Source organism: Podarcis bocagei (assembly GCF_964188305.1).
Source record: "Podarcis bocagei genome assembly, chromosome: 3".
Taxonomy (NCBI): domain Eukaryota; kingdom Metazoa; phylum Chordata; class Lepidosauria; order Squamata; family Lacertidae; genus Podarcis; species Podarcis bocagei.
Window position 1 is genome coordinate 87,245,793 of NC_138127.1, and position 143,658 is coordinate 87,389,450.

Genomic DNA, 143,658 nt, shown 5'->3' on the forward strand with positions numbered 1-143,658 from the left:
GTTAATCAAGCCTATTGTTCCCCTTCAGTCTACCTGAGAATCACAGCGTGTGAAGAGGTTTGAGCTGGTTGCTCCAGTTGAACCACAAGACTCTCACCAGCCATTCTTGAGTTCATATACCAATAATTTAGGAGCTTTCACCACTTGGTAACAAAACCAAGTTTTACTGCCAGTGCAACTTTCTGCATCACATACATCTGACCTTGTGCTACCTGTTGCTTCTCTGGTTACCAGAGCATGCTCAAAGTTCTCTCTATGCTGAAAGCTAGGGAGATCTGGCCTTCATGAAAACAGGTCTGGGCATGCTCAGAACAGACAGATGATTCTATCAGGGTTGCTGGGGCATCTCCTTGGAATGTCCTCTTGACAACAGGAGAGAGAGTGGGAAACTGCTCAAGTAGGGCTGGCAGTCCTTTTATAGAAATATGGGAGGGATATGATGATGATGATGATTTACAATTACTTCTGGATTAGATATTAATTACTATAATTCATTTTAAACTAAAGTATCTCTCTTCAAAAATGCTTGAGCCTTGGCAAAGTTTACAAATTGAATGACCAGGTGACTACATTGTTCAAGAAACTGAAGGTTTCACTCCATCTTCAGATGCAGTCTCACAAAGAGTGTGTTTCACAAGTTCTACCTGTGGGATCTTTATGCAATCTGATTGGGAGAAAGAAAAAGCGGCCGAAAGGAAAGGGTCCATGCATGTTTTGGTTTATTGCCCATCTCCAATTATATTACAATAGTCACGGTCGTCACAGCAGTCAATATTGATGGCCCCGTCCTTTTCTGGATATTCGCTTTTGATATCACAAAATGTACTAGTTACAGGTGGCTTACAGTTGAAACAGCAGTCTTGGTGTACTGCAGCCAGCGTTCCTCCTAGAACAAGATCCAGAGAGAAAATAAGGAAAGAAAGGGTTTGACAAATTGCCCTTCTTGAATAGGTATCTCATAAACTAAAGTATCTTAAAGGCACAGCTCAAATGACTTTTTTCATATATTTCATACATTTTATTTCCTATACTTGTACTGAGGCACACGAGCGCTTTGTGTCGTCAGTATATGCAAATGGCTGGTTCATTAAAGGCTATATTGAACTTATATTCTCAATAATAATGGAACTCACAGATGGCGAATACTCTTTATTATTTGTAAAAGGAATCTTTATATGAGTTTGAGTTCATATTTTATTGTCCCTTTGGAGGCACACTGTATCTTTGTATTTTGGTCTTCCAGGCTGTGATGCTATATAGTTTAAAATTCTGATAATTTGTTTTGCTTGTTTGCACTTTTTGTTGTTGCCAAGAAATCAATTAAAAATAAATAAATAAAGTGGTTGGTGGGTTGTTTCCCCCCCTTAAAACCAGCCAACATAAGATGTCTAAAATTTGCATGTCCTCATGAGATACACCTTGAGTAAGCTACTCGCATTCTCCTTCCTCCAGAGATGAGATAAGCAAAAAGGGTCCACTGCTCAGAGAGGACTATAACCCTGGCGCAAGACAAACATGCCGTACTTTGGACCAAGGCGTGCACCTTGCAGGATCAGTCTAGCTTGTCTTTATGTGGGAGGATCCTGTGCAGTTCTGCTTCTTTGCAAAAAGATTCCCTGCATGCAAGGAAGACATTCATGAAAGTGCAAAAACCAACCACCCAGGCTCAAATCCTCCAAAGTGGGAGGATCTGAGACTGTGCTGTGCGGCTTCAATAGGCAGGAAAAAGGAGAGGCCTAACAGTGGGCTTCTGGGACTGTATTCCCCCCTCACCATCTTTTGAGAGAACACTAGTATTTTTGCAGCAAGAATTCCCTCTTTGTTTTATTAAAACAAAAGAAGAGCAAGTTTGGGGCGATGAGGTCCAACAGTTTGGGTATATGCAGTTGGAGCTCCGGAATATAGCTTACCTCTAAACTCCTGCATAGTAAAGCAGGCATGTGGTCCAGACGGCACTTGACAGGCAGTTCGTTCACCAGCCTCACTGGTTAGAACATTGGTTTTGCCTTTCGTACATAACAAAGCATCTGCTTGGGAAGACAAAATGTACATGATAAAATCTCTTGCCAACCCAAATCTCAGCTAAGAAAGGACCAAACAACCTTAGCTGACAAATTTTGTTACAATACTTCATGTATACAGCAGAAAAGAAACCCTGAGGCTAGAGGTCATCCAGGTGAAATGTCACCCGTTTTTATCATCCCTGGGCTTTCCCTTCTGGCTGAGTCACTGTCATGCCACTGCGTAAAGAATTTAGCTTTTGTGAGGAAGTAGAAACTCATCTTGACTGAAGTCTGTGGATCAAAGGAACAAGAGCATTGTTCTTCAACTATGGGTCCTTAAATGTTGTTGGAGTGCAGCTCCCATCATCTCTGGACCCTGACCCTTGGGTAAGCTGACTGGGGAGATTGAGAGGATGTTATCCACCCAACAACATCTGCTGACCCAAGTTTGAAGAACACTTGACTAGAGAAGGAAGGTCCTGTTCAGACATAACAGGGAAGTTTAAGCTCTGAGGTTGAGTGGGCTGACAGACAAGAAGATGAATGTTGTTAAGGAACACTAAGGAACAAAAAGGTTGAGTGACCAGAGAAAGTGATCAGAATGGAGAGAGGTCTTGGACATGGGCCATGAGCACTGAGCACTGAGCTGTGTCAAGCAACAGGTTGCATCTGAGGCAGAAATCCTTGCACTAATGGGATGGCTTTGTTGGAACCTACCTTATTATTTACTTTTGCCTGTACTGTGCCACTGAATTTCAGCAGAGATGTTTTTACACACAGCTGGATTGGATTGAATATTTGGCTAAATTTCCCTCATGTTTTTCTACAACAAACAAATTTGACGCCTAAATTGGCCCTGCCATTTTTGCGCGTGGAACAACCAGTCTTCTCCATTTTTTAAAATGAGACCTTCTTTGCCAGGTCTTTGTTTAGGAATTGCTTTCTGTGTGAAAATCCTTCTCCGATCCCTTGTCAATGGACCCCTTGACAATGGACCTTACCTCCAGATGTGAGGAGAAGAAAGGCAGAGATTGCAAGCAGCAGGATCTGATTCTTCGGGGCCATCTTGGAATCAAGAGGGTTCTGTGGTCACAGCACAGCTCAAGTCACACTGGCTTTCAGCAAACTGGAGAAGAGGCTTCCTTTTATCCCCATGAAGAGACATCTCCAAAAGAACATCATGTCTCCTGAAGAGGATCAAAGAGAATGCGGTGTGGTCCAATCAGCTCACTTGTGGACAAAATAAGAAGCTGTAATAGATACAACCCCACAATTATAAGTGCATTTATGTGCATATAATTAACTATGAATCCTATTTTTAAAATTAATTTGAATGAGTTACAGCATTTCATATTTGCTCCAGATCCTGATCCAGAACTGTTCCTACTAAAGTTTATAAATAATGCCCACATATAAAAACATTCCCCACTCTAATGCTATCTTGCAACTGAATGCAATTGCGTGCCAAGACCCCGAGGCTTCCCCCTTATGTTGAATACTGACAGATGGACACCATATATGGGCAAAATTTAGGCCACAACTTTATTGGTTAGCCAATGTGAGCAGTATTGGCTTAGGGATTGGAATTGAACCAACTATATCTGACTCCTGCCTGCAGGAAGTCTCACGAGGGCTATCCACCAGCAGGGGGAGCCCTGCTGATGCACATCAACTAGGAGCTCCTCCAGGGTCACCGGAGGCTTCAGACAGGAACCACGACCCCTGGATTCCTTTAATGGAATACCCTTTAGAATGGGAGGGCAGGTGATGGCCACACCTCCCCTCCCCCAAACCAGGTTTACCAATGCCTAATGTCACTCATGCTGGTAAGGCTCACCGCCTATACCCTCACACCCTCAACCAACCTCTAATGCCCTCAAGGACTATGGCCAACCAAACATCATTTCCCCAATTGGAAAGATGTACACCATCAACATGGAACAAGGCCTCTTTGCTGAACATAATGGTGGGGTATGCAATCTCCCGACCCTTCAGCTCTTCCACCTTCCGTGTCACCACTCAGTTCACGAGTTTCCTGGCCTAGTTAGTGGCAGCTGGACAAAAACTGCAACGCCACAGGAGCATTTGTCCTAATTAGTGTTATGTTTGGAAATTCTGTTGTCAACTCATCAAAGTCCCTTTTATTGCTCCAAGTCAAGTCCAAGCCTTTCCTGAAGACCAAGTAATACTCTCCCAGCTGCACAATCAAAGCAATTGGGAGGGCCGAGTGAGCTATCCTGGCATTCACGACCAGCAGAAACTCTTCCCATCGCATTCCACACCTCGATATCCAGGAAACTCGGATGTTATAAGGCAATTGCCAGACTGCACCCCAAGCCACTGTCAACAGCACACACTTGGGCCCAGTGGACAATGCTGTGGCCCACCATCCACATATGAGCACCAATAGCCCCTGAAAATAAAACAATGACAACGCAGGATTAGAAGTGATGAAGTCTGGTTACAAATTATGGCGAATATAGCCTTTGTAAGCATCCAATCTCCAACGACCCATGTCTTTGATTTTGTCAGTAGGCAGGCCTCAATGAGCAGCCATTGTGGAAGCTCCTATCCTGAAAGAATGAGCAGTATATTCTCTGACCGGGAGGCCACAGGATGCCATGGCCTTATACATCACCCGTGTGAACTGATGGTGGGCGAGGTGGGTACCATCTTGATGTATCAGGAATACACCCGAACCAGGGGGCCTAAGGTAAATGTATTTCCCGGTGTCTTTAACAGGACAGGGACCTTATGTTCTGATGCTGTGAACCGGATAAGGGCACCTCTCCCCATTTGGTTGGCTTTTGATTGACGGATGCAGACCACCAACTCTGAACTAGATAAATTTACGTCTTCCAAATGCAGCCCCCTAGAGGAGCATCTCGGATCACCCTTGTTAACAACTTCACTCACTCTTAGGGAGCCAAAGAGGGTAACAGAGAAAGCAGCAGAGAACAAGCGAGAGTCATATTTTGACCAATAAATTATGCTTACTTTTTAAAGTATTTGACAAAATAGGTTGAACGTGATAGGACTTCAACCCTCACCGCTTGGTGGCTGCAACCTGCGCCATCCCTCAATCACCCTGTGGACTACAAATTCAGCACAGGGGTCCGTAAAATAAATGGATTTACTGAAGAAGGAAATAGCGGCTGACTGAATATTTAAAGTCTTAGCTGTGTGCCCCAAGTTATGCAGGTGTACAAAGTATTGAAGCACTTGATCTGTAGTGGGAGGCTGACTTTGCCCAATGTGGGGCTTAATATTAATTAATAAAGCCCTGAACAACTTAGGTCCAAGGTACCTTAGGGACTGCCTGAACCCTTGTATCCCAGCTTGATCACTGAGAGCATCACTGTGTCAGGAGGTCCTACACATGAGTAGGAGCCTGGCAGAGACACATGCTCGACTGGCATGTTCTCTCCCTCATGGTTCAGGAGATTCAAAAGCTTTCTTCAGCATGTACATCACAGTGACTGATACCTAAGAGGCATCAGCACACTTCAGGATCAGCAGAGCATAGGCAGTCAGCATACAGACACAGTAACACAGCATTTTGGCTAAACTACGTTTATTTTTAAAAAGCAGAGACATCACCTTACCAACAAAGGTCCGTATAGTTAAAGCCATGGTTTTCCCAGTAGTGATGTATGGAAGTGAGAGCTGGACCATAAAGAAGGCTGATCGCCGAAGAATTGATGCTTTTGAATTATGGTGCTGGAGGAGACTCTTGAGAGTCCCATGGACTGCAAGAAGATCAAACCTCTCCATTCTGAAGGAAATCAGCCCTGAGTGCTCACTGGAAGGACAGATCCTGAAGCTGAGGCTTCAATACTTTGGCCACCTCATGAGAAGAGAAGACTCCCTGGAAAAGACCCTGATGTTGGGAAAGATTGAGGGCACAAGAAGAAGGGGACGACAGAGGACGAGATGGTTGGACGGTGTTCTCGAAGCTACCAGCATGAGTTTGACCAAACTGCGGGAGGCAGTGGAAGACAGGAGTGCCTGGCGTGCTCTGGTCCACGGGATCATGAAGAGTCGGACACAACTAAACAACTAAACAACAACACACTTATTTACATATACACACTCAGAGCATCGTAACTCAGCTCCTTCCTCTTCAGCATCAGACAGCAAAGAGAAAGAACAAAGGACAAGCGTCCTACATCATGGAAACACAGTAATACAAACATCCTGTCTCCGTCACTTCCCACAATGTGGAATGGAAACATACACCGTCATGTGATAAAAACAACCCCATGACTGCAATACAGGAAAAGAATCATAACACACTGATCATTCCTTGAGTTTGCAAGCTTCATTTGGCAGCAAGAAGAAACCATTGGCTCAGTCTTGTGGAATACTTTGCAAATTGTCACTTGCTGATCCAGGGTGTTTTTGCAGTTAGACTAGGACAAGTAGTTTGAGAGACAGAGAGATTTATACATCTTCAGATGACATGCTCTCTGAAGAACTCTACTTCCAGAGTTCCTTGTGCAAGTGCAGAGATAAGAGGAAGAGGAAGGAGAAAGTACCATAACAATTAGGGACTGTGGATGCTGTTGAAATACAATTACAGTGGTAAAGTAAAGGTAAGGTAAAGGGACCCCTGACCATTAGGTCCAGTCGTAGCCGACTCTGGGGTTGTGGCGCTCATCTCGCTTTATTGGCTGAGGGAGCTGGCGTACAGCTTCTGGGTCATGAGGCCAGCATGACTAAGCCACTTCTGGTGAAACCAGAGCAGGACACGGAAACGCCGTTTACCTTCCTGCCGGAACAGTACCTATTTATCTACTTGCACTTTGACATGCTTTCGAACTGCTATGTTGGCAGGAGCAGGGACCGAGCAATGGGAGCTCACCCCGTCGAGGGGTTTCAAACCACCGACCTTCTGATCGGCAAGTCCTAATTGCCGTGTCCCAATTACAGTGGTACCTCGGGTTAAGTACTTAATTCGTTCCGGAGGTCCATTCTTAACCTGAAACTGTTCTTACCTTGAAGCACCACTTTAGCTAATGGGGCCTCCAGCTGCCACCGTGCCGCTGCTGCACAATTTCTGTTCTCATCCTGAAGCAAAGTTCTTAACCTGAGGTAATATTTCTGGGTTAGCGGAGTCTATAACCTGAAGCGTATGTAACCTGAAGCGTATGTAACCTGAGGTACCACTGTACTGCTAGCGCTGCTCTCCTCTACCCATGTGCCTCTAATGTCTTCCCCAAATCTGTTGTGGAGGGTTGGTGGGGGGATGCAGAACACATTGGGCAGTAGCACAGAAAAAGGAGAAAAGTGTTGTGGCACAGGTGCAAATCCTTGCACTAGTGGGATGACTGCATTGGATCCTACTCAATGATTTACTGAACTGTGACCTCTTCACACATTATGCCTGCTTTTGTGCACACAGCTGCATTGGATTAAAATAAATATTTGGATATGATATATAAAAGCCCCTTTTCATTTTTCTCGAACAACTACTCTTCGTTGTTATCGGTCACATGATTCTTTTGCCAGCCCGGTTAAGTTCTTGTAAAATGAATCTCTTAGGAATTGCTTGTCACTCCTGAGTGCAAAATCTTCTTCCACCCCTCTTCCCCCGGTGTGAGGAGGAGGAAGGTACAGACTGCAAAGATCAGGATCTGTTCCTTCAGGGCTAGTTCAGAATCAGGAAGTTTCTGTGGGTTAATGTGGGTCACTCTGGCCTTCAGCAAACTGGAACAGATGCTTCCTCTTATCTCCACGATGACATGTCTCAAAAAGAACCAAACAGGATATCATGTTCCCTTAAGAGGATTAAACACAAAGTAGAGTGGGCCAAGAAACCATAAGCAGTCGACTCATGGACAAAATAAGCAGCACCATTGGATTTGATGTTGTTGTTGGCATGCATGATTCTTGAGAGACAATGGAGTGTGCCCCTGGGGGTGAAGTCAAACCTCTGTGTTAGCACCTCTTTTGGGGGCAAGCCTGGGCAGTATGTATGGAGGTCCTGGGGTTCCCAGATGATAAGACCCCCCCTTTCAGTTTCACTGATGGGTCCAAAGAAAAGAAAAGCAGTGCAAAACAATTGGCACCAGCATGGCTGCAGGAGTTGCTGGAAGGAGGCATACAAGACTCCATCCAACCATCTTAGGGACTGCACTCTGGATTAGTGTAAGGTTTACTCCCTAGCCTTTTCTTCTCCCCACAATATCTTACAAAGCAGCAGAGTTTACGATAAGAGTTTTTCTTCTTTTTGATGGACTACTTTTCTAGGTTGATGAGCCCCATCTACCTCTCACTTCCCTCTACAGTAAGAGCAAAACCACCTTCTTGACTGTTGGCTCATCTCTTGATCTCGTCTGTATGGTTAGAATTTTGCTTCTAAAACATAATTCCAACCAATACTTCCAAACAAAGCAATAGCTTGAATTCTTTTTGGTGCATGGAAGCATACAGATAAGTCCCGACTGACTTAATTTGACTGCAGTCTGTGCTTCCTTCACTTTTACAATCATCATTTCTCCAATACCCTCATGTAATGAAGACCTGCTTCCCATTGCAAAGAAGGTGTAGAAGGGCTGAAAAAGGGTGAGTCCTTATTATCTCCCCCGTAGAACATCTCTCTCTCTATGTGTGTGTATGTGTTACAAGGAAAATTTGGATCACAATAGTCTAGATTATGCACTGAATTGATCCAGTTAAGGCTGATTGAGGCTTTGATAGGAGTGGGTTGAGGAAAAGCCTGGTCAGGCCCATCTGGAGTGAAGTGAGGTTGTCAGAGGGTGAAGGGCTGCATCTTGTCTCAGCCACCTCCTGGTCTTCTACCATGATGCATCTTCTGCAGGACAGGAAGGCTTGCACCATTTGGAATGACAAGGACAAGATGCCATCTCAGACTGGTCTCAGCACCACTCCTTTATGCTCATTGCTCCCAGCCTGTTCATCCTTACTGCCACTCACATCAGCACATTTACTGCAGCTCTGACTCCTGTTGTAGAGTGTGGGAAGGAAGCCAGGGAAGGTGTTGGTGGCAGGAGTGCAGCCTGGCAGGGACCACAACCCTAGTATTTTCCTCCTTGGACACAAAGTCCATATCCCACTGCAATTCCATCTTTCCCCCCGAACTGACCATATGTTTAAAACCCTGATTAACATTAGGGCTGCTCCCTGATTCATTTTGGGACATAAATCCAGGTCATGTTGGGTCAGCCATGGATTACCCCAGGTCAGATCAGCCATGCACAGCCCTAGATAATGACTTTGTCTCCATTCCACCCAGTGCTTTTCCCCCCAGGGGGTACTCAAGGGTACACAGTACCAGCACCTCTTTTGTTGTTGTTAAAAAGTGTGGCACTTACTGTAACAACATCATGGCGAATACCAGCACATATTTTTCTAGGAAAAGAGCACTGGGAGGGGTGGCTAACACCCCAGAGGACAGGATCACACTTCAAAATGACCTTGACAGATTAGAGAACTGGGCAAAAACAAACAAGATGAATTTTAACAGGGAGAAATGTAAAGTATTGCACTTGGGCAAAAAAATATGAGAGTCACAAATACAAGATGGGGGACACCTGGCTTGAGAGCAGTACATGTGAAAAGGATCTAGGAGTCTTGGTTGACCACAAACTTGACATGAGCCAACAGTGTGACGCGGCAGCTAAAAAAGCCAATGCAATTCTGGGCTGCATCAATAGGAGTATAGCATCTAGATCAAGGGAAGTAATAGTGGGGACGCGGGTGGCGCTGTGGGTAAAAGCCTCAGCGCCTAGGGCTTGCCGATCGAAAGGTCGGCGGTCCGAATCCCCGCGGCGGGGTGCGCTCCCGCTGCTCGGTCCCAGCGCCTGCCAACCTAGCAGTTCGAAAGCACCCCCGGGTGCAAGTAGATGAATAGGGACCGCTTACCAGCGGGAAGGTAAACGGCGTTCCGTGTGCTGCGCTGGCTCGCCAGACGCAGCTTTGTCACGCTGGCCACGTGACCCGGAAGTGTCTCCGGACAGCGCTGGCCCACGGCCAATAGAGTGAGATGGGCGCACAAACCCCAGAGTCTGTCAAGACTGGCCCGTTCGGGCAGGGGTACCTTTACCTTTACCTTTATTCTGCTCTGGTCAGACCACACCTGGAGTACTGTGTCCAGTTCTGGGCACCACAATTCAAGAAGGACACTGACAAACTGGAACGTGTCCAGAGGAGGGCAACCAAAATGGTCAAAGGCCTGGAAACGATGCCTTATGAGGAACGGCTAAGGGAGCTGGGCATGTTTAGCCTGGAGAAGAGGAGGTTAAGGGGTGATATGATAGCCATGTTCAAATATATAAAAGGATGTCACATAGAGGAGGGAGAAAGGTTGTTTTCTGCTGCTCCAGAGAAGCGGACACGGAGCAATGGATCCAAACTACAAGAAAGAAGATTCCACCTAAACATTAGGAAGAACTTCCTGACAGTAAGAGCTGTTCGACAGTGGAATTTGCTGCCAAGGAGTGTGGTGGAGTCTCCTACTTTGGAGGTCTTTAAGCAGAGGCTTGACAACCATATGTCAGGAGTGCTCTGATGGTGTTTCCTGCTTGGCAGGGGGTTGGACTCGATGGCCCTTGTGGTCTCTTCCAACTCTATGATTCTATGATTCTATGATCCCACCTATCCTGCAAAGAGTTGCAATGAATTACAATGACTGACATATGAAGGGGAACTTAATTGATTCCCTCTGTCCAGGGCCCCAAAGAACCAGTGATTCTGTATCTAATGAGAAGAGAGATTACAACAAAGAAGACAATCTGTAGTTTTTATCCTACAAGTCCCAATTCACAAAAATAATTGCAAAATGATTAAGTGGAAATAAGCATTTATTATAGAGAGAGACTGTGTCCACTTTCTAAACAGAAAGAGCTCATTAAATTAGGAAACACTGTGTTACCAGTTGCTTCTCTCGCTACCAGAGCATGCTCAAAGTTCTCTCTATGCTGAAAGCTAGGGAGATCTGGCCTTCATGAAAACAGGTCTGGGCATGTTCAGAACAGACAGATGATTCTATCAGGGTTGTTGGGGCATCTCCTTGGAATGTCCTCTTGACAACAGGAGAGAGAGAGAGAGAGAAACTGCTCAAATGGGGTTGAAAAGTTAGCAGTCCTGTTAGAGAAGCATGGAAGGGATAATAATAATAATAATAATAATAATAATAATAATAATAATAATAATAATAATAATAATGTAGCACCCTGCTTGTGGTTAACGCTTAGCTGGAATGAAATATTCAACGCAGCAATAGAGAAATTAAAATAATAATTTATTTGTCAGACAAATAAATGAGAGGCACAGTGGTATATGGTTACCAAGCTCTGGCCTGGCCTCCTGCCATTATGGCCAGCACTTATATTCCCTTAATCCAGCCCCCTTTGCTCCTCCTGTGGCTGCCTCTGTCCAATCAGCCTGGTTGGATTTCCTATTGGCTGATTGCTATAACCAATCCTAAAAGATACACCCATATCCTCCTGTCCTTATATGGAACACAAAGAGCTATATATTGTTACATCTATAAATGACAAATAAGTAGTAATATATCTTACATGTGTCTCAACAAGGAATCTTAATTACCAGCTCACCTCTTGCCCTCCTTGCCCTATTGCCTTCTAAAACAAATGGTTAATCTTAAATTTTTATCTTAAACATATGTCAAGGATCTTGAGTTTCACATCAACATTGAAAGATCTCCTTCATTTGAAGGTTTCTAAACAAATGCCTGACAGCTATATATCAGGACTGCTTGGATGGCGTCTTCCTGTCTGGCAGGGGGGCTAGGTTGGTGGCTGACTTAATTTCAGGATAAATACAACTCTTACAACTATATGAAATAAGAATCTAGCATTTGTTAAATCCTTTGCATAATTACATTTAAGCAAATATATTTAATACATAACATAGGTAGCCTTTTAAAAGGAATAAGGCCTTTGTAAAGTAGAAAAGGAACTCAGTAAAAAGGAACACAGTAAAAAACCGCTTTAAAAGAAGCCTCTTCAGTTCACACCCCCCCTTCAGCCAGCTGCTTTTCCCATTAGCTCTTCCCAACATTTATTGCCCTCTAACTTTCTCAGTTTAAGAAAGAAACAGCTTTTAAAAAAGACTTCCCTAAAATGCTCTCTTTCTACCAGCTAGATGCTTCTCCATTGGCCTTTTTAACCTTAGAAAGAAGATCTGGCTCATTTTACTGGGAGGCACATTGGTATTATTTTACTATTTACCAACTATTAATTATATTTATCTCTGCCTTTTTTATCTTCTGTAACATGTAGGGTCAGTGTCCTCACTCAGTCTGTAATTCCAGCTTTTACGATTTTGAGAATTGTTTTCTGCTATAAATCAAGGGGCCCCTTGTCTAGGAGGAAAACATTGCCTGTGTTCTTTAAACAGCTGGCCTTCTGCCTGGCATGAAACATTTGAAAATCTAAGCCCATTTAATTTAGGAACCTGATCAAGATATAAGCCAATATAAGCCTTGATTAAAAATGCAGTCTATATTCAGATGCCATAATAATAATAATAATAATAATAATAATAATAATGCAATACTTTTGGATTAGGACTGGCAGCAGTATTTTCCTCCCTTCCTCTGCCATCAAGATATCTGGAGCTTAAATTATAGGAGCACAAACACACTTTCTCTGTTCTAGTGAAGGGTCTTGCCCGGAAGTTGGTGATATCAGCACCACACCCCCCCCCCCCCCACTGCTGCTGCCAGTGAGGAAACACAAAAGCGCCAGTGCATTACCTCTCTCCACCCTTTCTCTTTTTATTTTAAATTTCCATGGAGCCCCAGAGAACAAGGGCTCATGTGTACCTGTGTGAGAGCGAATTGCTTTGTTCCATCCGTCCGAGAGTTCCCGGATGCAGCACCCCCTTTTTTCTTTGCTCCTTTCCCTCAGGTGTGTGTCCTGCCCAGTGTTCATACATGAATCCCCTCAATGCCCAGTTTGTACTCTTGTGCCAAAATTCCAAAAGGCCCCGCCCACTTCCACGTCCTGACCACACCTCAGTGGTGGGTGTGCATGCATGTGTAAAAGTCAACGGACCAAAGGGACTAAGCACATGCGTTCGTTCTTTTCAACGGAATTACCATGCTGGGTTTACCTTGCCATGCTTCCTGTGGCCAGTCGGAAGCCTCGCTGCCCACCCAGTCAGTTCCCACCCACTGAGGTAAGCCCAGTGTGGTGTTTCAGTCAGTCAGCAGCATTTCGCTCAGTCAGTCCCCGCACGCTGAGGTAAACCCGGTGCGGCGTTTTGGCCAGCGGGCTGGATTTATAAGCCTGGCAGACCAGATCCAACCCATGGACCGTAGTTTGAGGACCCCTGGTCTATGGGAACAGTTAACAACGCATCCAGGGAAGGATGAGAAATTTCTGATACTTCTCAGTGGCTCCAGATGTCAAAAAAGCATATCTGACGGGAAAATCCAGCATTTAATCATAGTGAATTGTTTCCCACAGATTTTGGAAGGGGTTGTTAAGCAATCTTTGTTTATCATATAGATGTATGTCTTCCCGTATGCAATTCAACGTAGAGATCTGCATTGTATATTGGAAAAAATCTAGGAGTGGAAAAAGGAACCAGCCCCACCAATTACCCTTGGGGTGAGATGGTTAATGCTGAGGATATTGTCTCCACCACCATCTTTCCTGGAGATTTATGCTCCTTTTGCACCACCCTCTTTTCCCCAGCCGGAAAATGGTACCGCCTATTGCAGCTGCCCAAACTACTGCAGCTGCCATTTCGAAATTGGGAGAGAAGGAAAAGCTTATAGACTTTTCAAAGTTGTCCTGCAAGCAAACCTCTGGATCCCAACACCTTGGAAGTCCTAATGGGGCTCTTGCCCCTCTAGTGGGGCTCTTGCCCCTCCAAATTGCATCCACTCTGAGCAAAAGAGGGAAAAGTTATAACCATTGCTATATTTGCCCTTATCATGAATGGGAAGCACTGAGCTTCATTTTACACACAGTGACTCAAGAGCCAGATTATGGACTAAAGCAATGCTAATTTTCTGGAAAAGGTTGTGCCAGAAATCACTACGAATGCCTTCCTTGTTCTCTTATAATGGCAATGGTATCTACCTGAGAGGGGTCCAGCTGAAAAAAAGTTCTGGACTAAAGCACAGAGAACACAGAGCATCTCAGAAGCTGACTGATTACAAAAAAGGACAAAGAATGCAGGTAAAAGGTAAATCTTGGGATCCTTCCACACTTACCGAAAGGCCACATTGTATAGACAAGACACGTCCCATTTTCTGAGTTGGTTTCACAGGTTTTATTAACTTCATTTGGAGTACGTGAGTTGGATAGTTCACATTTCAGGGTGTCTGCTCCAAAATAATAATAATAATAATAATAATAATAATAATAATAATAATAATAATAATAATACAAAAAAAGAAAACAAATCCCCACTATTGTAATTAAAGTATTGAGCTTGAGCTTTGAGTGAGAATGAAAAAAATAACTTTTATTTGGTAGCTCTTTGCACTGCATATTCTCTACATGGCTGACAGCACAGAAACTCTAAATCAGAGAAGAAGAAGAAAAAGGTAAAGGTAAAGGACCTCTGACAGTTAAGGCCAGTTGCGAACGACTTTGGGGTTGAGGCGCTCATCTCACTTTACTGGCCAAAGGAGCCAACATTTGTCCACAGACAGTTTTCCCGGGTCATGTGGCCAGCAGGACTAAGCCACTTCTGGCAAAACCAGAGCAGCACACGGAAACACTGTTTACCTTCCCACCAGAGCGGTACCTATTTATCTTATCTACTTGCATTGGCATGCTTTTGAACTGCTAGGTTGGCAGGAGCTGGGACTAAGCAACCGGAGCTCACCCCCGTTGCAGGGATTCAAACTGCCAACCTTCTGATCGCAAAGCCCTAGGCTCAGTGGTTTAGACCACAGTGCCACCCGCGTCTCATAATTAGAGACACCTTAGCCTAAATACATACCAAAAAATCAAGACTTTGCAATGCCCTGGTTTTCTTGAGGCAAGGAACTTAGAATCATAGAATCATAGAATCATAGAGTTGGAAGAGACCACAAGGGCCATTGAGTCTGTTAAGTTGTGGGCGAACATAGCAGATGGCACAGTGGTTTCTCCAGAGAAGCTCTTTATTGAAGCTGGACAGAACTGAACAGCAAACAGCTCAGCCGGCCTGCTTTTATAGGCAGCCAGCTATCAACATTGTAGCAACAACAACCCAGGGTTTCCCGCCTAAAATAACTGATGTGGACCTGAGTGAAAACTATCTACACTATCCCCCTGCTGGCCCAGGGTGAGAACTTTAGTACATAACAGAGTCCAACCCCCTGCCAAGCAGGAAACACTCCTGACATATTGTCCTTAGTGTTCCTTAACTACATTCCTCTTCTTGTCGTGCCAGTTGAAGTTGGCACAGAACAGGCAAAAGACAGGAGTTCAGTAAATCATAAAGTTGGTTCCAGCAAAGCCATCCCATTAGTGCAAGGATTTCTGCCTCATAGAATCATAGAGTTGGAATAGACCACAAGGGCCATCGAGTCCAACCCCGTGCCAAGCAGGAAACACCATCAGAGCACTCCTGACATATGGTTGTCAAGCCTCTGCTTAAAGACCTCCAAAGTAGGAGACTCCACCACACTCCTTGGCAGCAAATTCCACTGTCGAACAGCTCTTACTGTCAGGAAGTTCTTCCTAATGTTTAGGTGGAATCTTCTTTCTTGTAGTTTGGATCCATTGCTCCGTGTCCGCTTCTCTGGAGCAGCAGAAAACAACCTTTCTCCCTCCTCTATGTGACATCCTTTTATATATTTGAACATGGCTATCATATCACCCCTTAACCTCCTCTTCTCCAGGCTAAACATGCCCAGCTCCCTTAGCCGTTCCTCATAAGGCATCGTTTCCAGGCCTTTGACCATTTTGGTTGCCCTCCTCTGGACACGTTCCAGTTTGTCAGTGTCCTTCTTGAACTGTGGTGCCCAGAACTGGACACAGTACTCCAGGTGAGGTCTGACCAGAGCAGAATACAGTGGCACTATTACTTCCCTTGATCTAGATGCTATACTCCTATTGATGCAGCCCAGAATTGCATTGGCTTTTTTAGCTGCCGCGTCACACTGTTGGTTTGTGGTCAACCAAGATTCCTAGATCCTTTTCACATGTACTGCTCTCAAGCCAGGTGTCCCCCATCTTGTATTTGTGCCTCTCATTTTTTTTGCCCAAGTGCAATACTTTATATTTCTCCCTGTTAAAATTCATCTTGTTTGTTTTTGCCCAGTTCTCTAATCTGTCAAGGTCATTTTTGTTGGGAAAAAGCACCAAGGCAAAAGCCAGCTCCAGATGGCTGGAATGCAAAACAGGATGTTGTGGTTTGCAACTGTACTATTGGAGAAAAGGAGGAGTCTATTTTCTGTACTGAGCACTGGATGTTAGCTCAGAGTGTCATGTGACCTGTGCTGGAAGTACAGGGGTGGAGTGGTGACTCTTCTGATGGAGTCTGAAGGGTGCAGTCACGTTTTCTATGTACTGCTGAATGACAGGAATAAAACATGTAAATAGGACTCCTGTCTGTCTCATTTCCCCTCCCTGGGGAGAATGCAGGGAGGGAGAGAAGCAGAGAGAAGCAGAGGGTGTGTTTTCCTCACGTCTAATGAGGAGAATCGCCGGGTTTTATGACCTTGCCTGCCGGGAGACGCAGCGGAGAGGTCATCAAGTATCCAGCTCAATTGCCTGGGGGAGGCCAGTTTACCTCTGACTGTGAGCTGAGATACTAACAGTTTTGAAGTGTGATCCTGTCCTCTGGGGTGTTAGCCACCCCTCCCAGTTTGGTGTCATCTGCAAATTTGATCAGGATGCCCTTGAGTCCATCATCCGAGTCGAAAGTAGATGACAACATAGAAAGCCAAGAGTATGATGCGAACTTTGGGAAGCATCTTGGAACTGGGATGGTCCTGCTCACCACAGTGGAGCTCCAGGATACAGAGGAAGGAGTGCTGATCTCCTTTCACTTCCAATAGGATGGACAAGCTGCTTCTTATTGTTTCATTTGCAAGGCGGCTGCTCAGGGACCTCAGAGATCATTCTATCCCTGTTCCTTGCTTAAATAGAGAGCATAATGGACCATGAAATCACAAACTGGCCATTCACATGCAGGACTGGACATCCCTGCGGGGGGTTTGACAAAATCCCAGCCAGTCCCGATCATGGGCGTGCCGGAGCGCACCCCCCCAGCCTGGCTGCTGTGGCAGATCACGCCCCCTGGCCTGGCCGCCATGGCAGAGTGTGCCTCCCAGCCTGGCCGCCAGGCCGGATCACATCCCTGGCTGTGCCACCATGCCAGATTGCGCCCCCCTGGCCAGGTGTGATCACCCCACCCCTTTTTCGGGAGTCACGGGGGGCAGCATGCCATTACCCTGCACTCCTGCCTGGAGGAGGTAGGCAGGCAGGCAGGGGAGAGAATGGGAAAGAGGCAGGCGAACAAAAACAGAGGGGGTGGGAGTGGGTGCCTCAGGCCCCATCCCGTCCCTCCCTATGGGCAGTTCACACTGCCCCAGGTGCCATAGAGGTTTTCTCCACCACTGACTGGACTTATACAGTGTCATGTGAGTTGGACTCAAACAGGGACAGTATAAGATATTAAGCAAGAAAAGTGGGGAGAGAGAATTTGCACGTGTGCTTTATTAGTTATGGTTGTCCCAGTGATTAAAAAAAACCCCTACAGTATAGCCCATAGTCCAAGTAATGGTTGCCCACACTTGTAGTAGAACCAACCAGCCCTTGAGTGGTGAGGGGGGCAGCATTAGGTCAGGGGGCACTTTTACTGCCCTGAATTCTCCCCATCACTTGAATTTCCTCCTTCCTGGTTTCACAGCCTGTGAATGATGTCAGTGGAGAACATATTGGAATCAGGAGGATTGTGTTGCCGCAGCAGAACTCCAGGATGCAGAAGGAGGAGCACTCATCTACACTCACTCCCAGCACGATGGACAAGCTTCTTCCTTTTATTGCATTGACAACATGACTGCACAGGCACCTTGAGGATAATTTTGTCCTTCTTCCTTGCATGGGTGAAGAGAGTTGTGGGCTCTGAAATCACAAACTGGCCACTCACATAGAGTACATAGGTGAAGATTGGGCTGATGGGTTGCAATGTGGCCTAAAACAGGGCTTGTACAGGGTGTATCCCTGTTCTAGAAAGAAATGCTTATCTTATCTCGAGCCACAATGTTCTTGGAGATACTGTATTACATTCTCATCCAGTAAGACAGACAAGATGCTTCTTATTATCTCATTGAGGACATGGCTGCACCAGCAGCTCAAGGGTCATTTTGCCTCTACTCATTGCATGGGCAGTGAGTCTAATGGACTATGAAATCACAAACTGTCTGTGTATGTACAGTGGGTTGAGACACAGCCTGATTAGGCTCATCCGGAGTGAACCTCAGTTGTCAGAGGATGGGGGGCTGGTCATGCAGTGGGAGTGGAAAGGAGACCTTGCATCTTGTCTGAGCCACCTCCTGCTCATCTACCACGAGGTATCTTCTGCAGGACAGGAAGGCTTGCACCATTGGGGATGACAATGACAGGATGTCATCTCAGCCTGTTCTCCTCAGCATCGCTCACCACTCACTTATGCTCATTGCTCCCAGTCTGTTCTGCCCTTCTGCCACTCACGGCAGCACATTTACTCCAGCTCTGACTCCTGTTGCAGAGTGTGGGAAGGAAGCCAGGGAAGGAGGTGGCACCAGGAGTGCAGGATGAAAGAGGATCAAAGAGAATACAGCGTGGTCCAATCAGCCCACTTGTGGACGAAATGAGCAGCTGTGATACATACAGCCCCACAATCATGAGTATATATAATAATGATTAATTCATGAATCATATTTTAAATGAATTATAGCAGTCCAAAACTGATCCCACTAAAGTTTATAAATTATTCCCATATATACCAGTAATTTGGGATAAAAGCATCCACCCCTCCCATATAAAAACATCCCCCCTCCATTGCTATCTTGCAACTGAATGTTATCTGTAAACTTTGGCAGTACCCAAACATTCAGAGGAGGGGGAACTATGACTAAATTTTAGGTATTGCTTGAGAATATTTATGGAAACCTATTTACTGATATTTTATCTGTCTATCTATTGAGCAGATCACGTGAGAATTCAGCTATCAAGCTGAGGATTTGGGTACCTGGCTGACAACATGTCATCTGCACAGAGCCCCCTTTGCTACCAAGTCAGGTCATGTATTAATTGACAAAGCCCTGGACAACTTAGGTTCAAGGTACCTTAGGGACTGCCTGAACGCTTGTGGACACATGGTCCACCAATAAGGTTGTCTTGTAGTTTGAGAGACAGAGAGATTTCTGCATCTGAAGAACTCTACTCCCAGAATTCCTTGTGCACGTGCAGGAGCAGCAGGAAGGGAAAGCTGGTGAGAGGAACAAAGCACCATAACAATAAGGGACAGTGGAGGCTGTGCTACTAGTGTTTCTGTTAGCGCTGCTCTCCTCTACCCATGTCTCCCCAGTGTCTTCCCCACATCTGTTCTGGAGGGTTAATGGGAGTGGAGATGCAAAACACATTGGGCAGTAGCACAGAAAGAGGAGAGAAAGTATTGTTGCACAGGCATAAATCTTTGCATTAATGGGATGATTTTGCTGGATCTAAACCCTATGATTGACTGAATGGTGACTTCTTCACATATTATGCCAGCTTTTGTGCATTCATTGCTATGCACTGAATTTCACCAGAGAGTTTTTGCACACAGCTGCAACAGATGGAATTAAATATTTAGATAGATTCCCCCCTCCCCCATGGTTTATTTTATTCTACAACATAAAAGAGAGAGAATGGAGTTTGTGGGTGAAGTCAAACCTCTGTGTTAGCAGCACTGAAGTGACCTCCTTGGGGGGCAAGCCTGGGCAGTGTATATGGAGGTCCTGGGCTGCTCATATGAGAAGACCCCCATCTCAGCCTTACTGATGTGGTCCAAAGGAAAGCAGAGCAATATGTTTGGCACCAGTTTGGCTGCAGGAGTTGCCAGAAGGACGCATAAAAGACACTATCCAATGATCTTAGGGACTCCACTCTGGATTTGTGCAGGGTTTACTCCTTAGTCTTTTCTTCTCCCCACAATTACAAGGCAGCAGAAGTTTAGGATCAGAGTGATCAGCACATCTATGGGGTGATTTATGTGCATGAAGGAAATGAACTCCTTCTCATGTCCAGTTTCTTCAAGGAATCCTTTCATATGCATCTGCTTGGCCTTGTTTCTCTCTGCTCTTAGCCAAGTGTGCTTTTTGTCAGCTCCCCCATGACAGCAGCTCAAATAGCACAGGCAATATGCATGGTACTGTAGAATGTGATGCCCTATGGACCATATGGACTATAGACCATATAGTCCGTATGGTGAGGGCATTGCTGGTGAACAGACAGACAAATATTGTTTGCTTTCATAACCAAACTGATAGTTTTTTGCCTATCAGCTAGGTCAGGCATAGGCAAACTCCGGTCCTCCAGCTGTTTTGGGACTACAACTCCCATCATCCCTAGCCAACAGGACCAGTGGTCAGGGATGATGGGAATTGTAGTCGCCAAACTTCTGGAGGGATGGAGTTTGCCTATGCAGGAGCTAGGTACACAAAGCTCCTTTCATTAATATTAGGAAGTTGCATTCAGTCCTCGACACCACTCCAAAAAGGACAATAAACAGAGTACACAAAGCACATTGTACTAATTTAAATGGTACAGTTGGAAAGCAGAATAATCCAGCCTGACCAGTGACCAGTTTCTGTCTGTCCCCATAAAATGTACCTCCACTATCATTTTCATCTGCTGTAAGAAGTGTACTGTTGCAAAAGTGTACGCTTACCAATAGACCACATTAATTGGCAGCCCAAGAACTAGAAAGTTCATATCAGGTCAGTGGACGGCCAACCTGACTACTTGGTTGATTTATCAGGGTGCAAAAGCACTGTGCGAAAATTTTCTAAGAAAAAATTCAGCTGCCCCCCCCCCAGATTTTGGAGCTCTGGGTTACCAGATCTTGTTTCCAAGATGAAGCCACTTTAGAAGGCAGAGCAAAATGTGGCCCTCATTTCCTTACTACCCTGTTCAATAGAGGCTGCTACACAGTTGGACTGGGAGGGCAGAAGGCAAGGAGACAAACAGCTAATGGAGCCAGAGTCAGCGGCAGGCAGACTTGCACCCTGATTGGCTGGAAGAGATTGTTGGGGCAGTTCCCTATCCACCCAAATAGATCAGCATCGGCTTATGTCATTTATAGGCTGTGAAACCAGGAAGGTTTTGGGTGATGGGGAGAAATAATAATTCAGGGCAGTAAAAGTCACCCCTGACCTAATGCTGTCACTATCACCCCACTCAAGGGCTGGTTGGTTCTACTACAGGTGTGGGGAACCATTATTTGGACTATGGGCTATACTGTAGTGTTTTGTTTTGTTTTTAAATCAGCCACTGAGACAACCATAACCAATAAAGCACACATGCTAATTCTCTCCCCCCCCCACTTGTCTTGCTTAACACCTTCGTCTTTTTCACTATTAGTTTTTTATTATGTCTAATTTATTTATTGAAAATCAAGTTATTTTATTTATGGCTTTTGACACCCGAGATGATTGACACCTGAGTGATCTAATTGAACTGTTTTTAATTCTGAATTTCAAGCTGTGTAACTCACCCTGGGTCCTGCTGCTGCGGGGCAGAAATTAGGAAGGAGAGGGCGTCAGGAGGTAACCCATTTTGATAACTGCTTTCTTCCGTTTCATTTTTCATCTGTGAGTATTTGCTTTTCCTTAAGTAGCTAATGAAAACAGCTTTAAATTTCCTCAGTTTACTGTTTACAGTGGCCGCTTGTAATTGTTTCATAGTGTTCATTTTTATACAATGATAAAGAATTTCCCTTCAGTGGCCTTACAGCACATCATCCTTGAGTGTTTTAGCCTCACCAGAAGGTGTCCTTAACCTATTGTGATTATTGAATAAACCAACTGGTAAGAACTTTTCTTTGTTTTTCTCGGCTTCTTTGCTGCCACCATGAGAGGGATCTGATTCCCCGAAGCCTAATAAAGGCCGAGTTTCCAGATCCTTTATCACCTTGGTTGCGCTCCTCTGCACATGTCCCAGCCTGTCAACAACCTTCAATTGTGGTGCCCAGAATTGGTGGCAGTACTCCAGGGGTGGTCAGACCAAGGTAGATGTCTATATCTATATAGTATTTCCATGGCCTGGGACAGATTAGCTCATGTTATCAGTTGCTAATGATCAACAGTGGGAGGCAGCGACTTCCTCCATATTATGCTCCCAGAGGCATCTGCTTGGCCACAATGGGAAACAGAATACTGAACTAGATATTCATTTTCTTTCTGATCCAGTAGGGATCTTCTGACATTAATAAGACCAGCCTTCACTCTTCACAGCTTAGTCCAAAATAAAGATGTCAATGAAAAATTGGCTTTCTCCTGGGCTATTTTTATTTTGGAATGTGAATTCCAGGAGCTCTCTTACTAGTTGGGCTCCCTTTTATGGCACAGAATAATATTTTGTGACAAAAGAACATCATATTGACTTTAAAGAACATTAAATGCATACTTTATGAAACACGTGTTGATCCATGTAAATGACTGTTGGAAACTCAATTCATCTGTATGCTATATCCTACAATTTTTCAACTTTAATTACATACCTATATGAAAAGTGCTAACTGCTTCTGTGGGTCCTCTGTTGTGATGCCAAAATAAGTGGAGGTGGCTAACATGTTTAGCTATGTTGCAAATCTTCCATTGGCTAGTTTTACCTCATTTATAATCCATCATTGCAGAAATCAAGGCCTACTGAAGGCTTTGATTCTTCGCAACATTTGTACTCAACATGGATATGCTTGGTCACCTGCTGTTTGGTATCACATGCTTCTTTTGGCCCACAGCCAACATATGTCCAGATTATTTTCCCCTCTAAAATGAGCCAGAAAAAGAAGAGGAAAAGATGCAGTGAGCCACTTTAGTCATATTAACTATCCAGAGTATAACACAGTCCAGTTTCTTTGTCCTCAACACAGATCAGGCATGAACACAGAGAACAGTGAATCTAAAGAATGAGGGTGAGGTTTCTTACCTTCATAGGCGTTGGCTATATGGCAACTTTCCAGTTCAGGGTCAGCTATGCAAATCCGGTCAGACCCTTCAACTCCAATACATCCTTCTTCAGTCACTGTGCAGTCCCGACATAGCAAAGGATATGCTCCAAAAGACAATTTTTCACAATTAAGCACATTCCAAACTACTGCTCAAACTCACACTGAATTGTGCATTCTGTGCAATAATTTTCTCACAGCACAACTTTTTATTGTTTGGGCTATTTGGTGACGAATTTGAAGAACCATCAGCCTACAGATAGCTCAGTTGGTTCAAACATGGTGCTGAAAATGTCAAGGTCACAGGTTCGATACCAAAACGAGACAGCTACATAGTCCTCCATTGCAGGGGATTGGACTAGATGATCCTCAGGGTCCCTCCCAATTCTATGATTCAATAATTTATTATGACTGCTTCCTCTGCCCCACATTTATGATTGAGTTCTGTAGCTTCACAATGATATGTATGTTGTGTCATCCCCCCTATTTCCAATGTTTCAGAATAAATGTTTTTAAGCATCCAAAACAGCACCATTGACAACGAGGCATCACGAACCACCCAAAGTACAGGAGGGGATCACATAATCATGTGAAGAGAGGGATAAATACAAGAGAAGTATGGGGAGCGATTGGGTGGCGCTGTGGGTTAAACGACAGAGCCTAGGACTTGCCGATAAGAAGGTCGGCGGTTCGAATCCCTGCAACAGGGTGAGCTCCCATTGCTCGACCCCTGCTCCTGCCAACCTAGCAGTTCGAAAGCATGTCAAAGTGCAAATAGAGAAATAGGTACCGCTCCGGTGGGAAGGTAAACAGCGTTTCTGTGTGCTGCTCTGGTTCGCCAGAAGCGGCTTAGTCATGCTGGCCATATGACCCGGAAGCTGTACTCCGGCTTCCTCGGTCAATAAAAGCGAGATGAGTGCCACAACCCCAGAGTCGGTCACGACTGGACCTAATGGTCAGGGGCCCCTTTACCTTTTATGGGGAGAGATTAATTGTGGTGGGGTTCCAGCCCCACGAGGAACACGCATGTCCAGTGGTTGCAGAATACTAACTAGGTGGGGACTGGAGGAAGAGGGGCAAGGGAAGTATTTTGGAGGAGCATGTGGCTGGCTGTCAGAAGCATTGAGCAGGAGTGCTCTACACTGCAGCATTTCCTTAAAGACCTTACCTCCAGATGTGAGGAGGAGAAAGGCAGAGATTGCACGGAGCAGAATCTGATTCTTTGGGGCCATCTTGGAACTGAGAGGGTTCTGTGGTCACAGCACAGCTCAAGTCACACTGGCTTTCAGCAAACTGGAGAAGAGGCTTCCTTTTATCCCCATGAAGAGACATCTCCAAAAGAATCCAAGAGAACATCATGTCCCCTGAGGGGGATCAAAGAGAATGCAGTGTGGTCCTATCAGCCCACTTGTGGACAAAATAAGAAGCTGTAATAGATACAACCCCACAATTATAAGTGCATTTACGTGTATATAATTAACTATGAATCCATTTTTAAATTAATTTCAATTAGTTATAGCAGGGGTGAGCAAACTTTTTCAGCTTGGGGCCAGCCCACTGTCCCTCAGACCTTGTGGGGGGTCGGACTGTATTTTGGAAAAAAATATGAACAAATTCCTATGCCCTGCAAATAACCCAGAGTTGCATTTTAAATAAAAATGCACATTCTACTCATGTAAAAACACGCTGATTCCTGGACCGTCCAAGGGCCGGATTTAGAAAGCAATTGGGCCACTCTCATCTATTTTTTTGACTTGTCGATCCATTGCCAGCCAAGCCAAGCCAAGGAATTGCACAAGGTTTGCTTTCTGCAGGTTACACTCGAGTGAAAATTCTTCCCTCTTCCCTTGTCAGTCAATCTGACCTCCAGGTTTGAGGAGGAGCAGGACACAGATTGTAAGAAGCAGGATCTGATTGTTTGGAGTCATATTGGAATCAGGAGGGTTCTGGGTCAAAGCAAATCCCGAATCAGCAAACTGGATCAAGCGTCTTCTTTAATCCCACTGATGACACATCTCAACAAGAACCCAAGACAACATCATGTCCATTTAGGATGATCAAAGGAAAAGGGGGAGTGGTGTGACAAGCAATCATTATCAGCCCACTTACAGAAAAAAGAATATATAATTGTGGGGATACAACACCACCATTATAATCATTAACCATATACAGTGGTACCTCAGGTTAAGAACTTCATTCGTTCTGGAGGTCCATTTTTAACCTGAAACTGTTCTTAACCTGAGGTACCACTTTAGCTAATGGAGCCTCCCACTGCTGCCGCTGCGCGATTTCTGTTCTCATCCTGAAGCAAAGTTCTTAACCCGGGGTACTATTTCTGGGTTAGCGGAGTCTGCAACCTGAAGCATCTGTAACCTGAAGCGTCTGTAACCTAAAGTGTCTTTAACCAGAGGTACCACTGTATAATAATTAATTCACGAATGCTCATTTTAAATGAACTTGAATGAAATATATCAGTTGGTATCTAATCCAGAACTGATTCTAATAGAGTTTACATATAATACCCCCATTTCATTAAAACACACACACACACATTGTGACACATCTGAATGGGATCGGCTCATGTGGACAAAAGAAGCCGCGGCATGGGCCTTCACCAAAATGGAGTAGGTGCTTCCTCGCCGCCCCCATATGATGGCATACCTCAACCAAAATCCAAGAGAACATCACGTCCCCTTAGGAGGAGAGAAAATAAATGAGGGAGGCCCAATAAATCAGGCCTTTCATCATTTTTTAAATTAATGAATTAAATAACATGGTGCCCTTTGAATTCTCATAATGGGAGAAGCTAATCAGGTTCTTAGCCAGAGGCCTGTCGCCCACCCCACTTGCTCACTGATCCTTTTATATTCGGGGATGCAAGGGATTGAACATGTGATGTTCTGTATGCAACACACATTGTGGGGTGATCAGTCATAAACATTATGCCAGTGTGTTGTGCACCCTTGAGACAATGGAAATAAATTCATTTTCAGTCATAGAATCCTAAACTCAAATCAGGCATTGATTTTGCTTCCCTTATCCTTTCTGGACAATGCTGAACCGAAAATAAAACAGATTGGGTGGAAAGAGGTTTTGACATTTAATCTGAAGTGTATGTAACTATTGCTCCCTCCCCCCCTCTCTCTCCACTCATTTGCACTGACCATCCCAGATGGGAAGCAAATTAGGAAAACTGCAGGCAAAAGGAATCTGCCAAATGTGACACTACAGGGAAGTCTTAATGCAATTGTACATTGCCTTTTGAGCAGTGCTTTATCAGTGCGCTGTGTGCATGCCTGATCCAGAATTAATTTTATAAGCACTCTTAAATGTTTTTTAAGTACTCTGACTTCTTCCCTTATATTCCTTTATATTCCCTGCATCGATTCCCAAGTCCACATCCCCTCCCGATTGCACAACTCTCTGGCTCTGCTGCTCAGTGCCAATGACATGTTTATGAACTGTGCCCTTGAACTATATTAATGCCTCTTGCTCACCTCAAAGGACAAGGAAAAGTTTGTGTGTGTGTGTAAATCTCTCTCCTTTGCATAGCTATAAAGCAGACTATAGTACAAAGATACATCTGTTACCTAGCTGTCACCGGAACATGCCAGTCAGTTCAAAGTTGGAGTTAACCTCTTATTAGCAAAAATATCATTTCCCCACCTGAGACATTTGGGGCTGGGTGGCAAAATTCTGTCCCACCCAAGGTCAATTTTGCTAGCGGCCACCCAACATTTTCAGGATTTAAATGCCAGTCCTTTCTCCATTACCACACATCCACAGCAGGGGGGCATTTTAACCAATGCATTTTGACATCTGAGGTTAACCACAAAATGGCACCCCCTCCCAACCAGATAAGAAGGTCTGAGTGAAGATCTGCATCAGAAAACTGCAGCAGTAACATCAGTTCCTCCTGTGCTGGATCCCCTACTCTGCTGGTTTCAGTCCTAGTGGTGTTGCAATCTCCCAGTCCACTCTTGATCACTGTCCAGCCAGTTTGTGAGTTCATGGCACCTAAGATTTCTGATCCATGCCAAGAAAACTACAAGACTCTCTGTCCATGCCAAAAATAGGCATAGGCTTGAGGGGCCTATGCAGTCATGTCATCAATGCAATAAAAGCAGAAAGTTTGTCCATCTAGCTGGAAGTGAGTGGGGATCAAGACACCTCCTTCTGAATTGCTACGTGGCAGACAGAATCCTCTTGATTCCAAGCTGATCCCGATGGCTCAAATCCTGCTCCTTGCCTTCTGTGCTTTCATCTATCTTCCTCCTGAAGGTAAGTTCCTTATTCTAGTGCTGAGAGAAGGAGTTTTGATCAAAGATGAGTTGTAGATGTCAACTTCCAAGCAGCTTTAATCTTTCGAGCTAGAGAGCCCTCTCAAGTCTGCAAACAATGATAGAAAGACCAAATTATATAAAAGCATTATATTCTCTCTCTCTGTGCACCTGAGGTTTTCTGTTCGCCTTCAGAGGTAGCCCTGCATAGTGTGCAAATGCACACAATCCTTCTGCAAACAGGAAAAAACAACAACATTGTGAGCACTTAGCTTAGACAGATTCCTATGCAGTTCTTCTTTCTGTGCTAGTGGAAGTGGGTGCAGATCACTCTGGTGAAAAATCCTACTGTGACAGTGCATGCTTTTTCCCAGGTAGGACTTTCTGGAACTCAGTTCCGGCACCTCTCAGGTGGGCACCATTACCATTATAAGAGAACAAAGGAGGTGTTTTGTGAGTTTCAGCACCTGGAAAAATAGCATGGGATATGATCATGCACTAAAGATCCATGAGGTCAATGCAAGATACACAATTTTCGTGAATGTGGCTGTGTTTCAGGCCAGATGGGTGTTGAAAGGTATGTTGGTACTAAATTTGTTAGAAAGGAAAGAGTGGTGTTTCTCCACATAAGTGAGAGGCTGCTCAAGAGAAGCCTCTGCAATACATTTTGAGATGTGAACTGTGTAAGTCTGATACACCATTATGCTGCAGAATGGATCCCTCTGCTGTCTTAACTGTGATAATTCCATTATGGGATCAGATAATCAAAGGTATTAAAGGATAGTTTTGCTTCAGTTCATTTATTGGTCCAGGATGTGTGGAGTCGGTATGTTCACCTTTAAGTCTGAATCCAAAGATGTTATCCACCATCCCCCTTGCCTAGGGCCCATTTTTGTCTTCTGGAATCTGTGCTTGCTCTCTCTCTGGACATTGCATGCAAACATCACATAGGCAATGCTCCACTCATATTTGGAAAACGTGCAGTTGCAGGAATTAGGAGTGTCAAATACAAAATTATCACACAAAATTCTCCTTCTCACTGGGTTGTTGTCGCATGTTCCTGATACATCTGAACTTGCATGAATCAGCAAATTCACCCTTCACCCCTCACTCCTGAGCACAGCAGCTTAGATAATGGCGGGCACCTTAGCTTCATGAGCTGATTTCAATCAACTTTTCCCCAGTCACCAGCTTTTACACAGATGCCTAAACAGGGATGCAATTTCCTTGAAAGCAACAATGGTGGTTCCAGTGGCACCCACAAACTGTGTACCAGCTCCTTCACTGAGAGGACATCCCCGTCCAGGGCAAACTCAATGGGTGTGCCTCCCAGAAATAACAAGGGTTTCTTTTTTCTAGCTGATGCCTTGGAATGTGCATTCTACAATCTGATGAAAGGTGTGAAACCACTACCCTGCAAAGGCACAAAATGTGCTGCCTCAAAAGAGTATACAATGAGTGAGTTCCCCTAGTTTCAATTTCTTTGGGTTTAATTGTAAATGGTGGGGAAATATACTACAGATGCACCTTCCTACTGCCACTGGAGATTGGGTTAGCCTCCTCACTGCTTGCATGGTAATGATGGAAGTGCCATTGACCATGCACATTTCAAAGATGTGGCATGCTGGAGGAATTCTCTGTTTGTTGTTGTTTAGTCATTTAGTCGTGTCCGACTCTTCGTGACCCCCATGGACCAAAGCATGCCAGGCACTCCTGTCTTCCACTGCCTCCCGCAGTTTGGTCAAACTCATGCTGGTAGCTTCGAGAACACTGTCCAACCATCTCGTCCTCTGTCGTCCCCTTCTCCTTGTGCCCTCCATCTTTCCCAACATCAGGGTCTTTTCCAGGGAGTCTTCTTTTCTCATGAGGTGGCCCAAAGTATTGGAGCCTCAGCTTCACGATCTGTCCTTCCAGTGAGCACTCAGGGATGATTTCCTTCAGAATGGATAGGTTGATCTTCTTGCAGTCCATGGGACTCTCAAGAGTCTCCTCCAGACCATAATTCATAATTCTCTGTTTACAACCCCCTTTTCCTTACCAGAATTTTGTTTCTTGTTTCTCTGCAGCAGGATGGGATGTCATGTATCCTGGAGGGACATCCATTTCCTAACACATTAGCTCACTCCTGACCTGTAGCAGTCTTAGACTTCTCCTCCTGGGAGAAACTGCTCAGGATCTCAGACAGAGGTCTTTCACCTCACCTGCTACCTGATCCCCTGTGAATTCCTTTGAATCCCCTTTGATTCCTGCATTGCAGGTGGTTGGACTAGATGATTCCTTCCAACTCTACAATTCTATGATTTTATGAATTGCAGGTGCCAGGAACTGAACCTCAAACTTCCATAGATAATGTGCTGTCCACATGCTCAACAAAAGAGCTATCACTGTACTCTCAGTCATTAGTGTCACCACATTGCATACCCTGGATCAAATGCAAATACGTTTCTTTTCCACCACAAAGAATCCTTAACAAAAATCATTCCTCAGACATCCCTTACAGATCCTCCAAGTGTCCCTATATTCTAGGGGCTTCCCTGATTTAGAGAAGCCAGCCAGTTTCTGATTTGTTTTTGTTTTTTTTAAATAATTTTTATTAAATTTGCAATTAACAAACCAATCATATCACATTAATTCCAAATTATACCAATACATAATAAACTCCAAATATTTAGTCGAATTTTAAATTTTTGTTGGGGGTACCCATGCTTCGAGTTCAGAAAGGGTCTAATCATCTCATATTTCTGCTGCTTTGATATTCACAAGTCCGATCTTTCCATCTCTTTGTTGTAATCCTTTTTCTTCTTAGTAGCATCCGAGTATTTCCACAGGCAAGTTGAATCAAACTTTATTTATGTTTCTGTGTGAACTTTGTAATCCATCTCACATTGATCCAAAAGTCCTGTTCAAGCAGCCGGCGCCATTTTCGACAATTCCGATGAAATACAGTCTAAGCGTCTACTCCTTAATTTTCCCAGACCAGTTGCTCCATAAATCAGTCTCTATAGGGGAGTTTTTGCACACTCAGATCTACAATCCATACATGAAAGCAAAACGGTGGCTCGCCTCCCCCTTTGACTGTAAATCTCGCAACAAAGTCTGTCTCATAATGGCGGATCCCAGTAATAACTGTGCAATAGGAAAGCCTTTCTCTTTCCAGATCTTCCAAAAACAAAGCCTTTAGCTAATATTTTTGTTTCCACACAGTTTATTTTCCAATCTCACTTGCTATCGGTTCTTCTAGGGGAGGGGTTGTTAGGTAAAACATATTGAAAAAGAAGGAAATTTCCCCCCCTTCCAGCCCGTTTCAACATACCGACATAGCTGTGATTCTTTGCTGTAGTCTTCTGTTCAATCCGTCCCATCACTCTTAACTTCTCAGTGGTAGATTTGATTAGCAGATAAAACACCCTTTCCTTCGCTCGAAACATGTGCATTTACTTTTACATCCAATTATTTTATCTTAAGCAATGCAACTAGGTCGCACTTAGAAGCAGCGTCCGGGAGATCCAGAATCTCACTCGAGGGCTTTCCGTCCAGTGCCCTCACCTCCTCCTTCTTTCGAACTCGGGGGTGATTTATTGGCAACTGCGGCAACTGCGGACGAGGCAGTGTCTCCCCACCCTCTGGGGAGACCCCGGGAGGCTCCCATCGTCAGCCTCTTAATTACCTCGTGTGAGCCGGAGAGATGGTATTGTCGGCCATCTTCCAAGGTGCCCCTAGCGGCCCCCCTCCAGTTTCTGATTTGATCCTGGAATATCCCGCTTTTCCTTAGGGTGTCCCTATTTTCACTGGAGAAATGTTGGAGGGTATGGAGTTATCTGAACCTCGAGCTGTCCGAAGGCAATCCTTTATAGGGAATGGTTTCTTTTAATGTTCAATGTTTTATTATGTTTTAATATATTAAAACCTATGAGATGGCAGTGAAGGCCGCTAAGAAGTCTTACTTCTCGGCCTCCATTGCATCCGCTAGCTCTCGCCCGGCGCAATTATTTAGTATCATTCGGTCTTTAACGTCCCTTGAAGGACAGCCAAATTTAAATAACAATCTGACACACAGCTGTGAGGCATTTGCGAGCTTTTTTGCGGAGAAGGTCCTGTTGCTCCGCCATGACCTCCCTGCCAATTTGGATACAATAAAGGAACTGGAGGCCCCTCGACTGTCCTCGGGTCCAGTATTGGACCACTTTGACTGGATATCTCCAGCCGATGTGGACAGATTCCTCCAAGCTGGAAAGCCCACCACCTGTCCTCTTGACCCGTGCCCGTCATGGCTGATTAGAGCGTGTCCAGACGAGGTGCGGGCCCCCCTGGGGGATATCATCAATTTGTCCCTTGGCACCGGGATATTCCCAGGGGAACTGAAGGAGGCGGTGGTGCGTCCGCTCTTAAAGAAAACATCGTTAGATCCCTTAGATCTATCCAATTACCGCCCGGTCTCGAATCTTCCATTCCTGGGTAAGGTGATTGAGAGAGCGGTTGCTGAACAGCTTGGTAGGTTTCTGGATGAAACATCTGCTTTGGATCCATTCCAGTCCGGCTTCCGTGCTGGTCATGGGACCGAGACGGCTCTGGTCGCCCTAACAGATGATCTCCGCAGGCAGCTGGATCGAGGCGGGTCGGGGCTGCTGATTCTTCTAGATCTGTCAGCAGCCTTTGACATGGTCGATCACGAACTCCTGGACCACCGCCTTGCCGACGTGGGGATCCAGGGCACAGTCCTTCAATGGCTGCGCTCGTTTCTCTCTGATCGGGGACAGAGGGTGGCGCTTGGGGGGGGAATTGTCATCGCGTCACTCCTTGGTGTGTGGAGTGCCTCAGGGTGCGATTCTCTCCCCGATGCTTTTTAACATCTTTATGCGCCCCCTCGCCCAGCTTGTCCGGAGTTTTGGGCTGGGTTGCCATCAGTATGCTGATGACACCCAACTCTATCTCTTGATGGATGGCCATCCTAACTCAGCCCCAGACACACTGACCAGATGTTTGGAAGCTGTGGCTGGATGGTTACGTGGGAGCCGGTTGAAGTTAAATCCTTCGAAGACAGAGGTCCTCTGGCTGGGGCGGGACGATATGGGATCGAGGGGGCAACTCCCATCTCCCAGCACCGTCTGTTAAGAGTTTGGGTGTAATCTTCGATACCTCCCTCTCTATGGAGGCGCAGATTACAGCTATAACAAAGGCGGCATTTTTCCATCTCCGCCAAGCTAAGCAGTTGGCCCCTTATCTCTCTCGCCCTGACCTAGCCACTGTGATCCATGCGACGGTCACCTCCAGACTGGATTATTGTAACTCGCTCTACGTGGGGCTGCCCTTGAGACTGACCCAGAAACTCCAGCGGGTGCAGAATGCCGCAGCGAGACTCCTTACGGGGTCTTCGCTGCGGGATCACATTCATCCGGTGCTATACCAGCTGCACTGGCTCCCGGTGGAGTACAGGATCAGGTTTAAGGTGCTGGTTTTAACCTTTAAAGCCCTATACGGCCTAGGACCCTCGTACCTACGGGACCGCCTCTCCTGGTATGCCCCACAGAGAAACCTACGGTCTACAAATAATAACACCCTCAAGGTCCCAGGCCTCAGAGAGGTTAGGCTGGCCTCAACTAGAGCCAGGGCCTTCTCGGCTGCAGCTCCAACCTGGTGGAATGCTCTGTCACAAGAGACCAGGGCCCTGCGGGACTTGACATCTTTCCGCAGGGCCTGCAAGACAGAGTTGTTCCGCCAGGCCTTTAGTCAGGGCGCAGCCTGACCCCCTCCTCTGGCAACCTGCACAGAATTTTGTTTAATCGGTTGCCATCAATGTGATTTTAACTAATTTTTATAATGAAATATTTTTAGAATGTGTTATTATTTGATTGTTTATTTGATTGTTGTTAGCCGCCCTGAGCCCAGCTCAGCTGGGGAGGGTGGGATATAAATAAAATTTATTATTATTATTATTATTATATGTTGGAAGCTGCCCAAAGTGTTGGGTAACCCAGTAATATGTGTGGGGTATAAACAGTAAAAATATCATTATGGAATGGGATGTCCCAATTTTCACTGGAGAAATGTTTTGGGGTCATGTCCTTATCCTTTTTGCATAATGGGCAGAAGAATAGCTTAAGGTGTATCAACCTTTCAAAAGATGGGGGTGGGGGAGTGTTTTGACATCTAATGCGAAGTATATGTTACTATTAGTGAAAATAAAATGCTAATTCTTGTTCCTATCCTCTCTCTCAATTTATTGTTCCCACTACCGTCATAGATGGGGAACTGAAAGAAGTGGTTTTGTTTTGTGCGAAAGCTCTAGCGGAGTGCGGCACTAGAAAGAACATCAGCCAAGGTGGTAAAGTTACTGGTTACATGGAAATCCTCTGTTGTGAAGACAGAGACTTCTGCAACGCTGGCTTATAGACAGGTCCTAAAGCTGACTGAAGATCCTCCACACACCAACATATGCCTTTGGACTTTTCATTTTTTTTAATACAATAATATTTATTAATTTTCAATAGATATAACAAAAAAGAAAATATACAACAACAGAATAAAGAAGTAAAAAAGAAGAAAAAAGAATAACAAACTTAACATACCTAAACAGGGGGGGGGGGGAAAGGAAACTCAATTAATTAATTAAAATTTTCATAAACACTTTAGTTGACTTCCTCTAATCTCCTCCATCTGAATTTCCTCTTAATTTGAATGTAGCAGTTTCCAATATAATTATTTCATAAAACAATATTACAGTCGTATTCCAATTTCTTTACCTATCTTATAATGCATTTTCTTATTTATATATTTAAGTCTAATTTAGTCCCAGGCCTGGTTGGTTCTTTCAAGTGGTTACATATCTTTAATATTAGAATATTTATTCAAATAGTCTTTAAATTTTTTCCAATCTTCTTGGTAGTCCTCTTCTTTCTGGTTGCGTATTCTCCCGGTGAGATCAGCCAGCTCCATAAAGTCCATTATCTTCATCTGCCATTCTTCTACCGTTGGTAATTCTTGTGTTTTCCATGCCTTTGGACTTTTCAGCTCCCTTTCCCCATGTGTATTTTTGGAAATCTGTGTGCCTCTGTATGATTTGGCAATCAAGGTGTCTGAATTAAGAGTTTCCATTAAATGAAGCAAGCACTAAATGCCATGGCTACAAAGTTAGCAAATGGAAAATGCCTACACTGCAATGGAGCAAGGTGTGGTGAATGAGAGGCCTGCTGCATTTGTTTTCCTAGATGGGCAAGAAACAGTTGGCACAAAACCAGTCCTCCACATGTTCTTCTTCTGCCTAACATGACCGCCAGGGCTGTGCATGGGACGCTATTTTAAAAGAAAGCTGGAATATTCGTCACTGATGAATTCTTTCAGAGGAGGGGTGTGTGTGTGTGGTAAATTCACACACACTACCACCTTTCTGGCAAAAAGTCGATCAGAGAAACGCAGCATAGATAGTATATTTATGCAAATATATGTATTGCTTTTTCATAGCCTCCCAGATCCACTCCATGGCCACAACTTATGGGCGCCCTACAAAAGGACTATCCGTCTGCCTCAGATGCAGTCCTGAATTAGTTCTAGGTCTTGGGTTAAAGTTTATTTGGGGTCGGGGAGGGTTATACTGTTGGGGGTGGATCATGGGAAGGAGAATTTGCAGGAGGTTTGATTCTATTGGGTGCTCATTTTTAAGCAGCTTCTCTGCAGGAAGTCAATTGAAAAGCAGCAGCCTGCACCCTACAGGATCACTGCCTCTGCTCAACAGCTGTTGAGAGGAAGCATGAATTGGGCAGGGTTCACCTCAAGGGGTGGGGGTTTGAGGGAAAACTTGGGCAGGCATGGCTAATGCAAAGGGACAACTGAGGAGCTGTTTATGTCTGCTTCACTCCAACTCTCCCTTCGTCTCCTTGCAGTGCTGAACCTCCCTCCCTCTACACTATGTCCCCTTCGAAAGTAATCACCTTTTCCAGAATTTGAGTAGGATGGGGCAGGGGCAGTCCACAACCCTAGGAGCCATTGATAGCATTGCCTCCACAAATTTAGCTCCTCCTCCTTTAAATAGGTAAAGGACCCCTGACAGTTAAGTCCAGTCGCGAACGACTCTGGGGTTGCGGCGCTCATCTTGCTTTACTGGCCGAGGGAGCCGCTGTTTGTCCACAGTTTTTCCAGGTCATGTGGCCAGCATGACTAAACCGCTTCTGGCGAAACCAGAGCAGAGCATGGAAACGCCGTTTACCTTCCCACCGGAGCAGTACCTATTTATCAACTTGCATTGGCATGAATTCATAGAATCATAGAATCATAGAGTTGGAAGAGACCACAAGGGCCATCGAGTCCAACCCCCTGCCAAGCAGGAAACACCATCAGAGCACTCCTGACATATGGTTGTCAAGCCTCTGCTTAAAGACCTCCAAAGTAGGAGACTCCACCACACTCCTTGGCAGCAAATTCCACTGTCGAACAGCTCTTACTGTCAGGAAGTTCTTCCTAATGTTTAGGTGGAATCTTCTTTCTTGTAGTTTGGATCCATTGCTCCGTGTCCGCTTCTCTGGAGCAGCAGAAAACAACCTTTCTCCCTCCTCTATGTGACATCCTTTTATATATTTGAACATGGCTATCATATCACCCCTTAACCTCCTCTTCTCCAGGCTAAACATGCCCAGCTCCCTTAGCCGTTCCTCATAAGGCATCGTTTCCAGGCCTTTGACCATTTTGGTTGCCCTCCTCTGGACACGTTCCAGTTTGTCAGTGTCCTTCTTGAATTGTGGTGCCCAGAACTGGACACAGTACTCCAGGTGAGGTCTGACCAGAGCAGAATACAGTGGCACTATTACTTCCCTTGATCTAGATGCTATACTCCTATTGATGCATCCCAGAATTGCATTGGCTTTTTTAGCTGCCGCGTCACACTGTTGGCTCATGTCAAGTTTGTGGTCAACCAAGACTCCTAGATCCTTTTCACATGTACTGCTCTCAAGCCAGGTGTCCCCCATCTTGTATTTGTGCCTCTCATTTTTTTTGCCCAAGTGTAATACTTTACATTTCTCCCTGTTAAAATTCATCTTGTTTGTTTTTGCCCAGTTCTCTAATCTGTCAAGGTCGTTTTGAAGTGTGATCCTGTCCTCTGGGGACTGCAAGGTTGGCAGGAGCTGGGACCGAGCAACGGGAGCTCACCCCATCATGGGGATACGAACCGCCAACCTTCCAATCGGCAAGCCCTAGGCTCAGTGGTTTAGACCACAGCAGCACCTGCATCCCTATCCTCTTCTTTTAAAGCTACCCAAAAATAACATGAAGCAATAGCCACAAACACTGTGCAAGACCCCACCCACTGCATTTGGTTTGGAGTCTGATTCAGTTTCCATTTAAGAGAAAAGGACTGAAAAACAGTTATATGAAGAAGGCTGGGTTCTAAATAAGCAGACCAAATGCTACCAAACTCTAGCATCCAAAGAACTTACAAAAGAGTGAGTTAGTGAGACCGAGCTGCTAGTTTTCACTTCCCCTCCTCACCAATTGAGTTTGGATCACAAAACTAGTGCTGTCATTCTGCAAAGTGCAGTTCCACTCCCACCCCACCCACTCTGGCATTCTCCTTATGTGGTGGTGCTGTTTTGCAATACTTTGGAGATACACTGTCTGGAGTGTTTTGTGTTCCAGATTGATCCACATTGCTACAAATGGTCCAAATTGCTACACATCTCCCTCTCTGTCCAGGGACATTGATCAGGGTGACCCTGGCTGATTCTGTGCAAAAAGTGGCCCCCCCAAAAATCCAGGAATGGAATAGATCGGGGCTGGGGAACATTATCAAGATCTCCCTCAGGGGCCAAATTTGACAGGTTAGCATGGCCTGTCAATTATGGGATGATATTATGCAGTTGACAGACAGGTGTCCCCACCCACCTGTCAAAATCCCTTGCAGGGTTCCCAAACACTTCCTGATGCTGTGGGAGGAGATAAAAACAAGTTCTTCCTGGTGATTTGCCCAGCAGCAGTAGGAGCCTGGGAACCCTGCTGGCTTTCCTTCTCTCCCTTTCAGTGGTGGTGGCAGCAGCAGAAAGGGTGGGACGAAGCTTATTTTTCTCCTTTGGGGTGAAAGCTTTGTCCCCCACCTCAACCAGCCAACAGCAATGGAAGGAAGGCAGTGGCTGCTGCTGTTGTGTGAAGGCTTTGGTGGCCAGTGGACTTAAATTTCCTCCTGTCCTTTTTTAGTCAGATCTTGCTACATTCTCAAAGAAGGAAGAAGAGACTCCCAAAGGCTTTCCCCAGTCTTTGCATGTCGCCCACCCCACCCCACTTTGAGACCACAGTGAGATTGGCTTTAAAAGGGAAGGGGGAGAGAAGTGTTCTCCCTTCCCTTCTAAGACTGATCACACTGCAGTTGGCAGGATGGAGTGGAAAACTCCCAAATGCTCCCAAACTTTTAAGACCCTGATCTGCTGTTTTAATTTCCACTCTTATTAAATCCTTCTGCCTAGGCTGTGTGATCCTGTTCCCTTCTGGGAACAGCGCTGCACAGGAAACACAGGATTTAACCCTGTCCTCCTGCTCATCAGCTGACATCGGCTGTGACATCAGCTGGTAGACAGGCAAATTCACCATGAATGCCTTCCTCGTTCTCTTATAATGGCAATGGTACCTACCTGAGAGGGGTCCATCTGAAAAAAAGTTCTGGACCAAAGCATAGAGAACACAATTCATTGTATCCATTTCAATCATAGATGGGAACCTGTTTGCTAAAGAAGAAGGATGCATGTTGACTCCTGAGACGGGGTGTGATAAACATGAGACAATAGGTGTTAAGTTGTGGGTGAACATATCAGATGACACAGCGATTCTTCAACAGCTCTTGTTTATTCACAGGCCAGGACAGAACTGAACTGAAGGGTTCAGTCACCCTGCTTATAAAGAGCTCCAGTACAGCGTAACTGTAACAACTTTCTAAAACTATCCAATCACTGAACGTCACTTTTGATCCCTTATTTGCATAACTATCTACAGTATCCCCCTGCTGGCCCAGGGTGAGAACTTCAGTACATAACAATAGGAAATAAATTTATCGGACATACTTACATTGACTATTATATTGAACACCTGTGCTGTGTTGACTTTTGCAGTGATAAATTATAAACTGGTCAGAAAACTGATTGAAGAGCCATCGTATCCTGAGAAATGCAAATCGACTTTTCCTGTGGGATGTCTCCTTCCCAGTTTTATTTTCCTATGCACATTATTTAAATTTGACCTTTTGTCTGATTGTGTGGCCTGACAATAAAGGAAATGGTTACCTGTTATGGAACATAAAGCAAGACTAAAGGTGGATCTACACTCCTCATTTTTAGCTACAGTCGTTTTCACCCCCCCAAAAAAAGTCTTTATACTGTCACCAGAAGTTGGATGTTAATAGTCACAGCACCCCCACAAACATGGTAAATATGGAAGGCAGTTGAAAACAATATTTAAACAGAATCAAAATCACTTGCTTTATCAATCATTAATTTGTTTATTTAATCCACATTCTAATAATGAATTGTTACTTTGTTTCACTATGCACATTGAACCGTTCAGATTTGCAGTACATTGATATGCTTTTGAAGGATCTGTGTTTCTCTTCCTGTTCTTCCTAATATATTGTTTCTGTACTGAGTGTTATCAGTCAATAAACCTTTCAGTTTAAGTTACAATGACAACTCTGTGGTTATTAACTCTATTTCTATTACTATTAATTCATTTTTGTCTTCCTTCACTCAGGCCCCAGGGCGGCTTACAACAATTTTAAAATACAAAATATAACATTAAATATAACATTAAAATAATCAAACATTCCTCACAGAGTTGTGATGAGAAAGGGAATGAAGGGAATGCTCATGCTTTCTTGAATTTATTGGAAGGATGAAAAGAGGGACAAATTATCCAAAACGTGTAATAGTCAGGCTATATTGGTTGAACCCTTGGAGCTGTACCAGTTTGAGTGGGAAGGACAGAAAAACATGGCTCTTTATAAGACAAAGATGTGCCAGTCTGGTTAAAGGAACCAATATTCTTTTGTTTGCTACTATACAAAAACAAATTCTCAGAATAGGGACTTGTTCATCAGTTGAGGAGCAGGGATTAAATCCTGATGGTTTTGCAGCAGAAGTCTTGTTTCCTGCTGGGAACATGGTGCACAGCCAGTGCATGATTAAGCCCTGCCCTTCCTATCTCACCAATGATGTCAGCTGAAGGATGGATGGGCATGGTTTGGAAAGAATGGCCTCACAGGCTAAATTAGACCCTCTGGCAACCCAAGATTGATTGGCTTATGGGACTGAGGTCCTGGTGTATCATAGAATCCTAGAAATGTAGAGTTGGAAGGGACCCCACAGGGCATCTAGTCCAATGCCCTCCAATGAAGATATCATACAATGAAGATGGCATCCAACCTCCAAGGAGGGAGAGTTCATCACCCCCCAAGGGAGTCTGCATTTTGAAGGTGTTAACTTGGTAGCCATGGACGACACTTAAGATCTTACTTTTAAATATATATATTTTAATGGAAACGCTTTAGCATTCCGCACTCAGAGCCATAATCACACTCAGAGTCATGCCTTTAACCAATATGAGCATGGGACAAAGGAAAACTAAAGGGCACAAACAATGCACCCACACGCTGATGTGTGGAGGATCTTCAAGCTGCTTCCAGTGCCGTGAGAAATTTGTCATTGCAGAAGTCACTGTCCTCACAGCAGAAGAAATCGGTCCACTGGTCTGGGAATGGGGCGGGCTCTGAGGTGCCGCACTTTGCATCTTTCTTTGTCCTGCAGCTTAGTGTTTGTATTTGAAGATCACCATCTGTGATGGCAGAGAATAAAATGAATGGAAAGAGGAGGGAAATGAGTAAGCATTTCCATTTATATTTTCATAGGTATATATACTAGGTGCTGCTATCCCTGCTTGCATTGCTCACCAACCCTGCCTGGCTGGGTGCCCACTCCCTTCACGTGGCCTCTCTCTCATTCAGCCAGGCCACCCACTCATTTGGACCCCAGGCTTCCCTTCTCGACATCGTTTGCAGGTGCACTGCCTTGAACCCGAAACATTGGGTGCCCACGGTGTACCACCATCACCGCGGCATGTGCACATGCGCACACATCAGCACACCCCATGGTGTGCTGATGTCACTTGCACATGCCACAGGGAGTGTGTGCACCACCAAAAAGAAACGGGGGGGGGGCTGATCATTTAAAATTTGTGGGTGCCCAGGCACCCGTTGTTGTTGTTTTGTCGTTTTGTCGTGTCCGACTCTTCGTGACCCCATGGACCAGAGCATGCCAGGCACTCCTGTCTTCCACTGCCTCCTGCAGTTTGGTCAAACTCATGTTCGTAGCTTCGAGAGCACTGTCCAACCATCTCGTCCTCTGTCGTCCCCTTCTCCTTGTGCCCTCCATCTTTCCCAACATCAGGGTCTTTTCCAGGGAGTCTTCTCTTCTCATGAGGTGGCCCAAAGTATTGGAGCCTCAGCTTCACGATCTGTCCTTCCAGTGAGCACTCAGGGCTTATTTCCTTCAGAATGGATAGGTTTGATCTTCTTGCAGTCCATGGGACTCTCAAGAGTCTCCTCCAGCACCATTATTGAAAAGTATCAATTCTTCTGTGATCAGCCTTCTTTACGGCCCAGCTCTCACTCCTGGACCCCACTTAGTTGGCTCCTATGTCCTCCTATGTCCTTTTGTGCACACATGCAAGTGGGAAAATGGGTGGCAGCAGGAATATGGAGAACATGTGAATGCCCACTTGGGACCACCCAACTGCTTGCTCTGCCAACCTGTAACCTGGCCTGCCTGGTTTCCACACTCCACCTGCTGTTCTCTAGCCGCAATTCTTACCAAAACATTATATAGTAAGATATATATTTTTGAGTGTCCAGCACCATTCCATTCAAGACAGGATTTTAGTCCAGCACTGTTCTGCGAGTGCACCACCATGCGGAGGGAGAGGAACAACCTGGTGTACCGCTATGACACTGGCAGTTGCACAACTCACATACAGAAAGTCCACATTTCATTCCCTTGCATCCCCACATTAAAAGAGAAAATCAAGTAGTGGGTCTTATAAAAGACCTCTGCTGAAACCCTGAAGAGCCAGTTCCAGAGTATGCAAAGGGCACAGTAATGAATCATTAATCATCAGTGTGAAAATGGCTGTCCTTCCTGGACTCAGATGTTTTGACAAACAGTCATACCTTGGAAGTTGAATGGAATCTGTTTCGGAAGTCTTTTTGACTTCCAAAACATTTGAAAACCAAAGTGTGACTTCTGATTGGCTGCAGGAAGCTCCTGCAGCCAATCGGAAGCTGCGGAAGCCTTGTCGGACATTCAGCTTTCAGTCACTTCCAGGTTTCGATCGTTCGGGAGCCAACAAATTCGAGAACTAGGCTGCTCAAAAACCAAGGTACATCTGTACTCTGCAACAAGATATGTACCAAACTGTGGGAAGCAGATGGAACTGTAAACATGGAATTTGATGTCAGTGAAATTTGCACTGGCATTATTGCTCCATAATTAAGCCCAAAGAAGAGAAAGATTAGATTACTTACTCAGGTACACCTTTAGGGCATGGCAGGTTTGCCTTTCAGGATCAGCTTCACAGGCACGAGGAGGCAAAAATTCTTCCGATGGACTGGAGGAGCTTTCCCGACATTGCAGCGTATCAACTTTGAAAGACAAATCATCCTGATTATAATATCAAGCTTGACTTCAAGTGACAATGAATGAATAATCTATTCTTTGAAGTCACTGAAGTTTTCCATATGAACATGCAGTGCAGAATCCTTAAATTAAGGATAATTCTGGCTGAATGGATGCAAAATATTAACTATTTGACGCTGTCAGGGAACTGCCATCGGAGCCAGAGGGAGAGGGAGGGCTCCAGAGGGATTCCGGAGAGCGTCCAGGGAGGGAGAGAAGCAGCACATCTTCTGGGGAAGGAAATCAGCGTAACACCAGTGGGGAAGGGGGGCAGATGGGGGAATCGGCGAGGTGGCTCCAAGACTCCTCGCCGGGAACCAGTGGGGAGAGCACGGGTCCTCCGATGCCCACACCCTCCCTGCGCAGAAGGCTTCCGCGCAGGGAAGCTAGGCGGAGACTAGGTGTCAAAGAGCTTCTTTGCTGGAAGAAGTTCAAGAAATGCCCACTAACGGATTCTGCCAGCGACTGAGACAGTCACGGGCGCGTGGCTGTCCAGACAGAAAGGGTTCATTCAGGCAACCAGCCAAGGGTGGCGTTGATTTACACACAAGCAACCCCTAGAACCATTACAGACGCCCTTTAAGATTAGATTATATGCTTGTGAAGTCACTGAATGGGCCTTATGAGGAGCTTTTGAAGGAGCTTGGTAGCTTTAGCTTGGAAAAGATGAGACTGAGATGAGATATGTTAGCCATCTTCAAATGTCTTAAGAGCTGTCACATGGAATTAGGAACAAGCTTATTTTCTCCTGCTCTGGAGAGTAGGATTCGAACCAATGGCTTCAAGTTACAAGAAGTGAGACTCTAACTAAACATCAGGAAGAACTTTCTGACTGTAAGAGCTGTTCAACAGTGGAATAGTCTCCCTCGGGAAGTTGTGGACTCTCTTTGCTTGGAGGTTTTTAAGCAGAAGTTGGATGGCCATCTGTCATGGATGCTTTAGCTGAGATGCCTGCATTGCAAGGGGTTGGACTAGATGATGCTTGGGTATCCTCCAACTCTATGATTCATTAGCAATGCAACTTCTACAACACAAGTTAAAGGTCTTTGGATCATGCATGTGGCACTCACTGGGACATGGTGGGTCAAGATTCCAATGAGAGCTCATTTGCTGTTTGTTGTAGCTTGGAAGTGCATGACCACCCTCAGGGGTCACCACCAGCTTCTGGACCTCCCAGCCTCTTTGCCCCCAAACCAATACCTCAGCAACTGCAGGGTGCTTTCCTTATGTGCTACTGCTGGTGCAATCATTACCACTGTATGCATTACTGCAGGCAGACTTTTCACCTTTTTCATCCATGCATGCATTATGGTTCACAAACTTGTTTTGTGCCACCACCCCCTTGGTTCCATAAACTTATCTGCAATATCCCCAACCCTTTAAAAAGCATCATTCAGAACAGCACAACCCACCAAGGGTTGTGGTAGATCGCGGGATCCTTATCATGTTCAAAAAGTTTTCAAGGGAAAAGCTAAAAAAACTCTGTGCAATCCTCCCCCCAAAAAGCTCAACAACTCTGGGCAACCCACCCACCCCAGGCACGCTCCTCCTCCCTCCAATGACAATGGGTATATCACTGCCAGTTTTTTTATACTGGGAATAGATCACAGTCTTTTGGGAGTTGGACGAGCCTGGCATAGACTACTGAAGAAATTTGCTTGAATGCTTCCTAGCATCCTGGTTTTGCAACTGGTGACTACAATCTGAATCCCTGATCTGTACATATGCTGAGGGCTTCATGCCTCACTGGAATGTGATCATTACAATGTGCAATTATTATTTTGCAAGCCATTGCCCATGGGACCCTCTGTCTCTGATAAGGATGGAGTTTTTCAAAGTCCGTGTCAGAGCTGTTCCCGTTCGGAACAGCACAACCCACCAAGGAAGATAATAGCACAATACAATTCAGACACTAAACATTAATTGCACATTTTTTCAAAATCCTCTTAAAACTATTTAGTTTAATTCAACAAAATGGATGAACTTGACCCAGTGATGCCAGCTTTTCAAAGTCTGAAAGTCATTTACACCTGCAGCACCCTCCTGCTGACACCTGCCTCATCGTGCCCCCTAAGTAAGATCACGTTTCAGAACCACGGCTGAGGTTTGCTCATGCTTTCCTATGTATTGAAATGAGTTACTATTGTCCCCTTTCTCTTTTTTAAATGCTTTTGTCTATGATACCTTGAGTGAACAGCCTTCTTTCAGCCCTGGGAGAAGGAACTTACCTTCATGTGGAAGGAAGAGAAAAGCACAGATAACAAGGAGCAGGAGCGGAATCCTGGGGGACATATTGGAATCAAGAGGGTTCTTTGCACCACAGTAAAACTCTAGGTTCTTCAAAGGAGACACAATGATGCCCACTCCCTCCCAACAAGAGGGAGTGCTTCTTTTATCCCTTTACTGGCATGTGTACAGAAGCATTCTGTCCCCATTAACTGTGGACATAGGGAGTTCAGTGGGCACGGACTGGAAAGAAAACGAACACACAGTGTAACACCGAAGTGAGGGGAGGATGACACTGTTTTGTACATTCTAAGACAAGATGTGAACCTTAAAAGAACTATCCCTGGAAATTTACACTTATTTTAATTTTGTGATATGATTCTCCAACCAAATAAATATCTTTTCTTCCGCCTTGGGGAGCATCATGCCAAAGTGGGTGAATGCCTCTTCAGAGGTGTCCAAATTAGTGTAGTTTGGAACAGTCTAGTCTGCCATCTTGATCCAAAATGGCATTCAACGCTTTCCAAATGTAGACAAAAAACAGCTCCTACATTTCAGAAATCAATATGCCAGATATCTTCACAAAGTCTTCATGGAAGATAGCGGCACTTCCTCCCATTATATATCTGACAAGTGCCTTCTCTATTGTCTTTTTAGCACCTACTCAAAACATTCCACTTTGAACTAGCCTTCTTAGTGGATATCTTCATCCAAGTTGATATCAGTATTTCATCTGGAGTGAATTTATTCATGTTATCTCTCCCCCCCCCCCCCGCCTAAGAAACAGTATCTGACTTTTCTCCTTGATCTGGGCTGATCCAGGGAACTCTCAACCAGGATCTGGTCCCCAAAGTCAATTGCAAGCAGGGCTAACATTTAACAAGGGCTTTTTAAACCCTGTATGGTGGGGAGACACATTGCCATGGGGGCAATAACCCATGGTGAGAGACCTGTTGACGCTGCTACCTCAGTTGGTAGAACATGGAATTCTTAATCTCAGGATCATGGATGTGAACTCCACATTGGGCAGGTGATTCCTGCACTGCAGGGGATTGAACCAGATGATCCATATGGTTCCCTCCAACTCTCACATTTTAAGATTCTTTGACCCCTGGCGCTATGCCAAGATTAGTTTCGTATCAGATTGTTTTACAGTTTTGGAAGGTTCAGCTCACAATCTTGATTTAAAATGAAGTCCAATGGTTTCCAATTATAGAACAAAACCCCTTCCTTAGTCCCAGGAATCACCATGCCAAATTGGGCAATGGAATCTTCTGTGAGGTCCCAAGCAGTGTAGCTTGGTACTGTTTGGTCTACCCTCTTGACATTGCAAAATGAAGCAATTTGCAATGGTAAATCTCCATGGGATGCCTCATGGGAAGCAATTCATAAATGAAGCAATAACGAAATAAATAAAGTTGTTGAAAGGGAATGACATTTCGGAGATCGCAATACTGGATAGTTAACTTTTATAAATATTAGTTAGATACATTTTCCCTTTGAAAACAATGATAAACACAACCCTTGTTGGCTGCCCATTTCATGACTGTGGACAGCCAGAGATGATGTATTGGGCAGACCCAAGAGCAATACGATGTTTTTCTCTCATTTAACAGAGGTTGCAGCAACACCATACATTTAAAGAACTCCTACACCACTTAAACAGCCATGGCTTCCCCAAGAACTGTAGTTTCTTAAGGGTGTTGACCTCACAGTGCTATAATTCCCAGCACTCTTAAATAGCTACAGTTTCGATGATTCTCAAACCCAAAGTAGTATAAGAGTGCTGTCAATGTATAGCATAGATCTGAACATAGGGAAAACTTATTCTACAACCACAGGTGTTTCAAAGTTGGCCTCGCTACCTGTTTTTGATTCCTTCTGTGGAATTGCATAGGTCAGGGATGTCCAACCAGTCGATTGTGACCTACATGTAGATCCCCAGCTGATCCTGGTAGATCGCGGGATCCTTATCATGTTCAAAAAGTTACAAGGGAAAAGCTAAAAAAAAACTCTGTTCAATCCTCCCCCCAAAAAGCACAACAACTCTGGGCAATCCACCCACCCCACGCACGCTCCTCCTCCCTCCAATGACAATGGGTAGATCACTGCCAGTTTTTTTATACTGGGAGTAGATCGCAATCTTTTGGGAGTTGGACAAGCCTGGCATAGACTACTGAAGATATTTACTTGAATGCTTCCTAACTTCCTGGTTTTGCAACTGGTGACTACAATCTTAATCCCTGATCTGTACATATGTTGACTTCATGCCTCACTGGAATGTGATCATTACAATGTGCAATTGTTATTTTGCAAGCCATTGCCCATGGGACCCTCTGTCTCTGATAGGGATGGAGTGCACTTAAGCGTATCTGGACAAGCACATCATCAAATGGATAAAAGGAAGCTGCTTGTTCGCCCCAGTAGAAGTGAGTGGAGATCACCATTGCCTCCTCTGTAACCAAGAGCTCTGCTGTGGCAAGATGTCCCTCATGGTTCAAATGCTGCTCCTTGGTATCTGTGTTAGCCTCTTCCTTCCTCCTGGAGGTAAGTTCCTTTCCCCAGTGCTGGGAGACAGTTTTTCAGATGGAAGCAATAAACCTTTGATTACCAGTTGCTGGCAATCACAAGTGAAGAAAGTGCTGTAGAGCTCAGGGCCTACTTGTGGGCATCTGGTCAGGCACTGTGAGAAGAGGATGCTGAACTCAATGGGCCACTCTCCTGATCTTCTGAGGTTCTTCTACATAGATTACACTTGAGGTTCAAGGCTGGTATCTTAGAGTCTGAAAGGGGCTCTATAGCATTTTTTACCTCCACTGTCAGAGGCAATATGTCTCCAAATACCAGGGGATTCACCAGTGGCTGAAGTGCTATTGAGCTCACGTCCTACTTGTGAACTTCCCAAAGGGGTCTGTTGGGCCTCTGTGAGAACAGGGTCTGGACCAGCTGGGCCATTGGCCTGAACTAACAGGCTCTTCTTGTGTTCTTATCCATTGATTACCCATTTATTATCACCTGACTTTCAAGACTGGCATTCTGATAACCTTGAGGTTCTCCCTTTTGATGCAGATGCACTGAAATGTCGAGTTTGCATGGCCCCATTTGAAGGGAGTCCATGTACACCTGAACTTACATGCGACGCTAACCCTGAATTGCAAATGTGCCATGTCTTCAAGATGACCAGAGGTAAGAGACCTACCGTATTTTCCCATGTATTGGATGCCCCAATGTATACGACACCCCCTATTTTTGGGGAGTCCAAATTAAGAAAATGGGGGAAATTACCCTGACTTGTTGAGCTTTTTTGGGGGGGGGATTGCCCAGGGGCTAATAGCCGCGCCTGTCTAACATGCCACTGTTCCCTCACCAGCAATCACTGAGCTGTCTTGTGAGGGGGCAGAGTTGAGCTTTTTTTGGGGGGGGGGTTAAGCTTTTTGTTTTAGCACTTTTTGCCTTTTCCGTGGGGCATTCTTAGTCTGCTTGCCTCCTCACACTCAGCCCACCCTACAGCTGGGAGGGAGGCTGAAGATGGTCCATTTGTGCAGCGAGGATTCTGCGCCCGGCTACTCGTGAGTGGCGCTGCAGTTGTAGGGCAGGGAGCAAAGTTCTTAACCTGAAGCACTATTTCTGGGTTAGCAGAGTCTGTAACCTGAAGCGTATGTAACCTGAAGTGTATGTAACCCGAGGTACCACTGTGCATTTCCTCATGGCATATAATTATGAAGGGTGGTATAATATTTCACAGAAATACCTTTATAAGGAAACATACATTGCTATAACTAACATGGCAACCAGGGACATGATGCTGGCCATGAAAATTTCATCAATATTACTTGCTGCAGAAATTCCATGTTATTACAGTCCTTTCTCTTTTTGAAGTTTTTTTCCCTCTGGTGGAAACCGTAAATCCCCCTGCAACAGTATGTCCAAAGTCCGGAATCCCGGAAGAGCACCCATGGCCTAAAGCAGCGATGGAGAATAGGTGAAGCTCTATATTTGTTGGACTACAGTCCCCATTGGACTTTGCAATTGACCAAGCTGGCTGGGGCTGGTGGGAGCTGCAGTCCACAAGAAGTTAGCCAGTGCCCAATAATGGATCATTGCTCAATTTTGTGTCTATCCTTGAGTTTAGAAGGATAGGCACAAAACTGAGCAATGATCCATTATTGAGCACTAGCTAGGAGCAACTCCTGAGTGTCCTTCAGATCACCCTCTACCTGATCTATTTTAACTGGAGACCTTCCATATGCAAACCATTTGCTCTGCATGCTTGTTCATCATACTGGTGTGCAGTGCAGCTTTCCCCACAAAAATAGTCCAGGAGCACAGCCCTGTCCCTCCTGCTTACGTGTACGAGCTGGAGAGGCAGGGCTGTGAGGGGATCTCTGCAAGCTGCAACTGTCCCTCCTGCATACAGCCTTGCCTCTCTGGCTGGCGCATGCGAGCCACAGGTACAGAGCGGCTTGCAGAATGAAGCTCAGGGTGGCTTCTTCCTGCATATCAGCTGTTAGCTGGGAGGCTGAAAAGCCTCATCAAAGCCCCGCTGCACCTCCAGCTCATGAATAAATCCTTTTCAGAGCCCACAGAGGATGTCCCCTTTGTGCTCCAAGGACAGTCTTCTCATGAGTCAGAGGTACTATGGGCCCAGAGGTGTTACTGCTGAAAAAAAGCATTGCCAGTGTGCCAGCTGATTCACAACTGTGGCACAACCTGGATCCTGTAATTAGCATGGCTGATAGTTTCACCACACTAACAAGTGGGGAGAATGAAGACCCAGGAGAGGACTTCATTTGTTGTAAACTGTAGATGTGAGGTGTAGTAGCCTCGGTGTCCAGAAAGCATAAATATAAATGTCTTCTCCTTTTCTCTCTCTACTTTCATTCTGCCTGTCACCATAATAGATGGGAAAGTTCAGCAGAAAATTCTAGGCTGCAAGTCAAAGAGTACTGGAGTTTGCAACACCAGCACCAATACTGATGGAACTGAGGCTCGACATATCTGTTGTGATGACAGAGACTTGTGCAATCAGGATCTGTAGACAGGAACTAAAAACAACCTGAAGAATGACTGCAAATTGAAGCATGTATAGGATCTTCTGCTTATGGTCACCTTTTTTCTATATCCTCTTCTTCCGTTTATTTGATATAGAGTTTTCAAGGTGTGGTTTTTTTTGAAAAAAATTAAAGGCAACTGCTACACACAAATACAGCTACAGCAGAGCAAGATGACAATGATTATCTATCTATCTATCTATCTATCAATCATCTATTTGTGTCTATCTATCTATATCTATCTATCTATCTATCTATCATCTATCTATCTATCATCTCTATTATCTAGCAATCTATCAATCTATCATCTATTTATCCTGCGTCCATGCCATAGTGGCTTTTAAGTGCTTTATAATCATAAGATCAATGATGAGATCCAAATGTAATTAATATACACAATAAAACAATTTCAACAAAGCATCAAAAACATTCATATTATTTTCAGATTTTGGAGATGTGATTTCTGGAGTGAAACTGAGTCATCTATTAAGCATTGCCACAACTTTCACAACCTATACTTCATTTGCCACCTTGTCTGCCTGCTTCCCTGTGCTATAGATGCATATGAGGATATTGATAAAACATAAAAGGCCATGTTAATGTGATTGCATGTACGATGGGGTCAATACAAGTTTTCAAAGGAGGAACAATGATTTCCACTCCCTCATGCCAAGACTGGACAACTTTATCCCCTTACTGGCATGTGTACAGAAGCATTCTGTCCCCATTAACTGCATAAATAGAGAGTCCAGTGGGCATTGACTGGAAAGAAAATGAACCCAAAGTGTAACACTGAAGTGACGGGGGCCTGTTTTGTATGAGCTATATCTGAGTCCATTCCACCCGTGACCATCTCTGCAACAATAACATTGTGGACACACTTCAGTTAAATGATCAGTGGTACAAAATTTGATTTAAAAGCTTGCTGGAGGGAAATAAGAAATCCATACAGTAGCAATAGTTGCCAGCATCATGCCCTCCAGGTGTTTGGATGCCTTGTGTTTTCTTATTTTGAGAATGGGGGCAGGGAGTAAGGTTGCTAACAAATTATTTGGTATGTTACTTGTATTTTCCTTACTATTGGATGTTAATGCTTGTTTGTTTGTTTGTGTGTGTGTGTGTGTGTGTGTGTGTGTGTGTGTGTCCCCCCTACACAGGCATTCATTATAAACTCTATATTTATGGATTTTTTCCTTTTGTATACATGATGTGCATTTATGTTTCTTCCAACTTATATATTCATTCTCTCTCTCTCTCTCATCTTCTTGAAAACGTTCAAACAATCTCGTTACCTATTTCTAAACAACAAATTGGTAGGAGAGGGACGTTCATAGGTTTAGGGAATGTTGAGGTTTTCAGGGATTGTATGTAGCTATATATACCTCAAACCATATTGATTTAACATCTAGACATTTCCACCACATATGCACTTTTTTTACTTTTGTGTTGCAGAAATAAATGCCTACTATTCCACCTTGGGGGGCATCATGGCAAATTGGGTGACTGTATCTTCAGAGGTGTCCAAAGCAGTGGAGTCTTTCATCAAAATGGCATCCAGAACTTTTTTAATGTAAATAAAAACCAGCTCCTCCATCTCATGAACCAGTGTGCCAAATCTGGTGACAATTGGTGTTAAAGAAAGATAGAACTTTCTTTATGTATGCTACGACAGCAGCAAGAATACTTATCGCAAAGTATTGGAAGACACAAGATCTACCCACCTTGGAAGAATGGCAGATGAAAGTGATGGACTATATGACACTGGCTGAGATGACTGGCAGAATCCGTGATCAGAGGAAAGAGACGGTGGAAGAGGATTGGAAGAAATTCAAAGTTTATCTTAAGAACTATTATAAAATTGATGAATGCTAAAATGTTGAGGTGTTGAGAAAGAAAAAGGGATTACAGTGACATAAGATTAAGTTGAAGAAAAGACTAAGAGGACATTTATTTGATAAAACTATTTAGAAGTTGCTGAAATAATTTTAGAAATTGGGATGCAGAAAGGGGAGGTATGGGGGAGTCCGAGAAACGAGGGTTATGAAAAAAAGGTTATGAAATTATACATGTTTGTTTGTCTTTTTATTTGTTTGTATTGTTTAAAAAATGTTGTAAAACCAATAAAATTTTTTATTAAAAACAAACAAACAAATCTGGTGACAATATCTTCAGAGGTTTCCAAAGGCATTCAACATGTGTCTTCTATGTTGCCTTTTTAGCACCTGCTAAAGACATTCCTCTTTCATTTTTTTTTTAATTTTTTATTGAAATAAATACACAAATCCACAAATCCACCCTCATTAAACATGAAAATAACATACAGTGAGCATAACATACAACAATACAAACAACCAAATAAAAGACTTCCTTTATCCTGTATCTGGCCTCTTTATTTACTTCTTATAAACTGTTTCTTTTATGAATAACTATTAAGATTTTTCTAATTATAACTTAAATATCCACAAAATCTCTTGCAGACATTAATCGAAACAAATCCAGGTATGTATTTTAGGGCACTGTTTTGTGAAGTATTCTCTGCATTTCCCTCAAGCTTTTTGAAACTCTTGTCTAGTGTGATCTCTAATTGCCTCTGTTAATCTAGCCAGTTCAATATACTCTAACAGTTGGTCTTGCCATTCCTTTTTTGTTGGCACAGTTTCTTTTTTCCACTTTTTAGCACTTAGGATCCTTGCTGCTCCTGTGGCATAGAGGAATATTTTCTGATCTTCTCTTGCTATACCTGTGTCCGTTATCCCTAGTAGAAAAGCTTCTGTATTTTTTCATAAAGTTATACTTAAACATTTTTTTAAGCTCATCATACACTGTGTTCCAGAAGTTTTTGATTTTTTCACAGGTCCACCAAACATGTATAAGTGTCCCCTCTGTTTTACCACACCTCCAGGTCAGATACGTTTTTGTCTCATACATTTTAGCTATTTTGGTAGGTGTTAAGTACCATCTATAAAACATCTTGATTAGGTTTTCCCTCAATACTTAACAGGCTGTAAATTCCAGATTTCTAAATCTCTTTTTATTCCTTTCCAGGTTTTTATGTAATTATCTTTCAGTAGATTACTATTCACTGGGCAACATTTTTTTTTTTACTTTTTGAATGTTGTCTAGATTGCTACAACTGATTTAGGGTATTTTCCCACTGCTGAATCAGGAAATGGCATCTGTTTCTCTCCATCAGGTCAGGTTTTTGTGCTATGTTGATTTGAAAAAAATCAGATCTTGTGACAAAATCGATTACATTTTTGTGGTATTATCAGCTGATTTTTGTCAAAAAATATCATCCTAAATATGTTTTTAAGAGAAAAAATGTTTTTCCAACAACATATATTGATTACCTGATAGAAACATCGATTATTGTAAACTGAATGGTGGGCATTGATAAAGGTAAGTACACGTAAATTGCATGTTGCTTCACCATTTTTCAAACTTCAGGGCTTGAACTTGCGTTTCTTGGAACTCCTGGAATGCTCAGCGGCAGGGAGGTCTCTCTTCAGAGTCCAACAGTAGTCAGCCATCATGACTGCATCCCAGCGACCCTGATACCTGGTCTCCATCTCTTTCATGTCCTGATGGAATCTCTCCCCCTACTCGTCACTCATTGAACCCAAGTTCTCAGGAAATTGGTCCATATGTGAAAATAGGTAGTGCATCTTGATGCTCATGTTGCAGCCCAGTTTTCTGAAAGCAGTCAGCATGTTGTTGACAAGTTCTGCGTAGTTTCTGGCCTCATTGTTGCCAAGAAAGTTCTTCACTACCAGAACAAATGCCTTCCACGCTTCCAGTTCCACTTCGTTCATTGAGTTTCCAAACTCTGGATCTCTGATGAGCTGATGGATCTGAGGACCATCAAAGATGCCAGCTTTTAACTTTTCTTCTGGAAAAGCCTGGCACAAGTAAGTGAAGCAGTCACCATCCTTGTCCAGAGCCTTGGTGAACTGCTTGATTAAGCCGAGCTTGATGTGCAGCGGTGGGAAGAGTATTCTGTCTCTGTCCACCAGAGGGTCATTGATGACGTTCCTTTTTTTGTAAGGCACCAATTCCTCCCGCACAGGCCAGTCCTTCTTCGTGTAATGCTGAGCACGGTCCCTACTATCCCACATGCACAGAAAACATGGGTACTTGGTGAAGCCAGACTGTTGTCCCAACAAAAAGTAGGCCATCTTCAGGTCAACACAAATAAACCACTTATGCTGATCATAACCAATTTTCTTCACCAAATACTTCACCGCTTCATAGTTCTCCTTCAGTGTAGTCGAGTGAGCCAGGGGTATAGAGGCAAACTGGTTGCCATTGTGTAGCAGAATACATTTCAGTGATCACTTGCTGCTGTCAATGAACAGTCTCCAATCTTTGGGTTCATACTGTGGCACTCCAAGCTTGAGCAGAAGCTGCGCAATATCTGCACAGTACACCAAGTCCTTCTCTTCCGAGAAAAAACGGAGGTTTTATGACTTCAAACTGATCCCTTTTTGACATAATCACCCAGAACTATCAGACCTGAATACTTCTTGTCATTAAAATAATCATTTCCAATCAAAACAATTATTCGACATAGCATTTTACCCCCACCAACTTCTTCTAAAATGCTCCACACAAGCGTACATGTGAACAAAAACGTAAAAAAAGACATGTGGCCATAGCTCAAAAACTTGACCTGACTGAGCAAAACCAATGTGATTTTTGGATTCAGCGCATCAGATTCGTCCTAAATCAACTGAAAAAATGCAGACAACAAATTTGTTGTTGACCAGTGTAATAATTTAGGGCCTTACAGCACATCATCCTTGAGTGTTTTAGTCTTACCAGAAGGTGTCCTTAACCCTTTTGTGATTATTGAATAAACTAATTGGTAAGAACTTTTCTTTGTTTTTCTCAGCTTCTTTGCTGCCACCATGAGAGGGATCTGATTCCCCGAAGCCTAATAAAGGCCGAGTTTCCAGATACTTTATCACATTGGTTGCCCTCCTCTACACATGTCTCAGCTTGTCAACAACCTTCAATTGTGGTGCCCAGAATTGGTGGCAGTATTCCAGGGGTGGTCAGACCAAGGTAGATGTCTATATCTATATAGTATTTCCATGGCCTGGGACAGATTAGCTCATGTTATCAGTTGCTAATGATCAACAGTGGGAGACAGCGACTGCCTCCATGTTATGCTCCCAGAGACATCTGCTTGGCCACAATGGGAAACAGAATACTGAACTAGATATTCATTTTTTTCTGATCCAGCAGGGATCTTCTGACATTAATAAGACCAGCCTTCACTCTTCACAGCTTAGTCCAAAATAAAGATGTCAATGAAAAATTGGCTTTCTCCTGGGCTATTTTTATTTTGGAATGTGAATTCCAGGAGCTCTCTTACTAGTTGGGCTCCCTTTTATGGCACAGAATAATATATTGTGACAAAAGAACATCATATTGACTTTAAAGAACATAAGAACATTAAATGCATACTTTATGAAACACGCGTTGATCCATGTAAATGACTGTTGGAAACTCAATTCATCTGTATGCTATATCCTACAATTTTTCAACTTTAATTACATACCTATATGAAAAGTGCTAACTGCTTCTGTGGGTCCTCTGTTGTGATGCCAAAATAAGAGGAGGTGGCCAACATGTTTAGCTATGTTGCAAAACTTCCATTGGCTAGTTTTACCTCATTTATAACCCGTCATTGCAGAAATCAAGGCCTATTGATGACTTTGATTCTTCGCAACATTTGTACTCAACATGGATATGTTTGGTCACCTGCTGTTTGGTATCACATGCTTCTTTTGGCCCACAGCCAACCTTTGTCCAGATTAGTTTCCCCTCTAAAATGAGCCAGAAAAAGAAGAGGAAAAGATGCAGTGAGCCACTTTAGTCATATTAACTATCCAGAGTATAACACAGCCCAGTTTCTTTGTCCTCAACACAGATCAGGCATGAACACAGAGAACAGTGAATCTAAAGAATGAGGGTGAGGTTTCTTACCTTCATAGGCTTTGGCTATATTGCAGCTTTCCAGTTCAGGGTCAGGTATGCAAATCCGGTCAGAGCCTTCAACTCCAATACATCCTTCTTCAGTCACCGTGCAGTCCCGACATAGCAAAGGATATGCTCCAAAAGACAATTTTTCACAATTAAGCACATTCCAAACTACTGCTCAAACTCACACTGAATTGTGCATTCTGTGCAATAATTTTCTCACAGCACAACTTTTTACTGTTTGGGCTATTTGGTGACGAATTTGAAGAACCATCAGCCTACAGATAGCTCAGTTGGTTCAAACATGGTGCTGATAATGTCAAGGTCACAGGTTCGATAGCAAAACGAGACAGCTACATAGTTCTCCATTGCAGGGGATTGGACTAGATGATCCTCAGGGTCCCTCCCAATTCTATGATTCAATAATTTATTATGACTGCTTCCTCTGCCCCACATTTATGATTGAGTTCTGTAGCTTCACAATGATATGTATGTTGTGTCACCCCCCCCTATTTCCAATGTTTCAGAATAAATGTTTTTAAGCATCCAAAACAGCACCATTGACAATGAGACATCAGGAACCACCCAAAGTACAGGAGGGGATCACATAATCATGTGAAGAGAGGGATAAATACAAGAGAAGTATGGGGAGTGATTGGGACGCGGGTGGCGCTGTGGGTTAAACCACAGAGCCTAGGACTTGCCGATCAGAAGGTCGGTGGTTTGAATCCCCGCGACAGGATGAGCTCCCGTTGCTCGATCCCTGCTCCTGCCAACCTAGCAGTTCGAAAGCACATCAAAGTTCAAGTAGATAAATAGGTACCGCTCCGGTGGGAAGGTAAACGGCATTTCCATGAGCTGCTCTAGTTCACCAGAAGTGGCTTAGTCATGCTGGCCACATGACCCGGAAGCTGTACTCCGGCTTCCTCGGCCAGTAAAGCGAGATGAGCGCCGCAACCCCAGATTCAGTCATGACTGGACCTAATGGTCAGGGGCCCCTTTACCTTTTATGGGAAGAGATTAATTGTGGTGGGGTTCCAGCCCCATGAGGAACACGCATGTCCAGTGGTTGCAGAATACTAACTAGGTGGGGAGTGGAGGAAGAGGGGCAAGGGAAGTATTTTGGAGGAGCATCTGGCTGGCTGTCAGAAGCATTGAGCAGGAGCGCTCTACACTGCGGCATTTCCTTAAAGACCCCACATGTTTATTCTGATTGATAATGTGCCCTAAGATCACCTTCGCTCTTCCTTATGTAGCCTGGTGTCTCATTGTCTGATCTCCTGAAATCCACCACTGCAATATGAAATCCAGGCATCCAGAACCCTGAGCCGTGGAGGCTGGGGAGGCAGCCTGGCTTTTTTAAAACCCTCATAAATATAGTAAGAAGATATTTGGATTTTCTTTTCATGTTAGAACATATCAAAATTGCCCCTTCCTTTAAAAAGAAAGAAAGAAAGAAAAAGAACTGCTCTTATCTATTTTTTGACATGTAGATCCATTGCCAGCCAAGTCCAACTGCCACTAAAGGTTGCTTTCTGCATGTTACACTCGGGTGAAAACCCTTCTCCGATCCCTTGTCAATGGACCTTACCTCCAGATGTGAGGAGGAGAAAGGCAGAGATTGCCAGGAGCAGAATCTGATTCTTCGGGACCATCTTGGAATCGAGAGGGTTCTGTGGTCACGTCACAGCTCAAGTCACAGTGCCTTTCAGCAAACTGGAGAAGAGGCTTCCTTTTATCTCCATGAAGAGACATCTCCAAAAGAACATCATGTCTCCTGAAGAGGATCAAAGAGAATGAAATGTGGTCCTATCAGCCCACTTGTGGACAAAATAAGAAGCTGTAATAGATACAACCCCACAATTATAAGTGCATTTACGTGTATATAATTAACTATGAATCCTATTTTTAAATTAATTTCAATTAGTTATAGCAGGGGTGAGCAAACTTTTTCAGCAGGGGGCCAGCTCACTGTCCCTCAGACCTTGTGGGGGCCAGACTGTATTTTGGAAAAAAATATGAACAAATTCCTATGCCACGCAAATAAACCCAGAGATGCATTTTAAATAAAAATGCACATTCTACTCATGTAAAAACACGCTGATTCCTGGACCGTCCACGGGCCGGATTTAGAAGGCGATTGGGCCACTCTCATCTATTTTTTTGACATGTCGATCCATTGCCAGCCAAGCCAAGCCAAGGAATTGCACAAGGTTTGCTTTCTGCAGGTTACACTCGAGTGAAAATCCTTCCCTCTTCCCTTGTCAGTCAATCTTTCCTCCAGGTTTGAGGAGGAGCGGGACACAGATTGCAAGAAGCAGGATCTGATTCTTTGGAGTCATATTGGAATCAGGAGGGTTTTGGGTCAAAGTAAATCCGGAATCAGCAGACTGGATCAAGCGCCTTCTTTAATCCCACTGATGACACATCTCAACAAGAACCCAAGACAACATCATGTCCACTTAGGATGATCAAAGGAAAAGGGGGAGTAGTGTGACAAGCAATCATTATCAGCCCATCAGAAAAGAATATATAATTGTGGGGATACAACACCACCATTATAATCATTAACCATATACAGTGGTACCTCGGGTTAAGAACGTCACTCGTTCTGGTGGTCCATTCTTAACCTGAAACTGTTCTTAACCTGAGGTACCACTTTAGCTAATGGGGCTTCCTGCTGCTGCCGCCGTGCAATTTCTGTTCTCATCCTGAAGCAAAGTTCTTAACCCAAGGTACTATATCTGGGTTAGCGGAGTCTGTAACCTGAAGCGTCTGTAACCTGAAGCGTCTGTAACCTGAAGTGTCTTTAACCCGAGGTACCACTGTATAATAATTAATTCACGAATGCTCATTTTAAATGAACTTGAATGAAATATATCAGTTGATATCTAATCTATCTGTCGGCTCCCTCCAAACCATGGGAATTCCAAAGTTCAGACTCCTCTTGCCATTGGTCCACCCACGTAGAGTCTCGGTGCATGCCTTGAACACCATGTGTGGCGCCCAAGCTTTATCCTGGTCACCAAGTTTAATACCAAAATAAGCATGGTAAGCACGCCTTATGAAACTTGTGACTGGCTTCCTATTAGGAGCAATGGTGTATTCTCCACATATGTAGCAGAACACGTCCAGCTTATTTCTGCACGATCTTCTGGCCGAAGTCATCTCATTCACCTGCAAAACAAAAATAGGTACAAATTAGTCATAAGTTGGCGCATCCGCGGGTGGAGTTTCCTATACACTTCGTGGGGCGGCTGGCCCATTAACTTAGTTTTGATCCCCCAACTTTATGCTTTGTCGCACCAATTTATGGAAGATTTCGAGGTTTTATGACTTCAAACTGATCCCTTTTCGACATAATCACCCAGAACTATTGGACCTGAGTACGTCTTGTCATTAAAATAATCATTTCCAATTGAAACAATTATTCGACATGGCATTTTACCCCCACCAACTTCTTCTAAAATGTTCCACACAAGCGTACATGTGAACAAAAACGTAAAAAAACGTGGCCATAGCTCAAAAACCAGACCTGATTGAGCAAAACCAATGTGATTTTTGGATTCAGTGCATCAGATTCATCCTAAATCAACTGAAAAAACGCAGACAACAAATTTGCTGTTGACCAGTGTTATCTTTGAATAGATTACTATTATTATTGGTCAGCCAAATTCTGAAATACTTGGTCTTATTTACTATTGTTAATCCTGATATCTCCTGTAGTTCTTCCTTTTCTTGCTTGGTTATATTTTTTACTATCATGTTGGATTTATTCTTGTTTAACTTGAAGCCGGCTACTTTCCCAAATTCTAATATTCTTTCAATTATCTGTAGTATGCTTTCTTGGGGGTTTTCAACAGTCAGAATCAGATCATCCACAAATGCTTTGATATTATATTCCTTTTTCCCTAATGAGATACACTTTATTTTAAAATCATTTCTTATGGCATTCATCAATAATTCCAATACCATAATAAACAGTAGTGGTGACAAGGGGCAACCTTATCTTGTCCCCCCCCCTCTATATTAAATCCTTCTGTTATTTCATTATAAAGGATAAGTTTGGCTTTTTGCTTCCTATATATTGCCTCTATAGCTTTAATATAATCTCCCCCCAGTTTCATTTCCTTTATGGCCCTTTTCATGAAGTCCCATGACACCTGGTCGAATGCGTTTTCCGCATCTATTGATATTAAAGCAGCTTTTTTGCCTGAACTTTCTTCTAGGTATTCTAGTAAATCTATTACATTCTCATGTTGCTGTGTTCGCATCTACCTGGCAGGAATCCAGCTTGATCTTTGTGTATTTTTTTCAATCTGTTGGCTAGAATGTCAGCAAATATTTTGTAATCACTGTTCAGCAGTGATATGGGCCTATAGTTTTTAATTAGCGTCAGGTCTTGCCCTTGTTTTGATATCAACACGACAAAAGCTTCTTCCCATGATCCCGGTATTATTCCACATTTTAAAATTCTGTTCATTACCAATTTCATTGGTGTTATTAAGATTTCCTCTAATTTTTTGTAATATGCTGCTGTCAAATCAGATGTTCCAGGTGCTTTTCCTACTTTTGCTTTCATAATTGCTTGGTGCACCTCCATTGTTGCAATTGGCTGATTTAATTGTTCTCTTTTCTCTGCTTCTATTGTCTGGATTTTATTCTCTATTAGGTATTTTTCCATATCCTCCTGATTCCCTTACATTTCTTTATATAAGTTACTATAGTACTTTATAAATTTTGTTTTGATTTCCTTCGGTTCTTCTATTATTTTCCTGTCCTCCATTATTTTTTCTATTATTCTTTCCTTCTGTCTCTTCTTCAGCTTCCATGCTAGCAGTCTACCTGGCTTATGTTACGATATGGATGCAATGAGGCAGCGAGCAGCAGCTAGCTGGAAAGCAAAACATGATGGGAATGTTGGGACTGTTCCGTGGGAACAGAGGGACAGTCTATTCACAGTGCTGAGCACCGGATTTAGCTCAGAGTGTAATTTGACCTGTACAGGAAGTACAGGAGGTGGAGTTAGTCTCTCAGCTGATGGAGTTTCAAGAAAGCAGACGTGTTTCTCTGCAATGCTGCAAGGACAGAAATAAAGGCATGTAAATACATTTCTGTCTATCTCTTTCCCCTGCCCGGGGGGGGGGAAGAGTGGTGTGTTCTTCTCACATTTGAGGAGGATCGCCGATCGTGACCTAGCCTGGATCCTGCCGGAGAATGCAGACAGGGAGGTCAACCGGGATTCAAGCCGGGTGCCTGGAGAGTGGCCAGTTTCTCCTGATAAGGCTTGATTTCCTGACAAATGGTAGCAATGAGCCGATGGTTTTAATCCATGAAAACTGCAGGAGAGGTTGATGGATCGTACTTCATCCTCTGTACCAAGGGAAGGAAGATACAGTAAACGTGCAGCTGGAAGCTACACTGACGGCTGAGCACCAAGAGAAGGTGTTTTCTGAGCAATGGAGCCCCAAAGGTATGGTGATTTTATGGCTGTGAGAGTGAACGCGTAAAGAAGCTTTCTTCGGTTCACTGAGTGTCTGCGTTTGAAAGAAACCAGCACTGGGAGAGATAGCCACATACTTCGCATACTTTGTTAAGCCTGGTATGCACAGTTGCTAAGCAACGATACGTTAGTGTTGTGGAAACTTACAGACAAGGGGCTGGAACAGTGAGAGGCTGAGAAACGAAGTTTGTTTTGTCTATTTCGCTGTATTGAAAGAACTTTCAAACAGCTTGCGTTTGACGGCCAGAGTGAGGCAGTAAACAGACAATTGACTCTTGGATTTTACAGGCTCGAGAGTGAGAGCTGAGGCTTGGATTCAAAATGGATGCCAAAAAGGGGGAAGGCTTACCTTACCCACCTCCACTGACTAATGACAATTATTCATCATGGTCTGTAAAGATGAAAGCCCTGCTTCAGAATCAGAGGATTTTTGGGGTGATTGAGAACCCCATCCCTGCAGCACCAACACCAGGTTGGAATTCACAGAATGTGAAAGCCAGGATGGCTATAATTCTGTGTGTCTCGGATGACCAGCTCGTGCATATTCAGAGTTTAGGTAACGCACGAGAAATTTGGCAGACGCTGCGTAGAATACATCAGAGAGATGCTGGTTCTTCAGCGTTGCTGCATTTTGAAAAGCTGACCAATCTGAGGCTTGCGCCTGATGGAGATGTACAAGCGCATTTGACAGAGATGAAGTTCCTACGCCAGCAGATGGCGGAACGCAATTTCCCTCTACAGGAAGAGATATTCTGCTTCATGATTATAAACAGCCTAAATCGGACTTATAAAACGGTTGCAAGTCAGCTTGGTTCCCTACCGGCCACGGATCTCACGGCGGAGAGAGTGTGCAACATTGTTCCCAATGAAAGAGACCGCCTTGCTGCAATAGATGTCAAAGACAGGGGGAGAGAAGCTCGGAGTTCTGACCCCCCCACTGCTGTTGCTAATGAAGAACAGGCTGTAGCTTTGAACGTTGTCCAATGTTTCAATTGTGGACAGACTGGGCATCTTCAGCGGAACTGTAAGAAGCCACGTCAACAGAAAGGAGCTAAGGGGAGCTCTGCAAAGCCTGAGGCGTCAGGCAAAAGTCGTACCAAGTCCCAGGTGAAACCTGCAAAAGCTTTGATGTCGAAAGGAACCACACCAGAAGTGGAGAACACGTTTGTCATTGACACTGGAACTATTCAACACATGAGTTCACACAGAAGTCTGTTTTCGATGTTTAAGAAGCAAAGCTTCACTGTGAAGCAGGCCAACGGTCAGGAGCTGGAAGCGACCGGGTTTGGAACTGTGTATCTCGAGAGTCTGAACTTGACTATTAACAATGTGTATTTGGTTCCTGATTTAAAGTTCAATCTGCTGAGTGTTTCGCAGATCACAAAGAAAGGACTGACTTTGTCCTATGATAGTGAAAGCTGCAAGATCTTCAAAGATGGAGAGTTGTATCTTTCTGCCAGAGAGAAAGATGGACTGTATTTGTTGACTTTTGATCAAAGTGATTACATGAAATGTAATTCATCTGATTCTAACATGATTTCTCTCGCAGGTGTGACGAAGAACGTCAAGAAGGAGACAAGGGTCGACAGCGCATTTCAGCGGGTATATGCTGATGTGATTGGTTCTCTAGCACCATCTAGAGGCAATGCAAGATATTATCTTGTGTGTGTGGATTGTTTCTCTCATTATGTCTGGGTATATGTGTTGGAGATCCACAAGAGGCCTTAGAAAGGTTTAAAGAGTTTTGTGACAAAGTTAAAAATGTTCATGATGCTAACATTGATTGTCTTTTCACAGGTGAAAAGCCAGTTTTTCTTTTACAGGATTTTCAGGAGTTCCTGCATAAGAAAGGGATAAGGCACAGGGTTGCTGTTTCTGCAGAAGCATGGAACAGAAGTGTCTGTGTACAGGTGAACAAAGAATTGCAAAAAGGGATGAAGGCGCAATTGCTGAGTTCACATTTGCCACATGAGTTTTGGGCGGAGTTGATAATGTGTTATTGTCACACGTGGTTGAGAAAGTTTTCAAAAGATTTGGGAAGTTCTCCTTTTGGGAAGCTGTTCCATAGAAAACCTTCTGTTGCCCATTTTAAGGTTTTTGGATCTCATGTGAGGACAGAAGCTCCAGGTGGAGTAAAGAATGCCAGAGGCATTTTTGTGGGATATGAAAAGGGTCTCTACAGAGTAATTTTGTCTGAATCTGGTCAGGTGATTCTCACAAAATTTCTAGAGAGTGCTCCTGAACAGCAGCAAGTAATTGTTCACACATTTCCCACAGAGGACAATTCAGATGATGATGATTTTACTGATTACAGTGGTACTCAGAGTGACAGTGATAGCTCAAAGAGCTCAGTTGACACAGTCATTGAGAGGAAATCTCACACAATGGATAGACCTTCACAGATGAAGGATGAACCACTCTTTACTATTGGTACTGGTTCTGAAAAGAGTCCTGAGACTGAACTAGTGAGCAGAGAGGATCAGCACCTCATACGCAGGTCTGAGAGAGTTACAAAGGGTGAACCACCGAAGAGGTATTCAAAAGAGTTTGCTAACTCAGCTGTTGCATGTGTTACTCTTGTTAACAACTCAAGACAGGTTGAAGCTGTGTCTAAGTCAGAGACAAAGACACAACAGGGAGTTGCTAAGTGTAACACTACATTCCCTAGCCAAGGTAATGCAGATGCACTCATTCCTTGGAAGTCAGACAACCAGAGAGGTACACTGGGGAAACCAGTGGCGGGTAGTTCCAAGGGTGGAACTGAAACAACAGGGAGTGTTATATGTATAACAACTGTTTGTTTTCTTCTCTGGATCACGCTTTGCTCGCAACGCACATTGAATCATATGGGGGAGTATGTTACGATATGGATGCAATGAGGCAGCGAGCAGCAGCTAGCTGGAAAGCAAAACATGATGGGAATGTTGGGACTGTTCCGTGGGAACAGAGGGACAGTCTATTCACAGTGCTGAGCACCGGATTTAGCTCAGAGTGTAATTTGACCTGTACAGGAAGTACAGGAGGTGGAGTTAGTCTCTCAGCTGATGGAGTTTGAAGAAAGCAGACGCGTTTCTCTGTAATGCTGCAAAGACAGAAATAAAGGCATGTAAATACAATTCTGTCTATCTCTTTCCCCTGCCGGGGGGGGGGGGAAGAGTGGTGTGTTCTTCTCACGTTTGAGGAGGATCGCCGATCGTGACCTAGCCTGGATCCTGCCGGAGAATGCAGACAGGGAGGTCAACCGGGATTCAAGCCGGGTGCCTGGAGAGTGGCCAGTTTCTCCTGATAAGGCTTGATTTCCTGACAGCTTATTGGCAGATTCAAAAGAATTTTGTCTTATCCTCTTGATTTTTTGTTCCACTTTGTAATTCAGGATATGAGAGAGTTGTGTCTGCAGTGTCTTGATGTTGTTTTTTGGTGCTTCGTTTCTTGGGTTCTTGACCAAATCTTTCTCATTTCCCCTTATTTCCCTTAAAAGTTTCTCTAAGTCCCCCCCTTTCTTTCCTTAAAATTATATTTTGCTGGATGAAAAAGCCTCTTATTACGGCCTTACTAGCATCCCATACTATATTTATATCTGTCTCTTTATTTAAGTTATTATCGAAATATTCTTTTAACGTTGATTTGGCCTTTTCTAGAATTTTGTTATCGTTCAGAATTGCTTCATTTATTCTCCAAATTCTAATTTTCCTCTCTTCTCCCTTTATTTCTAATGTCGTTGGATTGTGGTTGGATATTGTTTTTACTTGTATTTCTGCTTTCTTAATTTTAGTTAATAATATTTTTGAAATCCATATTGCATCTATTCTTCCCGAGGAGTTTTTGGCTTCGGAGTGGTATGTGTATTGCTTCTCACTTAAATGTTTAAATCTCCATGCATCATGTAGGTCTAAGTTTTCTATTAGATTCATGAAGCTTATTGGTAATTTCCCTTCCTTCCTTCCTTTCTCCCATGTTGTTCTGTCCATTTCTGTTGATATAACTCCGTTCAGGACACCCATGATTATTAGTTTTTCATCACTATGATCTAGCAATTTATGTTCCATTTAAAAATAAAATAAAATTCAGCTTTCTTATTATTTAGTGCATATATTCCTACCATTAATATCTTTCCTTGTTGGGTTTTAATCCTGATTGCTATCATCCTCCCCTTTTCATCTTTAAATACAAATTCTGGATTTAGTTTGCGATTTGCGTAAATAATAACCCCTCTTTTTTAAACTACATCTGAGGATATAAATTCTTCACTTAATTTTCTATTAATTAACACCCTTCTGTGGTTTCTTTTAACATGTGTCTCTTGTAGACAGATTATATCCCATTTATTCTTTGGCATAGGTGTTCAGCTTTGTTTCTTTTAACTTTGCTGTTTAATCCATTGATGTTCCATGAAAAAATTTTAAGATCCATAACTCATCAGATTCAGATTCCTTTATGTCAATTATAAATCGTACTATGTTAGGTAGTATATGGTTTAAAAGTTCCTCCATATTTCTACTCTGTCATTAACATCCTGTATCTTCCTCTATTTCTCCCTTGCCACTCTCTTGTTCCTCTCTCATATCTCTCCTGTCCCATCCATTACCCCCTCCTAATGCTTTATGATATCTCCTCCAAAATTTTTTTGCTTCTTCCTCTGAGTTCATCCTCTTCCTGCTCTGTTACAAGTGAATGAAATTCCTTCCGGGCATTCCCAGCAGAAGGGGATGTTGTTCTTTTTGAGTGCATCTGTTAAGCCTTTATATTTTCCTCTTTTCTTCCTCAACCTAGCTGGAATTTCATGCATGATTATAATTTCTTGTTCTTCAATTCTGAGTTTTTTCTTCTTATTTGCTTGCATTATTTTATCTTTTATAATTCTCAAGTTAAGAAAGATGAGGCAAACTCCAGGCCACCTATTGGGTCCAGCAGATCTTGACCTAATTTGGAATGCTCTGTCCATGCAGATAGAGATGTCCTCTTCCTGGATTTCCAGCCAGGATGCTAAGACTTTTATTATTACTTCTTCGATATTCTCATCATGATTTTCTTTTATTCCTCGAAATCTCAATATTAATTCTTTTTGGTTTAGTTCTTGGACTGCAACCGTGTCCAAAATACTTTCCTGTCCCATCTTTAAATCCAAAATTTACTCTCTCATTCTTTCCTGAGATTTCTTAAGTTCCTTGTTGTTTAGTTGTGTCCGACTCTTCGTGAACCCATGCACCAGAGCACGCCAGGCACTCCTGTCTCCCACTGCCTCCCGCAGTTTGGTCAAACACATGTTGGTAGCTTCGAGAACACTGTCCAACCATCTGGTCCTCTGTCGTCCCCTTCTCCTTGTGCCCTCAATCTTTAGGAAAGTTCCTTACTTTATATTATTTGTTTTTTCAGTGCCTCTTCTTGTTTGTTATTTTTTAATTAAGTTCTTGTACCTCTTTCTCTAGTTCTTTATTTTTCTCTGCTAGGATATTCACTAGTGCTGTTAAATCTAAAATCATCTTTGTATTCTGGTCCATTCTCGCACCTATCGTCTCTATTTTCCCACAGAGATTCTCCATTTTATCATTCAATTCTTTCTTCATTCCTAAAACGAGTTCTTTCAAGACTTCTCCCTGGTCTATCTCAGCCACTGAGGCTCTTCTTCCTTGTGTCCCTGATGATATAGGAGTCACCCCTGAGTGAGCCTGTATTTTCTTAATTTTGTCTATTTCTTTGGTTTCCTTAAGGGAGCTCATTAAGTTGTTTAATAGGTTAACTTAGATTTGAGGCAAAAATTCTATTGAGGGGAAATTGAGTGAGTTATTTCCTCACTCTTCCATACCTTGTTTGCTACTGTTCACTTGTTCTCTTACTCCCTCTTTGTATCTTGTGACTTATTGTCAGTAAAGTTATACAATTTCAAACATAAACACAGTTATACAGTTTCAATCACAGCTGCAATACATTAACCATAAAAACAAGGGCAAGAAAAATAGAGAGGAGTATGATGTAGGGGAAGGAAACAAGAAGAGACAAGAAGAAAGCAGGAGGGTGGAAGATCTGCAGATACATATTTTAATCAAAACATGAACTCATTTATATATTCCTGCAATTACTTCCTTCTCCAGCTGGTGTCGCTATCTTCTGTTGGCAGCTTGCTTCGTTTACTTTACTTGATTCACTCCTCCACCTCCTTCTTGGGCGTCCTTTCTCAAACAGTCATTCAAGCAGCATGAGACAGCAGTTTTCCCCTCGCCATTTTCCTCTTTAGGGCCTTCCGTCACTCACTACCCCTCCCTTCCAAGCTCCACCATTTGTCCCTCTTTTCCTCTTTCAGTCCTCAAAATTATCTTAATGTGCTGGGGTTCTTCCTCTCACTCTGCCATTTTTGGCAGTTCATCTGTAGCTTGGGGAAACCACTTAGAACATAGCTTGGCACATTTGAGGTTATATTTGCAATGGGGGTGGGAGAATGGGGAAGAATGTGTGTGTGTGGGGGGGTAAATATTAGTAAAGTCATCCTCTCGTCTATTCCTTTCTGACCCAGAGTAACAAAGCAACAATGTATCAGTTTGTCTCCTCCCTCTCTCTTGACTTTCCTTTTATGATACTTTATTACTTTATTACTAACACCCGCTCAAGCATCGCTTCCTCCCTGCCCAATTCTCAAGATGTCTCCCGTGTTTACTCTGTTGAACATGTTAGGAAATCAAGCCTTATCAGGAGAAACTGGCCACTCTCCAGGCACCCGGCTTGAATCCCGGTTGACCTCCCTGTCTGCATTCTCCAGCAGGATCCAGGCTAGGTCACGAACGGCGATCCTCCTCAAATGTGAGAAGAACACACCACTCTCCCCCCCCCCCACGCAGGGCCAATGGCCCAGCTACAGCCTGTTCTTCATTAGCAACAGCAGTGGGGGAGTCAGAACTCTGAGCTTCTCTCCCCCTGTCTTTGACATCTATTGCAGCAAGGCGGTCTCTTTCATTGAGAACAATGGCACACACTCTTTCCGTCATGAGATGCGCGGCCGGTAGGGAACCAAGCTGACTTGCAACCGTTTTATAAGCCTGATTTAGGCTGTTTATAATCATGAAGCAGAATATCTCTTCCTGTAGAGGGAAATTGCGTTCCGCCATCTGCTGGCATAGGAACTTCATCTCTGTCCAATGCGCTTGTACATCTCCATCAGGCGCAAGCCTCAGATTGGTCAGCTTTTCAAAATGCAGCAACGCTGAAGAACCAGCATCTCTTTGATGTATTCTACGCAGTGTCTCCCAAATCTCTCGCACGTTATCTAAACTCTGAATATGCACGAGTTGGTCATCCGAGACACACAGAATTATAGCTGTCCTGGTTTTCACATTCTGTGAAGTCCAACCTGGCGCTGGTGCTGCAGGGATGGGGTTCTCAATCACTCCAAAAATCCTCTGATTCTGAAGCAGGGCTTTCATCTTTACAGACCATGATGAATAATTGTCATTAGTCAGTGGAGGTGGGTAAGGTAAGCCTCCCCCCTTCTTGGCATCCATTTTGAATCCAAGCCTCAGCTCTCACTCTCGAGCCTGTAAAATCCAAGAGTCTCTCTTGGTTGTTTTCTGCCTCACCACTTGGCAGTCAAACGCAAACTGTTTGAAAGTCCTTTCAAAAAACAGCGAAATAGACAAAACAAACTTCGTTTCTCAGCCTCTCTCTGTTCCAGCCCCTTGCCAGTAAGTTTCCACTACACTGCCGTTCCGTTGCTTAGCAACTGTGCATACCAGTCTTATCAAGGTATGCGAAGTATTTGGCTGTCTCCCAGTGCAGTCAGTGAACCGAAGATTGCTTCTTTACGCGTTCACTCTCACAGCCATAAAACACTTTACCTTTGGGGCTCCGTTGCTCCGCACACACCTTCTCTCGGTGCCCAGCCGTCTGTGAAGCTTCCAGCTGCACGTTGACTGTATCTTCCTTCCCTTGGTGCAGAGGATGAAGTACGATCCATCAACCTCTCCTGCAGTTTTCATGGATCAAAACCATCGGCTCATTGCTACCATTTTGTTAGGAAATCAAGCCTTATCAGGAGAAACTGGCCACTCTCCAGGCACCTGGCTTGAACAGGTTGACCTCCCTGTCTGCATTCTCTGGCAGGATCCAGGCTAGGTCACGATCGGCGATCCTCCTCAAACGTGAGAAGAACACACCACTCTCCCCCCCCCCCGGGGCAGGAGAAAGAGATAGACAGAAATGTATTTACATGCCTTTATTTCTGTCTTTGCAGCATTACAGAGAAACGCGTCTGCTCTCTTCAGATTCCATCAGCAGAGAGACTAACTCCACCTCCTGTACTTCCTGTACAGGTCAAATTACACTCTGAGCTAAATCCGGTGCTCGGCTCTGTGATTAGACTGTCCCTTTGTTCCCACGGTACAGTCCCAACATTCCCATCATGTTTTGCTTTCCAGCTAGCTGCAGCTTGCTGCCTCATTGCATCTATATCGTAACAGAACAGTCTCCTGTCTTGTAAACTTACAGTTCAGTTGCTTTAATTTTTGCAGGTTTTATTAAACATTGTTCTCTTGAGCCAAAATTTTACAGGGTAAACACCTTCATCCCACCTTCTCATTAGGCTCCACTATTACTGAAGTCATCCATTGACTGCTATACTCACTTCCTTTCATGTTTAATTATCTCCCTGCAGTTTATGGTCCATTAATTTAGTCGTAAATCCTGGAGAAATCCATCACTCCCCTGGTCAGGTTAACGAGGCTTCTCACAGGAGGAATTTGCACTGTCTCTAATGCTGAGGTTCTCCCGCTTGCTCCACTGCTGTAACAGCTACCACAGCTTCTCCAAAGATAGGGGAAACCCCTTAGTGTGCTGCTAGGCACGATTGAAGCTCAGAATGCTTTTCCTGAGCTTTTTAGGGTATTGCATTGCCTCCGCTTCCCTCTTTCAACTCTTCCGCATGAGTGAGCCGTCTTGACCTTAAAGCTGGACGAACTCTTGACCTGAACGCAGCTGTGACGGATCTGGAAATCAAGACATTCCTCTTTCAATAAGCAGGATGAGCCTACCCATGAGGCAAGGTGAGGTGACTGAGGAGACCGGATCTCCAGCGCAGGCAATCCCAATGTCAATCTTTAGGGGGAATGCCTCAGTTGTCAAAATGTCTTGGGCCAGCCCTGTCAACAAGCCTACTAAATGGATATGTTGATTTGGATTTAGTTTATGTATGTGTTGTTGCTGTTTATTCACACACACACACACACACACACACACACACACACACACACCAGCAAACAGTACCAATTGTTGCTTGGGGAAAAAAAAACAAAAAAACTGACATTTTAAGAACTCCTACATCCAGTGCTTTTATCCTGGAGGTATGCTGGGGTACTCATACCCCTAAACATGTTCTGAATCTAAGTTTGGCCTCATTGAGGGGCAGTATTTCAATATATGAAGACAGGAGTGCCTGGCATGCTCTGGTCCATGGAGTCACAAAGAGTCAGACACGACTAAACGACTAACCTACAACAACAAATTTCAATATCAGTAGGAAAATGAGAGTACCCCTAAACATTTTTTAAAGGAAAAAAACACTGCCTACATCACTTAAACAGCCATGGCTTCTGCAAGGAACCCCAAGAACAGTAGTTTCTTAAGGGTGTTGACCTCACAGTGCTACAATTCCTAGCACTCTTAACTAACTACAGTTTCCAGGATTTTCCAACACACAGTAGTATAAGAGTGCTGTCAATGTATGGCATAGATCTGACCATAGGAAAAACCCGTTCTGCAACCACAGGTGTTTCAAAGTTGGCCTCGCTAGCTGTTTTTGATTCCTTCTATGGAATTGCATAGGCTACTGAAGGTATTTGCTTGAATGCTTCCTAGCTTCCTGGGTTTGCAAATGGTGACTACAATCTTAATCACTGATCTGTGCATATGTTGATGGCTTCATGCTCACTAGAATGTGATCATTACAATGTGCAATTATTATTTTGGAAGCCATTGCCCATGGGACCCTCTGTCTCTGATAAAGATGGAGTGTACTTAAGCGTATCTGGGCAAACACATCATCAAATGGATAAAAGGAAGCTCCTTATTCGCCCCAGTAGAAGTGAGTGGAGATCACCATTGCCTCTTCTGTAACCAAGAGCTCTGCTGTGGCAACAGCAAGATGTCCCTCATGGTTCAAATAATGCTCCTTGGTATCTGTGTTAGCCTCTTCCTTCCTCCTGGAGGTAAGTTCCCTTCCCCAGTGCTAGGAGAAGGTTTTCCAGATGGAAGCAATAAACCTTTGATTGCCAGTTGTTGGCAATCACAAGTGAAGAAAGTGCTGTGGAGCTCAGGTCCTACTTGTGGACATCTGGTCAGGCACTGTAAGAAGAGGATGCTGAACTCTGATCTTCTGAGGTTCTTCTACATAGATTACACTTGAGGTTCAAGGCTGGTATCTTAGAGTCTGAAAGGGACTCCATGGCAGCTTCTACCTCCACAATCAGAGGCAATATGTCTCCAAATACCAGGGGATTCACCAGTGGCTGAAGTGCTATTGAGCTCACGTCCTACTTGTGAACTTCCCAAAGGGGTCTGTTGGGCCTCTGTGAGAACAGGGTCTGGACCAGCTGGGCCATTGGCCTGAACTAACAGGCTCTTCTTGTGTTCTTATACCCATTTCTTATCACCTGAGTTTCAAGACTGGCATTCTGATAACCTTGAGGTTCTCCCTTTTGATGCAGATGCATTGAAATGTCGACTTTGCATGGCCCCATTTGAAGCAAGTCCATGTCTACCTGAACATACATGCGAAGTTAACCCTGAATTTCAAATGTGCCATGCCTACAAGTTGACCAGAGGTAAGAGACCTACCATATTTTCCCATGTATTGGATGCCCCAATGTATACGACATTTTGGGGGCGTATTTTTGGGGAGTCCAAATTAAGAAAATGGGGGAAATTACCCTGACTTGTTGAGCTTTTTTTGGGGGGGGAGGATTGCCCAGGGGCTAATAGCCGCGCCCGTCTAACATGCCACTGTTCCCTCACCAGCAATCACTGAGCTGTCTTGGGGGGGGGGGCAGAGTTGAGCTTTTTTTGGGGGGGGGTTAAGCTTTTTGTTTTAGCACTTTTTGCCTTTTCCGTGGGGCATTCTTAGTCTGCTTGCCTCCTCACACTCAGCCCACCCTACAGCTGGGAGGGAGGCTGAAGATGGTCCATTTGTGCAGCGAGGATTCTGCGCCCGGCTACTCGTGAGTGGCGCTGCAGTTGTAGGGCAGGCAGAGTGGGCCAACTTGAGCGGCCAACGTGAGCGGGATGCTTCCTGAGGGAGAGAGGGAGGGAGTGTGTGGGGGGGAGGCAAGCAGACTAGGGAGGCCCCGGGCTCACCACTGCGAGGAGCTGCGACTGCAAGAGCATATATGGTGGAAAGTTCCATATTTATTTATATATTTTATTGCTATATTCTGTGTATAAGACGACCCATGTTTTTAAATTTCAAAATTTTTTTGGGGAGGGAATACAGAACAGTGGTACCTCGGGTTAAGTACTTAATTCGTTCCGGAGGTCTGTTCTTAACCTGAAACTGTTCTTAACCTGAAGCACCACTTTAGCTAATGGGCCCTCTTGCTGCCGCTGTGCCACCAGAGCACAATTTCTGTTCTTATCCTGAAGCAAAGTTCTTACCCTGAAGCACTATTTCTGGGTTAGCAGAGTCTGTAACCTGAAGCGTATGTAACCCGAGGTACCACTGTACACTTCCTTATTGCATATAATTATGAAGGGTGGTATAATATTTCACAGAAATACCTTTATAAGGAAACATACATTGCTATAACTAACATGGCAACCAGGGACACGATGCTGGCCATGAAAATTTCATCAATATTACTTGCTGCAGAAATTCCATATTATTACAGTCCTTTCACTTTTTGAAGTTTTTCCCCCTCTGGTGGAAACCCTAAATCCCCCTGCAACAGTATGTCCAAAGTCCGGAATCCCGGAAGAGCACCCATGGCCTAAAGCAGCGATGGAGAATAGGTGAAGCTCTATATTTGTTGGACTACAGTCCCCATTGGAGTTTGCAATTGACCAAGCTGGCTGGGGCTGGTGGGAGCTGCAGTCCACAAGAAGTTGGCCAGTGCCCAATAATGGATCATTGCTCAATTTTGTGTCTATCCTTGAGTTTATGATCCATTATTGAGCACTAGCTAGGAGCAACTCCTGAGTGTCCTTCAGATCACCCTCTACCTGATCTATTTTAACTGGAGACCTTCCATATGCAAACCATTTGCTCTGCATGCTTGTTCATCATACTGGTGTGCAGTGCAGCTTTCCCCACAAAAATAGTCCAGGAGCACAGCCCTGTCCCTCCTGCTTATGTGTACGAGCTGGAGAGGCAGGGCTGTGAGGGGATGGGCAGAGCAGACGTGCAGGGAAGAAGCCTCCCTGCATGTCAGCTCTGCAAGCCGCAACTGTCCCTCCTGCATGCAGCCTTGCCTCTCTGACAGGCGCATGCGAGCCACAGGTACAGAGCGGCTTGCAGAGTGACGCACAGGGTGGCTTCTTTCTTCAAACCAGCTGTTAGCCAGGAGGCTGAAAAGCCTCATCAAAGCCCTGCTTTGCCTTGGGCTCACGAGAAAACTCTTTTCAAAGCCCATAGAGGATGTCCCCTTTGCTCTACAGGGAGAGTCTTCTCATGAGCCACAGGCGCAGAGGTCCCAGAGCCAGAGGTGTTGCAGCTGAAAAAAGCCTGGCAAGTGTGTCAGCTGGTTCACAACTGTGGCACAACCTGGATCCTGTGATAGGCATGACTGGTAGTTTCACCACACTCCCAAGTGGGGGGAATGAAGACCCAGGAGAGGACTTCATTTGTTGTAGCCTGTAGATCATAGCATTATGTTGTGAGCGAGATGTAGTAGCCTCTGTGTCCAGGTGGCAAAAATATAAATGCCTTCTTGTTTTCTCTCTCTACGTTTATTCTGCCTGCCACCATAATAGATGATGGGGCACTTCTGATGAAAAGTCTAAGCTGCCAGAATAGGACATCTGCATATTGTACCGAACCAACTGTTATTGAGGGAGTAAATTTAGAACATATCTGCTGTGATGATAGAGACTACTGCAATGAGGATCTATAGATGGGAGCTGAAAGCAACCTGAAGAATGACTGCAAATTGAAGCATGTATCGGATCTGCTGCTTATGGTCACCTTTTCCCATATCCTCTCCTTGTGTTTCTTTCATGCAGAGTTTTCAAGGTGTGTTTTTTTAATAAAAAAATAAAGGCAACTGCTACACACAAATACAACTAGGAGCACGGTGATGATGATGATGATCGATCGATTGATGGATCGATATACTGCATTATCTATCTATCCTGTGTCCATGCCATAGTGGCTTTTAAGTGCTTTATAATCATCAGATCAATGATGAGATCCAAATGTAATTAAAATACACAATAAAATAATTTCACCAAAACATCCCAAACATTCATGTTATTTCCAGATTTTGGAGATGTGGTTTCTGGAGTGAAACTGAGTTGTCTATCAAACACTGCCACAACTTTCACAACCTATAGTTCATTTTCCTCTCTATCTCCCCGCTTCCCTGTGCTATAGATGCATATGAGGATACTGATATACACAAAAGGCCACATTAATGTGATTGCATGTACGATGGGGTCAATACAGTGGTACCTCTGGTTGCGGAAGGGATCCATTCTGGAGCTCGGGTTGGATCTCGAGGTTTCCACAACTGGAGGTGACTGTTCTGCACATGCGCACGGCATGATATAGTGATTGTGCGCATGCGCACGCGGCAAACCCGGAAATATACTTCTGGGTTTGCTGCTTTTGCAACCCGAAGTTTATGTTATCCGAGGGTAACATAAGTTGAGGTTCTACTGTACACGTTTCCCCCAGTGCTTCACAAATGCACAAGGCCTGCAACTGTGGAGCAGAAAGGCACTTCAGAGGTAGATTTTGGCTGCATCCGTACATATCTAGGTGTGCAATAATCTATTATTTGAAGTCATTGCAATTCTCCACACGACCATGCACTGCAGAATCCTTAAATTAGGGATAATGCTGGCTGAATGGATGAAAAATATCAACTGTTTGGTGCCCTTTAAGATTAGATTATCACTGAATGGGTCTGGAACCCAAGCCTTACGAGGAACGTTTGAAGGAGCTTGTTATATTTAGTCTGGAAAAGAGCAGGCTGAGACGAGATGTGACAGCCATCTTCAAATGCCTTAAGAGATGTCACATGGAAATGGGGAAACAAACTGTTTTCTCCTGCTCTGGAGGGTAGGATTCAAACCAATGTCTTCAAGTTATAAGAAAGGAGACTCTGACTAAACATCAAGGGGGAAACGTCTGATGGTAAGAGCTATTCGACAGTGGAATGGTCTCCCTCTCGGATTCTAAAAGTAATGCAACTTTTACAACATATGTTAAAGGACTTTGGATCATGCGTGTGGCATTCATTGGGACTGGGACATGGTGGGTCAAGGTTGCAGTGAGTGCTCAGTTACTGTTGCAGCCTGGAAGCGCATGACCACCCTCAGGCGTTACCACCAGCTCCTTGACCTCCCTGCCTCCTTGCCCCAAACCATCTCCTCCCCAGCAGCTGCAGTGCTGCCACCACCTGCAGCATGCGTCCCTTATGTGCTACTGCTGGTGCAAGCATTATCACTGCATGCATTACTACAGGCAGACTTTTCACCTCATGCACATAAATACACCAGCGCATGCACTATGGCACTGGTTCACAAACTTCTTTTGGACCACCCCCACCCTTGGTTCTGTAAACTCATCAGCAATGTCTTCTACCCTTTAAAAAGCATCAATCAGAACAGCACAACCCACCAAGTGTTGCGTTTGTAAAGTAAAGGAAGGATCGAACTCTGATTAATAAGAATATACACAGAGGCCTGAACCAGCAAGACTCTGGGAAGGGTGCATATAATCGTGTCTCTCTGTGCTTGTCCGTGTCTGCAGCCCCCTGGCCCAGGTAGTTTTTATTCACAAAAGAGCTTTTTACAGAGTGTTCGTAAGAACCAATCAGATTTCTTCTGAGCATTTCCACAAACCCACGTGGGGACAAGTAAAACTACTAAAATTAATTAAGCACAAATATTTCTGGGGTAAACAAAGAACAGAACTACAAAGAAGAGCATCTGGCAACCCCAGAGGTAATAAACAATCAATACACATGATAAGGAGGATGGCCAGGAGGACAACGATCACTTTCATGTTAGATCTGTTTCCTGGCCCTAAGATTAACATCCTACAACAAAGAAACTTGCCCACTGTCTTTGATGACCCAGGATGCCTGCCTGTCTAAGCAACTGGGCTGTGTACATGACAAGAGAAATGGGCAGCAGAAGAAATGGCCAGAGATGCAGAGGTGTAGATTGATCAAGAATCATATCAAAATAGTTTAAACCCAGTCAACGCAATGCTTTCATTGCTGACACAAATGGCTTACTCTATATTTGTTATAATTCCTCATAGCAATCCCACCTGATCACTACATCTCTGGATATTTGCACTCCTACAACCAGGGAAGATAATAGCAGAATACAATTTATGACACTAACCATTAATTCCACATTTCCCCCCCAAAATCCAATAAAAACTATTTAGTTTAATTACCATATTTTTCGCTCTATAAGAAGCATCAGACCACAAGACGCACCTAGTTTTTGGAGGAGGAAAACAAGAAAAAACATATTCTGAATCTCAGAAGCCAGATCCCTCTTGTTGTTCTGGCTTCTGGGATAGCTGCGCAGCCTGCATTCGCTCCATAAGATGCACACCCATTCCCCCTTACTTTTTAGGAGGGAAAAAGTGAGTCTTATAGAGCAAAAAATATGGTAATTCAACAAAATGGATGAACTTAATGCCAGCTTTTCAAAGTCTAAAGTCATTTGCAGCTCCAGTGCCCCCCTGTTGCCCCCTTGCCTCTTCGTGCCCCCTAAGTAAGACCACACTTTCAGAACCATGGCTGAAGTTTCCTCATGCTTTCCTGTGTATTGAAATGATGGTGTGAATTGACCCTCACACTGTCTCTTGGAGTTACTATTGTCCCCTTTCTCTTTTTAAACTGCTTTTGTCTATGATATCTTCAGTGAACATCCTTCTTTCAGCCCTGGGAGAAGGAACTTACCTTCATGTGGAAGGAAGAGAAAAGCACAGATAACAAGGAGCAGGAGCGGAACCCTGGGGGACATATTGGAATCAGGAGGGTTCGGTGAGCCACAGTAAAACTCTAGGTTCTTCAAAGGAGGAACAATGATTTCCATTCCCTCCCGACAAGACAGGACAGGACAATCTGCTTCTTTTATCCGTTTACTGGCATGTGTACAGAAGCATTCTGTCCCCATTAACTGCATAGAGAGACCAGTGGGCAGTAACTTGAAAGAAAACCTGCTCTTTAACACTAAATCCAAACAAACAGCAATCTGCAGAAAGCCTGATTGCTGTTTGTTCTGATCCGATGCTAAACTGGAGTTTTACCTGGGCAAAAGCGGCAGGGCAAATGGAAGTGTGAAAGCTGCCTACGTGTAAGCTGCCCTCTGGCATTTGCCAATGGGTGATATTGTTTGGTATCCGTTTGTTTCAGGAGACTATGGAGGCATGCACTTTGGTGGGTGAAGTCAAACATTTGGAAGATTATAGAGGAGACCTGTTTTGTTGCAGTTGGGGTAGATGAAGGTGTCTGGTTGTGGTGCTGCAAATGTACCATCATGTTTCTTTTCTCTTGCCACTGCTACAGATCCATCACTTGACTGTCAGTCTCCAGGCACTGTGGTCATCTGCAAGGGATTCCCACAAGGCGGGGTTAATGTTGCCAGCCTTCGTGTCACATCTGCAGACATCTTTGTGACATAGAGTTAGTCTGCCAACGGGCCTGGCCCTTGAGGCCAGCTCCCCTTAGGTCACATCCTTGGGGATTATTTAAGAGAATTTATACACTCTTTTCCTGTAAGAAAAACCCCTCAAAGCAGCATCTATGTAAATAAATATTAAGCGGCATACATATAAATATATTCTTCTCCTCTCCTCTCTATATTCATTCTACCCTGTTGTAAATAAAAATATGCCCTTTTCTCTTATGGGGTATCCAAGAGCCCATATAGAGTCCTTACATAGGTTCCCTATTGGTAGGAGAAAATAACAGAGGCCAACCAGAGAATATTGAGAAGCAAAGCAGCTAGTAAGCTTGATCTTTATTAATCTGTTGCAACAGGGTACTCCCCTCACACGCAGGAGAGGAAGAGGACCCAGAACAATGGCGTGCAAGGCCTTATAAAGACTTTTGAAATTCCCATTCTCTAGATCAAGACCACCCCCAGAAACATTATGCATACATCACAGAAGGGGTGTAACCTAAGACCACCCCTCAGATACATCCCACCTACATCACAGAAATTTAAATGTTGTTTTTCTCTTGTCCTTGTTTATCTCCTGTCTGGCAGGTTGCTTGATTGGATTTCCTGGGGAGCCTGGCCATTCTTTTGTAGTGATAAAATACTTATTTCCTGGGCCAGGTCACAGGCTCACACCTTATTCAAACAGACATATTCCTTGAGACAGGATTTGTGAGGAAAGAGACAATGGGGAGGCTTTTCCAGGTTAACCTTGCAGAGAAAGGATTTGGTCAGTTTAGGAATCAAAATGGTTCCAGGATGGTCTTCCTGTGTTGATCTATGTATGTGCAGTTATGAACATTACCATATATCTAAGACCATAAAATTCCTATCACATTATTCCCCCCTTTGGGGCTAGAATGTTTCTTAAAATTTTTTGCCCCGCAAATAATACCATCGTATGTTGTAAATGGATGCCTTTGTATGAATATATCATATAAAAATAACACATGTTGCGTTTTGCTACTAAATTGCTTGTGGCATTCTAACACTTTGGGACAGACCATTTACTCAATAGTGTTCTATGCTTTACACCTAGCAGGAAGGTCCACTAATGACTGAAAAATGCAGTTGGTGTTTTGTCCTTCACCATTTTTGTGTGTTTCTCAGGTGTCAAGCTAGCTCTTCTGTGGTCTCACACTGACATAGTGCTACAGCAACACATCCTGTCTGTTGAATCCCCTCAGGGCTTTCATTTAACCATGTCGCCTGGCATTCACCATAGCTGGCACAGGTTTGGACATCTCGTGAGGGAGATGCCTTGGCCTTGGCCTTTCTATGGGATTTTATTATAGGCTGTGGTCTTGCACTCATGGGAAGTTGCTCACTTGCACTTAAAGGACCAAAAAGCTAATTGCAGCCTGGATACACTTGCCCAATTCAAACTGAGTCCAATTTGAATTTATCTTGCCCCATGGTTCTCAACTCTTCAAACCAATCTGTTAAAAGAAACCCATTCTTAACAAGGGCAGTTGTCCAAATAAGTCAATTTAAGTCTATAAGGGATCATTCCTGCTAAACCAAAGCATATCCACCTTCATGTTTCTTAGAAGCTTCTCCTTGGTAAAACGAGGTTTAACACATTTTAAAATGGATAGGGAAAGTTGGCAGAGTGCCAGGTGGAACAATGAAATGTGGTTATAAATTGATCTAAACATTGGACTACACAATAGTGTGAGCTATTAGAAAGTATAAAATGCATGAGAATTCTCCATTGGTGTGTAAGCAATAAGACATTAAACATAAAAACTGTTACACACAAAAAATTGCCCCCCTTTGTGGAAATCACACTGTCAGACACATTTCAACATTCCTACATAATAACACATAATACAAAACAAACTAATTAAATATCAGTTGCATATCTTGACACAATTGTGATCTTTTACGCATGTATCTTTTGAATCCTGGAGCACAGAGGCTTGAGGTTCAAGTGAAAAAAAATGTCTTTGCACTCAACTCCTCCCCCCTTTGTCAGCCCCACTCCCCCGTCAGTCTATATCCTTTTAAAGAGATAGCTGTGGGCATTTTGAAAACTCTGGTGTCTGTTGTTGCAGGTCTTGTGATGGCGAAGAACTGAGTTGAGGGGTTGTTGCTGCTTTTCATCATTGCACATCTGTAGAAGTGATATCCTGCAAGGGGGCAGGGTTTTGGGGCGACTTAAAAACACAGTTAGACAAGGAAGGGGCAAAAGGCAAAAAGGATGTCCTCCAGTTTCCATGGGAAGCTGCAAATAATAACAATCTTAGTGGATTAAACATTTTATTCATTATCACATTTCCATATAATTACTGTTATTATCTGCTAAGTTTGTTTGCTTTCCTTCACTTAATAAAAAATTACTCCACATGTAGAGAAAGAGAACTGTAAAAAATACAAGAAAGGTTAAAAAATTTAAAGAAAGCAAAAAATTAGATTACCAGTTAGATGAAAACGGACTTGACACAAAGACATCAGATTCAGAAAAGAACTATTATTAAATAGTACAAAGATATTATCAAAACCACACAGATTACTACTGGACTAAAAAAAATGGGAAAACAATGGGGGAAACTTAAAATTCACCATGTGCTATCCAATAAAAGAACTTCATGAAACTGACTTTCAACATGTGATGAACATGTCCCCAAAGTAAAACACACACACACAAAATGACCTATGAGGAACCAAAAATAAATAAATGCTAAGACACACAATTAATAAGCAACCTGAAGTAATCTGTTTTGGCATTCTAACATCCCAACTGAAAATAAAAGAGTGTTTCTTGATGTGACAACATCGGCTGTAATGTTAATAGCGAAATACTGGGAAATGAGTTAATACCAAGAAAAAATGAATGGCAATTTAAAGTTGTGCAAGTACCCTGCACTAGCCAAAATGACAGAATTAATAAGAAATGCTCAGGCAAAAAGGTAAACAAATACCATTCCACAAACAATGTTTGGTTGTGCTTCGATTAATTTCATATATATAATGGCAGAACTGATAAAACGAACTTAATAAACGAAAACAGATTATTTGTAACCTAAAAAAAAAATGTCAAAGCCACAAAGAGATAGAGGGAAATCAACTAATATAGCCAGGATTCAGACTTGTTTTGCTGAACAGAAAGAAAGTGACTGTTTGGCTTTAAGGGAAGAAAGACAAAAAGAAAAACAAATGCAATTACTTTTTATAGAGTATTTAAATCACTGTTTGCATCCCCTCATTATCATTTGTGCTGTGGGAGAAAAGAAAAGACACTGTTAAAAGGGAAAATTATTTCATGTGAGAGGTCTGTCAGGAAATGCTGTTCCTAAAATGCATAGGCATATATACACACACACCAAAAAAACTTATAAAATTTAAATTCCATTGGGAGGCGAACCTTTTGTCTTACGTAGCCCCTGGAGCAAGACACATTAAGGGTGATTTCCCTCAATGGTTCCAAGTTTTACATAAGGAAATTTGGATAGGTTTCTCCCTGCAGCACACTGCTCTCTCTCTCTCTCTCTCTTAAGCTGATCTAGCCTCTGTGCATGTGCAGAGTTCATGTCTCAGCAAACCTTTTATACTATTGAAAATGTTGCATCTTTTGGCTCAATTAGAATAAGGAAGGGAAAGGTAAGGAGTAGATTTTAAAAATAGGGTTAGATTTTAAAACAAAAAAGAGAAACTCAGCAATTTAAGTATTCACCAAAGCTAGCAATTTCAGCCCAAGCAAAAGGGACTGCTTCTTTTATGTACAGGAAAGGGCTATCATTATTGGTCATTTTATCTGGTCATTCGCGGAACAATCAACCGCTCTCTTATTTATGAGTAAAAATGGCCAGAGTCAGAATTCATAGGATTCTTTTAACATTCTCAGTCATTTCAGCCTTACCATTTGCAAACAAATTACTCGACTATATGAATTTTATGTGCTTAAACTTTGAATAGACTTTTAAGTCTGATTTTTGTAAATAATAGACAAAATGATAAACACTGTAATCACTTAAATGCCTGATATCACCAGTTCTGCTTCAAACATCACGGCTTTCACCTCTCACCTTTTAAAACCAAAGAGCAAAGCTAGGCTGAATTTCAACTCCATCACCACACCAGAATTTAAGAATTACCCTCCAATGCTTGCAGACACATGGCCTTCCACACAGCCACAAATTGGGAGAGTTGAAAGGGACCCTGGGGTCATCTAGTCCAACCCTCCAAAATATAGGGTTCACAGCAAGATTTCACAGCAAGATTAGTACTACCAAAGAGACACACACATTTAAGTACAGATGCACAACTGGGAAAGGAAACATCTATGCTCCTATCATGCAAGCATGCACATGTACTAAGGAATAGGAGAATAAAGGTACCCAACTTTACACAGAACCCTTTTAGCAGATCTTGAAGCTAGTTTGAGTGAGAGTTTACTTCCTTAGACTAAAGAGTGAAAGTTCCTAGATAAATTATCTTTAAAGGAAGATTGAAGTGAACAAAGTTGGGAAATAGGATAACAAATTGCTGAATTGGTTAGAATGATGGACGCAATGCTGAGAGGATGCGAGGAGGTCCAAAAAGATGTGGAAAAAATTTTATAATGATCTTTTCTTTTTTCTATGTTTTTCTTTATATATATGGAAAATGTTTCTTGTATATTGTTGTCCAAACAAATTTGTTCACCTATGGAAAGAAACGCAATAAAAATTTTTATAAAAAAAAAAAAAAAAAATGAAGTGAACATTTTTCCTAAGATAGGGAGCGGATATTTTATAAAGTATAGTTGAAACAGCCATAGATTTGATTTGAAAGGAATACAAAAGTGACATTTTTCCTGAACTTGCAGAGGAATAGTAAGCCTAATCTATGCCCCCCCCTTTGCAGTTCCCTTTAAAGGAAGCTTACTCGGGAGTAAATTTACCTGGCACAGAATAAGAAGGAGAAGGGAAAAAAACCTGAAAGAGACAGAATGAAACAGGGGGGGGGGCATTTTCTAAGAAAAGAGGCCAGGACGTCTTATAGAGACTGATATCAGGAGCCTTACAATAACTCTTCTGTCCAACCAAATCAAAGTTAAAACTGGACTCACATATTTTCTTAGAAGGAACACCATACTTTCATAGGCATATGCTTAATGAAATACATACACTGCATTTTAGCTTGAGAGAGCAGTTGGCTCAACTAGGCTTTTGCAGCAGAAACATTAGGTTAACTTCACATTCCAAAATAGACTGGAACACAGGTGTACTCACAAACTCAAAAGTTACAACACAACATCATTTTCCATTAGACTTAAAATCACCCTCCTCACTTAAACTAGAGGAAGGAGGTGGGGTAATCCTCCTTTCAGAACACAAGTAGCACGTATACAGGATTTTACCACTTGGGAGAAAAACTCTCTTTTACAGCCTCTTTCAAATAACAAACATTTCATAGAATCATAGAATAGAATCATAGAGTTGGAAGAGACCACAAGGGCCATCGAGTCCAACCCCCTGCCAAGCAGGAAACACCATCAGAGCACTCCTGACATATGGTTGTCAAGCCTCTGCTTAAAGACCTCCAAAGTAGGAGACTCCACCACACTCCTTGGCAGCAAATTCCACTGTCGAACAGCTCTTACGGTCAGGAAGTTCTTCCTAATGTTTAGGTGGAATCTTCTTTCTTGTAGTTTGGATCCATTGCTCCGTGTCCGCTTCTCTGGAGCAGCAGAAAACAACCTTTCTCCCTCCTCTATGTGACATCCTTTTAAATATTTGAACATGGCTATCATATCACCCCTTAACCTCCTCTTCTCCAGGCTAAACATGCCCAGCTCCCTTAGCCGTTCCTCATAAGGCATCGTTTCCAGGCCTTTGACCATTTTGGTTGCTCTCTTCTGGACACGTTCCAGTTTGTCAGTGTCCTTCTTGAATTGTGGTGCCCAGAACTGGACACAGTACTCCAGGTGAGGTCTGACCAGAGCAGAATACAGTGGCACTATTACTTCCCTTGATCTAAATGCTATACTCCTATTGATGAGGCCCAGAATTGCATTGGCTTTTTTAGCTGCCGCGTCACACTGTTGGCTCATGTCAAGTTTGTGGTCAACCAAGACTCCTAGATCCTTTTCACATGTACTGCTCTCAAGCCAGGTGTCACCCATCTTGTATTTGTGCCTCTCATTTTTTTTGCCCAAGTGCAATACTTTACATTTCTCCCTGTTAAAATTCATCTTGTTTGTTTTGGCCCAGTTTTCTAATCTGTCAAGGTCGTTTTGAAGTGTGATCCTGTCCTCTGGGGTGTTAGCCACCCCTCCCAGTTTAGTGTCATCTGCAAATTTGATCAGGATGCCCTTGAGTCCATCATCCAAGTCGTTGATAAAGATGTTGAATAAGACCGGGCCCAAGACAGAACCCTGTGGCACCCCACTAGTCACTCTTCTCCAGGATGAAGAGGAACCATTGATGAGCACCCTTTGGGTTCGGTCAGTCAGCCAGTTACAAATCCACTGAGTGGTAGCATAGTCAAGACCGCATTTTACCAGCTTCTTTACAAGAATATCATGGGGCACCTTGTCAAATGCCTTACTGAAATCAAGGTAGGCTATATCCACTGAGTTCCCTTCATCTACCAGGCTTGTAATTCTGTCAAAAAACGAGATCAGGTTAGTCTGACATGACTTATTTTTCAGAAATCCATGCTGACTATTGGTGATCACAGCATTCCTTTCTAGGTGCTCACAGACTGTTTTCTTAATGATCTGCTCCAGAATCTTCCCTGGTATTGATGTCAGACTGACTGGGCGGTAATTATTTGGCTCCTCTCTTTTCCCCTTTTTGAAAATAGGGACAACATTTGCCCTCCTCCAGTCTGCCGGGACTTCGCCTGTTCTCCAGGAATTCTCAAAGATGACTGCCAGTGGTTCTGAGATCACATCTGCCAGTTCTTTTAATACTCTTGGATGCAGTTCATCTGGCCCTGGGGACTTGAATACATCTAAACTAGCCAAGTATTCTTGTACTATCTCCTTAGTTATTCTGGGCTGTGTTTCCTTTGCTGAATCATTTGCTCCAAATTCTTCAGGTCGGGCATTGTTTTCTTTATCGGAGAAGACTGAGGCAAAGAAGGCATTGAGGAGTTCAGCCCTTTCTGTGTCCCCTGTTTGCATTTCACCATCTTCTCCTCTGAGTGACCCCACTGTTTCTTTGTTCTTCCTTTTGCTACGAACATACCCATAGAAGCCTTTTTTGTTGCTTTTAACCTCTCTAGCAAGCCTGAGTTCATTCTGTGCTTTAGCTTTTCTGACTTTGTGTCTACACGTGCTGGCTATTTGTTTGAATTCCTCTTTGGTGGTTTCCTCCCTTTTCCATTTTTTGTACACATCCTTTTTAAATCTTAACTCAGTTAAAAGTTCTTTAGATAGCCACCCTGGCTTCTTTAGGCACCTTCCATGTTTCCGTCTCATTGGTATTGCCTGACGTTGTGCTTTTACTATCTCCCTCTTAACAAACTCCCAGCCATCATGAACTCCCTTTCCTTTTAGTATTACTGTCCATGGGATCTCACCCAGCACTTCCCTAAGTTTTATGAAGTCGGCTTTCTTAAAGTCAAGAAATTGAGTCCTAGTATGCTTGGCTGCTCCTTTCCGCTGTATAGTAAACTTCAGAAGAGCATGATCACTCGCGCCTAATGATCCTTCCACTTCTACCCCACTAACCAGGTCATCAACATTGGTTAGGACCAGATCTAAAATGGCTGTTCCTCTTGTTGCTTCTCCCACTTTCTGGACAATGAAGTTGTCTGCAAGGCCAGTGAGGAATCTGTTTGACCTTGTGCTCTTGGCTGAGTTTGACATCCAACAAATATCCGGGTAATTGAAGTCCCCCATTACTACTATCTCCCTTCCTTTTGCATGCTTGGCCATCTGTTCCAGGAAGGCATCATCTATGTCCTCCGTTTGGCTTGGGGATCTATAGTAAACTCCCACAATGAGGTCTCTGTTATTCTTCTCTTCCTTAATTTTGACCCAAATGCTCTCAATTTGGCTTTGAGGTTCTAAATCTTGGATCTCTTCACAGGTATACACATCCCTGACATATAACGCCACTCCTCCTCCTTTCTTGTCTGGTCTGTTTCTCCGAAATAGATTGTATCCCCCCATTATTACATTCCAATCGTGGGACTTATCCCACCAGGTTTCAGTGATGCCTATTATGTCATATTTAGTTTGCTGTACCAAGAGCTCAAGCTCATCTTGTTTATTTCCCATGCTTTGCGCATTAGTGTACAGACATTGAAGTCCATTAATCATTCCCCCATGTCTCTTATTTAAGGATTTTTTTCCTCCCACCACTAGGTCCGCGTGCTGTTTGCTCCATTTGGTTTATGACATTTGGATGATCATCTTCATCAATTGATAGACTCCTACCTTCAGGAGCACTGTCTCCCTCCCCCACATTAGTCAGTTTAAAGCCCTCCTGATGAGGTTTCTGAGATTTTTGGCAAAAACATTTCTCCCAACTGTTGTGAGGTGCAGCCCATCGCTTGCCAGAAGTCCATCTTCAAGAAACTGCAGTCCGTGATCTAAGAATCCAAACCGTTCCTGTTTACACCATTTGCGAAGCCAGCTGTTCACTTCCACTATTTCCCCCTCTCTCCCTGGGCCACGTCGTTCAACTGGGAGGACAGATGAGATGACAATTTGTGCATTTAATTGCTTCAATTTCCTGCCCAGAGCCTCGTAGTCTCCTTTGATCTTCTGGAGGCTATTGCTTGCAGTGTCATTGGTTCCCACATGAACCAAGAGGAAGGGGTATTTGTCAGTGGGTTTTATGATTCCTTGCAGTCGTTCAGTTACATCTTGGATCTTAGCCCCGGGGAGACAGCACACTTCCCGAGACATCTTGTCAGGCCCACAGATCACTGCTTCTGTTCCCCTCAGTAGGGAATCCCCTATCACCACTACACGCCTCCTCTTAGGTTTGGTCGGGGTTCTTCCGTGAGCTGTCCGTTCCAAGGTCGCCTGCACATTCCCTGAGGACTGAATTTGCTGCTCGTCTTCATATACCTGATCGACTGAAATGAGGGAGAGATCCTCAGATGGAGTCTGCTCTCCATCTTCCATTACAGGGGAGAGGACCTCAAAGCGATTGCGTATTTCTAAAAAATCAGAACGAACCCTGGGCCTCCTACTTCTTTGAGTCACGTTTCTCCATATATCTGGCTCCTGTGTTGATGAACTAGCCTCCTTCTCAGGGGAGTCCCCTGTCTCCTCCTTGGTGGAGACGGTGTGCTCTGTTGCTTCCAAGAAGAGTTCCAGATCTCTAATTCTTTGGAGCGTAGCTACACGTTCCTCCAGTTGCTGGACTTTGTCTTTTAAGAGGGCAATCAACATGCAATTGCTGCAGGTAAAGCTGCCTGCAACCTTTGGCAAGATGGCAAACATTGCGCAGGAACCGCAGGCGACTGCAGCTGTTCCCTCCCCCTCCATATTGAGAACGTCGTTGGGGTGGCTACAGCGGTCCTCCATCATAAAAAGCGTGAAGACAGGACAAATAATTCCCCCCACAAAAAAACCTAGGTCTCCCCCAACAAATGTTTGAGACTAGCGCCCCTAAATCTAAAAGATGGATCAAATTGCGCGCGCCACTAGGCGCGCGCCGCTGCCCCGCTACCTCTGATAAGCTCCTCCCACAGCTAATCACCTTCCTCAACAGAAACCCTGCCCCCTCTGACCTTTGCACAGGGAGAACAGCTAATCAGCCACAAAGAAACACAAACACACAAGAGAAAACCCTTTTTGCTCCTTCTTCAACTGCTTCCCTGCTAGCTCTGATAAGCTCCTCCCACAGCTAATCACCTTCCTCAACAGAAACCCTGCCCCCTCTGACCTTTGCACAGGGAGAACAGCTAATCAGCCACAAAGAAACACACACACACACAAGAGAAAACCCTTTTTGCTCCTTCTTCAACTGCTTCCCTGCTAGCTCTGATAAGCTCCTCCCACAGCTAATCACCTTCCTCAACAGAAACCCTGCCCCCTCTGACCTTTGCACAGGGAGAACAGCTAATCAGCCACAAAGAAACACACACACACACAAGAGAAAACCCTTTTTGCTCCTTCTTCAACTGCTTCCCTGCTAGCTCTGATAAGCTCCTCCCACAGCTAATCACCTTCCTCAACAGAAACCCTGCCCCCTCTGACCTTTGCACAGGGAGAACAGCTAATCAGCCACAAAGAAACACAAACACACAAGAGAAAACCCTTTTTGCTCCTTCTTCAACTGCTTCCCTGCTACCTACCTGCACACTTCATTCTCAATTTTTGTCTTGTTTAAGATTGATAAGGCTCAACATGGCTTCCTTAGATTTAGAATTGGAGCAAGCTTGCATTTTTATTTTAGATGGCACATTTAAGATAAGCAGCTGCTGGATGTTACCTAGGTACAATTTAAACACAGGAAAAACGTTTCTTAAACACAAATTGAAGGGGACCGTCAGAGTCCAGGCGGGAAGTAAGCACCAATTGGGCTTCTTTCACGCCAGGGGTCTGAGGACTATTTTTCTTTTGACTGAGGTGCACCCATTTTCAATTAAAAGGGGTTTGGACCTGGGCAAAACTCCGAAGGGTCCGGAAAAGGGGAAACCTGGACAAAACTCCGAAGGGGAACCTGGGGATACCTGGCCAAAACTCCAAAGGGGAACCTGGGGATACCTGGCCAAAACTCCGAGGGGAAACCTGGGGATACCTGGCCAAAACTCCGAGGGGAAACCTGGGGATACCTGGTCAAAACTCCGAGGGGAAACCTGGGGATACCTGGCCAAAACTCCGAGGGGAAACCTGGGGATACCTGGTCAAAACTCCGAGGGGAAACCTGGGGATACCTGGTCAAAACTCCGAGGGGAAACCTGGGGATACCTGGTCAAAACTCCGAGGGGAAACCTGGGGATACCTGGTCAAAACTCCGAGGGGAAACCTGGGGATACCTGGTCAAAACTCCGAGGGGAAACCTGTCTCACTCAATATCTGTTCTGGAACCCACAGCAACCTTCCTGCCTTTTACAATCTAACTCAGAGTCTCTATTGAATGCTTGCACACTTGCAATGCCAGATTGAGACTCTGGAATACAAAAGATGGAAAGGAATTCAGCGCCCTTGCGTTCTCTGTTTACAGGTCATTTCTAACAAAGATCGCCAAGGCAGAGGTGCGGCTGCGCTGGGAGTTATAGTTTTGGGAATTATAGTTTTCAGTGCAGAAGAAATTGCACGACCTTTCTGGGCAAAACTTTAAGGAATAGGTCGGCATAAAGAATTAAGTGGAAGAAATCACACACAACCTTGTGCCTGGGCATACTCCGAAGGGCTAGGGCTGGTGTTGAGATCAAGAGGACAGAAAGGAGTAGAAGGCAATTTTTTCAAGAGTTAAAGTGAGGAAAGAAGTAAGGATTTGAGAAGTATAGGTTTGCTGTGGTTTGCAGAATCCCACCCCACTACCCATTTTTCCTACTCATACTCACTTCGCAAGCGCTGTCCTGGTGATCCCGGGATCTCTTGACTGGTTGTTTAAGGCCGGCCTGATCAAGCTTTGCTTCCTCTGGTTAGCCCTGCTGAAACTCCAGTTATTTCCAGATCCTGGGACCGATGGAAGACTGGTTATTCCTCCTGGCAAACTGCCTGGTGCGCGCTGGATAACCAGTCCTTCCTCGCCTCCAGAATCCGGGTAACCAAAAGTCCCTTCGTGCGTGGTCGCCATCTGTTGTAAATAAAAATATGCCCTTTTCCCTTATGGGGTATCCAAGAGCCCATATAGAGTCCTTACATAGGTTCCCTATTGGTAGGAGAAAATAACAGAGGCCAACCAGAGAATATTGAGAAGCAAAGCAGCTAGCAAGCTTGATCTTTATTAATCTGTTGCAACAGGGTACTCCCCTCACACGCAGGAGAGGAAGAGGACCCAGAACAATGGCGTGCAAGGCCTTATAAAGACTTTTGAAATTCCCATTCTCTAGATCAAGACCACCCCCAGAAACATTATGCATACATCACAGAAGGGGTGTAACCTAAGACCACCCCTCAGATACATCCCACCTACATCACAGAAATTTAAATGTTGTTTTTCTCTTGTCCATGTTTATCTCCTGTCTGGCAGGTTGCTTGATTGGATTTCCTGGGGAGCCTGGCCATTCTTTTGTAGTGATAAAATACTTATTTCCTGGGACAGGTCACAGGCTCACACCTTATTCAAACAGACATATTCCTTGAGACAGGATTTGTGAGGAAAGAGACAATGGGGAGGCTTTTCCAGGTTAACCTTGCAGAGAAAGGATTTGGTCAGTTTAGGAATCAAAATGGTTCCAGGATGGTCTTCCTGTGTTGATCTATGTATGTGCAGTTATGAACATTACCAAATATCTAAGACCATAAAATTCCTATCACAACCCAATACTACCATAGATGGGAAGGATCTACAGAGAATTCTAGGCTGCAGGTCAAAGGGACCTGGTGTTTGCAGCATCGCGTCAAATTCTGCAGCAGGCCTGATACAACATCTCTGCTTTGATGATGGAGACTTCTGCAATGATAAGCTCTAGGTAGCAGCTTGAAGCAACCTGAAGAATGGCTGCAAATTGACACATGTGTACGATCTTCTCCTTATGGTTACTTCTTTTCCATATCCTCTCCTTATGTTTATCAGGCAGAGGAGGAATGATGGAGACCGCTTCCACAGCCTGACCCTTCCAGAGAGGAGGAAAGCAGTTCAGAATCACAAGGAGCACTCACACTTTACATTGTGGGTGCCCTTTGTGGGATCGTGCACGGTGCTACAATTCCCATGGAGCTTACTGGCAAACAGGGGCTGGCTTGCCTCTCAGTGTTAATTTTTGGAGGTTCACGCCCAGCCTCAGTAATCAAGTTTCTCGCTGGGAGGTGGGGCCAGCAACATTTATAAATAGGGGGTGGGGCCGACAATAGTCAGGCAGTCGGCTCTGGAGATTCGCCCTCCCTTTGTTTGCAGGTTAACTTTTTCTTTTTGTTTAGTGGGTGCTGCTATAGTCTTTGACTGGTTGCTGTTGAAGGACCAGGAAGAAATTTTCCTGCATTAGCAGGTTTTGTCTTCCCCATAGCAATTCGTCACAACTTTGGCAGTTATGGCCTTGGGTGGAATCCTTTAGTTTTTTCTTCCCTATTGGGTGTGTGTGAAGTGGTGACTCACCCTCCAGCAACGATGATTCCAGGGTCCCCCTCTTAAGAAGAAGAAGAAGAAGAGTTTGGATTTGATATCCCGCTTTATCACTACCCGAAGGAGTCTCAAAGCTGCTAACATTCTCCTTTCCCTTCCTCCCCCACAACAAACACTCTGTGAGGTGAGTGGGGCTGAGAGACTTCAGAGAAGTGTGACTGGCTCAAGGTCACCTAGCAGCTGCATGTGGAGGAGCGGAGACGCGAACCTGGTTCCCCAGATTACGAGACTACAGCTCTTAACCACTACACCACACTTGCTCTCTATAAAGGGGTTATATATATGGGTGTCACTGGCCATACACTGAAAGGTCGTCAGTGAACTACCCTGCGTGTGGGGATATGGGCTTGGCTGCCTGCTACATTTACGTCTCGCAGAGCACCCCCATATCCCATTTACCCTGATGAGCCCTAGTTCTCCCCGGCTGGGGGGCTAGGAGGGATACACACCCAAGGCCTAAGCCAAGGTCTTCCTACATTCAGAAGTTTAATAAAGTTGTGGTCTAATTTTAATTCTATATAACGTTGTCAGAGTCTTTATTCCTTCTTTATGATCCCTTGGGGGCTGGGGCTGTCGGCGCCTGGTCATGCAACAGGGGTTTAAGGGAGGTCACAGCTCAGAGGCAGAGGAGGGGACAAGTTGGGAAATAATGGGAGAGGAGGATGAGGATGAGGAAGAGGAAACACCAGAGGGGTGACAGCTGACAGACATAGTTTCTTTAGAAAGCATTTCAGACCCCCCCCCCCCAATTCCCAGAACCTGGCAAGCCTTGAAAGTAGGAGAGCAAAGAACTCAAATGCATGGGACACTTATCAGCACCTGTAGAGATGATAAATGAGGAAGTGCAGAGTTTTCAAGGTTCTTGTTTTTTTAATTTTAAATGAAAGGCAAGTTCACAACCACTACACACCTATCCAGCTAGGAGCAATAGGATGAAGATGATGTATGCCCTAATACTTGCCATACTGGCTTTCAGATGGTTCATAACAAAAAACAACAACAAAAAAGATAAAATCCAACTGTCATTAAATACACAATAGAACAATTCCACCATTTCCAGAGTTTGGAGATATGATTTCTGCCGTGAAACCAAGGAGTCTATCAAGAGTTGCTACAACTTTCAAAAGCTACAGTATAGTTCATTTGCCTCTCTCTCCCTCCACTTTCCTGTGCTGTAGATGCATTGAGGATAATGATATAACACAAAAGTCCACTTTGGTGTGATTGCATGGTTGATGGTGCCAATATACATTTTTATTTCAGTGCTTCACAAGTACACAAGGACTGCAACTGTGGAGCAGGAAAGCACTGCAGAGGTAGATTCTGGCCGCATTTGTACACAGGATGGTGTGGATGTATAAATGTGCAGTGATTTCTCAACAAGTCTATGTAAAAAGAAAGCTGCTCTACCACGGCTTCAAATACAGGCTCCTATTTTCACATTAAGGGGTATTGCTTCTGCAATCTGCTTTATCTGCTGCTCAACAAGAAAATGAATGCAGTAGTAAAATGAAATTTCTGAATGAAACAGAGTATGGGTCAGATCCACACCATACATTTAAAGCATTAACAGCCATAGCTTTTCTTGAAGCATCCTGGGAGCTATAGTTTGCCATGAGTGCTAACCTCATAGAGCTTTGATTTCCCATTCCCTTAATAAACTATGGTCCTCAGGATTCTCTCTTCTATAAGAGTGTTTTTAAATGTATCATTTGGCTGTGCCTGTCATAAATGTACAGACCAAACTGTGCATGGATATTAGTCAGTAATGAGTTTCTCATGGTACCCATGGAAATACAGATAGGAGTTGATAGGCAGAGTGGATCACATCCCTTATTAGTTGCATTTTTTCCTATAATGTCTTTCAGAGGCTAGGGAGGGACAAAAAACTCAGTTTGGTTAGGATTTTAATGTGTACTTTAACTAATCTGCACATTCTAAGACAAACTGTGAACCTTAACAGAACTATCCTTGGAATGTTACACTTATCTGAATTTTGTGATGTGCTGAAGACAAAAAAGAGCTCCTCTATTTCAGGAATTAATATGCCAGATTTGGTGACAATATCTTCAGAGGTTTCTAAATGCATAGATATCTTCACAAAGTCTTCGCGGAAGATAATGGTACTTCCTCCCATTATATATCAGACAGATGCCTTCTCTATTTATTTATTTTTAGCACCTACTCAAAACATTCCACTTTGAACAAGCCTTCTTAGTGGATATCTTTATCGAAGCTGACACCTGTATTTCATCTAGAGTGAATTTATGCATATTCTCACTCTCCCCCCGGCCTAAGAAACAGTATCTGACTTTTCTCCTTGATCTGGGGTGTTCCAGGGAACAGTGGCGTAGCGTGGGGGGTGCCAGGGGTGCCAGCCGCACCGGGCGCAACATCTGCGGGGGGCGCGAGTCCAGAGGGAAGGGACAAGTTCCTTCCTCCGCCGGGCTCCCCGCCGCCACTGCCAGCCTTGCGCCTTGGCGCGCACGCCCCCCTCCCCGCCGCTGCGGCTGCGCTCCACTCACTGCTCGCAGGAGGAGCAGCCGCTGCAGCAGCGCTGATGCCACCACCGATGCCTGGCCGGGCACGGGCAGCCTCCGCACCCTGACGCCATCCCCTTCCCCCTTTTTTTTCCAGAGCTGGGGGAGGGGGAGGTTTTAAAAGGGGGTCTTGCATTGGCGATCCTGCAGCACTTTGGGCCGCACGATGCGAGCGCGCAGCACGGATCAGCCACGACCCCACCCCGTGCGTTTCCCGGGGAAAAGTGCTCCGCGTGGGAGGCGCATTTCCCCTTCATTCCCTCTCGTGCAAATCCTCCTTGGGTTCCCTCCCCCGTCTTTCCTCTCCCGACCTCACAAAAGCCTCACCTCGTCGCCTCCTCGCTGCCTCTCGCCTCCGCAGGAGAGTTTCCCTCCGCGGAAGAAAGAGCAGGGCGCTTCTGCAACTTTGGATTGCAACTTCCTGCTTCCCTGGGAAACAGAGCCCGGCCGGGTCAGTTGTCCAGCGGAGGGCCAGTTCCCCCCCTCTCTCTCTCTCTGCAACCCTTGCGCCCCCCCTGCGTACTACTTGCAATGCAACTTCTGCGCTCCATGCGCTTTCATAGAATCTGTCGAGCTGGAAGGGAGCCGAGGGTCATCTAGTCCCACCCGCTGCAATGCAGTAATACGCCGCTGCCCCCCTACAAGGGATCGAACCTGCAACCTTGGCCTTATCAGTGCCATGCTCTTAAACTGAGCCATCCGGGCTCCCCTTTCCCCCACCTTCTTGCGTGCCTGAACCTGTCTGCGTTTTGCATTCTAACACTTGCAAGCTCCATCCTCCAGCAGTTCCCTGACGCGGCTGCGCTTCCTTTCAGGCCAATACTTGGCAGCCATAAACTCGCACCGTGTCCAATATCCTATAAAAAGCATTAATCGGAATACCTTGCAACATTTCATCAAAGAAAATTGAGACGCCCTATTCCATAATAATAATAATAATAGTAATAATTTTATTATTTATACCCTTCCCATCTGACTGGGCTGCCCCAGTCACCTTGGATAAAAATATAATAAAACATGAAACATTTAAAAAAACTTCCCTTCAGATGACTTCTGAAGTTGTAGAGTTACTTATCTCCTTGGCTTGGGGGGTGTCAAATAAAAATAAAAATAAATTATTTATACCCTCCCCATCTGGCTGGGCTTCCCCAGCCACTCTGGGCGGCTTCCAAAAAAATATTAATACGTCAAACATTAAAAGCTTCCCTAAACAGGGCTGCCTTCGGATGTCTTCTAAAAGTCTGGTAGTTGTTCTTCTCTTTGACATCTGGTGGGAGGGCGTTCCACAGGGCAGGTGCCACTACTGAGAAGGCCCTCTGCCTGCTTCCCTGTAACCTCACTTCTTGCAGGGAGGGAACCGCCAGAAGGCCCTCGGCGCTGGACCTCAGTGTCCAGGCAGAATGATGGGGGTGGAGACGCTCCTTCAGGTCTACTGGGCTGAGGCCGTTTAGGGCTTTAAAGGTCAACACCAACACTTTGAATTGTGCTCAGAAACGTACAGGGAGCCAATGTAGGTCTTTCAATGTAACTTCATACATTATTATTATTATTGTTGTTGTTGTTGTTGTTTAGTCATTTAGTCGTGTCTGACTCTTCCTGACCCCCTGGACCAGAGCACGCCAAGCACTCCTGTCTTCCACTGCTTCCCACAGTTTGGTCAGACTCATGTTTGTGGCTTCCCCTCCCCATCCAGCTTGGTTTCCCTAGCCACTCGGAAACCTGAACCCTATGGAAATAGGGATGTCAAGGTTGCAGGTTCGATCCCCGCACGGGACAGCTGCGTGGTCCTGCATCTTTCCTCAGGGCCTGCAAGACAGAGCTGTTCCACCTGGCCTTTGGTTTGGACTCAGTGGGACCCTTATGTCTTCCCTCCCCTTACAGTTTTGATTTGTGGGCTACTTTTAAAATGAGGCTGCTTTTCAAATTGCATTTTAACCTGTATTTTAAATTGGTCCCTCCCCCCATTATGTTTCTATTGTAATTTTACCAGTGTTAGCCGCCCTGAGCCCGGCTCTGGCTGGGGAGGGCAGGGTATAAATAAAATGTATCATCATCATCATCATCACCACCACAGGGGGTTGGACTAGATGACCATCGGGTCCCTTCCGACTCTACGATTCTATAAAGTCAAGTGTTACCGGAAAAATCCGAGGGCGCGCTCGCACTTGAGTGCTAAAATCCACAGGTTAGGGGGCGCAAATTACTTGCCTTGCCCCGGGTGCTGACAACCCACGCTACGCCACTGCCAGGGAACTACCAACCAGAATCTGGTCCCTAAAGTCAATTGCGAGCAGGGCTAACATTTAACAAGGGCTTTTTAAACCCTCTATGGTGGGGACACACATTGCCACAGGAGCAATAACCCATGGTGAGAGACCTATTGACTCTGCTGGCTCAGTTGGTAGAACATGGAGTTCTTAATCTTAATCTCAGGGTCATGGATGCAAGCTCCAAATTGGGCAAAAGATTCGTGCACTGCAGGCAGTTGCACCAGATGATCCATGTAGTTCCTTCTAACTCTACTCAGTTTCATATTTCTCTTACCCTTAGCGCTAACCCAACATTAGTTTCATATCAGATTGTATTACAATCAGAGCAGTTTTGGAAGGTTCAGCTCACCATCTTGATTTAAAATGGCGTTCAATGGTATCCAATTATAGAACAAAACCCCTACCTTATCGCCAGGAATCCCCATGCCAATTTGGGAAATTGAATGTTCTCTGATATCCCAACCAGTGTAGTCTGGTATTGTTTGGTCTACCCTCTTGACATTGCAAAATGAAGCAATTAGCAATGGTAAATCTCCATGGGATGCCTCATGGGAAGCAATTCATAAATGAAACAATAACAAATAACATAGATTTAAAGAACTCCTACCCCAAGGAACCCCAAGAACTGTAGTTTCTTAAGGGTGCTGACCTCACAGTGCTACAATTCCCAGCACTCTTAACTACAGTTTCCAGTATACAAAGTAGTATAAGAGTGCTGTCAATGTTTGGCATAGATCTGACCATAGGAAAAACCCATTCTGCAACCACAGGTGTTTCAAAGTTGGCCTCGCTAGCTGTTTTTGATTCCTTCTATGGAATTGCATAGGCTACTGAAGCTATTTGCTTAAATACTTCCTACCTTCCTGGGTTTGCAAATGGTGACTACAATCTTAATCCCTGATCTGTACATATGTTGATGGCTTCATGCTCACTGGAATGTGATCATTACAATGTGCAATTATTATTTTGCAAGCTATTGCCCATGGGACCCTCTGTCTCTGATAGGGATGGAATGCACTTAAGCGTATCTGGACAAGCACATCATCAAATGGATAAAAGGAAGCTGCTTGTCCGCCCCAGTAGAAGTGAGTGGAGATCACCATTGCCTCCTCTGTAACCAAGAGCTCTGCTGTGGCAACAGCAAGATATCCCTCATGGTTCAAATGCTGCTCCTTGTTATCTGTGTTAGCCTCTGCCTTCCTCCTGGAGGTACCGTATTTTTCGCTCTATAACACGCATCCAACCATAACACGCACATAGTTTTTAGAGGAGGAAAAGAAGAAAAAAAATATTCTAAACGAAACAGTGGATGTATGATTTTTGTGGTTCATGCTGTGGCCACAGACATGTGATCTGACAGTGAGTTTTGGGTAGCCCAATGCAAAAATCCTGAGGATCCATGTGGATCCATGCTTTGTAACCACGTTTTTGCACCACTGCGGCCCCAGGCAACAGTGGGTGCGTGATTTTTTGGGTGCAGGCTGTAGCCATGGACATGCTATGTGATCTGATGGTGAATTTGGGGTGACCCAGTGCAAAAATCCTGAGGATCTATGTGGATCCGTGCTTTGTAACCAGGCTCTCTGTCCCTCTCTTCTCCTCACTCAGTGGCTCTTCTCCCGCTTTACTGTTTCAAAGCGAGCCACGGAGGAGGGAAGGAAGGGGAACCATGGATCCTCTGCTCACGACTGCAGCAGATCCCCACCACCACCCATAGGCATTCCCTCCATAACACGCACAGACATTTCCCCTTACTTTCTAGGAGGAAAAAAGTGAGTGTTATGGAGCAAAAAATACGGTAAGTTCTTTTCCACAATACTGGGACATAGTTTTCCAAATGGAAGCAATACACCTCTGGGCACCAGTTGTTGGTAATCTCAAGTGAGAAAAATGCTGTTGTGCTCAGTTCCTATTTGTAGACTTCCCATAGGGTTGGCCACTGTGAAACCAGGAAGTTGGTCTGAATGGGCCACTGGCCTGATCCAGCATGACTCTTCTTAGGTTCTTCTGCATAGATTACACATTCCTTATCACTTGGCATCTTGCAAACTATAAGGATTTTTCTTTTGAAGTAGGTGCCCTGCTATGCCGATTTTGCATGACTGAGCCCTGAAGGAGAGAATGTACAGTTCCCAAAACGTGCTATGCCGAGCCTGGAATTAGTACATGCCGTAGCACACAAGTATTCTCAGGTAAGAAATTTACATTTCTTCTTTGGATATAATTATGATGGGAGGGAAAATGCATCATAGAAATGTCTTTCTAAGCAGAGGTGGAGCTAGCTGCTTGAGCACCTAGAATGGAGCTCTTGCTTGTGCACCCATGGGGTGGGGTGAACCACCCACGGGGGCACTGCAGTGCGTTTCCCAAGGGTGCCACAGAGATGTGACCTGCCCCAGGGGTGACACCCGGGGCAGCTTGCACCCACCACGCACCCCTTCCTCAACCAGTGTTTCTAGGGACTATATAGTATCATTAGAGACCATTAACATGGCAAACATGAGAACAGTGTCGGCCATGAAAAGTTCATTGTTGCAGAAATTCAACGTTTTTACAGTTTACATGCTGCAGAAGTTCAACATTTTTACAGTTCTCTTTCTTTCCTGGAATTTTTTTTTTGTCCCTTACCTGTCACTCCAGGGACCTCCCTGTGGTATTCATGGATCTCCTCACCCCATTTCATCCTCTCAACAGCCCTGTGAGGTAGATTGGGTTGAGAGACAGTGACTGGCCCATGGTCACCCTGGGAGCTTCATGCCTTGAATGGCAGTTTGGACCTTAGCCCCCTGGGTCATAGTCTGACACACCAAACATTACGCCGCACTGGCTCTCCATTTTATTTCCTCCTTGTAAAGCCAGTGCCTCCCTGCAGTAGAATGCCCTATGCTGTGCTGTTTTGCTTCAAGGAGTTTTACTTGCTGTTACTTGTATGTTGTTAATAGTAATAATGATTATTAATGATAATAAGTTAGATAGTTTTTAATGAGTCATAGGGAAATAATTTTTTTACCTGGCATCTTTAGCCAGTGGGTGACACATGCATTTCTAAGCAAATAAGCATAGGCATAAATGTCTTCTCTGTTTGTTCCTTTCTCTCCATTCATTCTACCTGATACCTCTATCATAGATGGTGTGATGATACAGAGAATACGAGGCTGCATGACTCTGTCATCATCGATATGTGGCATGACTGACCATTTGTCTATGAGTAAAAAATTTGAAAACAAGTGCTGTGATGACAAAGACTTCTGCAATGATCATCTGTAGCCAGGGGCTGAAAGAAACCTGAAGAATGGTTGCCCACCGACGCATTAAGTGATAAAACATCAGACATTAAAAACTTCCCTTCAGATGCCTTCAGGTGTCTTCTTAAAGTCAGATAGTTGTTTCTTTCCTTGACATCTGATGGGAGGGCGTTCCACAGGGCGGGTGCCACTACCAAAAAGGCCCTCTGCTTGGTTCACTCTCACAGTCAGGGAACCGCCAGAAGGCCCTTGGTGCTGGACCTCAGTGTCCAGGCTGAACGATGGGGGTGGAGACACTCCTACATTTAAGATGACTTACATGTCAAAATGGCTTCTAAGGGCTTTGTAAGCATAAAATAAATGCCAAAATCCACCCATAATTAAAACACACAATCAAACAATACCATCAAAACATTAAAAACACCTGTATTTAAAATCCACAATCACATCAATCATTTAAAAATCTACAATTAAAAATGCAATCCAAAATGCAATAGAAACAGATGGGGAAAGGAATTCAAATGTAGGGGCATGCTTGCCTAAACAGATGAGTTTTCAAGAGCTGGTGGAATGCCAATAGGGATGGGGGTTCTCATATTTCAAACAACAAAGGCATACAGAGAGTAGGACCCCATCAAGCACAACTCTGTGTGCCCTCATTTCATATACAGAGTTGTGTTTGATGAGGCTCTCATATTTTAGCATGGAGGGCATTGCAGAGCAGCAGTGCAAAAGACCCCATCTTTGTTTCTGAAAGCTGATAATAATTAGTGCACAGAAAAACTAGCCAATCCAATAGTAAGTCATACATTTTAGACAATAATTTGTTGTTACCTTCTATAATGTCAATATGAAATTTTGATTTCTTGTCTTCAAATCCCAACCTCTTTTTATCTTCTTTTAATATCTCATTGATTCGGTGGTACTGTAGCCACCCTGTCAGTAAATTCTCTACTTCTTCATATGTCCTAAGCTTAGAATCATAGAATCATAGTGTTGGAAGAGACTACAAGTGCCATCGAGTCCAACCCCCTGCCCTCCTGACATATGGTTGTCAAGCCTCTGCTTAAAGACCTCCAAAGTAGGAGACTCCACCACACTCCTTGGCAGCAAATTCCACTGTCGAACAGCTCTTACTGTCAGGAAGTTCTTCCTAATGTTTAGGTGGAATCTTCTTTCTTGTAGTTTGGATCCATTGCTCCGTGTCCGCTTCTCTGGAGCAGCAGAAAACAACCTTTCTCCCTCCTCTATGTGACATCCTTTTATATATTTGAACATGGCTATCATATCACCCCTTAACCTCCTCTTCTCCAGGCTAAACATGCCCAGCTCCCTTATCTGTTCCTCATAAGGCATCGTTTCCAGGCCTTTGACCATTTTGGTTGCCCTCCTCTGGACACGTTCCAGTTTGTCAGTGTCCTTCTTGAATTGTGGTGCCCAGAACTGGACACAGTACTCCAGGTGTGGTCTGACCAGAGCAGAATACAGTGGCACTATTACTTCCCTTGATCTAGATGCTATACTCCTATTGATGCAGCCCAGACTTGCATTGGCTTTTTTAGCTGCCGCGTCACACTGTTGGCTCATGTCAAGTTTGTGGTCAACCAAGACTCCTAGATCCTTTTCACATGTACTGCTCTCAAGCCAGGTGTCACCCATCTTGTATTTGTGCCTCTCATTTTTTTTTGCCCAAGTGCAATGCTTTACATTTCTCCCTGTTAAAATTCATCTTGTTTGTTTTTGCCCAGTTCTCTAATCTGTCAAGGTCGTTTTGAAGTGTGATCCTGTCCTCTGGGGTGTTAGCCACCCCTCCCAGTTTGGTGTCATCTGCAAATTTGATCAGGATGCCCTTGAGTCCATCATCCAAGTTGTTGATAAAGATGTTGAATAAGACCGGGCCCAAGACAGAACCCTGTGGCACCCCACTAGTCACTCTTCTCCAGGATGAAGAGGAACCATTGATGAGCACCCATACCATGCTCAGTCTAGGACTTTCAAGACCAGTGTTACGTGGTCTTGGTGGCCACTGCCAGTCACCAGTCTAGCTGCTGCATTCTGAATTAGTTGTAGTTTTCAGGTCACCTTCAAAGGTAGCTCTACGTACAGCACATTGCAGTAGTCCAAGTGGGAGATAACCAGAGCATGCACCACTCATGCGAGACAGTCCGCAGGCAGGTAGGGTCTCAGCCTCCATACCAGATGGAGCTGGTAGACAGCTGCCCTGGACACAGAATTGACCTGCACCTCCATGGACAGCGGTGAGTCCAAAATGACTCCCAGGCTGTGCACCTGCTCCTTGAGGGGCACAGTTGCCCCATTCAGGACCAGGGAGCCCCCCACACCTGCTCACCCCTGTCCCCCCAAAACAGTACTTCTGTCTTCTCAGAATTCAACCTCAATCCATTAGCTACCATCCATCCTCCAGGCACTGACACAGGACCTTCACCACCTTCACTGGTTCTGATTTGAAAGAGAGGTAGAGCTGGGTATCATCTGCATACTGATGAACACCCAGCCCAAGCTCCCTGATTATCTCTCCCAGTTGCTGAATGTAGATGTTAAAAAGCATTGGGGAGAGGAGGGAACCCCGAGGCACCATATATATGGTTGTTCCAGACCTAGTGTGTTGGGAGAATTAATTACCATATTGGCCTGAATATAAGCCTCACTCTTTTTCCAAATTCCGAAAGTGAAAAGTTAAAGTGTGGCTTAAATTTGTGACCTTACAAAAAATGACTTTTATGATATTGCTGCTGAAACAGATATATGGTAAAACGGAACAAAAAATATGTTTTATTGCCAATTTGTGAGCTTGAGACTGTTCATTTGCCATTTATGGTTGTGAGTGCCTGCAGAATTGTAGCAACTGAATAGCAATTTGTGATTTTAGTGATTGTATAATATCTTTTGTGAACTTGCAAAGGCTTATTGGCTTGGAGTTAAAATTCTACCAACTGCAATGATTTTCAGCCTGTAACCCAATTTTTCCTCCTTGAATTTTATTTATTATTGTTTTTTTAAAATAATTTTATTAATTTTCTGTTCTCATAACAATTATTCAATATCATCATTTAACATCCATTTCCTAGTTTTTCCCCTCCCTGTTGACTTCCCCCAACTTCCATTTCTGGTTTGTTACACCAAATGTTACTGTCAGGGAACTGACATCGGAGCCAGAGGCGGAGGCGAGGCTCTCAAACGATGCTGGAGAAGGGCCCAACAGGGGGAGAGGCTGCTCACCAGCTGGGGAAGGAAATCAGCGTAACACCAGGGATAAAGGGGGGCAGATGGGGGAATCGGCGAGGGGGCTCCAGGACTCCTCGCCGGAGATCAGCGAGGAGAGCACGTGTCCTCCGCTACCCACGCCCTCCCTGCGCAGAAGACTTCCGCGCAGGGAGAGTAGGTGGAGACCTGGAGTCAAACAACTTTTATGCTGGAAAAGGTTTAAGAAATGCCCACTGATGGATTCTGCTAGTGACTGAACAGCCACGAAGTGTAGGGCTGTCCAGACAGAAAAGGTTTAACAAGGCAAACTAGCCAGGAGTGGCACCAACTTGCGCACGAGTAACCCCTACATTTATTACAGTTACATTCTGCTGTTTATACATAATGTTCTGTTATCACTAATTATATTTCTTGTTCTCTGTAAATAAAATTGTAAATGTTTATTTAAATCCTGCCAAGGAGTCCATGTTTTTTTCTGCAAGTATGTTGTAAAGGGTTCCCATTCTTTTCCAAAGTCACTAATGTCCTTTTCACACAGTTTGTCCGTAATTTTGCCAGTTCTGCATAGTTCATCAATTTTTCTTGTCATTGTTCTTTATATGGTATTTCTCCAATCTTCCAATTTTGTTCTATTAGTATTCTTGCTGCCGTAGTAGCATACATGAAAAATGTCCTATTTTTCTTCGGCATTTCTTGTCCTAGAATACCTAACAAAAAGGCTTCTGGTTTTTCCACAAAGGTTATTTTAAACATTTTTTCCCCCCAATTCATTATATATCATTTTCCTTTTTTAAAAAATAATCTTACAATCCCACCACATGTGATAAAGTGTACCTTTAATTTTAAAGGTGAGGCTTATATGTGGGTGAAGCTTATATTCGGGCCAATACGGTACTATCTTCCGTTGTTCAGTTTTTTGCAGTGTTTATCTGCATGGTACAAGGTCACATTCCATTCCTTCCACTGTTTACAGACTAGTATACAAGCTGCAACCATAAATAACTCACTAAGTGCATATCCAAACTACGCCATTAAAATTCTGCTCTAGGGCTCTTCCTCGGCACACAGTTAAAAGCAATATCTTTTCTCAAATTCAACTGCTTTACCACATCTGTTTGGCAGCAGTTCATTCTTTATTCCCCCACTGCATTCCCCCAATAGCAGTCCAGGAATAATTTTAAATAAAGTCCATTCAGCCTCTGTCAAGGAGGGTGGGCATAGGAAAAACCTTGTTAAATTCCTCGTTGAGTATAAATCAAAAGCCATCCCCCTCTTTTCTGAAGTAACAAACAGAATGACATAGCAGGGGCTACACATGTCCTTTTCATTCCGCAGGGGAGGACGGGAAACAAGGAGAACATTTGAAAACCATAAGAAAGCATAGGAAAGCACAAAGCGGAACAGGAACGGAAAGTAATAAAGCTTCTAACCATTGATAGTACTACTACCACGGCTAATAATATTTTTTATTATCATATTGCATTGTATTTTGAGTCATTCCTTGGAAGCAGTTGTGAGAGTCAAGCAGATTGGAACATCGACAAGACCTACCTGTTATAGACCTACCTGTTACATGGTGTGCTGTCTGTATTAAAGGTACTAATCATGCCACAGTGTGTGTGTGAACTGCAGGGTAAATGCCAAAGTCCTACTTCATTATGATAGCTCAGTGTTGAAGTGAAATATCCTTTTCCAAGCTTTTGTCTGAAACTGAAAAGGAAAGCTTTGCAAGCAGAGCTGAAATTCCTCTGTCCCATTGTTGCCACTCCATAGGCAAAGACATCGTCATTTGGAGGTAGGGGGATTTTAGATTATTTGGAATAGGAACACAGGGAGCTGTCTTGTACTGAGTCAGACTGCTGGTTGCTTTAGCTCAGCATTTGCAGTTCCAGTCGTCGTGCCACCCTTCTCTTGGCAGTGGCTCCATGTAAGGTGTGATAAAGTAAACTCAAGCAAAAAATGTTCTGGATTAGAAAATGGCCACCACTTAACTGATGTAGGTGGAATTTTGGCTCAGGCATTAGGTGTATTACTGTTCCAGCCTTCTGCTGGAGAGATGAAACTTTTTCAGGGTTGTGAAAAGAATTATGGCCTCCCTAAGACATTGATCCACTGAGGCGGCTGTCCTAAAGCAGCTGCTGGAAGCTCTATGGCCCATCTGCCCCACACTTGGCTTCTGGACAGAGACCTCCACTGAGACCCTCTAACGGGGTACCCTGAATACGCTGCTGGTTGAGGACAGGATAATGCACCACTTTACCTCAATATTTGAAGACTAGAATTCCACTCAACGCTTTAACTGCCAAAAATTGTGACGTTTTGCTATGGTGAAGGCAAAACCTCCAGATGGGCCAATTTGTCCTCAGACAAATTCCTTTCCAGCTCCGAATATGGCAACCATTGGCAACCACAGCAAGGCCAGGAAATCCAAGGAATCAAGACATGGTTAATTAAAAGAAAACCTAGGGAATAAAAGATGGTTAAACCTACAACCTAGAAAGGAAAACACGTTTTAGAATACACGATAAAGAATGACAGTGTTCAATAGCGGAACAGTCTCCCTTGGGAGACTGTGGACTCTCCTTCCTTGGAGGTTTTTAAGCAGAGGCTGGATGGCCGTCTGTCATGGATGCTTTAGCTGAGATTCCTGCATTGCAGGGGGCTGGACTAGACGAGACTTTTTGTCTCTTCCAACACTACAATTCTATGGTTCCATGACCTAGAATGTAATAAACACTTAATGATAAGGGATGAAGGGAGGGTTTGCTCTTTTCCCTATGAATCTGAGGGAGTCAGGCGCAGTCAGTTTTTGTGCATTGCTGGTTGACCAAGCAGACAAGCAGCCAACCCCAATCAGCCAGCAAGGCACTGCCTAATGGGAAGGCCTCTGATTGGCCTGTTTAAGTGTAGCTTTCTGGCGGGCAAGCCTGCTCTGCAGCCAAGCCAGTTGGGGAAATTCCCCAAACTGTCAGCTGGACACACATGCCCTGGCCAGCATGGATGGCGGCCAAACATGAGGGGCTGTAACCACCCAGGAATGGGGTAAGCAGCCATGTGCTGAGGTCCTACAAGGTCTCCTGTCTGATACTTGCCTGATCTGGTTTAGTAGCATTTGATGTGGGTTCCGGTTTATATCTCTGTATGTTAAGAATAAGTAAAAGTCTGTAAAAGAAGCTCTTCCTTAGCAAACTGATTGGACTGACGGGAGTCCAACACAATATGCTGTACAGTGGTACCTCAGGTTAAGTACTTAATTCATTCCGGAGGTCCGTACTTAACCTGAAACTGTTCTTAACCTGAAGCACCACTTCTGTTCTTAACCCGAAGCTAATGAGGCCCCCTCCTGCTGCTGCAGCACCAGAGCACAATTCCTGTTCTCATCCTGAAGCAAAGTTCTTAATCTGAAGCACTATTTCTGGGTTAGCGGAGTCTGCAACCTGAAACATATGTAACCTGAAGCGTATGTAGCCTGAGGTACCACTGTAGTTGAATAATCCACTCTGTGCTCCAACGACCACCTGTGTCTCCAAAAGAACCAGGAAAATCTAAGCACTGACTGACATCAAAATGATGTCTATACCACACATTTTAAATCCTGTTGCACCACAATCCTGTTGCAGTCACAATCTAATGGAAGTGATTACCTCTATGTTAATTGCTTCTAGGGGGAGAAGGAAGCATTTGTACTCCATTAATCTAGAAAATCAAATGAGTAAAGTGATGAAATTTGGAGTGGCATCCCAGCTCACATCTTTTTCTTAGCATTTTTATGTTATGGGGATGGGAGAATAGAAGCAATCACAAAGCCAAAGTTTCATAACACAACAGGTAATGAAGAACATTAGAAACTGGGGCAGAAGCACTAGCATTATAACAAGAAAAAACAAATGCAATAACCCCCATGTCTAAATGCAGGGTCTGGAAATGACAGTCTATTTGTCAACCACAGCGAAAATTGTGCTTTGTCAGAAAAGAAAACTCATACCACTACCTATTGATTTGCAACTCAATCAATAAAGTTTGGGAAATGGCTAGCTAACATGATGAAATAAACTTACTTTGTTAAGAGTCAGAGACGGCATACAAAAAGATGGTGTTTATTAGAAAATGGAATTTATTTGTTTTACACTGGAATAATAAAGCACATTATCACATTTGTTGTTGTTGTTGTTGTTGTTGTTGTTTAGTCATTTAGTTGTGTCCAACTCTTTGTGACCCCAAGGACCAGAGCATGCCAGGCACTGCTGTCTTCCACTGCCTCCCGCAGTTTGGTCAAACTCATGCTGGTAGCTTCGAGAACACTGTCCAACTATCTCGTCCTCTGTCGTCCCCTTCTCCTTGTGCCCTCCATCTTTCCCAGCATCAGGGTCTTTTCCAGGGAGTCTTCTCTTCTCATGAGGTGGTCAAAGTATTGGAGCCTCAGCTTCACAATCTGTCCTTCCAGTGAGCACTCAGGGTTGATTTCCTTAAGAATGGAGAGGTTTGATCTTCTTGCAGTCCATGGGACTCTCAAGAGTCTCCTCCAACATCATAATTCAAAAGCATCAATTCTTTGGCGATCAGCCTTCTTTATGGTCCAGCTCTCATTTCCATACATCACTACTGGGAAAACCATAGCTTTAACTATATGGACCTTTGTTGGCAAGGTGATGTCCCTTCATGGATCACTGCCTTGCCATGGCAAAGGGGCTTGAATAACTCAGAGAAGCTATGAGCTATGCTGTGCAGGGCCACCCAAGATGAACAGGTCATAGTGGAGAGTTTGACTAAACGTGATCCACCTGGAGCAGGAACCGGCAAGCCACTCCAGTATCCCTGCCAAGAAAACTCCATGGACAAAGACAACAGGCATAAAAAAGATCACATTATTTCACATTATTTGGAGAAATACATAAGGCAAAGTAGAAAGAAAAGACAGTCAAATTCTTTCTGATATCTGTAGTCTTTAAAAAGCTTAAAGACAGATATAATAGTACCCTTTATAAGCTTCTGGGGAACAGAATATATGTGTTAATAAAAATGAACGTGTTCCCTAAACTACTCTTCCTATTTCAATCAATTTCAATACTAGGTGGAACAGACCACCTCAAGGCGTGGCAAAGATTTATTTCTAAATTTATTTGGCAGGGGAAAAGACCTAGAATTAAACATCAAATCCTAATTGACATCAAGAATAGAGGAGGCTTTTCCCTGCTGGACCTAAGATTGTACTATGCAGTGGCCTGTCTCACCTGGTCAAATGAATGGTGCTCACTTAAAAACCCAGACCTAGAAAGGTATTAAAACATGTATGGTTGGCATGCATACCTGGGATATGGGAAAGTCAAAGCGCACAAAAACTTTTTGAACCAAATCATTAGAAAATCTCTATATACCTTCTGGGGAAAATATAAAGACCTCCTCAAACCCAAAGTGCCATCATGGATTTCACCACCCGAGGCACTTTGGTAAAAAGGAAAAATACAAATGGAAATTGGCCTGTATACCAAACAGTATTAAAAGAAGAAGGGAATCAATTAAAACTAAAGAGTTTTGAAGAAGTGAGAGAACAGGTATCTGACTGGTTTTAGTATTATAAACTACTTGAAACATTTAAAATTGACAAGAAAAAAGGATTCGTGACAGAGACCTCAAGATTTGAAACAGACTTAATAAATTAAAAAACCAAAACTCTTTCCAAAACATACCAATTCCTCTTTGACTGGGAAGTCAAGGAGGAGGAGGTTAAATCAGCTAAATGGGCCCAAGACCTTGGTCACAATATAGAGATGTGTCAATGGGAAAATCTATAGAAAGTAAATTGGAGATTTGCGGCATGTTACCTTAAGGGAGAACTTCCAAAAAATGTACTTGACCCCTTATAAGCTTTCCAAAATGTACAAAAGCATCCCAAATACGTGCTGGAGATGCGGAAAACCAGGCGGCACTATGTTTCATATGTGGTGGGTATGTAAAAAGATCAAAGACTTTTGCAATGATATCTAGCTTGAGATTTAAAAAATGCTAAATGTAACCTTCCTTAAAAATTCAGAATCATTCCTACTCAGTATCACAGGCCCAGACATTCCTAGAAATGTAAGAAAAGTTTTTTTTATATGCCACCGTTGCTGCGAGGGTACTTATAGCCACACAGTAGAAAAGCGACAAAATCCCCACTAGATCCAAATTGGTATTGTAGCTTGTAGACTATGCTGAGCTAGCTAACCTTTCTGAAAAATTGAAGATAAGCTTAAGCAGCAGTTCATTTCAAACTGGGAACCCTTCAAGAGATATTTTAAAAATAGTTGCTGTCAACCAGCAAGCAACAACAACTATGAAGAACATTTATTGTTAGAATATTTGTACGTTTTGTGATTTTTGATGATATTGATTTACTGATAACAATGAATACAATTTTTTTCTGTTGTACAAATGCAATTACGAACAATAAATCAAATGGAAAAAAATGTGTTAGTAATGTTTGGAATATATTTTATGGGTTTTTTATAGCTTTGTTAGTATGTTTATAAAAGCATACTGTCATGATTAAAAAGTAGGATTTATTGCAAAAACAAACTTTTCATTTCAAATAATACGGCCTGGCAAAAAAATCAAAGCAATTTCATATGTTACTGCTCCTAAATTGCCAACTCAAACCTTCTGATTCAGTGTGGGTACCCTGATTTCCAAAGTGGGGACTAGGTGATCCATCCATCAGATCTGTTGTTCCAACCACTTCCTGTTTATCCCTGCCCCAAACCTTTGAAAATGTGCCTGGAAAGTACACTACACCCCTGACTCCCCCAACAAGCTTTGAAAGATCAATGAGTCCAGTAGTGGTTAAGGGAGCTCCCTGTCCCAGATCTACTAGCAGTTTAAGAAGGTGGGCTTTATGTTTTTAAAAAACCCTCCCCCGCAAGTATCCTGGAGAACAACCTGCCTTCATGAAGGGAACATGGAGAGATGCTGCTGAATCACAAAAGAGTACACTAGTAATTGACAGGACCTTAATGAGGATGGGAGTGGGAATATGAAATGGCAGAAGGACAAGAGCCCTCTTTCTATGCAGCTGCTGTGAAGGGGCATCATGAGCAGAAAGCCAATATGGGGCCATTTCTGTGCCTCCTTCCCCAATCACTATGCAGCGAATGCTGACTTTGCCCAGGTTCAGCAGTGAGGATCATTCTTTACTCTTGAAATTTAGAACTCTGGAAGAAACATATAGACTAGACTTGCATACAGGGGAAGGAACTTGCAGCCCTCAAAAACAGCCATGATGAGTAATGTTGCTGAGGCGACTGACAGGTGTGCAAAGAGCCACCCACCGCCATGACCCGCCAGCAAGGGCCCTGTTGTCCAAAGGGTCACTGGTGGGTAGGGGCTGTTTTTCTCCAAGCTGATTTTTCAGGGGCGATGCTTTCATCCCTTGAAAATTAATAGCAGCACTGCCTCAATGACATGCATAAGGGGGAACTTTCTCCCACAGAGAGTATTGATGGTAACTAACCAGGATGGGTTGAAATGAGGATTGAACATTTGGATGGAAGATAAAACTATCCATGGTTACTAGCCATGATGGTTACGGTCTGCACCCATGGTTCAAGACAGTATTGTTTTTGTATACCCTTAAAATCACAAATTGTTGTGGAAATATATATAACTATCAGAGCGGTGAGCCTCATTCTGCTCAGTGGGACATATTTTTAAATAGGCATGCAATAGTTAGCCATGCAATTGTGACTTTGTTTTTGGTTTTAATCAAGTCATTTCTACAGATTTATTATATTAAATTAGAAACACTATAACCACCATTCATTTATTGTTGTGCCAGAAGTAATAATATTGATGATTATTGAGTATGCCACGAAGCTCTGGTCTTTTTGCACCTGATCATCTCCCTGCCCCATCCACATAGATATCTCACTGCAATCTTTCTTGTCCTGCCTATGAGGGGTCAAAGTGTGATTTCATGGCCCAGAAATCTCCACCTACATTTGCTTCTTCAAAGACAGAATCATCTTCCGGGTACTTCTGCATACAAGCTATAAATGGGAACAACTTGCCCATCCTGTCGAAATGAACAGAGACTAGTCTTCCTTCTTTCCTAACTTTCAGCTGTGCTGTGGCACACAGAAGCCTCCAGATAGGAAGATGTCCACAGTGTTTCAGATCCTGTTCCTTGCATTCTGTGCTATCCTTTCTCTTCCATCTGAAGGTAAGTTCTTCTAAGGCTGTTAGAAATATTTTTATGTCACTAATGTGGTATGAAGCGTTTCACATAATGCCCTCCTCAGGCATTCACAAGAGAGGAGGCACATAAGTGTCCTAGGACTATTGCTGGCTAGAGATGGATAGCACCTTCAGCATCCCCGGTTCTCCATAGCTAGTGTGGTGTAGTGGTTAGAGTGTCAGACTTGGACCTGGGAGATCAGGGTTCAAATCCCTACTTGGCCATGAAGCTCACTGGTTGACCTTGGGCCCTCAGTCTAACCTATCTCAAGGGTGGTTGTGGGGATTAATTGGGGAGTAGGGAAACCATGTATGCCCCTGTGAGCTTTTTGGAAGAGCTGTCCAGAGTGGCATATAAATGTTGTTGTTATGGTGGTGGTGGTGTACCCACTCACTGTACCTTAACTTATAGTTTCTCCTTGTTTCTTTCTCTATTCAACTTTCAACTCGCCCCAGATGCCTCCTGGACTTAGATTCCTCGTTCCATTATCATGTGCTAGATGTTCTGAAGACAAGACAACATTATCTTGAAGAGGCTGTGCATACAACATATCCCATGCATTAAATCTCTGTTGCTAGTAACATGAGGGGTTTTTTTTGTCATTGAGCATATGAAGATCTGCAAACCAAATGGCTGTGAAGAATACATTGTTGACCCTGGTGCAATGTTGGCTTGGTGTTCTTGTAATAGTCAATACTTGTCTTTTTAGGAGCAATTGTTCGTTATTGTAGTCACTGCAAATCGGTTGCACCAGGAGCTCTCTGTAGACCAAACTTCTGCAAGATTAGCCCAGAAGGAACTTGTGTGGCCCTCATAATTTATAGAGGTAAGAAACCTATCCCAAACTCATACATTCTTTAGATTTTTTGCTCCTCACCCAAACTCCTCATTTTCTCTTTAAGCCACATCTTCATTGGGTTTAATGTTTCAAGGAAGTGGGATATTCTGTAGAAGTATTGTGTTAGGAGTTTGAGAAGCTCCCAACATTGGCTGGAGAACCCTGGAAGGAATATTGAATATGTACATCCCAGCTTCTGAGTAGCCACGTAATGGTGGAAGGACAGGGATCTGATAGCTCCTGCTGAGCACTGTCAGATTCGGTTCTGCAGAGGGTCAGAGGAATAATAATAATAATAATTTATTATTTGTACCCCGCCCATCTGGCTGGGTTTCCCCAGCCACTCTGGGCGGCTTCCATAGAAACCAAAAAACACTAAAATATCATACATTAAAAACTTCCCTGAACAGGGCTGCCTTAAGATGTCTTCTGAATGTCAGGTAGTTGTTTATCGTTTTGACATCTGATGGGAGGGCGTTCCACAGGGCGGGCGCCACTACCGAAAAGGCGCTCTGCCTGGTTCCCTGTAGCTTTGCTTCTCGCAATGAGGGAACCGCCAGAAGGCCCTCGGCACTGGACCTCAGCATCTGGGCAGAACAATGGGGGTGGAGACGCTCCTTCAGGTATACTGGGCCGAGGCCGTTTAGGGCTTTAAAGGTCAACACCAGCACTTTGAATTGTGCTCGGAAACATACTGGGAGCCAATGTAGGTCTTTCAAGACCGGTGTTATGTGGTCTCGGCGGCCGCTCCCAGTCACCAGTCTAGCTGCCGCATTCTGGATTAGCTGTAGTTTCTGAGTCACCTTCAAAGGTAGCCCCACGTAGAGCGCATTGCAGCAGTCCAAGCGGGAGATAACTAGAGCATGCACCACTCTGGCGAGACAGTCCGCGGGCAGGTAGGGTCTCAGCCTGCGTACCAGGTGGAGTTGGTAGACAGCTGCCCTGGATACAAAATTGACCTGCGCCTCCATGGACAGCTGTGAGTCCAAAATGACTCCCAGGCTACGCACCTGGTCCTTCAGGGGCACAGTTACCCTATTCAGGACCAGGGAGTCTTCCACACCAGCCCGCCCCCTGTCCCCCAAAAACAGTACTTCTGTCTTGTCAGGATTCAACTTCAATCCATTAGCCACTATCCATCCTCCAACCGCCTCCAGGCACTCACACAGGACCTTCACCGCCTTCACTGGTTCTGATTTGAAAGAGAGGTAGAGCTGGGTATCATCTGCATATTGATGGACACCCAGTCCAAACCCCCTGATGATCTCTCCCAGCGGCTTCATATAGATGTTAAAAAGCATGGGGGAGAGGACGGAACCCTGAGGCACCCCACAAGTGAGGGCCCAGGGGTCTGAACACTCATCCCCCACCACCACTTTCTGAACACGGCCCAGGAGGAAGGAGCGAAACCACTGTATAACAGTGCCCCCAGCTCCCAACCCCTCTAGATGGTCCAGAAGGATGTTATGGTCGATTGTATCAAAGGCCGCTGAGAGATCCAGCAGAACTAGGAAACAACTCTCACCTTTGTCCCTAGCTCGCCAGAGATCATCAACCAGTGCGACCAAGGCAGTTTCAGTCCCATGATGAGGCCTGAACCCTGATTGGAAGGGATCCAAATGGTCCGCATCCTCCAGGTGTGCCTGGAGTTGTTCAGCAACCACACGCTCAATCACCTTGCCCAAGAATGGAAGATTTGAGACTGGGCGATAGTTGGCCATACTGGCCGGGTCTAAAGATGGTTTTTTAAGAAGCGGTTTAATGACCGCCTCTTTCAGCGGATCTGGGAATGTTCCCTCACAGAGGGAAGCATTCACCACCCCGCAGAGCCCATCGCTCAGCCCTTCCCGGCTTGCATGAGGAAGCATGAGAGTGACACAAACTCCCAAGAAAGCCCTGGTTCTGCAACTGGCAACAGTAATTCGGTGGGCTCCTTTCTCTGTCTCAGTGCTGGATAGTATGGAGAACCGGGGGGGGGGGGGGTCGGTGGCGAAAAAGCTGGTCAGTTAGGTGACAACACAACCCTGCGGAGTGAAGCTTTTGTTTCCAGCCTTACAGCGGCTACTTATCAAAGAAATCTTCAAACCAAACTTCAAGGTGAGGAGTTACCAATTTAATTAGGTTGAATAATTCAGTTACAGCGGGGAGTATTAAAAGGAAGTCTACCCCTGTCTGTGGCTGCTTACGAGCATGAGAGACAATGCAAGTGGAAAGTTTGTGGATTACTTTGGAGTTAGAGCCAGCTAATGTTTGAGAAGGAAGTAGGATTATACAAGTGTTTTTAATACCAATCTGCACTTTTGACCTTTTCAAATCTTGAATTTGAACTTGACCTGAAGTAGAATTAAGAAGTGAACTTGACTTGAATTTGAGATTGCAATTAAGGTTCTTAAATAAGAGACCCTGATGCTGATGGAAGAAAGGAACATTGGCTAACAGCCAAAAATATAAATATAGTTAAAGACAATTATGAAAAAACACCGAAAGAGATAAAAAGGAATTTAGAAATTTGGGGAAGAATGAATATTTCATTGATAGGAAGAATATCAGTTATCAAAATGAATGTATTACCAAAAATGTTATTTTTATTCCAGTCAATTCCAGTAATCAACAATGCTTCAAAGAAGGGCAAAGAGATATTTCAATATTGATTTGGAGAGGGAAGAAGCCAAGACTAAAATATAAATCACTAACAAATATAAAAGACAAAGGAGGATTCTTCCACATCTGCAAAAGGGGCAGGGTGCAGGGAGGCTCAAAGGGGGCATTTAATATTTTATATATTTTGTTGAAAACCTCTGCCCAAAATTTGGATTCCAGAGTGAATTTATGTTGACCTTAAACTCCAGAGATCTGGATTATAATCTTTGATCAGCAGTGGATTTTATTTCCATTGTCCTATCTATAAAATGGGAATATGTTTGACTGATTCCAGGGGCAACTAATGATTTCAAATGGGGTTGAGCATTTCATGTGAAATCAAGTTGATTACTGGAGAAAATACTAATGTTTAATCTCCTCACCCCCCCTTCCTCTTCTTCACTCTTCATTTCAGGTGGGAAGCTTTTTGAGAGAAAACTTGGTTGCCGGAAGAAGACAGATGTGACATGTGGCCTCATCCATGTTGATAATGAGAATGCTTACCGCTATGATATCATCTGCTGCAGGGATAGACATTTCTGCAATGAGCATTACCCATGAGACAGCGCTTAAAGCAGCCTCTAGGCCCTCCACACACAAATAAAGCTTTTGCTGTGTTTCACTTTGGGTTTTCTCTTTTCGTACTTTCTTTCCTCACATTTGTTGGTTGGAACTTTCAATTCTGTCCATGCACAACAGATAGAATTAGATATGACCATCCAGGTGCTTCACTCATGTCTGGTGTGAGATCCAATAATTCCTGATGGAAGCTATGATTTAAAAAATAAAAAGAAGGTTGGATTATATAATAACCAGGACTACAAAGGCAAACCGATAACCCTACTCCATGATATATCAGGTTTGAAGGTGTGTTGAATCAGGGAAGCATTAAGACCTTCAGTTTCCCATCTGCAGTCAGAAAGAATCAGGACTAGCCTTCACAATGTATCCTTAAGGTAAAGGTAAAGGGACCCCTGACCATGAGGTTCAGTCGTGACCGACTCTGGGGTAGCGACGCTCATCTCACTTTATTAGCCGAGGGAGCCGGCATACAGCTTCCGGGTCATGTGGCCAGCATGACTAAGCCGCTTCTGGCGAACCAGAGCAGTGAACGGAAACGCCATTTACCTCCCCGCTGGAGGGGGACCTATTTATCTACTTGCACTTTGACGTGCTTTTGAACTGGCAATGGGAGCTCACCCTGTTGTGGGGATTTGAACCGCCGACCTTCTGATCGACAAGCCCTAGGCTATGTGAATTCACCTACAGCGCCACCCATGTCCCTAATGTATCCTTAGGTGGGTTTAATACAAGGTTGAAATGGTCCAGGAACACACTGGCTTGACAGATGGAATCATAAAGTTGGAAAGTACCTCAAAGATCATCCACAGCAACTTCCTGCCAATGCAGGAAATCCACTGCTACATCATCTCCAATAGGTGGCAGCCCAACCTTTGCTTAACATCTTCTAACCATGGAGATTGTAACATCTTCCAAAGACAGCTGTCTTCTAGCAGGGAGAATTTAAATGACCAACAATGAAAGTGATTAAACATTATTGCATTCCTTGAGCCCAGAGAGATCGAACAGGCTGCACCACTAAGAAGGCCCCCTCTGGTTATAAAATCCAAAATTAAACTATGTTCTACTGTGCCAAATTCCAATTTTGAATCCATGAAAAATACATTCTATTATATGTTTAACAACTCATAAGGCAGCGGACCACAAAACCATTCTTATTGATATCAATGTAACCAACCATAAGATTATTGCTCTTGTTCATCAATATGATATTCTAAAGGTTGAAAGGGGTCTGCATGATACTCTTCATATAGTCATCTCTTCCAGGGACTCGGGAACAATATATCTAAGTACATTTTCACTGGGAAAGAGCAGCAAGTGGAGTATCCTGCCCCCATCTTGGATTGAAGCCACAAGGCAACATGCACAGAGCTCCCCCTCCTTTCTTCTCTAACTGCATAATGCTTATGACAACCTGGCGTCTCATACTGAATGTAAATGAACTGTGAAAAGACTCTGTGAATTGAAAGTGGAGAGCAGTATGTACTATTTTGTCACACATGAAATTTTTAATTAATTGATTGATTGATTAAACAGAGTGCTTCTACTTCTTTTTTACCTTTACTTCCCTTCAAATAACACAGCATGGCAAAAAAGCAAAGCAATTTAATATGGAAATGCTACTAAATTGCCAGCTCATCCCTTCTGATTCAGTGTGGATACCCTGACTCCCAAAGTAGGGACTAGGGGATCCATCCATCAGATCTGTTGTTCCAACCACTTCCTGTTCATTACTGTTCCAAATCTTTGAAAATGTGCCTAGAAAGTAGAGTACACCCCTGACTCACCCAAAAAGCTTTGAAGATCAATGTGCCTAGTAGTGTACCTCCTTCCCCAATAGCTATGCAGCGAATGCTGACTTTGCCCAGGTTTTGCACTGAGGATCATTCTCTACTCATGAAATTTAGAACTCTGGAAGAAACGTATATATTTGCATACAAGAGAAGGAACCTTCAGCCCTCAAAAACAGTCATGATGAGTGATGTCGCTGAGGCAACTGACAGGTGTGCAAAAAGCCACCTCCCGCCATGACCCGCCAGCAATGTTGTCCCAAGGGTCATTGGTGGGCAGGGGCTGTTTTTCTCCAAGCTGGTTTTTCAGGGGCGATGCTTTTATCCCTTGAAAATTAATAGCAACATTGCCCCATTGACACGCAAATGAGGAACTTTCTCCCACAGAAAGTACTGATGGTAGCTAACCAGGATGGGTTGAAATGAGGATTGGTCATTTGGATGGAAGATAAAACTATCCACACTATTAGCCATGATGGGTTCTTCAGCTCTTCTGCATTGCTCGGTCTCATGTCTCTCATCTTTCTCTTGGCAATGCCCCATAGATTCTCTATGGGGTTCAGGTCAGGCGAGTTTGCTGGCCAATCAAGCACAGTAATCCCATGGGCACTCAACCAGGTTTTGGTACTTTTGGCAGTGTGGGCAGGTGCCAAAGTCCTGCTGGAAAATGAAGTCAGCATCCCCATAAAGCTAATCTGCGCAAGGAAGCATGAAGTGCTTGAAAATCTCCTGGTAGATGGCTGTGTTGACCCTGGACTTAATGAAGCACAGTGGGCCATAACCAGCTGGTGACGTGGCTCTCCAAATCTCTTTTCTGATGAGAGCAGCTTTTGCATCTCATTTGGAAACCAAGGATCCAGAGTCTGGAGGAAGAATGGGGAGGCATACAATGCCAGATGCTTGAAGTCCAGTGTGACGTTTCCACAGTCTGTGTTGATTTGGGGAGCCATGTCATCTGCATGCTTCTCAGAGGTCCAATATTGCTCTATTTGCAATCCTTGTATTGCTGATTTCATTTAATATTCCAATTTTCTGAGATTGTTAATTTGGGGTTTTCATCAGCTGTACGCCATGATCATCACAATTATAACAAATAAAGGCTCGACATATCTCGATTTGCATGTCATGAGTCTATCTCATATATTAGTTTCACCTTTTAAGTTGGATTACTGAAATAAATGAACTTTTCCACAATATTGTAATTTTCTGAGTTTCACCTGTATATATAAATATTAGAGCAATGAGCCTCATTCTGCTCAGTGGGACATATTTTTAAATAGGCATGCAACATGAAGCTCTGGCCTTTTTACACCTGATCTGGGAGGACGGTGCTTGAGGTGTTGTTGGGGAGGGAGTGGTTGCTCTTGTGGCTGCTGGGTTTGTTTGGGTTTCTGTATCTTCTGCTGCGATTTATTGAAATTGTTCAGTTTGGTTTTGCATTTACTATTGATGGCTACTTTTGAGATGTTGTAGTTATGCATTTTTTCATTATGTAAGCTGCCTTGAGTATGGTTTGAACTGTAGAAAGGCAGAATGCAAATAAAAATATGTATGTATGTATGTATGTATGTATGTATGTATGTATTATTACACGTCTTGTCCTGCAGGGCCAAATGTGCCAGTGGAGACTTGCAGAGCCCATTGTAGCCCTGAGCTAAAAGACTCTGTTCCTCCCACACATCATTATTGTCCTGTAATGATTGGCCAGTTCATAATGTCACGGCCCACCAGTTTATCTTTATAAGTCCTTTCTGAGTACACTGTGATCTGTAGAGTGGTTCTAACAGGAACAGAGGAAGAAGCTTTTCTACTCTGGTGGAATCCAGTGAAGGTCTGCATTTGTTCCTCTATTACTTAGGCTTCTGCTGCGACATACACAGTGTCTTCTGCTTCCAAGATGTCCACCCCAGGCCTACTTTTTCTGGTAATCTGTGCTTTCCTGTGCCTTATACCTGGAGGTATGTTTTCTTCTTCTTCCGAGAGTTGGGGAAAGCATTATCAACCAAGGGAGATAGGTTCAAGGCAGGTAGACTGGGCCAAAGGAGAAGGAAAATGTAACGTAGGTAGATTCACATCGAAATATGAACCAAACCAAATTTCTCCCTCCTCCATAGAATCTCAGCTAAGCCAATAAAATGACCCTGATTCTGTTATCTGCTGCCACTTGATGGAAGGATTGTTTTTAGCTGACAACTGAAGGAGAGGGAGAGCTAAAGACAACAGTAGTTGCAGTCGAGTGGATGGAGTGGTCCTGCTTCACATTTGCACCTTTCCTGCCAACTGCTACAGCCTGCTGAGATATACTTATTTATTTATTTATTTATTTATTTATTTATTTATGCCACTCTCCCTAATATTTAAATTGGAATGCCAAGGTAGAGGTATCTCGGTAGAGATACTTTGCAAATACAGAATGAACTCAAGCTGTGGTCAAATCAAGATGAAGAAGAAGAAGAAGAGTTTGGATTTGATATCCCGCCTTTCACTCCCTTTAAGGAGTCTCAAAGCGGCTAACATTCTCCTTTCCCTTCCTCCCCCACAACAAACACTCTGTGAGGTGAGTGGGGCTGAGAGACTTCAGAGAAGTGTGACTGGCCCAAGGTCACCCAGCAGCTGCATGTGGAGGAGCGGGGAAGCGAACCTGGTTCACCAGATTACGAGACCATCATCTCAGAGCTGGGGACGGATGGGTCAATTTATTTCCATCCTGTGCCAACTCCTTTTAATCCCATTTGGGGCAAATTATGTAAGGAAAAATCAACCCAGCTTTTCAAGCAGCAATATTGAATATTCTGAAGAGGTGGTCTGTGGAATGCCTCTTTCCCTCTTTAGTATTTTCCAGCTGCTTAGAGCAGCTCTGAGGCCATGTGGCAAAACAAAATTGTGATCTCAGGAATTGACAGTGCTGTCCCTTCCTGGGGAATGGTAATGTAGAAAGGGATGCCTGCCCATTTGGGGAAAATTATGTAAGGAAAAATCAACCCAGCTTTTCAAGCAGCAATATTGAATATTCTGAAGAGGTGGTCTGTGGAATGCCTCTTTCCCTCTTTAGTATTTTCCAGCTGCTTAGAGCAGCTCTGAGGCCACGTGGCAAAACAAAATTGTGATCTCAGGAATTGACAGTGCTGTCCCTTCCTGGGGAATGGTAATGTAGAAAGGGATGCCTGCCCCTGTGTGCCTATGGGGGCAGCAATTGTAAGATACCAATACAAGAAAGAAAGAGAGAGAGAAAGAAAGAAAGAAAGAAAGAAAGAAAGAAAGAAAGAAAGAAAGAAAGAAAGAAAGAAGAGGGAAGGGGACAGAAGGAAAGGAAGCTGAGTCTGGGCCCATTACCCTTTTTCCATTGTCTGAAAGTAAGTTTACAGATTCAAATATCTGAAATCAGGCATTCTGAAAACAAGATAGTTTTCCATTTCTTTTTTTGAAGTACACTGTCTGTGAACATTCCGTCAATGTTGTTTTTGTAACCTAGGGGCTGCCAAAGTGTCACCCATAAGTGGATATGCATCCACAGGCACATCCCTGGTACCTACGACATCCCCTCTCCGCCCCTTGAGGAGGCAAGACTTGAAAGAAGAGCCCTATTTGTCACCCGTAGACCAGATAGTGATGTGTGCTTGGTTGCAATGTGTTGCCCATGTCAATTTTTCTTGTTTATAAATATGTCCATAGTCCCCAAAGAGTTAACAATCCTTGTACTAACCTAAGGCAGGGTTCCCAAACTTGGGGGTCTCCAGCTGTTGTTGGACTACAAGTTGCATCATCCCTAAATAGCAGGATCTGTGGTCAGGGATGATGGGAAATGTAGTCAAAAAACAAACAGAGGCCCAAGTTTGGGAAACCCTGACCTAAGGGATTACTTTCTTGCCGAGAATATGAAGATTTCCAACCAAACGGCTACAAGGCTACCCTCCTTTATTCACATGAGACTTTGTCTTTTGGAGCAGATGCTCTCCAGTGTTCATTCTGCGTAGCCAAGGAAGAAGGAGGAAAATGCGAAATGAGTACCTGTGAAATTGATGGTGAAGGACATTGTATTGCATTAATTTTCTATAAAGGTAAAAAAAAAAAACATCACCTGCTATAAGGTTGCACCTTCTTTGGGCTCCATATTCCCTTTCCCCTTAAGTGTCTTTTTTTTTGGGGGGGGGGCTTAGCGATACAATAAAGGGAAATAGAATTCAATGTGGCACTAAGTGAGGAATGTGGGGGTGGGGGTGGAAAAATTAGATTCTAGTGACGAATTTCAAAAACAGAAGAGGTGGGGTCCCTAGATCCAAAGAGCAGGGCTAGCACACAGAAAGACCCAGCAGGGTTTAAAATCATGTCACACTTTGTGCAGTAGGACAGCGTGGGGATAGGCTGTTAAAGCTGCTTTAATATCCCATTTAATCCACTAAAACAGTGAACCCCTTTCTATCCCTCTTAGCATTTAAAACACCACACGTTGTTAAGGAAGTTTTCAAATGCTTTACTTACAGATGCAAAAGACTGATTTATTATTTGTTCCACGCAGTGGCAAGCAGAAATCAGGTAGAATGCTCTTTGGTGGAAAACATAGAAGTTTCGTTTCAAAAACGCAGTCTGAGCTTGTAGGGAGCAAGCTCAGACACATTGAATGGTGGAAGAGAGTGTGGAAAGGAAGAGAAGGCTTGACTTCTTCCCTCACTGGAGAAGACAGTGTGGGACCTCAATGATTCTAGAAAACACAGTTTTCTGGTATTAACCCCTTCATACACTAACTAGCACTCATGCACAATTATGTTTGACTGCAATGTCCCACAGTATGCATATGGGTAGCAAGGTCTGATCACATAACAAGTACCCCCCCACACCTTTCCTTCCCATATGAACTGCTTAAACCTGTTCTGGGTTTCTGCTAGAGCAGATTAGGGAGCAGGGGAGGAGTGTGTGCCTATACCCAGAATAGCTTTGTTCCCCAAGAGTAATAAATTTTGTGTTTCTTCTTTCCTTCAGTCATCAGTATTACCAGACTATTTATTTCTAAGCTCTGCAGAACTCTCAGTAGGGGGCACAGCTCAAAGGAGAGCAGTTTAGATCTTTTAGGTGAAATTCAGTTAATCATTGTGGTGGCAATAGTGATGCAAACATTCACTCTTTTCTCTCCTCTTTTTCCTGCTTTCTGTCCCTTTTCTCAGGTGAGGAAGTTTATGAAAAAATGCTTAGTTGTTCAAAGAAGGGTGAGGTCCCCTGTGATACAACCACTGATGACCCAAGACATGGCAGGCGTTATAAATTCAAGTGCTGTGATGAAAGTGATCTCTGCAATTCAAAGTTTTAAGACTCTGCTCACTTGCAGACAATAAAAGCTTATGCTCTTAGCTTGTCAACTTTTCTTTGAATGTTCTTTATGCAGTGAGGTCATAGTCTGAGACAGTGGCACCAGGTGAGTTCAAAACAGCCAGTACTATTTCTGCAGCAGTGTCCCAAACCTACCCAATCAGCGTGTAAAGGGAGCTTTTGGGCCACTGTACTTTCTAAAACTAAGTATCTGGAAACACTGCAATCACAAGGGGCTTTGGATTCAAGAGAATGGTGTGCAAGTTCTGTTAAGCACAATGTGTCAATTATTTGGTTAATTAAAAAGAATTCAATGGATTCCTAAATCCAAAGGCGGGGCTAAATACTCTCCAGTAAGAGAGAGCCCAGGGAAGAGTTTTTAGAAGTCACAAAACATGCAGCAGTAAAGCATGGGAATATAGGCAATTAGATCATTTTAAATATCCCATTCTAAGTCAGTTCCAGTGCTTTCCTTTAGCATTTGACATAGCACATTGGTTAGTAAGTTAAAATGGTTCTTACTTACAAACTTCTAAAGTTTGATTCATGCATTTTCCCATAAAGCGGCAAGAAAAACTGGAAGAAACCTTGGGTTAAAAATATGGTAAAGTTTATGTAAACACACGGTCTAAGCCGGGAGCCCGTGGTTCAGACCTCCATTACATATGGCATTCACATGGTGGGCTGAATAAACAAAGCAATTTTCTAAGCCTTCAGCACCAGAGGGGAGGGGGCATGATCAAAGTCTAGGAAAAGAGTTTTGTGGTTTTAACCTCTTCATGTATTAACTAGTACTAAACACACTGGTTGTATGAGGCTGCAATTACCTCACAAAATGGAACTTCATGGAAAACACATCTGAAGTAATTCCAAAGCATTATATTAGAAAATATTAGATCTAGCTGAAAGACAACATATGGAGATATGTAAGGTCCACTGTGGGGACCTTAAGTTTCTGGAAGTCCCGGAGGGTGAATGGGGCCGGCCTGAGTTTGGGACCCCCAGTAGGACACAGTTTCCTGAAGGTCCTTGCCGAGATTATGGATATAGTTGAGCCCGTGTCAAGCTCCATGCGGCATGGGGCCCCCTCTATCTGTACCTCTACATAAATTTTCTCTACGTTAGGGTGGGGCAACTGGTATACCTGGAAGTCCGTGAGCTCTGTAGAGTTGCCTTGGTGCGTTGGGCCCCGGAACCTGGGGCTCTTGGATTGGTCATCTGATGCCTGGCGTCGGGTAGGCCGAGCTCGACACACCCGAGCGATGTGTCCCAATTTTCTGCACTGCCTGCACTCTGCATTGCGGAAACGGCAGGTCCTCCTCTCGTGACTTTCCCCGCAGCTTGTGCAGTTCCCTCCTTCTCGTCGAGGCAGCTGTGGTATGTGGGCTGCTTGAGTGCGCTGCTCTACTCGGAGCACCTCCTCCCTGTCAGATCCTGAGTCGTCGGTGAGGTCTTCATGGTGGACCCTTGGTTGGGGTGGCAGGCTCAGCCGTGCCTCCTGCGTCGACCTCTTGGCAGCTTCCGTTGCCAGGGCCTCCTCCAGAGCAACCTGGAACGTTAGGTCCTTCTTGGCGTAGAGGCGTCGTTGCAGCTTCTCATCCTTCAGGCCACCGACGAGGCGGTCACGAAGCATGTTCTCCAGCTCTGAGAAGTTGCAGAACCGGGCAGCTTGGCGGAGAGAGGTCACAAACCCAGTTATGGGTTCCCCAGGGGCTTGCCGCTTTGCGTAGAAGACATTTCCACGAGCCACCACTGAGGGCTGCAGCGAAAAGTGTCCCTTCAGCTGTTCCATTATTGTTTTGTATGGAACAGTAGCGACGTCATCAGGTGCAAGGAGAGCCCGGGCGATTTCAAATGTCTCCTCTCCGCAGATGCTGAAGAATATCGCCCTCTTCTTGGCGTCTTCTTCATCAGTGACCCATTTTGGCTTCTAGGAGGAAGGTGAAACGGGAGGCATACGCTTCCCAGTCTCCAGATGCTGGGTTGAACGGCGAGAAACTGCTGTCGGTTGCCATTCTGAGTTCATTGTGTCCCGGAGCTGAAGCCTGGATACACGGTGCGAGGCAGTGGTGCGGCAGGTGGCGGTGCTGCGGTGCTGTGTGTTGCAGTCAGCTCAGCGGGATCCCACCTTCGTCGCCAGTGAAATATACTCAGAGTCGCAAAGTGATTTCATGCTCTTTATTCATCTCAAAGTGGTGAGGAGGAATGAATGAAAGTCCCCTCAAAGTATCTGCTTTATATACATTATTTACACAATGGGCTGCACATGATTGGTTAATTCTGGAATTCTACTGTAAGCCATTCAGGTTGTGGATTCACTTATATCTGGAGCATGATTGGGTGGTTCCTGCCAACCAATCATACTGCTGCATTGTTCTAGGACCAATCAGACTGCTGCATTCTGAATCCTATTGTTCTAGGACCAATCAGACTGCTGCAATTTGGATCCTATTGTTCTAGGACCAATCCTACTGCTGCAGTTTGGATCCTATTCAACTCAGTACATAACAGATTATATAATAATCAGGACTACAAAGGCAAACCGATAACCCTACGCCATGATATATCAGGTTTGAAGGTATGTTGAATCAGGGAAGCATTAAGACCTTCAGTTTCCCATCTGCAGTCAGAAAGAATCAGGACTAGCATCATAGCCTTCAGAATGTATCCTTAAGGTAAAGGTAAAGGGACCCCTGACCATTAGGTCCAGTCGTGACCGACTCTGGGGTTGTGGCACTCATCTCGCTTTATTGGCTGAGGGAGACAGCATACAGCTTCCGGGTCATGTGGCCAGCATGACTAAGCCGCTTCTGGCGAACCAGAGCAGTGCACGGAAACACCATTTACCTCCCCGCTGGAGCGGGACCTATTTATCTACTTGCACTTTGACGTGCTTTTGAACTGGCAATGGGAACTCACCCCGTTGTGGGAATTTGAACCGCCGACCTTCTGATCGACAAGCCCTAGGCTCTGTGGTTTAACCCACAGCGCCACCCATGTCCCTAATGTATCCTTAGGTGGGTTTAATACAAGGTTGAAATGGTCCAGGAACACACTGGCTTGACAGATGGAATCATAAAGTTGGAAAGTACCTCAAAGATCATCCACAGCAACTTCCTGCCAATGCAGGAAATCCACTGCTACATCATCTCCAATAGGTGGCAGCCCAACCTTTGCTTAACAACTTCTAACCATGGAGATTGTAACACCTTCCAAAAACAGCTGTCTTCTAGCAGGGAGAATTTAAATGACCAACAATGAAAGTGATTAAACATTATTGCATTCCTTGATCCCAGAGAGACCGAACAGGCTGCACCACTAAGAAGGCCCCCTCTGGTTATAAAATCCAAAATTAAACTATGTTCTACTGTGCCAAATTCCAATTTTGAATCCATGAAAACATTCTATTATATGTTTAACAACTCATAAGGCAGCAGACCACAAAACCATTCTTATTGATATCAATGTAACCAACCATAAGATTATTGCTCTTGTTCATCAATATGATATTCTAAAGGTTGAAAGGGGTCAGCATGATACTCTTCATATAGTTATCTCTTCCAGGTACTTGGGAACAATATATCCAAGTACATTTTCACTGGGAAAGAGCAGCAAGTGGAGTATCCTGCCCCCATCCTGGATTGAAGCCACAAGGCAACATGCACAGAGCTCCCCCTCCTTTCTTCTCTAACTGCATAATGCTTATGACAACCTGGCGTCTCATACTGAATGTAAATGAACTGTGAAAAGACTCTGTGAATTGAAAGTGGAGAGCAGTGTGTACTATTTGTCCCATTAAACTTTAATTAGTTTAATGCTAATCATATGTCCAGTGCGCTTCCGATGCAACAATGTCCCATTACAGCAGAGCATTGCGCACAGCGGCTCAAGAAGGGCTGGAGAGTCAGCATCTTTTCAATAAAGGAACCTTGGAGCAAGCGGGTTGGAACTCAAATAAAAGGTTTATTTACACAAAAACAAAAACACTGGTGAAGAATCACACGTTTCAGCAAACACGCCCCAAAAGAAAAAGAAAGGGAAGGGGGAAGGGGGAAAGTGAGGGGGCAAACACGAGTGAGTTGACTATTTATACAAACTCACATTCCTGGAAGCCTAACTACCTCCAGCTGCTCAGTGATTAGAGCGTCTTGACTAGAGCTTCTTAACCCTTTAATACCAACACCCCCTCTCGCTCGTAACACTGAGCTGTACCAACCTTAATTCAAATTTAAACCTGAACAGAAACATTTATGAGATTGCGGACTCAAAGCTTTTGTAAAACCGTCTGCAAGATTTTCTTGGCTTGGACAATACTTTAGTTCAATTAAACCTTGTTTTACACTTTGGCATACATTTTGATAACGGATATCCAAATGTTTTGTGTGTGCCTTGAATTGACCTGATTTAGCTAGTTTAATACAAGGTTGATTGTCTTCCCACACTCTGATAGGTAGGGAACATTCTCCAAACAATTCTTGTACCAGTTGCTTATAAAATTCCAGTTCTCTACATACATCTGATAATGCATTGAACTCAGATTCAGTTGAACTTAAAGCTATAAGTGATTGCTTTCTTGATCTCCAACCAATTAGTGCATTTCCAAATTTTATCGCCATTCCTGACACTGATTTTCTATCTGGTCCAGCATCAGCCCAACTGCTGTCAGCCCAACATTCAAGTTGTGTGCTGCCCTCTGCTGATAGTTTTAAGCGAAACCTTTTGGTAGTTTGGAGATACCTTAAAACTCTTTTTACTCCTTGCCAAGCATGCATTGATGGTTTTTCAGCTTGTCTACACAGCATGTTGACAGCATATGTTATATCGGGCTGAGTCCACTGTGCAATGTGGAGTAGACTGCCTATCGCTGACTGATAAACCCCGGGATTACAGAACTCTGCCTGTTGCTCAGTTTGAGCATCCTTTGTGTAACTTAACTCCATTGGGGTTTTAACACCAGCACAGTTGTCCATTTTAAACCTTTCCAGCAACTGCTGGATCTTAGCTTCTTGGCTGAGCCAATAGTTCCCATCTTCATCTTGCTGAATTTTAACTCCTAGATAAACAGATACATTGCCTAGTGATTTTATCTGAAACCTTTCTCCAAGCTTTGTGGCAAATTGTTGTGCAAGTTTATCGTCCTTTCCACTGTATAATAAATCGTCAACAAATATCAAGACTGCTTCTTGTTCACATCCTGAGCCTTTTAGATAAAGACACGCATCTGCTGCGCTCTTTCTGAACCCCATGCTCTCTAGAGCATCGTTTAAGCAGGAATTCCAATTACGGGCGGACTGTTTCAACCCATAAATGGATTTGTGTAGGCGCCAGACCTGGTTTGGCTTGTCTCCTTCAAAACCTGGTGGTGGCGTCATATAGACTTCCTCCTGTAAGTCTGCATTTAAATAAGCCACATTGACATCAAAATGAAACAGCTTATTTCCCTTCTTAGCTGAAGAGGCTAAAAGCATTCTTAATGACTCCGATCTTGAAGTAGGGGCATAGATTTGAGAATAGTGAACTCCTTTGCGCTGCGAAAACCCTTTTGCAACTAGTCGGGCTTTATATTGCAACTCCTCAGTAGTTGTGGACTTTAAACGATATACCCATCGACAACCTACAGCTTGTTGGCCTTTTGGAAGCTCTGTACTTGTAAACACACCGAGAGACTTCATTGAAGCCATCTCTTTTTCCATTGCTTCCTGCCACTTTGCGGCTTCTGAGCTTGGAAGCTGGTGTACCTCTACATAGCTGTCTGGCTCACACTGTGCCATATTTACGTATAAACTTGTCACCTTAAACCGCTCTGGCGGCTTGCCCTTTGTGGCACGTTTTGACCTGCGTAATTGCTCCTCTTGTGCCCCCTCTGACCGTTGGCTGTCAGAATCTGTCTCAGACTTTATGTCTAGACGTGCCTCTAGGGATAAAGACCTCTGTTTAGATACCTCCCTTGGGCTTGGTGTTGCAGGCGACCTGCTTCGCTTTTGCTGTCTGCTAGGCCTACTGACTGGCGATGTTGGAACACTCTTAGATTCTGGCTTTTCTACCTTAGGAGAAGAACCTTGTGCCTGGTCAGAATCTGCATCTGAACCATGTGCACTGTCCTCTTCTGGCTCATCACCCTCTGGACTTTCTTTCTCAGCATAAATGCCTAAATCATCTCTCAAAATGTCAGGGTTAGCATGTAAGTGAGTCCATCTGGATTGCTCACAAAATTCAGCGCTCCTACTGAGGACCACTCTTGTAGTATCCCCATCTGGGTTCACGAACCTCCAAGATTTGGCGTGTGGTTCGTAACCACAAAAGATGAGTTTCCTAGCCCTTGGACTTCCCTTTTTCCTTAACACTTTTGGGATAAGTACATAGGCTTGAGATCCAAACACCCGAAAGTAATTAACTTTGGGCTTCTTAACATGTAAAGCAAAATATGGCGTAGTATCAATTACCGAATTATATACTCGGTTCAGAACATGAGTAGCCGTCTGCCAGGCTTCCGCCCAGTAACTTTGAGGAAGTTTAGCATCAAACAACAGAGTTTGCCAACTCTTGCAGAACCCTGTTTTTACGTTCAGCCACGCCTCCCTCTTGGGGGGAATAAGGTGTAGACAGACGATGCTTAATTCCCTTTCTCTTAAAGAAATTCTGCAACACAGACCCGGTAAATTCTGACCCTCTGTCTGTTTGAAAAGCAAGTACTCTAGTACCGAATTCAAGTTCTACTGCATGAACCCAATTTTTAACTGTTTCTGCAGTATCTGCTTTTGTTTTGAGAGGAAAAAACCATGTAACCTTTGTTTTGTCATCTGAAAGACACAGTGCATACCTCGAACCTCCCATGCTAGCAACAGGCATTGGGCCACATATGCACCACATATGTCCATATGCACAAGTTGGAATACTTTGTCAGATTTCCTATTTGAACTGGGATAGCTGCATCTATGAACCTTTGCCCTTTTGCATGCAGTACAATCCAAATACTTAGTACATTTGTTCAATTGGCACCCTTCTGATAATTCAGGTTGTCTTTTAACATACTGAAAATTAATATGTCCCAAACGGCGATGCCATAAATGAACACAAGAATTATGGGTAGGCGAGTTCACACAACCAGCACGAACCTGTTCACCTTCATCTGGACTTGTCTCAAAATAATATAACCCATCTCTGCATTCCACCTGCAAAAGAGATACGTTATTCTTTGAAATAGTGCAAACCCCATTTTCAAACACAGTTTTAAACCCATTTCTATCAAGTTCTGACACAGACAAAATACACCCCTTCATTCCCTTTAGCACGTAGGCATCAATTTCTGTTTGCAAACACTTCAAAAACAGTGTGCCTACAGTCTCTAAGGAACGTTTAGTTGAATCTGCCATTGTCACAACTTAAGGGTTTGCAAATGTCTGCAATTCTGCAAACGGACACTAGATGGCGCCACCAGGTGATGAGATGCACCACTGTCGATCAACCAGCGTAGATTGCTGCCTTGGCCACGCCCTTGCATCAACGCCATTGCTGAAGCCATGTGCTGTGTGCTGTGGGAGTAGCCACGACCTCCTCCTCTTCTTCGATGTCCCCTGGAACTCCTTGTCTGGTAACTAGGGGCAACGGCCTTGGTGCTATCTTGACCAGGTTCACATGTACAATTCCTGATAAAATGGGAAGAGGAACCACAGTGAAAACAGCGTCTAGCTGCAAAAGCATTTACTGTGTTCTCAAACTCAGCATCCCCACTCTTAGGCACAGCATAACTCCCCTTTGAAGACAAACCTCTTTCTCTTTGCCTTTTATCCTGTTCATCAGCAAGTCGAGAAGAAATGTATTCAAGGGTTAATTCAGATGAAGGCATAGCTTCCAAAGTTAAAGCTAGAGTCTCATTGCTTTTATCAAGAGAAGACAACAAAATGTATGACTGCTGCTCCATAGAGAAAGGAATGCCCACCTGTCTTAGTTGATTAAAGGCAGACACCATTTTGGCAATATGTTCTTTCACACACGCTCCCGGTTGGAGACGTAAATCAAACAAACATCTTGTAGCATGGATCTTGGCCCCCGCAGTGTTTCTGGAATTTAGCCGCTGCAGAACCGTCCAGACCTCATGCGTGTTCTTTAACTCAGAAACATAAGGCATTTGCTCTGGTCCCACTGCCAAAACTAGTAGACCTCGGGCTTTCCTGTCGCGTTTCTGAGAAGCTGCTGCTGCTTTGTCTTCTGCAGACGCGTCTGCAGCTGCCTGTAAAGGCGGTGCTTCAGTACAACTCCACAACTCTTTTGCTTGCAACCAAACCCTTTCTCTAGCCTTCCAATCTTGCCAATTTTTCCCATTGAGTCGCGTAAAGGGGACAGTAAAACTTTCCTGGGACTCTGCCATCCTCCCTGGGGCTTAGGAACGATACTCACAGACCTGTAGACCGTCTCCCAGCTGCTGAGGTGGCTCCTCGAGGAATAAGACGTCTTCCAGCGAGTACAAACTGCGCAGTGCCTCTTTAAAACTTTTCCTAGGCACGTTGCAGGACTCAAGCTGCTTTGAAGGCTTTCGTTGTCGGCAACCGCTTCTGTCTTCGCTCCAGTCCTTGCATAAATCACTCTGAACTGCACTCCTTATCTCCTTCTTGACGTACAAACAACCATAACCTGTCCCACTAAACTTTAATTAGTTTAATGCTAATCATATGTCCAGTGCGCTTCCGATGCAACAATGTCCCATTACAGCAGAGCATTTCGCACAGCGGCTCAAGAAGAGCTGGAGAGTCAGCATCTTTTCAATAAAGGAATCTTGGAGCAAGCGGTTTGGAACTCAAATAAAAGGTTTATTTACACAAAAACAAAAACACTGGTGAAGAATCACACGTTTCAGCAAACACGCCCCAAAAGAAAAAGAAAGGGAAGGGGGAAGGGGGAAAGGGAGGGGGCAAACACACGAGTGAGTTGACTTTTTATACAAACTCACATTCCTGGAAGCCTAACTACCTCCAGCTGCTCAGTGATTAGAGCGTCTTGACTAGAGTTTCTTAACCCTTTAATACCAACACTATTTTGTCACACATGAAATTTTTAATTACTTGGTTGATTGATTAATTAATTAAACAGAGTGCTTCTACTTCTTTTTTACCTTTACTTCCTTTCAAATAACACAGCATGGCAAAAAAGCAAAGCAATTTAATATGGAAATGCTACTAAATTGCCAGCTCATTCCTTCTGATTCAGTGTGGATACCCTGACTCCCAAAGTAGGGACTAGGTGATCCATCCATCAGATCTGTTGTTCCAACCACTTTCTGTTCATTCCTGTCCCAAATCTTTGAAAATGTGCCTAGAAAGTAGGGTGCACCCCTGACTCACCCAATAAGCTTTGAAGATCATTGTGCCTAGTAGTGTACCTCCTTTCCCAATCGCTATGCAGCGAATGCTGACTTTGCCCAGGTTTTGCACTGAGGATCATTCTCTACTCATGAAATTTAGAACTCTGGAAGAAACATATAGATTTGCATAGAGGAGAAGGAACCTTCAGCCCTCAAAAACAGTCATGATGAGTGATGTCGCTGAGGCGACTGGCAGGTGTCCAAAAAGCCACCTCCCACCATGACCCGCCAGCAATGTTGTCCCAAGGGTCATTGGTGGGCAGGGGCTGTTTTTCTCCAAGCTGGTTTTTCAGGGGCGATGCTTTTATCCCTTGAAAATTAATAGCAACACTGCCCCATTGACATGCAAAGGCGGAACTTTCTCCCACAGAAAGTACTGATGGTAGCTAACCAGGATGGGTTGAAATGAGGATTGGTCATTTGGATGGAAGATAAAACTATCCACACTATTAGCCATGATGGGTTCTTCAGCTCTTCTGCATTGCTCGGTCTCATGTCTCTCATCTTTCTCTTGGCAATGCCCCATAGATTCTCTATGGGGTTCAGGTCAGGCGAGTTTGCTGGCCAATCAAGCACAGTAATCCCATGGGCACTCAACCAGGTTTTGGTACTTTTGGCAGTGTGGGCAGGTGCCAAAGTCCTGCTGGAAAATGAAGTCAGCATCCCCATAAAGCTAATCTGCGCAAGGAAGCATGAAGTGCTCCAAAATCTCCTGGTAGATGGCTGTGTTGACCCTGGACTTAATGAAGCACAGTGGACCATAACCAGCTGATGATGTGGCTCTCCAAATCTCATTTCTGATGAGTGCAGCTTTTGCATCTCATTTGGAAACCAAGGATCCAGAGTCTGGAGGAAGAATGGGGAGGCATACAATGCCAGATGCTTGAAGTCCAGTGTGACGTTTCCACAGTCTGTGTTGATTTGGGGAGCCATGTCATCTGCATGCTTCTCAGAGGTCCAATATTGCTCTATTTGCAATCCTTGTATTGCTGATTTCATTTAATATTCCAATTTTCTGAGATTGTTAATTTGGGGTTTTCATCAGCTGTACGCCATGATCATCACAATTATAACAAATAAAGGCTCGACATATCTCGCTTTGCATGTCATGAGTCTATCTCATATATTAGTTTCACCTTTTAAGTTGGATTACTGAAATAAATGAACTTTTCCACAATATTGTAATTTTCTGAGGTTCACCTGTATATATAAATATCAGAGCAATGAGCTCAGTGGGACATATTTTTAAATAGGCATGCAACATGAAGCTCTGGCCTTTTTACACCTGATCTGGGAGGACGGTGCTTGAGGTGTTGTTGGGGAGGGAGTGGTTGCTCTTGTGGCTGCTGGGTTTGTTTGGGTTTTTGTATCTTCTGCTGCGATTTACTATTGATGGCTACTTTTGAGATGTTGTAGTTATGCATTTTTTCATTATGTAAGCTGCCTTGAGTATGGTTTGAACTGTAGAAAGGCAGAATGCAAATAAAAATATGTATGTATGTATGTATGTATGTATGTATGTATGTATTATTAAACGTCTTGTCCTGCAGGACCAAATGTGCCTGTGGAGACTTGCAGAGCCCATTGTAGCCCTGAGCTAAAAGACTCTGTTCCTCCCACACATGATTATTGTCCTGTAATGAGTGGCCAGTTCATAATGTCACGGCCCACCAGTTTATCTTTATAAGTCCTTTCTGAGTACCCTGTGATCTGTAGAGTGGTTCTAACAGGAACAGAGGAAGAAGCTTTTCTACTCTGGTGTAATCCAGTGAAGGTCTGCATTTGTTCCTCTATTACTTAGGCTTCTGCTGCGACATAGACAGTGCCTTCTGCTTCCAAGATGTCCACCCCAGGCCAACTTTTTCTGGTAATCTGTGCTTTCCTGTGCCTTATACCTGGAGGTATGTTTTCTTCTTCTTCCGAGAGTTGGGGAAAGCATTATCAACCAAAGGAGATAGGTTCAAGGCAGGTAGACTGGGCCAAAGGAGAAGGAAAATGTAACTTAGGTAGATTCACATCGAAATATGAACCAAACCAAACTTCTCCCTCCTCCATAGAATCTCAGCTAAGCCAATAAAATGACCCTGATTCTGTTATCTGCTGCCACTTGATGGAAGGATTGTTTTTAGCTGACAACTGAAGGAGAGGGAGAGCTAAAGACAACAGTAGTTGCAGTCGAGTAGATGGAGTGGTCCTGCTTCACATTTGCACCTTTCCTGCCAACTGCTACAGCCTGCTGAGATATACTTATTTATTTATTTATTTATTTATGCCACTCTCCCTAATATTTAAATTGGAATGCCAGGGTAGAGGTATCTCGGTGGAGATACTTTGCAAATACAGAATGAACTCAAGCTGTGGTCAAATCAAGGGCTCCATCATCTCAGAGCTGGGGATGGATGGGTCAATTTATTTCCATCCTGTGCCAACTCCTTTTAATCCCATTTGGGGCAAATTATGTAAGGAAAAATCAACCCAGCTTTTCAAGCAGCAATATTGAATATTCTGAAGAGGTGGTCTGTGGAATGCCTCTTTCCCTCTTTAGTATTTTCCATCTGCTTAGAGCAGATCTGAGGCCACGTGGCAAAACAAAATTGTGATCTCAGGAATTGGCAGTGCTGTCCCTTCCTGGGGAATGGTAATGTAGAAAGGGATGCCTGCCCCTGTGTGCCTATGGGGGCAGCAATTGTAAGATACCAATACAAGAAAGAAAGAGAGAAAGAGAGAAAGAAAGAAAGAAAGAAAGAAAGAAAGAAAGAAAGAAAGAAAGAAAGAAAGAAAGAAAGAAAGAAAGAAGAGGGAAGGGGCAGAAGGAAAGGAAGCTGAGCCTAGGCTCATTACCCTTTTTCCATTGTCTGAAAGTAAGTTTACAGATTCAAAAATCTGAAATCAGGCATTCTGAAAACAAGATAGTTTTCCATTTCTTTTTTTGAAGTACACTGTCTGTGAACATTCCGTCAATGTTGTTTTTGTAACCTAGGGGCTGCCAAAGTGTCACACATAAGTGGATATGCATCCACAGGCACATCCCTGGTACCTACGATATCCCCTCTCTGCCCCTTGAGGAGGCAAGACTTGAAAGAAGAGCCCTATTTGTCCCCCGTAGACCAGATAGTGATGTGTGCTTGGTTGCAATGTGTTGCCCATGTCAATTTTTCTTGTTTATAAATATGTCCATAGTCCCCAAAGAGTTAACAATCCTTGTACTAACCTAAGGCAGGGTTTCCCAAACTTGGGGGTCTCCAGCTGTGTTGGACTACAAGTTGCATCATCCATAAATAGCAGGATCTGTGGTCAGGGATGATGGGAAATGTAGTCAAAAAACAAACAGAGGCCCAAGTTTGGGAAACCCTGACCTAAGGGATTACTTTCTTGCTGAGAATATGAAGATTTCCAACCAAACGGCTACAAGGCTACCCTCGTTTATTCACATGGGACTTTGTCTTTTGGAGCAGATTCTCTCCAGTGTTCATACTGCGTAGCCAAGGAAGAAGGAGGAAAATGCGAAATGAGTACCTGTGAAATTGATGGTGAAGGACATTGTATTGCATTAATTTTCTATAAAGGTAAAAAAAAAAAAAACATCACCTGCTATAAGGTTGCACCTTCTTTGGGCTCCATATTCCCTTTCCCCTTAAGTGTCTTTTTTTTGGGGGGGGGCTTAGCGATACAATAAAGGGAAATAGAATTCAATGTGGCACTAAGTGAGGAATGTGGGGGGTGGAAAAATTAGATTCTAGTGACGAATTTCAAAAACAGAAGAGGTGGGGTCCCTAGATCCGAAGAGCAGGGCTAGCACACAGAAAGACCCAGCAGGGTTTAAAATCATGTCACACTTTGTGCAGTAGGACAGCGTGGGGATAGGCTGTTAAAGCTGCTTTACTATCCCATTTAATCCACTAAAACAGTGAAGCCCTTTCTATCCCTCTTAGCATTTAAAACACCACACCTTGTTAAGGAAGTTTTCAAATGCTTTACTTACAGATGCAAAAGACTGATTTATTATTTGTTCCACGCAGTGGCAAGCAGAAATCAGGTAGAATGCTCTTTGGCGGAAAACATAGAAGTTTAGTTTCAAAAACGCAGTCTGAGCTTGTAGGGACGCAGTCTCAGTAGGGGGCACAGCTCAAAGGAGAGCAGTTTAGATCTTTTAGGTGAAATTCAGTTAATCATTGTGGTGGCAATAGTGATGCAAACATTCACTCTTTTCTCTCCTCCTTTTTCCTGCTTTCTGTCCCTTTGGATTCAAGAGAATGGTGTGCAAGTTCTGTTAAGCACAATGTGTCAATTATTAGGTTAATTAAAAAGAATTCAATGGATTCCTAAATCCAAAGGTGGGGCTAAATACTCTCCAGTAAGAGAGAGCCCAGGGAAGAGTTTTTAGAAGTCACAAAACGTGCAGCAGTAAAGCATGGGAATATAGGCAATTAGATCATTTTAAATATCCCATTCTAAGTCAGTTCCAGTGCTTTCCTTTAGCATTTGACAGAGCACATTGGTTAGTAAGTTAAAATGGTTCTTACTTACAAACTTCTAAAGTTTGATTCATGCATTTTCCCATAAAGCGGCAAGAAAAACTGGAAGAAACCTTGGGTTAAAAATATGGTAAAGTTTATATAAACACACGGTCTAAGCCGGGCGCCCGTGGTTCAGACCTCCATTACATATGGCATTCACATGTTGGGCTGAATAAACAAAGCACTTTTCTAAGCCTTCAGCACCAGAGGGGAGGGGGCATGATCAAAGTCTAGGAAAAGAGTTCTGTGGTCTTAACCTCTTCATGTATTAACTGGTACCAAACACACTGGTTGTATGAGGCTGCAATTACCTCACAAAATGGAACTTCATGGAAAACACATCTGAAGTAATTCCAAAGCATTATATTAGAAAATATTAGATCTAGCTGAAAGACAACATATGGAGATATGTAAGGTCCACTGTGGGGACCTTACGTTTCTGGAAGTCCCGGAGGGTGAATGGGGCCGGCCTGAGTTTGGGACCCCCAGTAGGACACAGTTTCCTTAAGGTCCTTGCCGAGATTATGGATATAGTTGAGCCCGTGTCAAGCTCCATGCGGCATGGGGCCCCCTCTATCTGTACCTCTACATAAATTTTCTCTACGTTGGGGTGGGGCAACTGGTATACCTGGAAGTCCGTGAGCTCTGTAGAGTTGCCTTGGTGAGTTGGGCCCCGGGACCTGGGGCTCTTGGATTGGTCATCTGATGCCTGGCGTCGGGTAGGCCGAGCTCGACACACCCGAGCGATGTGTCCCAATTTTCTGCACTCCTCTCGTGACTTTCCCCGCAGCTTGTGCAGTTCCCTCCTTCTCGTCGAGGCAGCTGTGGTATGTGGGCTGCTTGAGTGCACTGCTGTACTCGGAGCACCTCCTCCCTGTCAGATCCTGAGTCGTCGGTGAGGTCTTCATGGTGGACCCTTGGTTGGGGTGGCAGGCTCAGCCGTGCCTCTTGCGTCGACCTCTTGGCAGCTTCCGTTGCCAGGGCCTCCTCCAGAGCGACCTGGAACGTTAGGTCCTTCTTGGCGTAGAGGCGTCGTTGCAGCTTCTCATCCTTCAGGCCACCGACGAGGTGGTCACGAGGCATGTTCTCCAGCTCTGAGAAGTTGCAGAACCGGGCAGCTTGGCGGAGAGAGGTCACAAACCCAGTTATGGGTTCCCCAGGGGCTTGCCGCTTTGCGTAGAAGGCATTTCAACGAGCCACCACTGAGGGCTGCGGCGAAAAGTGTCCCTTCAGCTGTTCCATTATTGTTTTGTACGGAACAGTATCGACGTCTTCAGGTGCAAGGAGAGCCCGGGCGATTTCAAATGTCTCCTCTCCGCAGATGCTGAAGAATATCGCCCTCTTCTTGGTGTCCTCTTCATCGGTGACCCCTTTGGCTTCTAGGAGGAAGGTGAAACGGGAGGCATACGCTTCCCAGTCTCCAGATGCTGGGTTGAACGGCGAGAAGCTGCTGTTGGTTGCCATTCTGAGTTCCTTGTGTCCCGGAGCTGAAGCCTGGATACACAGTGCGAGGCAGTGGTGCGGAAGGTGGTGGTGTTGCGGTGCTGTGTGTGGCAGTCAGCTCAGCGGGATCCCACCTTCATTGCCAGTGAAATATACTCAGAGTCGCAAAGTGATTTCATGCTCTTTATTCAGCTCATAGTGGTGAGGAGGAATGAATGAAAGTCCCCTCAAAGTATCTGCTTTATATACATTATTTACACAATGAGCTGCACATGATTGATGAATTCTGGAATTCTACTGTAAGCCAATCAGGTTGTGGATTCACTTATATCTGGAGCATGATTGGGTGGTTCCTGCTAAGCAATCATACTGCTGCATTGTTCTTGGACCAATCAGACTGCTGCATTCTGAAACCTATTGTTCTAGGACCAATCAGACTGCTGCATTCTGAATCCTATTCAACTCAGTACACAACAGATTATATAATAATCAGGACTAAAAAGGCAAACCGATAACCCTACTCCATGATATATCAGGTTTGAAGGTATGTTGAATCAGGGAAGCATTAAGACCTTCAGTTTCCCATCTGCAGTCAGAAAGAATCAGGACTAGCATCATAGCCCTCACAATGTATCCTTAAGGTAAAGGTAAAGGGACCCCTGACCATTAGGTCCAGTTGTGACCGACTCTGGGGTTGCGACGCTCATCTCGCTTTATTGGCCGAGGGAGCCAGCATACAGCTTCCGGGTCATGTGGCCAGCATGACTAAGCCGCTTCTGGCGAACCAGAGCAGTGCACGGAACGCCATTTACCTCCCCGCTGGAGTGGGACCTATTTATCTACTTGCACTTTGACGTGCTTTTGAACTGGCAATGGGAGCTCACCCCGTTGTGGGAATTTGAACCGCCGACCTTCTGATCGACAAGCCCTAAGCTATGTGGTTTCACCCACAGGGCCCCCATGTTCCTAATGTATCCTTAGGTGGGTTTAATACAAGGTTGAAATGGTCCAGGAAAACACTGGCTTGACTGATGGAATCATAAAGTTGGAAATGTTGGGAATCTGCCAGGGAGATAGTGTCCATCATGAGCCCCCAAGCCGGAGTTCTGGACGATCATCGATCTTCCGTAGACAGGCAGATCCAGCAGTTAGCGGCACAAAGCCTCTGGAAATTCCTAGCATCATTCCAGGCTTGTGTACACTGTTTATCAGCAGAAACACAGCCAAAAGCTTGCACCGCAGAAGAGTATATTTAGCATATTTACAGACTTTATTAGCGTTTAACAGAACAAAAGAAAACGTGACCGTTCTGTGTCAGCATCTCTGGCCAACTGACAAAAACGAAAGGAATATCAGAACATAAACATCCTGTGAATAGGACATGCGCAGACTCTGTGACTCCCCAAAGCCTGCTCCCTTTTAAGGTGGAACGGAAATATCCTAACATCCTCCCCCTTTCCGTGTAACCTGTTGTACCTGTGGTTCACCCAATTGCAACCTTTGTACATAAACCTTAAGTTGTTCTCTGTTAACAACCTTTGACAACAGATCAGCAGGAATTTCATTTCCTGGCATGTAGGACACCCGAATCAGTCCTTTCTGAATACACTCTCTTGCACGATGTAGCTTAATCTGCAAGTACTTGGTTCTCTGCTTGCAACTCTCGGAGTTCAGCAAAGCCAAACACAATCTATTGTCTTGATACACTTGTATAGGACATTTCACAGAAACCCTGATGTCCTTAAACAGTTGCATCAACCATTCACAATCCATGAGTGAAAATGACAGAGCATTGAGTTCTGCTTCACAGGAACTTAGGCTCACTGTTGTTTGCTTTTTGCACAACCAGTCAAACAGGCAGTGGTTGTACATGTAGCATACTCCAGAAGTGCTTGTACCATCCGTGGTGTCACTTCCAAAACTTGCATCAGCGAAGATTTCAAGACCTCCAGTCTTCTGACTGGTGAACCTCAGCCTGTAGTGCATAGTCCCTTTCAAATAGCGGGCTATGCGCTTCAGAGCTTTCCAATCCTGAATCGTAGGATTGTTGGCATGTCTGCTAAGCAGATTACAGCTTACAGCTATGTCAGGTCTTGAACATCTGGCAATGAAATTCAGCTTGCCTAGAATGCATCTGTACAGTGTTGTGTCAGAAAACGCTTCAGCAGTACTGTCTACCTGGTAACCTGTCACCATCGGTGTGTCTGCTGGGTTTGCATCAACCAAATTCAACCTGGTTAATACATCAGCAATTTTCTGTGTTTGGTGTACCAGAAAATTACCTGCTTGGTCCTTCTCCACCTGCAGAGAAAGATAGTTGGATACCTCACCAAGATCCTTCATGTCAAAGTGCTCCTTCAGCTGAGCTAGGGTGCTTTGATAAAAAGCCTGATTCTTCCAAAACATCAGAAGATCATCAACAAAACATAAACAATACAGTTTGTTTTGCCCCTCCTCCTTGACAAACACACATGGATCAGCTTTGCCCTGGTGAAAACCTAGAGAAAGCAATGTCTCAGTGAGTTTTGTGTTCCAACACCTGGCACTCTGCTTGAGACCATATAAGGATTTCCGCAGTTTACAGACCATTCCCTTCTTATCTCCATCCCATCAGGTGGAAGCATGAACAGCTCCTCCCCCAAAATCCCGTACAAGAAAGCTGTATTAATGTCATGATGGGAAACATGCAGTTTCTCCTCCGCAGCGATCTTGAGCATCAGCCGAATGCTCTCATATTTGACTGTGGGTGAGTAGTTCTCGTGGTAATCCTGTCCTGGTACCTGTGAAAAACCTCTGGCAACTAATCTGGCTTTGTGTCTGACTACCTTGCCATTCTGGTCTGTCTTGGCCTTGAAGACCCATTTGCTGCCAACCAGTCTCATTCCTGGGACTACCGGTACCAGTTCCCAAGTTTGGTTCCTGTTCAAGGAATCAACTTCAGCCTTCATGGCATTTAGCCAAGGCTCAGCATCTTTAGAGGTTAACTCCTGAACCTCTTTGAAGCTTGAAGGTTCCCATACCTTCTTTGAGCTACTAAGAACAGCAGTTGCTATCTTAGCAAACTCATCAGCATACCTCTTTGGAGGTCTGCCCTTGGTCGCCCTTTCAGATCTGCGTACTAGACGCAAGTCTTCTGGACTCATCTCCTCTTTCTTAGGAGAAAAGTGACCAATGGTGAACAGTGGTTCTTCCAGTTCATTGTCAGACGCATCAGATGGTCTGACCGAGGCCTTTGCGCTCTCGTAGTCTGCTGTGTCATCACTGTCACTGACACCAGCAGCAGCAGCAGCGCCGCCCACTGAACTGGAATCCAAACTCTGATCATCATCCTCATCATCCTCATCATCCTCATCATCCTCATCATCATCCTCCTCATCATCATCATCATCAGCAGCTTTCTCATCTTTAGCTGCTTGTTTGACATCACCTTCATCCTCCTCTGGGTAACTCTGGAAAATTCCCACATTTTCCCCCCACTTAGGATTGTACTCAACACTCCTTGTGAACTTAATGGACTTAGAGTTAGTCATCCATACCCTGTATGCACCTTTTTCGTACCCCATGAACAAACCATGTGCCCCACGCTTCCCAAGCTTGTTGGTTTGTTGTGTGCGTACCCACATGTCAGAACCAAAAATTTTCATGTGTTTGGTGTTGGGTTTCTTGCCAAACATCTTCTCATAGGGGGTACAACCAATGGGTGATGACAATCTGCGATTAAAAGAATAAACAAAATTCCCCAGAGCCTCCCCCCAAAACTTATCAGGGAGATTGGCATCATGCAACAAGGTTTTTATTCCTTGCAGCAATGTCTGATTTGCTCTCTCCGCAAGTCCATTCATCCATGGCGATCTGGGCGTTGACATGTCATGCTGGATTCCCTTCTCAGTCAGGAAAGCTTCAAACTGCTGAGAAGTGAACTCCCCGCCCCAATCAGTAAACAAACAAGAAATACGTTTACCGTGCACATTCTCCAACCAAGCACAGAATGCCTTAAACTTCGGAAACGCTTGCGATTTCTGTTCGAGCAAATACACATGAATGTACCTGGTAAAAGAATCAATCAGAATCATGAAGTACCTTGCTCCTCCTAAAGAGGGCACAAGTGGCCCAACCAGGTCCGCATGCACTAGCTGGTAGGGTTTGGAAGCCTGCCTGCTAGACTCCTTGCCTTTTGGAGCAACCTTCACCTTGTTCTCTGCACAAGATACACATTTCATGTGAAACTTACAGGGTTTAATGTTCAAACCCTCAACCACCTCTGGCATCTTGGCCAGTGCCTTCCAAGAGAGGTGACAAAACCTTCAATGCGCATCATGAATGCAACCTGCATGAAGAACTTTGTTAGTTTGTGCAACACAACAAGAATCAGCATTATTCACAACAGCAGTGTCATCATAAGTTATATGGAACAAACCATCCATAAACTTTGCATGCAAATAGTCCTCTTTGCCTTTACTGATGACACAGATGCTCCTCTTGAAAGAAATCTGAAAACCACGCCCAGTAAGCTGTGGGACGCTCAGCAAGTTGCTCGCCGCTCCTGGAACAAAAAGTACATTACTGATGGTAGTGTGCAGACTTGCAAGTTTCACAGTCCCTTCTCCTGCAATTTGCAACGTCCTTCCATCAGCCAGGTGGATCTCACCTTCCTGAGGCTTGAAGGAGATAAAGAGATGGCGATCCTTCGAAATGTGGCGCGTACAGCCTGAATCAACAACAAAGCTGCCTTTGGCTGTTGGAGCAGTCCTTACAGCAAGCAAATCCTTGTTTTGCAGCGGCGTGGGCTTTTGCAGCTTGCCCCCCTGCTGCTCCTGGCCAGCTGACGTGCCTTTAGCCTTTGATGAAGCTGTGCCAGCAAGCAAAACCTTGCTTTCCACTGGCGTGGGCTTTTGCAGCTTGCCCCCCTGCTTCTGGTCAGCAGACGTGTGCGTCTGGCTCTGTTTACCTTTGCCTTTCCAGCCTCTGCAAAGGCGATGGCCTTGGTTCCCATGAGAAACAGAGCTCTCTGCTGCCGACTCCTTGGCTCCCCCTGGAGGCTGGTATGCTGCCTGGGATGACGTGACGGTCAGCTCCCCCTGCAGCTTGCAACCGGTGCCCTCAGCATCCCTGCAATCACCCGCATTCTGGAAAACAGCTAGGACCTCCGATGCAGTCAAACTCTGGGCTGGGATTATTGGCTTGTGAGCTTTCATCAAAGCAGTCCACATTCCACGTGCAGTGGTGTTGCCAGCCAGCGTCTTAATTTCCTCAAGAGATACAGATAGGACTATTACGTCTATCGCTTTCGAATGAGCGGCTTTCCATCTCTCTGTCAGAGGAACTGGGGGGGGGGCTCAAATACAGTATGCCAGACCCCAAACTGACGCAGCAAAGATTCACACCATTTTGCCCAGGTTTCATAATTCTTCCCATCCAACTTAGGGCATTCAGCATTTGCCTTTGGGCACTGAGTGGCCTCTGAAGCTTCAAAAGCGTGGAAAAACTCCATTCCAGCTTTTACTTTAGCCGTGAGTCTATTTTAACTTGAGAGACTCCTTATCTTGGCAGCCATTAATCACGAAGCCTCTTTGGCCAATTAAGCCTTGCCGGAGATCAAAGACTCCGTCCGAGGTAAAACAGAAAAGCCTCCCTTTCTTTCGCTTTTCCCCACTTCATACCTCTCAAACGCAGTCTGTTGCAGCTTTACTCTCCTGTAGGTGCCGTGAATCTGGACCCAAAACCTTGTTGTTGGGAATCTGCCAGGGAGATAGTGTCCATCATGAGCCCCCAAGCCGGAGTTCTGGACGATCATCGATCTTCCGTAGACAGGCAGATCCAGCAGTTAGCGACACAAAGCCTCTGGAAATTCCTAGCATCATTCCAGGCTTGTGTACACTGTTTATCAGCAGAAACACAGCCAAAAGCTTGCACCGCAGAAGAGTATATTTAGCATATTTACAGACTTTATTAGCGTTTAACAGAACAAAAGAAAACGTGACCGTTCTGTGTCAGCATCTCTGGCCAACTGACAAAAACGAAAGGAATATCAGAACATAAACATCCTGTGAATAGGACATGCGCAGACTCTGTGACTCCCCAAAGCCTGCTCCCTTTTAAGGTGGAACGGAAATATCCTAACAGGAAAGTACCTCAAAGATCATCCACAGCAACTTCCTGCCAATGCAGGAAATCCACTGCTACATCATCTCCAATAGGTGGCAGCCCAACCTTTGCTTAACATCTTCTAACCATGGAGATTGTAACACCTTCCAAAGACGGCTGTCTTCTAGTAGGGAGAATTTAAATGACCAACAATGAAAGTGATTAAACATTATTGCATTCCTTGAGCCCAGAGAGATCGAACAGGCTGCACCACTAAGAAGGCCCCCTCTGGTTATAAAATCCAAAATTAAACTATGTTTTACTGTGCCAAATTCCAATTTTGAATCCATGAAAAATACATTCTATTATATGTTTAACAACTCATAAGGCAGCGGACCACAAAACCATTCTTATTGATATCAATGTTAAGAGAGTTTGTGTCCTGGTCCAGTAAACGCTTCCGCTGCGCTACCAGCAACAGCTCTCTTTGCAGAGTATTAATTAAGTCCAGTGCAGAGATTCTTGTTGCAGTACAAGCTTCAGAGTCTCAGCAGCAAAGAAATAACGACACAGGGAAGCCTGTCTTTCCAAAGACAGGTTTATTGCAGAAAGATAACAGAAACACCTCCGGAGCTTTCGGACATTTTTGCTTCACGCCCCAAACACACAGAGAAA

At 44.1% G+C, this 143,658-nt stretch overlaps 4 protein-coding genes and 3 long non-coding RNA genes across 12 annotated transcripts; 3 read left to right on the top strand and 4 right to left on the bottom strand.

Annotated features, from left to right (window-relative positions):
• Positions 1-702: 702 nt before the first annotated feature.
• LOC308582704 (uncharacterized protein) lies at positions 703-24,408 on the bottom strand. 4 transcript variants are annotated; one of them, XM_081186151.1, is made up of 3 exons: positions 24,307-24,408; positions 1,911-2,030; positions 703-886 (listed from the first exon to the last, which is right to left on the bottom strand). In XM_081186151.1, the coding sequence occupies exons 1-3, from the start codon at positions 24,368-24,370 to the stop codon at positions 720-722; spliced, it is 351 nt and encodes a 116-aa protein (XP_081042277.1). In that variant the 5' UTR covers positions 24,371-24,408; the 3' UTR covers positions 703-719. The 4 variants fall into 4 exon arrangements, with proteins under 4 accessions (XP_081042277.1, XP_081042279.1, XP_081042278.1 ...); XM_081186153.1 differs by having other exon boundaries at positions 1,911-2,027; positions 24,307-24,407; XM_081186152.1 differs by lacking the exon at positions 24,307-24,408 and adding an exon at positions 3,005-3,161 and having other exon boundaries at positions 1,911-2,027.
• LOC308582717 lies at positions 22,462-23,238 on the bottom strand. Its single transcript, XR_014005795.1, has 2 exons — positions 23,120-23,238; positions 22,462-22,959 (listed from the first exon to the last, which is right to left on the bottom strand). It is a non-coding gene; the product is annotated as an uncharacterized lncRNA (long non-coding RNA).
• Positions 24,409-26,986: 2,578 nt separating the features above from the next.
• Positions 26,987-33,994, top strand: LOC308582736. Its single transcript, XR_014005823.1, has 3 exons — positions 26,987-27,419; positions 28,778-28,876; positions 33,660-33,994. It is a non-coding gene; the product is annotated as an uncharacterized lncRNA (long non-coding RNA).
• A 4,874-nt stretch (positions 33,995-38,868) lies between these two features.
• Positions 38,869-77,091, bottom strand: LOC308582705 (uncharacterized protein). Of its 2 annotated transcripts, none has more exons than XM_081186155.1 (3): positions 76,992-77,091; positions 41,961-42,077; positions 38,869-40,216 (listed from the first exon to the last, which is right to left on the bottom strand). In XM_081186155.1, exons 1-3 carry the CDS (start codon positions 77,053-77,055, stop codon positions 40,053-40,055), a joined length of 345 nt encoding a protein of 114 aa, XP_081042281.1. In that variant the 5' UTR covers positions 77,056-77,091; the 3' UTR covers positions 38,869-40,052. The 2 variants fall into 2 exon arrangements, with proteins under 2 accessions (XP_081042281.1, XP_081042280.1); XM_081186154.1 differs by lacking the exon at positions 76,992-77,091 and adding an exon at positions 44,340-44,469.
• On the top strand, positions 46,700-71,617 carry LOC308582709 (uncharacterized protein). Of its 2 annotated transcripts, XM_081186159.1 has the most exons (3): positions 46,700-46,884; positions 47,407-47,523; positions 49,239-49,574. In XM_081186159.1, the coding sequence occupies exons 1-3, from the start codon at positions 46,821-46,823 to the stop codon at positions 49,373-49,375; spliced, it is 318 nt and encodes a 105-aa protein (XP_081042285.1). In that variant the 5' UTR covers positions 46,700-46,820; the 3' UTR covers positions 49,376-49,574. The 2 variants fall into 2 exon arrangements, 1 of the variants encoding a protein (XP_081042285.1); XR_014005787.1 differs by lacking the exons at positions 47,407-47,523; positions 49,239-49,574 and adding an exon at positions 71,562-71,617.
• On the bottom strand, positions 54,714-55,517 carry LOC308583122. The gene is made up of 2 exons (XR_014006066.1): positions 55,380-55,517; positions 54,714-55,219 (listed from the first exon to the last, which is right to left on the bottom strand). It is a non-coding gene; the product is annotated as an uncharacterized lncRNA (long non-coding RNA).
• Positions 77,092-110,256: 33,165 nt separating the features above from the next.
• Positions 110,257-114,524, top strand: LOC308582708 (uncharacterized protein). Its single transcript, XM_081186158.1, has 3 exons — positions 110,257-110,415; positions 111,140-111,256; positions 114,324-114,524. The coding sequence occupies exons 1-3, from the start codon at positions 110,352-110,354 to the stop codon at positions 114,467-114,469; spliced, it is 327 nt and encodes a 108-aa protein (XP_081042284.1). The 5' UTR covers positions 110,257-110,351; the 3' UTR covers positions 114,470-114,524.
• The last annotated feature ends 29,134 nt before the right edge of the window (positions 114,525-143,658 follow it).

Coding starts and splice junctions, on each gene's coding strand:
- LOC308582704 (XM_081186151.1), bottom strand. CDS start 24,370: ATGGCCCCAAAGAATCAGATTCTGCTCCGTGCAATCTCTGCCTTTCTC. Junction 2,031..24,306: donor TCTCCTCCTCACATCTGGAG/GTAAGGTCTTTA, acceptor TGTCTTCCCAAG/CAGATGCTTTGTTATGTACG. Junction 887..1,910: donor TACTATGCAGGAGTTTAGAG/GTAAGCTATATT, acceptor ATCTTGTTCTAG/GAGGAACGCTGGCTGCAGTA.
- LOC308582709 (XM_081186159.1), top strand. CDS start 46,821: ATGTCCCTCATGGTTCAAATGCTGCTCCTTGGTATCTGTGTTAGCCTC. Junction 46,885..47,406: donor CCTCTTCCTTCCTCCTGGAG/GTAAGTTCCTTT, acceptor CTTTTGATGCAG/ATGCACTGAAATGTCGAGTT. Junction 47,524..49,238: donor TGTCTTCAAGATGACCAGAG/GTAAGAGACCTA, acceptor TCACCATAATAG/ATGGGAAAGTTCAGCAGAAA.
- LOC308582705 (XM_081186155.1), bottom strand. CDS start 77,055: ATGTCCCCCAGGGTTCCGCTCCTGCTCCTTGTTATCTGTGCTTTTCTC. Junction 42,078..76,991: donor TCTCTTCCTTCCACATGAAG/GTAAGTTCCTTC, acceptor TGTCTTTCAAAG/TTGATACGCTGCAATGTCGG. Junction 40,217..41,960: donor TGCCCTAAAGGTGTACCTGA/GTAAGTAATCTA, acceptor CTGCCATCACAG/ATGGTGATCTTCAAATACAA.
- LOC308582708 (XM_081186158.1), top strand. CDS start 110,352: ATGTCCACAGTGTTTCAGATCCTGTTCCTTGCATTCTGTGCTATCCTT. Junction 110,416..111,139: donor CCTTTCTCTTCCATCTGAAG/GTAAGTTCTTCT, acceptor TTGTCTTTTTAG/GAGCAATTGTTCGTTATTGT. Junction 111,257..114,323: donor GGCCCTCATAATTTATAGAG/GTAAGAAACCTA, acceptor TCTTCATTTCAG/GTGGGAAGCTTTTTGAGAGA.